At 40.6% G+C, this 144,179-nt stretch overlaps 2 protein-coding genes across 6 annotated transcripts in view; one reads left to right on the top strand and one right to left on the bottom strand.

The window, feature by feature from the left end:
- The first annotated feature begins 18,991 nt into the window (after window positions 1-18,991).
- spop (speckle type BTB/POZ protein) lies at window positions 18,992-92,718 on the top strand. 5 transcript variants are annotated; one of them, XM_026325647.1, is made up of 12 exons: window positions 18,992-19,064; window positions 34,060-34,186; window positions 49,039-49,140; window positions 55,951-56,219; window positions 57,178-57,299; window positions 60,080-60,231; window positions 66,541-66,668; window positions 79,811-79,988; window positions 84,194-84,249; window positions 86,666-86,788; window positions 87,694-87,836; window positions 90,806-90,950. In XM_026325647.1, the coding sequence occupies exons 4-12, from the start codon at window positions 56,142-56,144 to the stop codon at window positions 90,948-90,950; spliced, it is 1,125 nt and encodes a 374-aa protein (XP_026181432.1). In that variant the 5' UTR covers window positions 18,992-19,064; window positions 34,060-34,186; window positions 49,039-49,140; window positions 55,951-56,141. The 5 variants fall into 5 exon arrangements, with proteins under 5 accessions (XP_026181432.1, XP_026181431.1, XP_026181433.1 ...); XM_026325646.1 differs by lacking the exon at window positions 49,039-49,140 and having other exon boundaries at window positions 90,806-92,718; XM_026325648.1 differs by lacking the exon at window positions 49,039-49,140 and having other exon boundaries at window positions 56,011-56,219.
- Window positions 92,719-143,150: 50,432 nt separating this feature from the next.
- Window positions 143,151-144,179, bottom strand: part of LOC113141294 (neurexophilin-1) — a 14,069-nt gene continuing 13,040 nt past the window's right edge. Inside the window, exon 2 of the mRNA XM_026325621.1 lies at window positions 143,151-143,924. Coding sequence (XP_026181406.1) covers window positions 143,151-143,924 — 774 coding nt within the window. The remainder of the gene's footprint in view (window positions 143,925-144,179) is intronic.

Here is a 144,179-nt window from a genome sequence, read left to right on the forward strand (position 1 = left end):
CCTTTAGCTTGGTCACTCAGGATGACAAAGCACCATTTGCAGCGGATGCACAAAAAGGTCAGGGTTGTCGATGTATTTTTCCATGAGGGATTGAGTAAGGACGCTCTAGTTTAACAGCCATTTCAACAAGAATACCACCAAAATTAATCATCGCCGATATCTCAGGGACAGAGTGGCTGTGGAGCATGTTTTATGTGGTGTTTCAGAGCATGCATCATTCACTTTGGGACCCAATTCAGCACAGGCCTGGTTGGATGGTTACGCACTGTCTCATAAATACAAGGTCTCAATTTTGATCCTCGAAACAACCAACGTGTTCTGTTAAAGTGTTCTTGACAGTGAGCCACTCAGAATGTACCGTGGACCAGTTCTCTGTAATGAGAAAGGTTATGTTAAAGTGAGGAGACACATTTAGCGTGATGTGATTACTCAGTGTTTTACTAGGATAGAAATACATGACGAATGATAACAAAAAAAGACAAACCAGATCCAAATTCCCATCATTCTTGGCATCTGTGTTTTGATGAAATCTGATTTTTTTTTTTTTTTTTTTTTTTGGCTTTTTGCATCCATGATACGAAAGCAGGTCAAAATTTAAATAGCTGAAAATAGAACATCTGGCTGGGTCTTGTCAGTCAGCAGCGTGTAATGAAATATGGAAATTGGGGCACTCTTCAAAGAGATGCGAGCCTTTCTGTACCGTCCTGGGTCTCCAGCAGGCCCCTCGACGGCCTCAGTGGGGCCCCGCCCCTCTGAAACGTGTGCTACATTTCCAGGTGCTGCCGCCGAGGCCCAGTCTGCCGCCAGTGCCAGCTCGTTAGTGCTCGCAGCCTGGTGGAGCTGGCAGCTGGCATCATTAAACTTCAAACCGGCTTTCGACCCGGGGTGCCACAGCGGGTAGAGCCCGCCCGCTCATCCGCCTGCCAACAGCTGATTAGAGCCACGCTGACACCAGTAACCACACTCCATCCATAAAGTACCCAAACAGCTAATCCATACACCACACCGCAAACTACCCAAATGACATCCAAACATTAGAATAATCTCTAAGTGCAACTTGTGACTACAATCACTACATCTCAGCCTGACTGTGCACAATTGAATGAAATAGTTTTGATCTATATAGAGGAGAAAATGATCTATATATATATATTTGGAAAAGCTGTTCCTGAAATATCATCCTGTCACACTTCAACTGAAGTCAGTGTGGGTCATGTGTGTTTAGTGACCTGGTACACAGGCCAGATGGGAGCTAAGCCATCTCATAAGTAAAAGCTTTTATGCTCATATTGAACAGCCAAACACTTAATGCATCAGTGTTTGAACGAGGTATCAACTTTCTTCTGCATGAAAAATCCTTCCCTGCATTGGCTGTACCTTCCCCATACTGATGTGCACTCCAACATCACTCAACCATGTGTCCCCACAACTGGGTGTTAATCAAACGCCCCCTGGTGGCTGGTTACAGCATAAGTCTTAAACGTCTGTAATAGCAAATGGGACATGACAAAGTTCAAAGTATAAATCAAATACATTTTCCAAAAGCTGATTCCCATCATGTCATTTGGATATTATCATTCCATTATTATGGACAAGCGGTCATTTTTCTAATAAGTTTGTTTTTGATAAACTATTTAAAGATATATCGACCGCTTTGATTGGCTTTTCTCATAACAACATCATTTATCTTGTTATCACAAGAAAACATTGTTTTAAAAAAATATGTTTTCTCAAGATAATGAGATAAATGACCCAGTTATCATGAGAAAATGACCTTTGTTATCTTGGCTGCTCTCAGCTCCCGTAGCTTGAGGATCATAGATGGACAATAGGTCACAGTCAGAAGTTATTCTCTTAGCTTAAGATAAACGCACACACATTGATTCTATGCATCAACTGAAGTGTTAAAATGAGGCATTATGGTTTTACAGGGGACTGTGTTCATATCATACATTTCTTGGCCCAGAGGCGTTACCTGCTGAAGGGCCCAGGTGATGTATTATCTCTCCACCTCCCTGAATAATCATTTCTCCTTATTTCTGCTGCTTTCCCCTGTTTCTATGTTTGTCCTAAGCTGAGCTAACAGCCCATTGGCTATAGCCAATATAATAATCTAACATAATATAATATATTCAGTGGTGGAATTATACCTAAGCACATTTACTCATGTACTGCGCAAATTCAAGTACAAATTTTAGGTATTTGTACTTGAGTATTTCCATTTTATGACACTTTCTGCTTCTACTTCTACTTTCAATCACACTGCATTTATCTAACAACTACAGTTACTTTACAAATTAAGATGTTTGCAAACAAAACGTATGAGGTGCTTCTAAAATATTTTTGTTATAGATGAACCTATTCTGCAGCATATACAACTACAGCTGAAATGATTCATTGCTCAAAAGAACCATTCTTTGGTCTGTTTTATTAACTGTTTTATTAATTCTTTAAATCATTTTTAAGTAAAATGCCATTTCATGGTTCCTTCTTTTCAAATGTGATAACTTTCTGCTTTTTCATTAAGGAGAAAATTCCAAATGAGCTGCGCCTGAAACAACTATAACAATAAAATGCTGCTTAAATATTAATACATGAGTAATAATAGTGTGATGATGTAGTGTAGGAGTCACAGGAGCCATTTTTCCTTTCATTTTAAATACTTTTATTATATTTTTATGGTTATCCTTCCATAATTTTACTTTAAAAGTAACATTTCCTGTACAGTTTTACTTGTAAAGAAGTCCTTTTACAGGGCTGCATTAGTATTTTAACATAAGTAAAAGATCTGGATACATCATCCTCTGCTGTTTGTACTTAGACAGTTACAGTATGAGAGTGGGATCAGTGTCCTGATCTAACTTTCTGCAAGAAAGGGTACATGGGTACAACATGAAACAATGACAGACATAGTCAGAAAATGTTACTGTTTATTCTTGTGATAAAATCACCAAATGCACTCAGCACAGAGGGACCGCAGTCGTCCCTGAATACTCTCCTGATAGTATTTTCTTTACAGATATTGCCTCCAAATAGTTTGTTGGCCATTTCTGCTCATTCTTTGCCTTCCATTCAAATGATGAAACAAGATTTAATTTGCACTCAATCAGGCTCAGGTATGGCAAAGCGCCCATATCTCGTCAAACCCCAGTCACGCACATGAACACTGGTCCCACCGGAGCCACAAACTCGTTGGAGCTCCATTATCATCCTTTTGTTTCCTCACATGTCTGTTCTTTTTTTCCTTCTCTGCTGCTGGGCACAAGCAGAGACTTGGTAATTTCCACTGTGATTGAGTCATGAATGATAATGGCTTGATTATTTGGCGAAAATTGGTCTCTTTAGATTCATTTCATGTTCTATGATAATTGAGAAGCTTTGTCGGTCTAGATAATACCAAGCCGTCCGACTGACTGCCTGTACACATCCCTGAGTCTTTATATTTTCACCTCCGAATTCTTTTGGGCAGTGGAAAACTCATTTAGTTTTCCATGTGGTGTGAAAATCTCCTGATAATTTCCATTAAATCAATGTACTACCAAACCACAAGGCTTTAAAAGAACCCTGAAAGTGAACGCAAGAAACCTCAAAGTTTGTTCCCTCCTATGAGGGAAAACTGACCTCCCATTATACTATGTTGGAGTTTTGACTCTCCCTTTGGGCTCTGGGTCGTCTTTGAATGGTCCACCTCTGTCTGCAGCCTGGAGGAGGCCACTGTCGCTCCTTTAAAGTAAAACACCAGATCTAAGAAGGGTGTTATTTAAATATGATCAGATTTCTTGACATAGTAGAGAAATTAATAATGTGTTTCTCTGGGAGCAGCGTGGGCTTAGGGAAGGAGTAAGAGCGCAGTTTTTGGTGCTATTTTTTGAGGACCTTGATTCAGTTTGTATGTTAATGAACAAAATAGACACTCACAAATATCAAGGCTGATTCTGGTAAAAACCAACCAGGGAAGAATTTATTAATTTGCAAAGCGATGATAGAGAACAAAGATGAGTTCTGAAGGAGCTTTAATAATGACGAGTATTTTGACTCTTCTCTTTTATTGGCACAAGTTCCTTTTAACGAGAGCTTTGTGTGTTGTAACAAATGAGCAGGAGGTTAATAGGAGGGCCAGTAGAATAACTAGTGTGGGTGGCTAACTTCTTAAAGGATCCCTAAGGACCTCTTCATTGATTTATTACTTATGACTCAAAGTTCACCAAGCTGCCCTCTGAGGGACTTCAGTACTTCGGGCTTTTGCCATGACCCTTTGACATCCATCTTGCATCACAATTCTCTCTTGCTCATGCTATCACACAGCCCACATGCATCACAATAGAGCTGAGTGCTCCTTGGAGAAAATACAGCTTCACACAAATATGTACAGCAATTCAATTTGGCACCGCTCCCTCACCCTGTGTCTCTAGCTCTCTGGTGAAAAATGAGCTTACATGAAGCCTCCAGTCTTGATAATTTTAAAGCTGGCATCGCTGAGAGACCTTGAGAGGACATGTTTCTCCTGAATAAAGAAATGCCTACGCTCAGCCAGGACCTCAAAGCAAAGATGTAGTTGTTGCTCATATCCATGGGGAGGCAGCAGAGTGCTTGTGGGAGAGAGATGTAGTGGGATGACCCCTCTCTGTAAGCAGTTGACCCTTGTGATATTGGAAGGCTGGGGAACTGGTGGGGTCCCCATGTTCCCCTGGCACGGTGCCCTCAGGCCAGTGTAGGTGAGAGCTGGACAGCCTGAAGAACAGCGCTGGGACTGGAGCAAAACCTTCGGCCTCCATCTGTCGCTTTCTCCACAGCAGGGAAGAGGGAAATGGGGAGAGCCAGAGACAGGTGGGCCCACCCCTCACCAGCTGGCACTGCAACCAGCATCTGCCCACAGCCAAGGCAACTTTTCTTTCTCCTCGTCATCACTGCTCAGACAACTCACCGCCTCTTCTTTCTATCCTCTCAGTCCTTTTCGTCACTGTTTAACTCCTTTGACTCCTTACTTTTACATTACATCAGAGGATTTTAACCAAAATCAGGAGTACTTGAGTTTCTGTTTTTGGATCAAAGATAATACTCTATTGCTGCTGTTTTCTTTTGCCTATTAAACAATGTTATTCTAAATCAGTGACTGCAAAAATGAAGCTGGGAGGGGCGGCAGAAGGATGGAAATGAAAGACAAGTTAAGAAAGCATTTTCGACATATATTCCTTCTGTCCAATACAGTAAAATACTGTTTTGGAAAGTTATAAACCCATGCCAAAGTGCAGAATCTGTGTATTGATCTCCTATGAATATATGATAGCACAAGAGACCCATAGAAATAATGTCACCTAAGGACACGAACATTGTAGTCCCAGGCCACAGGGGTATTGTATTTCCCACTGGGACTGGCCCATAGGGGGCGGTATAGCCTCTCTGAACATGTCACTGAAACAATGCAAGACCACAATGCACTTTTGACATATGTAAGAAAGGCTTAACATCATAGGACTCAGTGTTTACTGTTTTGCCACTAAATGACATGGAACACACAGTGCAGCCTTCACTGTGACAGACTGTGAACACTGCGTAATAGTGCGGCGATGTCAGCCCCTCCTCTTCCCCTGTCTAACACTGCTACATCTCTGGTGAACCAGGCTAATTTAGTTGAAAATTGATACAAGGATGGGGATAAAATGTTAAACAAGACAATCCAGCAACTCTGATTAGGCTGTATGTAGCCAATTAGGCCTACTGGCTCCCATCTGAAGTCAAGTGAGCAGCAACCACAGGCACATTAGCCTACTGGAGAGCTTTTTGTCTGTCCCATAACATAATTATACCCACACTGTTACATTTAATCAGACTGATTCCAGATTTCACATTATTTTAAAGTGCAGGAAAACAATAAAACCAAAAAGGGCAAAATGCAGCTTGTAGATCAGCAATTTCCATGACCATCATAACACAGGAGTATTTGTGTGAGTGTGTGCTTCCGTCTCATTTACTAACCACATTAGATATTTGTTTGAAATTTAAATGAGGGCAGTGTTTTTTGAACTAACATGGAAAATGGTTAAGGTGCAGTGGCGAAATATGCATCTCAGCATGTCAAACAAAGGCATTTGCTTCCATTTAAGAGCTTTGCTATGAACAAACAAACAATGCAAACAGCACTGACCTATATGAGGTTTTAGGGTCCAAAGTGGAACATGAGATTGAATTCAATTTTCTTGGTTACACTGCTCACACGCTGCATGCTGACATTTTGGAACACAGCTACATAAACCAGAATATACAGTGTAGTGCTTGTATGGATTTGGTTTAGATTTTGCCCATTTCTACAGAGCTGACAGTGGTCAAACGTATTTTAATCCATGGATCAGCTTCATTTTTAACAGTTTCAAGGGTTTCTTTACCACTACTTTGCCTGCAGGTAACATCCCTTGAGTTTTATTCCCTTCAAAAGTGAAGGAATCCAGTTGAAAACTTCATATTCCCTGTAATCTTTCAATAAATTTTATAGGTAACAACAGTTGGTGGTAGGCTTACCCAAAATATCATGCAAATGAGGACCTACATATTGCTTTCACAACATCTCATGAAACTGTCTTCCACAACAGAAGTGGAAATTTAAAAGGAATTGACAATACCTGCTTAACTTTTTTATTTGAAGTCAAGACATAGTGTTACTGGCGCCATGGTTGTAAACAGCTAATCTGTCCGAATTTAAGTTCATCATTAGAAAATCTCACTAGTCACGTAAAGGGGCAAACAAGTGATTCGTACAAAAATAATCCTGTTTCTCATTCGTTTGTTCTGCACGGTCGCTTCAGGGCCATGCATTGTTTGTCTACTGCCTGCTGGGTTTAATCTTGGCTCTCCATGGACCCCAGTGTCCATCTATCCATGATGATTGGCCTTAATAGATGTACAGTTGGGTTCTGTTTGATGACCCAGGCTGTTTTGTTGACAAAGCCCTGCTACATTCATTTATGAAATGCATTAAGCTCCAATAAAAATGTTTTTTCATCCATGATGACTCAAAGTGGATTAGACAGGACTAGAAACGTGTGCATTAAAATGTAGACCTCATATATAGAATCTTTCAAATAAATATCTCATTGTTTGTTAGAGTGATTTTCATTTTAGGTTGGTGTCATAACACATCAACAAACAGAAATACATGTAAATAAAAAAAATTAATGCAAAACACACAATGAAAAACAACACACCACCATGTGTAATGACTAGTGCAATGCATTAAATTGCATGTATCGAAATTAATGCTGCAAAAACATTGTAATTATTTTGTTCATTCTCACAATTAATCATAAACCTTGGATAATATTCACTGCAGTAATAAATGATATGTGACAAGCTTTCACACCTTCAATCAGTGGAAGTTAAATGAGGTGGAAATATGTATTTCAAAATGTGATAACACACCTCTATGAGCACATGGTTCTACTATAAATGCTCTGGAGAATCTGATTTCTCCTGCAGGTAACAGCAAGCACAGAAACAACAAATTAGATAAAGTGAAAATAGGCTGACTATTAGACAGGACAGTTTGCTTCCAAAACCCGAGAGCATTGCAGATATGACAGATATGTAATGTGACTGGTTTCTACTGAGAGACAATAAACTGATTTTACCAACAACGCACACAACATAAACACTACAGGCTCAAATACACATCATTCCCTCGTGACATTCATTTAGATAAAACATTTAGGTGAAAAGTGAAATAGTATGTCAGACATTTAGGTAGAAGCCAAAAACAGGCATGCACATAGAGTGAGATAGCAGTTTTAAACTACGTATTTGTGATTCATATTTTTCCCGTCTGAACTCTTTATGGACACAAACAGTGATTGCATTATTAATTGTATCTTGATTTCATTCAACAGGCTAATCAAAAAACATCCCAAGTCTTTACCTAAAAAACTGATCAAATTAAATGATCAGCCTGGTTTGCTAAGTACACATTTAGTGGGCATACACACTAAAAATCCATCATGATACTGTCACTTAAATATGGCTCATTAAAATCAGGCTCACACTACTGTCACTGCACTGCCATATTTGCACTGTAGTGGAGGAAACAAATGTCCCAACTCTCCCTCTTTCAAACTTTTATAAGAAATCTAATCCCATTGCTAGTTATTGCCTTCATTTGTCTCCTGTATTATCATTACTGGAGGTGATTGGCAGTCCCTTGAGATGCTTTTTGGCGGATCCTCTCTTTGCTTGAAACGTGTGAGCCGGGCATGATGGAGGCGCCTCTTGGCACCACATAGTACCTATCTACTGATCATCTGTTATCTCTGACTGAACATATTGGATTATTGATTCGAAGAGGGAATGTGTTTTTGTAGGCGTTCAAAGACCCACATTTGTCTGTAGAGACCTTACATGCTCATTGTAGCCTAGCTGTGGCCTGACAAAATGCACAATGGACAAAAAATAATGGCCCTAATTCCCACTGTATGCTAGCATTTCACAAATCTCCAGCTGGAGCTGTCCATGGTGCTGAATTGGATATATTACTCTGTTTCCTATTGCATTGCAAGGAGAGGATGAGCTTCAGTTTTAGCCTTAAGAATCATCCACATATTAAGAAATCTGCCTTAATAACACTGTCTGGTTTGCAATGCAGATAACATAAAGAGATCAAATTTGAAGCAACAGTATCAGAAATGTCATAACACACCTGAATCTATGTGGAACAGAAAAAGGGGCCACTAGTCTCAAGCAGAGGTAAAGAGTGTGCTACAGAGGTCTGGTAACCTCAGGTTTTTCTTTTTTTTTACCTCCACACTCATTTCCATGTGTAGCCTGGAGCTCCAACTGATGCTGTTTGACGTGACATCACTTAAGGCCATTTAGCAGATTTTGTGCAGCTCCCTCTGGAGCCATAAAAGGCTTTATACAATTTCCTTGATGTATTGTAGTCCCCAAAACGTTTAAACTGATTTTAATGTGTAAAAAGTTTCCCTTTTCACAGACATGCAGTGAAACACACTAAATCAGCTGGTACTGAGGAATTCAACCGGTCTGGTCTGGGCTGTGCAGTAAGAACTTGTTCAGAGATGTTGGCTTTAAATCCAGGATGAGTTGCTCAGAATGAGTGGAACTGACATACGACTGCAGCGATGCATGTCAGGCTGTTACGCTGAATCATGCACAAACAGCTCTCAGCAGCCAAATATATCCTGGGGAGAAATCAGCACAATATACTGAACACATATCAAAGATGTAACAAGCTCTAATAAAGTTCCTGGATGCTGATTGGTCACTCCTTAAGTGGCTGCATATGAGATGGAAAACAAATGGTCTAAGGGAGAAAATGGGAGAATAGAGGAGGTGTCTTGTACATGCAGCAAGCTCCTCCGTTAGAGCTTTTAAATGCATCAAGTCCTTGTGTAACCAACTTGTGATTAATTTTCCCACACAGATGTACTTTGCAGAAAGGCAACATGGAGGATAAGAGGCGGTGAGATATTAAAAAAGAATGTGCAAACATACACACATCTCCAAATACACACTATAAGCTTGACCATCTGGGAGCAGGATTAATTTTTGAACTGTTAGTCAACCTCCACTGTAATAGGCTTTTTTTTTTTTTTTGGACCAAATGTGTACAAGTGTGTGAGTGCATCTGTGCATACAAAGGGGTAAAATGAACACATAAAGCAGGAGGAAGAGGTATAATACAGCACATAGCACTTTGATGGGTCCTCAGGAGGCTCTGTGAATTAGGACAGCCTGAAGATTAACAGGAGGAGAGAGGAGGTTTCTGTCAACAGGAGGAGAGCAAAGCGTGAATACATGTACGTGGTGATCTGGCAACGAATGTTACTGATAGTTCTCCTGCCATTTGTCTCTGTGTTTGTTCGAGCACATGTATGTGAAGCAGGCAAAAATGTGAGAGTGAGAGAGATTGATCAGATACATCAGCCTGCTCTGTTGCCTAGTTGCATTAATTGTATATGAGTAAAAGGTTCACATTCCTCCAGTCTGCAGCATATTTGGATGCTGCCTCCATTAACAATATGATTATTTCACAAACTATGCGGGGAGAGACTTCCTTTTGGTTTCTATCTTTTTTCTTAACATGGTTCCAGCTAATTGTGTGTACTAGTCTTAACTGTGCAATTAAAATGGAAACAAGAAAGAGAAATTTTATGCTCTCCTTTCCTTTCTTTGTTGCATATCCCTTATTTGTCTTATTTGTCATTACTTTAGGTACAATAGGTGCTCAATGCTAAATACCCAGTTCTTCTTTTATTACATTTTAGTGAAACAGTAAAATGCATAAATTCCTGAACACCAGAATTATCTCCCTAACCAGACTCTGGTTGATTGGAAGAGTTAATATATATTCATGAATTGGGAAATGCTTGAATCGGTTTTATGTTATATCTTCTCTTTTGCTGATTGATATAATCAGGCACAGAGATTGCAATTCATAATCAGGGACAGAGAATAGAAAGGCAAGTATTTATTTCTCTGGCACTGTTGCCAAATATTCCTTTAAACAGAGCTTGTTTTTCTTCTTTCAGGGTGTGAACTCTTTTCTTCTGTGTTCCCATGTTGGCTTGCTCTCACTGTTTACTGACGTCTCACTGGAACAATGAGAATCAAAGTGTGTCTGGCTGCAAAACTCTCATTTATGGACTGCGAGACTGCAAGTGCCTTCTTCCTCAGTTGTACTATTACCTGCCCCTACTTTCTCCTCTGTACACATAAACACACTTGCCTGGCTACATTAGCTGACGGCATGCTGTCTGGAAGCGGGGAAATCACTGGGGACCTGCTCCTACTGTCCTCAGCTGTCCATATGAATTAGTAACACACAGTGCCACTAATGCTAGCAGATCGCGGTCTAAGGCACGGCAGCATCTGTGCACATCTGCATACATCAGTACGTGTGTGAAAGTCCTTGAAATTAGTGGGGAGTTTGCCCTAAGGACTCCAGCAACTGTCAAACAACCTGTAGGGGTGCTCTCAGGTTACAGGAAAGAGCAGCACATCTTTTTATTTACCTGTCTTGCCTGCTGCCATATGCAGGAGAGACTGGAGACAGTTGCCGTGTGGCTCATGTGATGTCTTGAGCGTCTTGTGTTGACAGAGCCCTTCCCCCGTCATCCATCCGCCACCCCTGCTAGACCGTCACTTCACCCCAGAGCTCTGCCTTGGTTTCTGCTCATCACTTCTTAAACGATCACATCCATCTCTGTTTTCTATTTTGGTTTCCATCTGTTTATCTTGCTCCCTCTTTTTCTGACTGCACAGCCCCTTTTTTTGCTCCTGCAGGCAAACAGAAGCATTGCCAAGAAGAACAGCTCTGTTGGCCTGCTACGAATTTACATATGTAAATTAGAGCCAATGCTGCTCATAGATCTGCCATTAAGCAAACAGCTGAAGCTTACAAACAATGTCGGTCCCCATTAGTTTACCAACAATAGAGTTTCTTGTGCACTGATTTATATTGCTAACCCCATTACCTTCTTTCTCCTGCCTTTAGGTAATTGGGTGAAGATAATATTCTGGACTTGAATCAAAGTCTTTGATTAGTGGAGCAGCACAATATGTTCAGGAAGAAAAGAAGCTTTTCTCCAAATATATGGGAACAAAACAAAATCAACTTACTTTTTAAGCTTTTAAGGTGAAATAACACAGGATGTATTCATCAAAGCTCCATATATGGTGACAGTGAGTATTAAAAACACGTGAAGCGTTGGAATGTGGAGCATTTACATTACAATATGCCAGGTTGACATTATATCAGATAATTGCTTCTTGGAAATCTCACAATGGGTCCAGCCCAGTTTCCGATTTAGATTTGCAGTAGCTCTGTGTCCACAACACTTTTTGCATGTGGAAAGTTTCTAATGTCTTCTGGATGTAACATTAGATATAGTATCTTGTACCAACTGGTGATAAGGAAGTCGGTCTCGTTATTGAATCCTAGTAGCCCATGTGCTGTTCAGAACTTTATGTGTAGAGATTTGAGGTCACTGTGACCTACCCCATGTGTGAGGTGAGTGAGGGTTTTCCAATATTACCTCCCCTTCTGGATGGTTCCTCTACAGAGAGACTCAAAGGAGGGATTCAAAGTCTGTTTGGTGGTCAGGGAGTCTGAATTAGTCAATCCAGGTCATGCATTTTTGTCCTGATCTCTTTTTTTCGCCTCTCCCTCATGTCTCTCTGACATACACTTTAATAAAAGAGAATTATCAGCCGTATAACCTTGCAAAACTAAATGCTAAAAAAAAGTCAGAAAGCCTGGAGTAATGATATCAGACCTAATTTTTAACAACCAAAAGTATATCACCATGAAAATAAAATAAAGATTGAAATGTTCATGTCCAAGTCAGACTTTGAGAAGTGTGTCAACACTTTTTTTCTTTGATTAGAGAACTGTGATGGTGTTTTCACAGGTCTCTCAAGTAAAACAACCTGACAGCTGGTGCTGGGATATTTTTTTTAGACTATAGTGCGATACTAATGTTTTCAGATCATTACACAGGCTACCTGCTTATTGAAGGGCTCATTTTAAAAAAGTGTAACTAATCCTTGTCTACAAAACAAACTGAAATATTTCTGATGAAAATAAATTTCCAGACCACCAAAACGGAAAAACCCATACATGCAACAAAAAGTCTGGAAGATGTATTAGTGTTGACCAATATCTTTACTTGCCACTGTCATTTATTTCCATTTTTATACTGTTTATTTTATGCTCTTTGTCTTTTCTTAGCTTGATCTGCCTTCACACTTTGCTTTAAATTAATTCGTGTTTGAAAGGTGCTATAAAAATGCCCTGATGTTTGTGGACAATGAAGGAAAAAAGGTCATTTAAAATGGCAGATATTGGATTATGGCACGTGATGAGAAATTAGTCCAGAGACTGCTGAGATGTTAAGTGTTACAGTCTGAGATCTCTAATAGTGTGAAATGAGAACAGATCAGTTAAAGCCTCAAAGCACACAGAGATGGGATGGAATTGGCTTTACGCCGTCGTACATTACCGCCATCACATTGAAAGGCCCTTTATGAGACTTAATTAAAAAGTCGATGGCATCTTTAATGGCTACAGCGGTGGTTGTTTTTCCCTGTTTTTTAAAATGCTTGTTCTCTAATGACCAGAGGCAACCTCATTTGGGGGATGGAGTGCAGAAAAATGTTTCGACCTGTGGCACGAGGTCATTATGCCCCAGCTGTGTCAGGAAAACAGATAAGCCTGTTGTGTATAACTCCACTGTGCTTTGGCTGCTGGTCAGTGAGCAGAAAATTGTATCTAACAGGTGGGTGCCTTTACAGATCCACCACCAACACTGACCTAAGGTGGTTAAATGAAAAGATAAGTGCAGTAGCTGTTTATAGAAGGCTGCTTGATTTGTTCCCAACGTCATGACTTTTTTGGCTTCTTATTTCATCCTTGTTTGGCTTCTGAATTAGACACAGAGTAATAGTGCAATGTGTGTGACGGAGCCAAGCGTGTCAAAGCTTTGAAAGACAGCCAGTGTCCTCTCTGTCTCAAAAACAACATTAATGGCTGTGTTTTGAAAGACATAAATGAGGGCCTCTTCTGACTAAATGTTTTACATGTTTTTCTGAATCTTTTTTAGCTTGCTCCTCTGCTAATTGAATGCATTTAGTTTCCCATTGTACAGTACAATGTGCTCAATATGTTAAGGCAGTATTATTTTAAGGTACATGACACCAGCTTTCCACATGAAGTTCACTTTATTTGGAGATAAGGAGTTTTAATGGTACCAGACAGTGCAGGTGTAATAAAAAGGATATGAGTTGCATCATGGGAAATGTGGAAGTTCCATTCACAATAAATGGTGGTGTGTCACAGTGAACATCTTCACCTTTGCTGCTTCCGATTTGATCATTCTCTGTCTATAAAATATACCTTTATAGTTATAGCTTTAACAATAATAAAGACAGTCTACCTTATTGTGCGCATCACATTTAGCATTGCACACGTTTTAGCCTCAAAACCTTTCAGCTTTTATATATGCAAATGTTGCTGGAGGGGAATTGACTTTTTGAGTCAGTCATATTGAGCTGCATAGCTCTGACAGCCTAGGGAAAAACAAGCATCTTTCATTTTCTTATGTGTCTCACCCTTTTCATATTGTAGTTGTTAATTAAGATATTAATAATTTGGCTCACTGAGGCAAACTGTGCCCTCAGAAAGGATGTACTACTTTCAGCATAACGCTTTGCCTAATTCAGAGGAACATATCTGCAAGTGTGCAAATTTTCAGCATTTATGTTGCTATAAAAAAAAAACATAATTAACCCATGCTATAACCTAAATGCAAAGTCTTGGTTTTAACTAGACACATAAATGAAGTAAAAGCAATTTGACTAAATAAAAAAGTAGAAGAAGGTAGTGGAAATATTTTTAAATCTAACAGTGAAGATACTATTCACGAAGCACAGTGCGGAGATATTGAGTCTAATATAACAGATGCATTTAATTTTCTTTTTCATAAGCTGTCAACTCCCACAGTCCTTCAATCGCTGCCTGACATTGTTAAAAATATTTTCCCACCTTGGTAGTTTAATGTGTTTCGTGTTTAATGTGCTCGTTTGAGCCTGACATTAGCAAGAGACCGAGCTTGAACACCTCTTCTTTTCTATCTTTGAAAAAAATGATCTACCTTTGGAGCAGGGAGTCTATCTTCTAAAGCATGCCTCTAATTGGAGGAGAAAGGGCTTCTTTCTGACAGTGCTGGAGATTTCAAATAAAGCCCATTTGCCGGTGTAAGGAGTCATTAAACATGTCATTAAATTCACCTTCTTTGATATAAGTAGCTGGTGCTTTGGATCCCATTTTGGTCCTTTAAAAGGATGATGGAATTTAAACTGGGCTTATGGCTGACAAAAAAAATTACGCTTGACCTGCCACACTCTCAGCTCCACACACAATGCATGCGCTCGCTTTCATACGTGATGTGTGGGTGTTGTGTGCTCAAAGGAAGCCTCTTAAAGTCTATCATTTTCATACAGGAGGGCACCAGATCATCCCATTACTGAAGGAGAAAAATATGACATTCAGCCGCTAAAAGACAAGTCCTTGATGTTCTCAGACTGGTCACGCTCCTCTGTCTGACTTGCACTTCTTTGTTTCACTGTTGCAGTTGATTTTATTTTTTATTTTTTTAAACTCAATGGTCTGATTTGGCCTGCAGCAAACGGCTGGTAAGTCCCAGTGGAGATGTCGGCCTAAACAGCCGGGTCTGAAGTGATTATGTGAGTGCAGTGTGAGAGATTCCTTTAGGGCCTGTGGGAAGTCTGCACATTCTTTGTTGACAGTAGCAATGAGAGCGAGGATGAGGGAGAGAAACGTGGAAGAGAAGGAAATGATCTGAACAGACAGAAAATGTGCAGGAATCTGGGAGATTAAAGGTATGTGCAGAAATAAAATCCCCTTTAGCGCTTAGCTATTAGGTTTTCCTTTATTTGTTCATCCACATATCCAATTATTGTGAGCTTTGCATTCATGTAGCTGCCACTTACATCTTATAACACTGTCAAATTGAATTCAGGTAACCTCCCCCTTTTCTTTGCTGGATTTGAGCAGCTTCCTTATGTAACATATACTGTAAAAGGGATTTAAGAGTTTGACTGAAGATAATAAAATCCTTTACTTCTATGAATCGGCTCAGCACATTTTCACTTTGAAATCTTTGAGCTCTCACTGTGCCTCAAGCAAACATCACAACCAGTAATAAAACACCAAGAATCGTTCATAAAGGCCCATAACAATTAATTATTCACATTCATATCATCTCACATTGTCTTTATAAGTTCAGCCAAGCAATCAAATTGAAATTCTTCCTTTTTCTTTGCAGCCATTGGCTTGTTTACTCTAAAAGAATGTCCTTCAAGCATTTCCTTCACTGAATCGAGGAGTTAAGCCGCAGAAAGGCGAACTGTCGTTTATCGGTGCCTCGCAGACAAATCCACTCTAAATGGCCGGTGATTTTCACTCATTGGCTCAATAATCCGTTTGAGAATTTACTCAGGGACTCAGACATATTGTTGAGGTTGTTTTTGTTTTTTTGTTCCTTTTGAACAGATTCCTCTGTATACCCACTTTAAGTTGAAGGAGCCTTGTTAAAACAACTTAGAAAATGGAAATGAATGCACATGCAGAGGCATTTTAAATCAGTGTAGTGCTACACTTTGCAGTGCCGGGAAGTTTAATAACTCAGATGGCTGCTGTTAATAACTGAGATGGCTCCTTTGCTCAATCTGAGGCCAGCACTTGGAGAGGGAGACCTGAGGAGACATAGATACATGGACCTCCTTTCTTTTGTTTTTCCTAAATTAATTATTTTCTCTGCCCTTATCTTTGCATGAATCCAACCTGATTAAAGACTTTGCTCAGGCAGCACCAACATTCGATGTCTCCCGCTTTTGTCCTCCCATCTTCTTCCGCCACCTTGCCCCTTTAACCTGATAACTTCACTGTCCACCCCTCCTGACTGCTGTTCCTCCTCCCATAGTGCACTGTGGTAATTGAGTGAGAACTGTGGCCCTGGAGTCCTTGTGTAATCCACACTTTATAAGCACTCTAATTGAAGTGCAAATTCAATACTCCCTCATCAGCCTTTTACTGGCTGTGCCGTTGCCTGCACCCCTTAGGTAATTACAGTGAGACTGGCAGTTCAATAATTTTGCAGAAAATAATGTAACAAAAACATATGCATCATACACCAAATCATTTTATTCCAAGTTACCAAAGGTGAAAAACTGGAAAAGCGAAAACACTTTCCACTCTGGTATCATGGAGGTAACACATAAAAAATGTGTAGTGAAGAAATTTATTGAACCTTATCTTAGCACAGCATGGGATTACATCACAATTCCCTCCTCTTGTATTGGTGTGCCTGTAGACTCATGCACAAATTGATGCAAATACATAAGAAAACATGTGTAAGTGAATACTGACACACGGTATGTACACATAATCTTCTCTTATGTACAGCTGTGGAGACAAACAGCCATTATAGCAGGTGAAGCACACACAAGCATATAGAACTGCACTGGTTTGCCTGTATTACTGTGTGCGCCTGTATGTGGGAGTGCAGTTTGCAGCTTTAATTAAACTTCCTCTATTCTTTCTCAGCTTGTCCCCATAGGGCCCTGTCTTCTTCCCAACCACATGCTTATTTATTTATAATTGCATTAAACACCAGAGCCAAGCTAGGTCTGAACATGGTGCCAGACCTGTGGAATAAACTGGGATTGCCACACAGTAATACAATTTCAATAAGAGAAACATCCCACTGGCTGGGACAATTCCACATTAGGAATAATATAGGGAAGCACTGTACATTTAAAATCAGCAAGGAGAAAAGAGAAAGTTTGGATTTATATTCAAAATACCACAGCAGCTATGCACAATGTCAACACAGATGTATATAAACCAAAACTGTGTGAATACAGATTGTTTACACAAACAGAAGAGCAAATTCCACCTGTGAAGAGATCTGATAAATTTAATCCAAGCAGCATGGTGCTCCTCAGGAGATCAAATGTTCTCCAGAAGAAAACAATCCAGGTGATATAACAACTTTTCTCTTTGCTCCTTTATTCAATTGCCAGATACTTTTTGATTTTTTTGTTGCTTTCTAATTCACTTTGCCTTAAACTAAATATCCCACCAGACAACCTTTTGGATGAGCATCACAGCAAATTCGTAGTGTATCCCAAGCGCTGTTGTTGAAGTTGGATGAATGTGATTTAAATCTTCAAAAGAGAAAATCATATTATAGTACTCTAAATTGCCAAGATACCCTATATGGGCAGCTTCCCACATGTGGTGACTTAATATCTGCAACACTGCCTACTCACATCTGCAATATAAACAAGCCTGCACACAATTCTTTTCAGAGACAAATTAAATGTTGGCATCGAGATCATAATCATATTACAGCTCAATTTTTCATGTGATATCAACCCAGTACAACTGCATATCAGTACAAAGATGCTGTGCTCCAATTTATATTTTACATTATTCGCAGTATGTTTTTAATTGCTTGTTACATTAGGTCCTCCATTCCTGCTCGTCTTCTTTGCATCCATTTCCTGCTGTGATGGCCCACAGTCATTTACAAAACCACACAAGAGTCCTGCGTTTAATAAGGTTTCACTTTAAAAAAAAAAGTATGTTTATAATAACCAAAATCTGGTGACAAATACAGTCTGTGTACTGTAAATCAGCAAACACCTCCAGGATTAATGTCTGGCTGCATTCTGTCCACCATATAATAAGAAATATCACATTTTACACATACTAATGTACAAAACACGTAGCCATCTTTGTGTCTCAATATCAGGATAAATAAATAAATAAATGAACTTTCCCTCCTGCCAATTCTTATGAAATCGGCCTAATATAGAGTAAAGCTTGAACTATGGAGTCCTTTTAATCGTCATTAAAGACGTACTGTATATACATGCTGTTGCATTTATGTATATTGATATATATATACATGTACAGTATGCATAGCTTCACATACAGTACATAGTGTAAAATTTCTCTTTATAGCTATCATACAAAACACAACACACTATACAAAATATTACAGGAAACTATTTAAATGTTTCTTCCTGGATTTAGGTGTACAGACTACACGCAGATTACTGTGTTTATGTAAGTTCATACATCATAATTATAGCTTCATATTTAAATATACACAATGACTACTTTCAGAAAAAGAAAGTTTGCAGCCTCCTTGTGATGAAGCATTGCTTTAGTAAAGGATCTATTTTTTCTACTATACTGCTCTCAGATGTTCCTCAATAAAGTTTGGTCAAATCTTAATTAACTCCAGTAAGAGTCATGTTGAAATGACACAGTCGGTGTCCTGCACTGATACGGAGCAGTTAAAGCACCAAAAGTGTTTATTTTCTACTTGTAACATCCAGTTTGAGGAACCAAAACAATCCCAGCATGGCCAGGCGCTTATTACGCGTCTATTTACGTCACTGTAACCCGGAAGTGCTGTGACAGCTCTTGTCAAAAATCCTCATCCCTTTCGCATAACAGCGACCCAGAGGTGAGTTTTAAAGCCACGAATGGACTCTTATCGCTTGTATCTTACTGTCGCTTCCTTAAAATGATACGTATGGTGTAATTTAAAGCTAAAAGCACTTGTTAGATCTTACATATTAGCTGCTTGCTGGATAATGCCAGTAAGTTAGTAGCGGCTTTGGTTGGTGATGTAAATCTGTGTTATCGAGATGTTGGGTTTGAGTTTTCAGCCGCTTTTTTGACGTGTTCTGTGTCGTACCGAAGCTTGCGCCTTGGATATGGATAGTACAGATTTTCAGGGGCATGCAAAATAATGAGTCCAGCATTAGAAAACATGTTCAGCTGGCTCAGTATGCGTATCCTGCCAAATAGTGACCACGGTTTCCCTTCTGTGTTGCATATCTGTGCGCAGTGCAGGACAGCTGCGGGCTGCACACAGTTGCTCAAACCTGCACAAAGCTGCACACAGTTGCATACAGTTGCACAAAGCTGCACAAAGCTGCACAAAGCTGCACACAGTTGCAGGCAGCACTCTGCCAGAAAGCAGCAGAACAAAGAGAAGTCCTGCAGAAAGGCTGGTGCAATGCATACTGAGGTGTTAATGTCGCAAAGTGACTGCAAATACAGTTATCTATTCACAAAGAAGGCAGCTGTAAATTGGTGGAATTACTCACAAAATGTACTAGTGCTTCATGAAACAAGTGATTCTGACACCTTACCGGGAAAACAAAACTGATTCTCAGTGCTTACTGCTTTTCTTTTAGGAGTTGGTGGAAGATTTGAATTATTGCTTATGAAGTTGCATTATAAAGATGTAGTGCTGCATGCATGGGCAGGGAGTCATGTAGTAGTTCAGAAATGCTCTGATTGGGAGTTTGCTTGGGTCAAAACAAGGAATGGATGAAAATGTCAAAGATAACTTGTTGGCCAACTTTGCATTTTTTTTTATTGTTCCTCTCATACTATCAAACACATTCTTGACATGGCTGGTGATAAAAAGGGATTCTTGACATAGGCTGCGAGGTCATGATTTGTATTGATGTAAAACTTTGTGAAAGCATTTGAGGTTTTATTAAAAGCTGCAGCTCCAGATGCAAAATGAAACACTGTCCTTGTTTCACACACCTACTGGTTTCAATCTTTTAGTTTTATCATGCAAACTGTGTTGTACTACAGCGATCCTAAGTGCCTTGCATGCAGTACAGCAAAACACGCGACGTCACCATCTGGCATAAGCAATAAAAAATGATGGCCCACAGCAACTAAAGATGATAGATTATAGGCTATAAATACTGTAATACTGTACCAAATGGTGATGATTGCTGTAATAATGATGTTTGGATTTTTAAATGCAGGATGAATAAAGACTAGAGCTGTAATAGTCAATTATTCAATTAGTCAGTTGCAAGAAAATTAATCAACTACTTTGAATATTGAATAACATTTTTTGTCCAAAAAAACATTTCAGACTGTTGCTTCTCAAATGTGATACTGCTTTTATTTTTCTGTATCCGATTGAAAACCTAAGATTTGTTAGTATAAGCACTGTTGAGTAAAACAAGTGATCTGAATCTGAATATCTTCTCAGGCTTTGGAAAATTATAGTGGCCTCCTTTCCTGGACATTTTATTGACAAAATGATTAATCAAGAACATAATAGGCAGATTAATTGATCATAAAAATAATAGCGACATGCAGCGAATGCCTAACACCCACATTAACATATTGTTAAGTTTCAGATGTGTTGTGAGGACCAGAGCTACTGCAGGCGGTTGAGCAGTACCAGTGATATGTAGATGCTTTCACCTGAGACAGTCCTCTGCTGAAAACCAGCCCAGTCAGCCATCTATGCAAGCAGCTTTTTATTACTTCTAGTTTCTTTTATTGTCAGGTGACATCTAGTGGCTGTAGTAATTGTGATGGGGGTGTATCCTTAAAGAGTGAAACAAAATGTTGAAAGCATGATGGAAATATAGCATTTTAATGTATTTTTAGTCTATTAATTTGATAAATGTTATAAATAGTTTTGATCGTTCCACACAGATCGGTTTTTGTCTGTCGATGTTCGTCATCTATTTAGTGAAAGTCAACATTCATTAGCTTATTCTCTTCTTACTGCATTTTACAGCAACATGCATACAGTTTCAAAAGACATCCAAGTATCTGCACCTAACTAAATTGCAATTGCTCATTTCATTATAGGCCTATGTGTATTTCTTCATATTGATTATATGTCATTGAATGTTCTTTCCAAGTTGAATTACCTCAGTATTCTTCTATAATGGTTTCTTTTCATATACAAATTAACATGTAGCTGTCATTTTATTGTGTGAGCAGCCCTGCCAGCCTTTCTTCTGGCAGTCCAGTGTGTTTATTAAGGTATTATTTTCAGCTGTTTTACAAAGGCCATTTCAGAGCCATAAAAAAAAAAACTAATTTAGTTGCAGTATGTCAAGCATTGCATATTTATAATTGTTAGTTTATGAAGCCATTTCATTTCACTCTTGGGGTTTTAGGTTAATAAAGAAAAAGTGACTTGGTTTTGAAGTAATTCAAATGATTCTTGTTTTTGGTGGAGAACAACCAATAAATCCTCGCAGTAAACGAAAAACTGTGCGCTCCAGCGGACATCTGTCGGTTGAGAGTTGGTGCTATTGCAAGTGCAAGCTCTGATTGGCTGAATTAATAAGCCCAAAATTATGTTTTTTTTTTTTTTTTGCAAGGAAAAACCTATTTATGAGCACCAACTAAATAAATTCAATAAAAGAGGAACACTGACGTTCAGGATTAGTTTGGAGGGGACAGACCAGATGCTCTGTTTCATATTGCTGTATGCATCAAAACTGGTTATTAGACAGGTGGCCTTTCCTTAGACTTCCACCTGGCAGCTGGCAGATAGACACAATTTTTCTTCTGTTTATAAGAGTTTGTATGTGTGTGTGGAGTTGACTGAGACCACTTGTCTTGATTTAAAAGTGCTTTCCTCGCCTGGCCGCTTGTATTCTTCTTAAACACTAGTCAAATTTAAACTCTTACACTGATGTGTGTCGAGTTCTCCCTCTAGTCGACCGTGTCCATTCAGCTTGGTGCTGTATATTAAACTATTCAACCGCTCTGTCAGATGTTCTTTACACACAGATGCCCAGCTGCCCGCAGCCCCCCTCTTCATACACTACAAGATGCAGCCATTTGGTTTATTTACGGGAGGTGCTTCTGTAACTGCTGGGAACAGGCCAAGAGCCAATCGAAACACACAGTAGAGGCCAAGCTAATAGAATCTGACAGGAATGGAGTCATAGAGGCCGCTCAGGCATCATAAAGCTGTCGCCGTTTAAGCCTCTAAATTTGTCGCTATTACCTGCTTGCTCCTTCCTTTAGACTGGCAAGAGTTGTGAGGAAAAGTACAGCAAGGCTCCTGAGTTTGAGTAGGTGCTGTTACTCATTTCTGCTTAATAACAACAACGCAAAATAAGTAGGGTTGGTGTGTATGCACATGGTCGTTTCATTTTCAGCATCAAATCCAGAATGCATTGACAGTGAATGGGAGGCCAGAATATACAGATCAGTAACACACTGTCCACCGTAAACGGTATTAGTGTAGAGAGTGTGGTGAATTTTAACAAACAAAATGTTTTCTGCACTGCATCATTTCTTAGTTTAACTCCCACTGTTTGCCATGTACTGTATTTATTTACGCTCATATCCTTTATTGGCTCTGTGCTTTTTGGGAATCGCTTTGTTGATGGTGCTGTAAGGGAAGCTGTGTGTTTTCCACAGTGTCAGAGTGGAAAATGCTACAGCAGTTAGTACATCAGATTGTAGTTAGTGAGGAGAGGCTTATTGGAAACTGTTCTCTTGTCAGAAAATCCACTGTAGACTCTCTAAAATAAAAGAGAGTATATGTAAATACTCTAGAACACTATGTCCAGTCTGTCTCCTGAACTGTGTTGATCATTTGCATAAAGTGCTGACCCATGGCCTGACAAGCTTACATCTTTGGCATTTCTGATTCTGGCTTTGTGAGTGACTTTTATCTTGTATTAAAAAAAAAAAAAAGGATGTGCTGATTTGTTTTAAGCTGATTTCAACATTAAAGGTCAAATCTTGAATTAGGGCGTGTCAGATTTGAAGAAGTCCATGGACTGACATCTCACTGTTAGCTTGATGCTTATTTAATTGGTTTGAAAACACGAGTAGTTTAGTTCTTCATATAAACACTGACAGGGCGCGATGTAAAATATGAGCTTTAAATGTAGCTAATGTGGGCTGAATGAGTAGAGAAAACATGGAGAAAATGATCTGCGTTTTCTATTAGATAGTGGTGAAACAGCTGTGATATTTCATTCTAAATGTTACTTCCAACAACCTGCCTGTGTGCGAGCCTACTAAGACATAATTGATATAGGCAGCGGCCCACTCAAAAATGTCTCTGATTGGGCCTTTTTATAGATGCAGCATGAGAAGAAGCTCATTTCTCACATTGCTGATCGCTTGTGAGGGAAGGCAACAAGTATTGAATTAGTTTGCATGAGAGGAGGGAAATTGAAATATGGATTGGGGTCGCAAATGCCTGCCAGTGCTATTGGCTGTTTCGGATATGGAGGATGAAATGTATTTTCTGTGTGTATGTGTGTGTCAGCGTGTGACTGATGCAGACAGTGCCGGCTTCGAATGGTTTTGCACCGTTCCAGCGTTGAGCTATTTTCCAATAACAAGTTGGGAGCACGAGTGACACAGATGAAGTGAATGTTTTAAGAGGAAAAGTAATCTTAAAGACAAGCCAAGCCATTCCTCACTCTAATACGCAGCCTCACACTCTGCTTCTCCTACATCACTGCTTCTGTATTGCAGCCAGGCACGAGTCGGCTCTCTCGCCATCTGCCATTTAGATGTATTTAAATCATGCATGCATGCTGAGTTTGGACCTGTGCCTTGAACTGGTCAGGTCCCCGGTTGCTGCTCAGCACTATTCGTGGTCTAGGGAAACCATCTGAATATGAATTAATGACAACACAGTTGGTTAAAAGTGTCACTGCCCAAAAGTCAGATCCAGTTTTGCTGATATTATCTGGCATTTAAGCCTGGAAAACAGTAACACATCATAATGGTTTGATTGCAAGATTCAGCTCGGAAATGTTGTCGGATCTGGCATTTGAATACCGAGTATCATTTTTTTGGTGAAATGTTGAAGGCAGTGGGAATGATGTTTAGTTGTGCCCAACTAAAAGTGTTGAGGGTGCCAGTGTTTTCAGGAAATAAAGCCATGAAGCCAAACACTGAGTTGGGAAAATCTAACAGTAACAACACTTAGATTAGGATCCAACAGGACTGTTGATTCATGCAGGTTGTATATTCACAACCTGACAAATTTCATATTGTGTGAAATGAACATTTTTAGATTTTTTTTTTATTCCTGCATGAAACATGGCCTCCTTTGATAGAATGATTTTAATAATGAAGCAGAAATGATTTACATAGTGTGTATTAATGCTTGAACACGTGAAGGGTTACATTCAAAGACACTGTTGTATCTGTCCACATGATTCATGTTACCACTGGATGAAACTTCTCTTGCGGAAGGACCTTGTCCCAAACCAGGTGCCATAAAACAGTGGGAAGTCCGGGATTTGAATGGTCTAAAATGTTGAAATGTCATGGATAAGGAGCAGTCCGCGTCCCTTACCCCCAACAGAAAACACTGTGAAAGAGGGACAGGAAAAGAGAGAGGACAGGAGGAGGCAGAGGGGCGGAGGGAGAGTAAGAATCGTAGCTGAAATCAATAGTTCATACCGTTCTGAAATTGAAGATTTTTTTTTTTTTTTTTGGTAAGAAACTGTGTGTAGATGTTGGAATATGAAATAGCCTTGGTGGAGTCCTTCATGTAAGCAGCAGTATTGATTCCCACAGATGTGGTTCAATTATGGTACCACGGGTTTTGTCAGCGCCCTTTAAAGAACCAGAGTTATTGTGGTGGGGCGCAAATTTGGCCGTCGCCCAATTCTGACACGTGCCCTCCTCCCTGAGTGCCCGACTGCTTCTGTCACCAAAACCACAGAGAAAAAGTCATGAAACAAGAGTCTGCTGTTTCTACAGTTTGCAGGGTCGCTCAGGGAGCACAGCTGCAGGAGGAGAGATTTCCCCTGTTGGCATTTCCTGTTAAGAGATTCATTGGCATTACAGCATAAAGAGAAAATAATCCTCTCTTTATGTGTGTATTCGTATCTCTTTGTGTGTGTCTCTGTTGGCAAGTGGCTCAGAGAGAAAGTGTCCGACTGAGTGGACGGACAGACTCGGCGTCTGTGTACGAGACACTCTGGCTTTGTACGTCTATATGTGTTTTATTACTGAACAAGGACTGGGTTTGCATGAATGTGTGTACAGCTATAGTGGCATTCACACATATCCCATACAATTTAACAGTTAGTGTAAAAAAAAACAAAAAAAGCATGTGTTAAACAGAGAAATTGCAGCTGTTTTAAAGCTTTTATTGCTGGAGGATTTGCAGGGTAAAATGGTCTGTAATTCCCAGCTTGCACTCCCACTGTGCTGTCCCTGCTGCTGACGCTGCACACTGCCCTTGTCTGGCTTCATAAGGAAAAGCGACAGGAGGGTATCATCTCCCAGAACAATATAGGACATTTTACTCCCTCACTCTTGGGGTTTGAAAAAACTTTGCTGGCACTGAAAAGTAGGCTTTGCCTCTTCCTTGCTTTCTCTTCCTCTTTGCTTCTTCTACAGTCACCATGTGTCCCATCTCTTCTTTCCCTTTCCTCTCCCTCCCTCCACTCACGTTCCCTCTACACATAACGGGAGTCTCATGCAATATGCTGTGTTTCCCTCACTTGAGTGTTAATGAGGCAGATGAATATTCATGAAGAGGAGGCTGACAACGCTGTGTGGCAATTGTGCCGAGGATGTTTGTGTGCACAGGGACTGTGGTGGCCACATTTCTGAGGGATCTGTCGTACAGTGGGTAGACATCAGGAGATTCTGGGCTCTTGTGCTAATGATGCAGATGTGCGTCGATAAGTTATGGTTAGGCTGGTTATTGTGGGTGACCCTTTATGAAGGCCTCTCCATTCTCCCTGGGGGCAGCTGGGGAAGCTTAAGTTTAGCCTCCAGCTGCTGGTGGAGGACAGCCAGGGAGCACGAGACTGAGAAGAGGAGCTGCTGTCTACACTCCTCCTCCTTATACTCCTCCCAGTGGTCCTGTCTCATGACAAACTGATGCCATGGGCTACCTCTCTGGAGGCCATCTCCATCCTTTCATTATACTGCTGCCTGTCTCTTACTACCTCTCTTCATTTTCTTTCTTGGAACATATTGTGCTGTGATGTCTGATGTCTGTTTTGCTGTGATGTTTTGAAGGACATATGAGAAAACACATGGCTCATTTTAACAGCGAAAAGCTCCATGGTGCGTGCTTGTCATGTCTCATGTGTTGCCATTCCCTCCTGTCCTCTCGATCCCCCCTCTCACCACGCTTTCTTTTCCATTGTCAGCTTTAATCTACTCTTCACATTTTACTCTAGTAATCTCTCATGTTCTTTCCTTTCTTTCCTCTTTTCTTTGGCAGCTTCTTATTTGCATTTTCTCACTTACTTGTCATCACAGTCTTCCTCTTCATTCCCTACTGTCTTCAGCCTGCTGCATTGTCTGCTTCCCTTTACCCCTCTTATGCACCATTACTTCATTTTTTTCCCTCTCTGCCTCTGTCTTTACTCCCTGACTCCTCTGTAAGATATCCGACCCCTGCAGGCTGCCTCTGAAGGAGCTCCTATAGTTCTGTTAACACCTGTAAAATCTTTGATCTCCCACCAGCTATTGTCGATTTGAGGTCATGTGTGTTTATGTCTGCTGCACAAGGTGGAAATGTGTGTTTGTCTGTCTGTCTCATGCTGTTTGTACTCTACAACCTTCAATTTGGGAAAGGTGAGACTGGTAATGCTATAGAAGAGGACAGATAGTCCTATTGGCTCCTTTTATATCTACTATTTAGTGGCATAAGAGAGGCCTTTCTACTTACTGCTGCTCTTGGGCTCCTTGTGTCCATGAAAACGGTCACACAGTGACTTAATATTGTCACTTCTAGTCTAACTGGCAGCCATGCTGATTGTCATGCACACACATCCTTCCTGCAGGTGGGGAAAGGGTGGAGGCTGGCCAATTTATCAGCACTCTGACTGTAAAGCCACAGGGAGCCCCTCCGTCTTCATCAGTTCACTCAACAGATAGGCACACCCCAGTCACTGCTACTAGACTTACCTCATGTGTCTCCATTACACATTAATAACAAGGCTGTGAGAGTGACTAGAAGTTGCCGCTCCATGTTGTGCCATGAAAAGAGACAGGATCTGCGTAAATCACAGGTCAAAAGATTTAGTATACAGACATAGATGTTTCCACTGGTTTACAATGATAAACAGTTGGTAGTTAATTATGGTGTAATAGTAGTCACTTTATTATAAGCTAATCGCGCTAACATTATCTGAATTGCAATTGCACTATTAAATGACTGCTCCATTTTTATTGTTGCAAGATTAATGTAAATATACAGATAATGACATTTAACAGATTAACATTTAAACATATTGCAGAGAGAATAGACTGACATGTTCACAAACATACAGTAGCCTATTGTGCACTGTATTTACATTCTTGTTCATCACAGTGACATCGGGGAGATGTCTGATCTGTCCCAGATACATTCTACAGTGACTCCAAACACACATCTCCAAACTACATCTTCAGTGACAAGAATGAGGATACCTGCAACAGATGGTAGGGCCCCCAGAGAACCCTGATCTCAACATCATTGAGTGTACCTTGAAAAATGTGCAAAGGCTAACTGAGGTGTTTTTATGGCGGTCACATCACAAAACTGGTGTTTACCATATTCTGTTGTTAATTAATTCAAAAACACAGAGTGTAGTCTGATTTTTAGATTTTTTTTGAAGCTGCTTCACAAATGTTTGCACAGTTTTAGGGGAACATCCAGCCAGATCTTTGCTACGCTCTGCAGGAGCAATAGGTTTAGTATTGGTAGTGTATTAGTTCACTGTGGTTTGTCATGATAAAATAATCTGCTTATCAAAATATGAATTTCCTAAACCCAAGGTGACATTTTTAAATCGGTTGTAAATGAATTTTTATTAAAATCACATGTAAGTCGACTATTAGCTTCCTATAATTTTTATTGTCCGAATATTGGATGAGGTTATTGCCTGTTTATGTTCAATAAGGTCTTATGCAGATAGTAATTGATACACTTTGCTGTTTTCTGTCCAGTCGTGTGTATGTCACGTCTATCCTTCAGTGAAGGACGCCTGTCTTTTTCCTCTGTCTTTCTATCCTCTGTCCCCATCTCTCTGCCATTCTTAGCTGTTGTGCCCCCTCGCTTTCCTTGTCCTGCTGCTGATCAAAGCTCCTTTGAGGGTGTTGAGCGGCTGCAGGACTGATGGCGATTTGATGTTTGTACGTCTTCAGAATCCTCCCTCATCGTGTGAATAGATGGTGTGTGACGGGCAGCATTGGCCCCATCTACTCACATTCAGCACCAGCGCTGTAGTTTTTATCCTTTAATGTTACACCTTTGTCACCAGCCAAATCAATTATCAGTGATTATGTTAGTGTCAAAGTCTTTAGTGCCAAGCGAAGTCACACTGCCAGCTCCTCCTCCTCCTCCTCCTCCTCCTTGCTGAGCAGCCCAGAGGCCCAACAGAAGCCACCCTGTCCTGATCCCCAGACAGAGCACTGCTGCTGTAGCGGGACAAGTTTGCAGGCATCTCTAAGTTTAACCTTGCTTCTCAACAGTGCTGTGACAATGCAAGGAGAGTTTATTATGCCTGACAAAACTCCCCCATGTAGGTTCTCCTCTGTGAGAAAGCTGCATAACAATTATTCCTATTATGTTCTATTGTAGCTGTCAAAGCTGGCTCGGTGGTCTTGTGTCCTTGAACATGATGCACATTACTCGAGAAAACCATCTTGTATAAGTAAGACAAGATCACAGAGCACCACACTTGTGTGAGCCACTAAAAGGGGAAGAGTTCTATGCAAAATCTCTCCTCCACACTTTCCCATATATCTCATATCTTCCTCCTCTGAGCTTTCCCCAAAAGTACGCACTTGAATTTGCTGGTGATACGCTTTGTGTGTGTTTGTGTGTGTGTGTGTGGATTATTGCCACGGCAACGCACAGGGCAGTGAGGCGGCTCATAAAAAACCCCTCTCGGCTGCAAGGTCATGCCTCTGGCTTTTCCACCTTTTAGAGTGTCAATGCTGTATCACACATGCGTGTAGAGAGTCTTTAAATATCATGGAGCAGCCAGTTTAGGTAATAACACTTTCCTGCATGTTCACACACTAACACCTGTTTGCTTCGGGTGTCTTTTCAGGTAAATATACATCATCTGCTCCATTATGTTCAACAGCTTCACCACATGCATGGCTGGGTTCCTTTCCTCTTTGAAACCTTACTCTTCTTATTGTACTGTGCAAACACAGGGAGAGTATGTGACTCAGTCCACTTGCAATTGTTAAGTGGTTTTACAGACTTGAACTGTGACTGAGCACAGACACCAGCTTGAAGAGAGCCCTTAACAGACAACAGACGTATTTGATTTTGAACTTGAATTGATTAAATGGGTTTCATACAGAATTTAATTTAGGTAAAGATTTTGTCATTATTTCATGGGTTAAATCATCTGTCATGCACAAATGCTAAACATTTGGAGGTCACCTTGGATTTTTCAGGGCAGGTGATGGGGATTATTTTAAATCCTTTTTTTTTTTAACTTTTAACAGACAATCAAGTCAATCAGTGGCTTAGGCCAAATTCAAAAATAATAATTTAAGTGAAACAAAACAAGCAGTAATAACCAGTGATTTCAAATCCTCCCCTGAAAGCCAGCTGTTCACCAGAGAGGAAAGCAGAAATGTGACCCATGTTTTTTCATTAGCGGACCTTTCTGTAGAAAGGTCAGTTTGAGTTACCAGTTAGGATTTTTTTTTTTTTTTTTTTAAATTCAGCTGTGGTTCTTTATTTGACAAGCGTCTGCTGTTGACAGGGGTCGAAGTTTGTTTGAGGCTTTTAAGATCTAATGTGTTCGCCTGCTATGTAACATTGTTTCTTTGATTCGCTCTCTACGCTCCTTCCCTCTCCGTCTGCCCATCCTCTCCGTCTATATGCTATCCGGTGTTGAGTGGAAGTAAGGAGAGATAGTAATCTGCTGTAGCCTTGGCACTCTTTCGCACTCTGGTCTCATTGAAGAAGATTGATGGCCCTCTTTCTGGAATGGTTGTTTTGGATGAAGAGAGAGAAAAAAAAACAGAGGCTGAGAAGTGGATTTAGAATGAAAAACTGAGCAAAGGAGGGAGGGAGGTAATAATGAAAGAGAGAAATGGAGGTAGGGTGAGTGATAGTTATAAAAGACGGAGAAATGGAAGAGGAAATGTCACTCTGTAAGAGCTTATTAAATTTAGTTTGTGTAAGAATATGCATCCACCTGTGATTGGTTTCCGATTCACACATCATTCTGTTTTTTTTCCTGATGTGCATGTAGGTTATGGAATTGGCTGCACTTAGTTTGCATGTCAGCAGGATTATATTTAAATGTCAGCTTTTCTCTCAGGATGCAAATGAGGCAGGAGCGTGTTGTGATGGAACGTGTTGTCGTGGCCCTGGTGCATTAGGATGCTGTAGCCTTTAAGCCTACAGGTATCTGGTATTCAGTATTAGCAGTCAGCGCTGCATCGATATGGGGGATTTAGCGGCCCTCCATCCTTCTCTATGATGGGTCTCTTGCTCAGTGCCATGTGTGTGGGCAGCACTGGGTTGATTGGCTATGATGACAGTTATTCTCTTAATTGTGTCAGTTATTCTTCCTCTGTGGCTCCTTTTGAATGTAGTCAAGCACTTGATGTAAGCCCCTGGCGTTTTGTTCCATTCTACATATTGGTCTTTTTAAGTCTGTGCAGGTTTTAGGAGCGGTGAGTCGGAGCAGTGAGGAACAAGCCTTTCTTCTTCCTCCTTAACTCTTCCCTCTTTTGAAAGAGAAATTGAGTATGTAATTCTTTAATTTTTCAGGCTACCCCCATCTCATTGTGTCCTTCTATAGCCTCTGCTTAATTTGCCTTTTACTTGGTTTGTGTGTCATTTTTTTGTTCCTTTGTTTCTCTGTTCTTGTTCCACTCCTTTCCCTCTTTGTGTTTCTTACCGTTTCATCGGCCTGTTCTACACTGACCTATCTTTCATCCTGTCTCCCCCGTCTGTGTCGGCTCTTCATGTTTCTGCTTTCTATTTTCCTGCTTTTGTGTTTTTGTTTCCCTTTCTGGCAGCTCTATCCTCCTTTTTCAATTTTTTCCAGGCAGACCATGGTGTCTCATGATGCTCTTGATGTTAGCCAGGCAGGTCTTGGTGGCAAGACTGGTTGGATTTGTATAATGTCGTCTGTCCCCGTCTTAACTGACCACTTGAGACTGCTGGAGTCACAGGAGGCCAAACAGCACAGGACAGAGAAGACAAGAAGGGCATGAAGGCCGGGTCCCATCCTACTTATCCAAGCTGTCAATGCAACGTCCAGGTCATACCTCATTTCCTGTGGTCACAACCCACTATCACACCTCTGACCTGTGTGAATATTGGACACGGAAAGTATAGAATACAAATCGGATGCAAAATATCTTGTTTAAACCTGCAATAGCTGCTTTGGGGTTAGAAAACATGCTGTGAATGCAATACTGACTCATTATCATTTTTAAGTTTATATGTTGAACAAAAAGGAAGAAGTTATCTCTTCACACACACAGCAGGCACAAACCAACATTAGCACTAACTGGAATTTTGTTTAAGTCCTCCTGGTTGTTGTATTTGTTGGTTGTTGTATCCTGTATTTACTCAGCTTTTAGCTCTGGTTTGATCTCTACCAACCTCAGAGGGGAAGATCTGGCTCTTTGTCTGTGCTATGAGAGCACTGAAAGTGAACCACAACCGTCAAGACCTTTTTAAACATCATTGCATCATTTGTTTTTTTTTTTCTTTTTTTTTAGCTCTGATTAGGGCTGCAGCAATTCATTATTCAAACTCCTTTTTAATGAGTCAGTTGTTTAGAAATATTAAAAAGTGAACCATGACCTTCATGTGACCAAGGTAACACCTCCACAAACCTTTGTCTGAAGTCTGGCATCTTTGCTTGATAAACAAATGAAACAGTTCATAGATATTCATTTCTGTTGTGCAGCACATCAATTAACAGCCTAACCGTTTCACCACTACTTTCAGCTTTGTTGACGTTTTACTGCAACAAACACACATGGCAATAAGTCGAACCTAGTAGGTTCCCACTTATTAATGTGCCACACTGATGGTATAACAAGAGGCATTTTGTTAAACTGGAGCCGACATTAAGACTGCAAGTAAAGTGGTTACTAAAGTGTCCTACTCTAAACTTTGACTTCTGAAATACACAAATGAAAAGCAATAAAAATCCTCATTTGACTGAAGAGTGAAGAGTTGTTAAACAGGATTGCCAGTCCCTCCCCTTCCTGTTGAAAATGTTCTAATCAAACGCGGTGTTTATTCTGTTGTCAGGTTTGGAGTCTTCTTTGTTGTGTCGATGGGAACAATCACATATTTATTTCAGGGGAGCTATTGATCAAAGAGCGCTGTGCTCATACACACATCACAGAACCAGGCTGCCTTTTTGACATTCCTTTTGGGGGCACAACCACTGTATTTTGCATCTGATTGACATTTCCTTGCTATGTATGTGTAAACATGTGGCTCTTAAGATATTTCACTCATTCATGTAGATCATCTCTTCTCTCTCTGAGGTAAAAGCCCACAGGCAATTTGGATGCTGGTCATGAATACAAAGAGGCTAAGTGTAAAAAGAAGACTTTTCTTTGCACAGTATGTTGGGACAAATGTAAGTCAGTGTTTAGTGTTTCAGTAAGAATTGATTTCACTTCTGAGGCAACTTGTGACTCGCATTTCTGTAGCTATTGCCATAGTTTGAAGTCATTCATGCCTGTTTAAAAATGCACTTTTTTAATTCATGAACTGGGTATAAAAGAAAATTGACTAAAAAGAGACACTTTTTCCAGTTTAAATGTCGTCAGTGTCAGGCATCTTTGTAGATTAGCTTTATTATGAGCCCAAAGAGCATCACTGTGGCTGTTTAGCTTTAGACATTTTGTTACAGTCCACAAACCTTTGTAGAATAATGGTTGGCCAAATACAACCAGCCAGCTCTGTGAAATCCTCTTCTTCTGTGGCTGACGGGCATTTGGAATATCAGCAAACGTTCCTGGTCATGTTTATTTGGGTGGAGGTTGTATGTGAAAGAGAAGTAGACTTAGAGAGTTTTAATGAGACTGCCGGGGCATTCTTTTGCACTGGAGTTGAGTGTCGGCGTGGGTCTGTTCTGTCAGATGGTTGTACTGTTATTGGGGTCTGTATTGGCCCTTTATACAACCCATTAACATGCAGTGTGTATGTTATATCTACAAAGATTTTTATCCATATTCTTTGGTCAGAGGAAATATACCCCAAGAAGTATTTAGGGAGTATTAAGCACAGTGCTGGTCTTTTTGCTGTAAGCATTTGATTTTTGGAAATGATGTTGCATTCTTTCACGGCTGTGTTTACACCTGTGGCTTTCTTTGCTGTTTGGATACAGTCCAGATGCAGTTTGTATTTGGATTAGTGTTTTAATGCTGGGTGTAATTACATAAGGAGGGCCCCCTGTCCCACTTTGTTCTGCCTCGTTGTGTAAACCTCACTACAGTCTTCATAAAACGTGTGTGTTTGTAATATCTGGTCAGACAGACACACACGCAAGCGCACACGCCATAACTCCTAATATTCTGCATTCAAGTCTCCTACATAACAGATGTGCACACAAACAGTCAACTTGACAAGGCGTCTCTTGCAAGAATATGATAAGGCACTGGCTCACACCCACGCTCGCTCTCACAACTACAGTCTTGTTGATTCTTTCTGCTGTTTGCATTTGCAGCTTGCCAAAAAGCTCAGGGTTTGGACAGATATGCAGTACTGACACACCTACAGACAGAGAAACCTGACGGACAGAGTCCAGCTGGCTAGCTGCAAGCGGAACAGATGTGCGAGGGACTTTGATCTAGGTGAGTGCCAAATGGGGTGAGGATCTAGAGGAGGGAAGGAGGGGAAAGTGTGTGTGTGTGGGGGGGTACTGGTCTGTACCGAAGTTGGGAAATGAGAACTAAACTGTAAAAAAGGGGCTGGGGATGTGGTGAAAATCTTGAAATATGTTTTTAACCACATTATGCAGGCTCCAGGCCTTAAAATGATAGTAATACTGTTAAATAAAGTGTTTTAAACTAACTTTTAATTGATCTTCAGAATATCTTCCTGTTTCCTTGTGTTCTGCACTGATTTATTAGTCCACATATAGACCAGTATTTTTGGAATTTACATGTTTACGTAGGAAATACTGTCTTTGTCTTTTCCTTGTCATTAATAGTCTTTGAAGGTCTACATAGATCCATTTTGGGCAGTTTTTGTTGTTGATTTTACACTGGAAGACATGATATAAACAAAGAGTTAGTAGGTTAGAGTTTTTGTGTTGTGAAGCACACCGTATGTAATCTATAACTACATTTGTTTTTGCTTCTTGAGACACCAACATCTACAGTATTCTCAGATGGCTAGCACTGAACCAAATAGTGGGTTAAAGGAAGGTGATGGTCCAGAATGAGAAATAAGGTAGATGGTATGAATAGGAAACATAAACCTTCAAAAAGAATGAAGGTGACAGAAGATCTAAAGGCTACCAGCGGAGGAATACCAAGTAGGAGGAGAACAGAGTATACAGCAGACACTTGATCATATAAATGGCAGCAGGGTAAAAAGTTTCTGGTAGTATTCAGCTATCATTTAAAAGTGGAAATTGCACCCAGTTGTAATAAAAGACTAAAAAGTGAGAAAAAGGAGAAGGAGATCAGGTTTTAGAAGGGGGAAATAGGGCAGGTGGAGGGGAGGATGTGCTAACATGGGAGGCCACAAAAACAAAAGAACAAGAAAATAGACCCTTCAGAGGAAATTATGTTGGCCTGTGTGTTTCATGACTCCCCAAAAAAAACTTTCCATTTTAATTAGGTAATGTAAAACAGCAAGACAGCAAGAAAGCAAGAACAAAAGCTGGATGAAAAGACTGTAAAATAGCACACTCTATTCAGTTCGAGGCGATGAGATACACACTGAGGAAATAGTACATAATAGATGCATTATTAATGTGACATATTAGCCTGCTCATGTGTACAGGCTTAATCTGCTGTTCCATTGTTCCATCAAATGGAAAAGGAACAAAAATCTTTTTCTTTTTTGTTTAAAGTTAAAGCAAATGTTCGTGCAGATGTGCAGAAACAATTGAGATCCATACATACATGTTCCCACATGATTGGAATGTGATTCACCATCACACGTTTAAAGAAAAACTAGCATTTCACTTGGTATTGTCTTCTAGCATCAGCATTGCTGCATCTATCGAGAAACATTAAATTTGTGTGTGTCTTGTGGACTTGTGGAGTGATGAGATATTTTAATCACCCCCTTTCTATATTACCATATACAGGGAGCATCAGGCAGAATCAACATGAACATAGTTTTGCAGATGTATGAGGCCGTGGCTGTGATATTGGATTATATTGCTGCGACAGAATCTCTGTGCTCTCAAGAAACTCAAAATAGTTTCTTTATTAAAAATGTTTAAGGCTGCTCTGTGTTCCATTTTTTTATAAGACACGTATCGGGAGTAGATGTGTCTAGAGTTTATTTTGTCAGGTATTTTTAGACTTATCACAGACTTAATTCTGAGATCACAGGTGCATATTTGTTTTAGTCCTATTTAGTCCATCTCTCACTATTTTTTAAAAATTTTATATAAATACATATTTTAATCTAGTTTTAGTCAAGTCCATGAATGATCAATCTGTCAAGACTGAGGAAACTGCTTTCACCCAACTCATTTTAGGCTAAAAGGAAATGACAGAAGATAAAGCAGTGATGTCTGGAAAGATGCAATTGTTCCTGACTTTCTATTTGGTAACACAAAGCATGAGCATCTGTAAAACTGAAATGCTGCACAGTTAAACAGAACCATGCAACAGCTCTGCAGTAACTACACTTATAATGTTCAGTTTAGTTAGGACTATCCCAGATAGGTGTTGATTTTATCCTTTAATTTTGTAGGCCTCAGTGGTTGTAGTGCACTGCTGGATATTACCCAACAGGCTTCATTTGAGCCCAGATCCAATCTTGAAGATAACATGCTCTGCATTTTAATAACCAGTAGGTGCTGCAAATAGACTGCATTTAGCTTTATGTACCCTCTATATTCAGCAAGAGCTGACTATCAAATGTGCATTGCTATTATGCTGTACAGGCTTTTGCATGAATAGCATAAATAGCACTCCAAAATAAGCTTAAGTGAAGGGTCAGCTGACCCGAGTTGCTGGGCCACTGCCCCTGTCTTCAAGTTACGCCGCAGCATCCCATTGTTGTGAGCTGCTAACACACAATGTTACACTGACTTTTAATATGGATTTAAAAGTAATGCAAAGTTTTTAACATTGTGACATAAAGTTACCTTCACTTTTTTGCAGAGATTTTGTAGCCACTGATCTTCTCCTCTGACAACACGACAGACTAACTTTCTTTATTGGCAGCTTTATATGCAGACTGAGTCCAAATGTCAGCCCGGTTTTTTTTTTTTAAGGCCTGGACTGACTGTTGCTGTCATGTATTTTTTCCTGTCACTATATGTGATCTGAGCTTTTACACCTCTATAGTGTTTAAATGTATCCTGTAGCTAGAAACTGCTGGCGGTGCGTTCATTGGTGCAGTGCTCATGTGCAGAGTCATCGGAAAGATGATTCAGGAGGAGAAATGGGTGGCATGATTTCATCTCCTCTTTGTCATCAGCAAAAATGCAGGTTAGAGAATATTAATTAAAGGTTTTTTTAAACTTTTGCTTCTCATCATACCCATTTGTCAGTAAAATTGTATGGAGACTTAATCATTTTTTTGTCATGACGTCACTTCCATCTTTGTCAAGGGAAAAGGAGGTAATTGATTTTTGTTTACAAAAGTAACACTGATCATGGTTGTAGGCCTGTATATGCAAGGGAAATACATTTCCCACTAACCCTGCAGTTACATCCAATTTTCTGTGATCACAGTGACAAGTGTCTCCATATGGACACTTAGTAATTAGCTAAGAGACGATGGAGAAAGGTTGGAGTTGGTGGGGCATTAGAGGACCTGTCAGAGGGCCCCACTCATCTTAACCCCCTCTCCTGACCATCAAAATCTGTCAGCGGTCTTGTCTGGGGCCCATCCCCCCAGTCCCCACGCTCACACTTGGCTGCTCTAGTTAATTGAAGCCACTTCAGATCAGTCAGAGGAGCTGGATTGGCACGCCTGAGCAGACCGCGGTGCTCACCTGATCTGTCAGTCACCACTGCCAGCTGCCTGCCACACACAACCACATCTCAACATAGACCCCAGAGGGACTCTTAGTATACACCAAACCAAATGTACAACACTAGATCCATTTGAGTTGTGGTCTAAACCAGTATGCATTTGCTCCAGTCAGTTTAGAATTGGATACTGCATTTAGGCTCATTAATCCTTTAAACCCTACACTTTAACTTTTGCCATTTCAAGTGAGAGTAGTGGAATTTAAATTTGGCCATCATCAAATAATGACTGCACCAAGATACTGGTTGATGTACGCATCAAGTAAACCGCAACACACTTTGTAGCAGTTAGAGTTTCATGTATGAGAAGTGCAGTTTTACAGCTGTTGTCATCTGATAGCCAATATCTAAACATGGGTGAAGCTTAACTAAATGAACCAAGAGCAAACATTCTGGACTGAACAGACTTTTTGATACATGACACATGCATTTAAACACACAAAAAGCTACGTGCAAACACAGAAGTGAGACTGCAAGTCCACGAGGCTCAGCTAAAGCGACGTGAATTGCATTTGTTTGGTTTAAATTGCCTCATGCTTGGCTTTTGTTGATAATTTAAGGCTGAACTGAAAATTGAAAATCATAAAAGCTGCCAATGTGAAACTACTTGTCTCATGATTTGGAGTAAAATAAGCTGACTGAGACATGCAGTGCCATGATGTATGTGGCTAAAACTACTTGGTGAAGTTTGGTCACGAGTGTTTTGTTGTACAGAGAGGACATATTCATCCACCTGTTGAGAAGTGCTGTTTCACTATCTTGCTGTCCGTAAAGGTGAGACTTGTCGATCTGACATGCCACAGGAACGCTTTGCTCCTAAATACTTGGCTCTTCAGCTGGCACCACAACACTGCTTCGCTTAACGCCGAACAATGGGGATGTGTGTAGCAGAACCACAGGGAATAGATGTTTTAGAGACAACCCACTTGTCTAAACTGAGAAGTCAACTTTGTGTGTTGTTTTAAATGCCAGGCTTCTGGTCTGCTTTGTTGTGCAAGCTTCCAGTTGTACTTCAGTCAGCTGACATTTAGTGCTCAGCCATTACATACTCTGCTGCTACTTTAGTGTAGGTTTGGTTGCTACCAGCATGAATATATATATATATATATATATATATATATATATATAACAGACAGATGTGACAGCTGGCCAGCCATATGTGACAAGCCTTTTAGATCTTTATGCCTTAATTATTTCCTCCCTTGGGACCAGTATTGACATTTTAGGTCTTAACACTCAGACCTTATAAACTGCCAGCCTCATGTTGGCATTATCAGTCTCTTGGCAACCTCAAAGCAGAGAGAGAAAAGTGCTTGATAACTCCTCCCCACTAAATGCTTCTCTGTCAGCCGTGCTGAGATGGATGCTTTCAAATTTGTTGTAAAAATCATTGTTCATCATGTCTCTTGTTTACTGATAACTCCTTCTGTCAAGGGTTTCTACTGTTTTTTTTTTTTTAAGTTTTTGTAGGATTGTTTTTCATGATATTCTGGGTTTTGAGTATTTCCCTTATTTTTTGGAGTCTGGTCATTGAGAAATGCTTCAAGATGTAGAGTATATAACAATAAAATGGAGAATGACAGGAAGTGGAAGTTATTATTTTTCTACATCTCGGCTGTAATATTCACACAGCTTCGATCATCTTTTTTATTTCATTGTTGTACAAGTGTTGCTCACAGGAGTGAAGGTAGTTCTGTTATTCTGTGTCTGTATCTTTCTCTCTGTCTCTTTTTCCATCTCTCTGTTCCCATCTGTCTGTCTCACCTGGGTCGTCCCACACGTTCTCATTTCTCTTGTTATCCCAGGTTCTTATTTAAGTTGCCGCGGCAACCCTGCAGCTCCCTGCACTTATGCCTCCTCCCTCGTCTCTCCGAGCTCCTTGTTAAGCGTGGCAGAGCTGCTTAATGATTGTGTTTTATTTGTGTTTTTCCTCCGGTAGGGTTTCTTTTGATGAGGCCACACATGTCTTGACTCTTGTTCTAAGTCTGCTTTGGCCTGCCTTTCTTTTGACTGTATCTTCAGGTCTTTTTTTCTTTCTTGGTTACTTGTTTGCTTTGTTTTTGGTTTGCTTCCTAAAGATCTTCTCTGTTCTGGTTTTGGTTTCAGTCTTTATGTTTACTGATTTTTTTTTTTTTTTTTTTTTTTTTTTCCATGATACGACAGACAGCAACTCTTAGCTGTTAGTCCTGCAATAAATTGTGGTCATTCGAGGACAGTAGGTGGACTGTCACTGTTTATCCAGTGCAAAGCAAATAAGTTTGCTCACTGTGCCTTGACTGATTGTGTGCTTTTATGGTTCATTGTCAAGTTTCAGTGAAACATGCAGCTAGATGAGAATACATATTTGTATCTTATCTTAGAGATTCATAAAATGGATTGATTTATTAAAACTAATTGTGTAATTCCCATGGTTATATGAGACAATATTTGTTCACTTATAATCTGCTGCTCCAAAAAATTAGGGGAACAGTTAAATCACAGATCGGATGTTGAAGAACAAATTATTCAAGTTGAAAATCTTTACTAAATTTTGACTGTACATAACAAAAGAACAAAAATGATGTGCAGTAACAATGGTCAGTGGAAACCACAATCATCAACCCACGGAGAGCTGTGCTCAAAATCACACTGATATCCAAGTTGAGTAAACTGTCATCATAGCAACTCAAAATGTGACTTGTCTCTGACCCACCACCAAACTGTTCATGCTCAGTGACGTTACAGGCAGGATAACGTTCACCACGGCGCCTCCAGAATCTTTCACACCTGTCACATGTGCTCAGTGTGAACCTGCTCACATCTGTGAAGAGAACAGGGTGCCAATGGCAGACCTACCAGTTCTAGTGATCTCTGGCGAATGCCAGTCGAGCTGCATGATGCTGGGGTGTGACCACAGGTCGTACTAGAGGACGTTGGGCTCTCATGCTACAATCACGGAGTGGGTTACTGTCAGTTTGGTCAGAATCATGCACAGTAGCCTGCTGTAGGTAATTTTGTCAGGCTGTTGCGATGCTCTCCAGCTCCCCTGTTATAAAGGCCTTTCTCCTGGTATCTCCTCCATGCTCTGATTGGGCTGCAGGCACTGCCTCAGTCTACCAGTGGTGACAAGGGACACTAACAAAACACAAACCTTGAGAAGATTGAGTCAGGAAGGATAATGAGAGAGCATTTGTCTGTGGCCACTCCATTGCACTTGTTGTCAATTTCATTTGCAGTAAAGTAGATGAAACTTACTCATAAGCACTTGTTTTTCTAAGTGCACAGATTAATATTCCTGGAATTATTATATCTGTTCCCTTAATATTTGAGCAGTTTAATAACAATAACAACAAGATACTAAGATACAGACATTTATGAAACATTACTGTTTAATATTTGTCCTTGTTTGTTAATAAGCACTTCATTGTGTCTGTTCTTCACTAAAAGCAGATTCAGCTCAACGTTAGAAGGTTGAATTTTACCTAACAGTTTACATTCACAACAATTATTTCCAGATGCCAAACTGACCAATATATTAAATTCAGTTTGGTGAAACACTGATTCAGTATAGAGACCATGGGACTGGACACTTTAATGCTTGTCTTGTCTCCTATCACTTGCCCTTACTGTCCCCACTATTTCTTTACCCCCTCCCAGTAGTGGTATATTTTAGGTGCTGTAGTACAACATATTGCCCACACCATGTGTGAAACTTCAGTCTTTCACATTCTTTAAATCAGAAGCTTTATCGCTTCACATAAACAAATGGAAAATGGCATCTCAAAGCCAAAACTACAATAACATGTATGTATTTGAAGGTTCTTTGCATGACTCTGAACAAAAAGACTCTTTTGGTTGCTTGTTACTTCTTCAAGACAAGTCCATTTTGCTTTTCTAAAGTTACAGGGACTGAAATCTGATTTGTTTTGACGTCTGTCTTCCTTGTTTGCTGTTCTGTCTGTCAGGACATTCCTGCTTTCTTTTTTTTTATTCTATTTTTCTTTGGTCATATTATTCTGTGGACAAAACCTGCTTGTGTTTGGACATATCAATGTAGGAAAAAGGCAGGTCTCATAATTTTCTCATTTTGTGCTTGCTTGTTTCCCTGCCTTTCCTATTGTACTACTCCCTTATTATGAACTCTTATTTTTCCTATGTATTTCTTATGGTATTTTTGTATTTAACAAGCTCTAAGATTAATCCTGCCTGTTAAGTTTTTTGTTTATCTCACTCCATCCATCCGTCCGTCACTGCCTGTTGTTGCTATAATCTCGACATCTGCTGGAGCACAGAAAGTCTGTGTGCTGTTATATATTGGCTGTTCAGCTGTTGGAATGTGCCTGCTGACTCAAACGACTTCATTAGTGAGTGATAATCTCAGGGGCAGTCTCCACCATAGACAGCCTGATGTGACTGATTTGTCAGGGCCATTTAGACAAAAGAGGAAATGGGTGCAATACTTAACCTGAGGAATTTTAAATGGCAGAATAGGTGCAGATGATGAGTTTTAGGGCTAAAAGTTTGATAGTGGTGGAAGTGCTCTCAGAGATAGTGAAAGAGAGGGAGATAAATTAGGAAGGCTTGGATTCGGCACATAACTGTTGGTTACAGTCCCAGATTACTGCAGTGATCGGAAATGTCACCGTGTGTGTGTGTGTGTGTGTGCGTGTGAGGGTGTGTGTGTGTGTGTGTGTGGTAGTCTAGCAGCTTTATCTGTCTGGCATTTCCTGCTTTCAGACCCAACTACTGCACCAGGTACCATCTGATGACCCTTGAAAAGGCTCAGCATTGCAAAGAATATTGAGGGGAATGGCTGTAACCTTAACATGAATTAGGAAGGCCTGGATTTGCAGGATAACATACAGGGTTTGTCACTTTTACTAACACCAGCAGTCATTTTGTGGGTGTTATCTTAATAGTACCGTGGGAGTTCAGATTTGATTCCTACATGCTGGCTTTTCTGTGAGCCCTTCTGTGCAGGTAATGAACTGATCTCAAATCAGGCTGCTGGCTGATTAATACAAATGATATGACATGTTCGCAGTTGTCGAGCATCAGCTTGTGGCTGCAACTTTGCAGTCTTTTCCAAAGTACTGCAAGGATAGAGGCTGGCATTAAGGTGCAAACAGAAAAACAGAGACATATTACTGCAGGCACTCCATGCCCACCACTATCTGGACTGGGGTTTTTCTGGGAGTAAATATTGAAAATGTCACATGAAAATTATATTTGAATATTGTAATGGCTGAGGTTTTAGCATATTCAGTGTTATATATCTCTTAAAAAAATCATCCAGCTACATGAAAAATGTAAGTCGTATAATTGAAATCACATTAACATACCATATGCTGGCCAATTGGAATTCTTTTTGTCATGCATAATTAGCTAAAAATGTGAAAAAGCAGTATAAGCTACAAGTCCAGGCTTGTAGTCATGCACTTGACATATTTTTGATAGAAATAGTAGTGAAATTAAATCAGCCTTGGTTGAGCCAAGTTTTGCTGACAATTACATTTTAAAAGTTTTTTTTTAATACTTTTAATGCTCCCACTGACCAGCATTATTTTTTGTGCCTGGCGTTACTGGAATTTTTTTTTATTTTTATTATCAATCCTGGTTTCACACTTCAGAGAGATGGTTCATGTTCAGCCCTCATTCTGTAATGTATGTATTCTTTAACGTATAGGTAACAATGTATAAACGGTCCATCTTTTATGAATTTAATGGAAAGTGTTTAAAATTCTCCCTGAATATAAATGAATATGTGTGTGTGTGTGTCTGTCTCTGTGTCTGTATATGTATGTGTGTAAATGTGGTAATTGGGAGGCAGAGTGACGTTGGGGCACAGAAAGGAGTAACCCTTGTTGTACCAAGTGTAACCGATGGATAGAACTGAACTTATTAGCGCAGCTACCTTTCCTCTTCCTTCCTTTCACTGAAAAGAGCAACAGCAAAGCAATAAGACAGAGAGCACTGTGTGCACCTACAGTATCTCCCCATCTCCAAATCTCCTCAACAGTCTGTGAGGCTTGGCGTCCATTCTGTGTAAGTGTATTTATCTGAAGTCTGCATTTGCAGTAAATTGGAAGGAATTTACTCATTATTTGATTAATAATGAGATAAATGCTTCTGCTCGTTAAATTGCATATAGAATGTTTGTGGTAGTGCAGTATATAGTAATCTTAAGTGCATAGCTTCGATTTTATGTTTGGGCATTGAGCCATGAAATGCAACCTAAAACCTGCAACCTCAGTAGAAACCAAAAGAGAAAAACATCTTTCCCTGTGTTTCTAAAGACTTCACACTTTTCTTGTTGACATGTACTCAGAGTTTCTACAGTCAGAAATTTATTCACCTCAGTGGAGCAGATGGAAACATGACTAATTGCGTGTTACATTCTGCAGCGTTTCACACATCAGTTTAGAGTTTGCTTGAACTTTTAGATCTCCTATGTGTGTGTATCATGTGGCATTGTTTGCTTTTAATAGACTTTATGTTTGTTATAATAATTAGTTGTGCAACACCTTTCAAAACCAATTTTACAAATTTATGTCCTTTCGGATATCAGCTGGGGAGAATTTGCAGACATCTAGTGTTTTACATCTGCTAGATAATTAACCAAACAGGACAGATCAGCAGTGCATCTGGGCTTGCCGTGGGACATACTGTTTTTTTGAGTATCTCTTATATGAAAAAGCAGCACTACATGTGCATATGGTGTGACCAAGGTGAAGACTATATAGTGAAAAAAGGACTGGACCTAAAATTGAACCTTGGGGTACTCCGTATGATATTGGGGCCAAAGACAAGTCACATGAAAAATATGATGTCATTTGCGAAGGTTGTATCATACATTGTGTGTATACATACATACACCAACCCAATGCTGAAGTCTGTTTGTCAGGATACAGTGATTCACTGTATCAAAAGCTGTGTGAAAATAGTTCATTTCAAGAGGGCAGTTGTAACTCTGAAAATAGCAGTTTCAGAACTCTAATCTTTCCAAAAAGACAGAATTTTCTAAAACATACAAGGCTTCCTAAAGCTGTAATGAGACAGATTTTTCTAAGATTTTGGTAGTGAATGGAAACTTGAAGACTGGTGAGAGGTTATTGTAGATAGAAGTCAAAAGAGGCTGGACAGGCAGTCTTGTGGTAGTCAGGGACACAACCAGAGAAAAAAGAAGTGCTCAATATATTGAGCAGACTGGGGGTAATCACATCCCAGACTTCTAATAATAATTTAGAGAGAATCACATCAACTGGACTGGAGAAGGGTTTCAGATAAAGCCCAACAGCTACTAGTTAGTTTCTCAGCGATAAGTGACATATAGCTGAAAATGGGATGAATGGGACAGATGATTTCTATCGGAGAAACAGGAGTGGAAATGTTTGACCCAATACCATTTTTGTCAGTGGCAGGCAGAGATCTAATCTCACACTAAGCACTAAATGATTCTAAACCATTAAATGCTGGTGGGTTTAAAAGGTGATCAACAATATTAGAACTAAAATCAGCCACTGTTATAGGCTGGCTGTTAAAAAAAAATTGTAAAAATAATTGCTACATGAAAAATGCTGTTACATGTTAAAATCTAATATTGTGTATACCCACCCATCCATGCCAACCTTCTCCCTAGAGACTGTGTATTTACTGCAGGCAGACAGCAGTCATTACTTCCTACAGCCTGTAGAGGGCTTTGTCTTGAATGTTGGCATGTCATTTTGGGCCACTTGCTGAAACAACTAATTTATTTTTCTTGGGAGGACAGCCTCAGCAAAGAATGACCCTTTGCCACGGCTTATGATGACCCTGTACGGCTGCTCTCTGCCTCAGTGGTTACTGCTGAATGGTCTTAGATGTGAGCTTCTCTGGGGAGAGGGAGATTAAATGTGACATCTGGTAAGAAGCAGGAATATTGCTCCCTGAGGTGAAGATAGGCTGTTGTGTGGAAGAATGCCAGTTTCAGCCCCCCTGCTGCTTTAGATTGCCCTTGATCCCCATATTTCAACACAGTGATATGAATGTATGAGAAGTTAAATGAACAGTTGATCTTAATTGGATCCTTTTTCAGACTTTGTCTCTGGGTGTGTGTGAAATCACTTGTGTTTGAAGTACTATATGATAATAGGGACACATCAAGTTAACTGAAATATGTTGGCTTTTCATTTATGGTTCTTGTATTTCTAGAGACAGATGCAGTTTATGTATCTGTGGATACTAAATATAAATTTTTGGTCCCCCAGTCATATTTTGTGTATTTGAGGATACATTTACAAAAATGTATTTTTGTATTTTTCCCTCCAAATCAATTACCTTTAATTGAAGGAATCTACACATTTGTCCACACCACTGTCTTTTTCTTGTCCATGTGACCCAGTCTAGCTGTATTTGAGATGATATCTCACAAATTCAGTGCCATGTACTGCGTCTGGTTCTGTTCATCCGTATAATTGTTGGAGAGAAGGGAGGATTTGGTGAGGAGAAAATAGAGGGGAGTGAAAACTATCCTCTTAACATTTCTTCCTTATTTATGCATTCATTAGTCTCAAAATATTAAACATACTGTATGTAACACTTTAATAGCTTGCTCCATTATGAGATTTCACACACTAATGATTCATCATTATTGTTTGTCAATTGAATTGTATGTGTTTTGTGCAACACAGGCATTTTTTATGTCTTTGTAGCATATAAATATTAAGGCACTGGATTTAGACTCTTAATAAACTGTTTTCATGTGAGTGTAGTACACTTACTAGCAAATATAGGGAGTTATTCTGGACGAAGCATTGTGGTAGAAAAGGGTGAAGGAAAGACAAAATTGTCCGTTGCTGAAATGAGCCTTTATAGCTATTGGGAGACAGACAGGAAGCGGTTTTACCTAAGGCAAGATTTCTGTGCCAAAGCAAGTTGACATGATGCAATTAAAATGGAAAACAATATGAGGAGGAGGTTTGTTACCAAAGTGTGACATAGTTTTAACCTTTATGTTTGATAATCAATTTTTGCACAGTGTTGTGTTTTTGTGTGAAATGTCATCACACCTTCAAATTCTGTTTTTCAAGTATAAAAATATTAGGATGTATTTTGCTGTGGTCTTTGTATGAATTACAAAGGCTGTCTTTCTCATCAAAGATTCATTACTTCTCATGGTTCACACAATATAACTTTAGGAGGCTGATTTTCATCTTGTCACATCCCCAAATGTTATCACAGTGCCCTTTATTTTTCTCTACAGACAACAATCTGTGAGTATACATAATACATTTCTGTATTTGTGGACTTTTTGGGGACTTGAGAAACAATTTTTACTTGATGTTTTTTCTCTGTATTTCAGAATAGAAAACTAACTAATATCAAAGCAAAGACATTTTATGTAACATGCAGTATGATCATTAAGAGCCCCGTATTTATCTAAGCCTATTCTTACGGATCAGGTATCTCGCTTTGCATCATGCTTTGGTCTATGAAAGCAGAATCCTGTTTAATATATAAAGGTATTGACTGAGTGCATACATGATGTCCAACACCCTCTGTGAAAAGAGAAGGATCAGAAGAGATTAGACAAGCGGAGGGGGATAAAGATAGAGCTAAAGACAGGCTTTGTTTTTGGTCCCCTTATGAGCCAGGGCTGCTGCTAATTACCAAGCTCTCTGGTCCTTGCTAAATGTGTTTGAAATCCACTGGATGCAGATAATTGAGCTGGAAATGTGTTACATGACAAAGTCACACTGAAGGACAACCACTAAAAAAAAAAAAAAAAAAAAAAAAAGGCCTCCTCTCCACAAACCCCGTTTTTTTTTTTTCTGTCACACACACTTTTGAAATAACACTTCCCCAAATGATTCATTCCACAGCATTTGTCTTTGTTGTTTGTTGAGATTGAAGCTTAGAGGATGTTTGAGCCACCTATTGTGATAAGCTGTAGTCAAAACAGAGACAAGCCAGTGGCGGATGTGTCAGACAGGCCTGTGTTTTCTTGTTGCTGATATAATTGCTTTTTGCCTTTAGTTTAGGGATCTAAGCTTCTAAAAATCCTTCACACATCATCACAGCTAAGTAGAAAAATGTTTTATAGCCACAGGTTGGCTGTATCTATCCATGCATCTCAAGTTTTCTCTCAGTTAAGCAGTGGCTCTCACTTCAATTTCTGTATAGCCCAAATCTATAATTGATTTCAATGCTTCATATGAAAATTGATTTACTGGCTTGGATACATAGATCCTGGGCATCGATGGGCCTCCCCAGAGAACGTTGAAGTAAAGTGAAAACAAGGTGAAGAGAGACTCCCTGTTGTTCTATTTGCATTTTAATTATAAATTGCATCATTGCACCCAATGCATTAACAAAACAACTCCCTCTCCCTCCATTCTCTCCTCCCTTTTGCTCCAGGCTCAGCTCACTTCATGAGAATTAAACTTCATGCAGAAAGCCCTTGCAGGGCAGAAAATAAACAGGGAGGGTAATATGCAAGAGCATATCCGGTAGAGTCATGTGGATGAAGGTGAAAGAAGATGTACTCCAGTGTTGTAATGTTGTTGTACAAAAGCATTCTCTATCAGAGAAGTTCAAAAAAAGAAAAAAAAGTGTTTTGTCAAACAGGATTTTTATTTTGACGGTCAGACAGACTGTGCTTCAGCAGTAACTGTGTTGAAGACGACAGAAAAAGAGAGAGAGAGAGAGTGAGGGAGAGAGAGAGAGAGCTGCTATGGCCTGTGCCATTTTGTCTCTGAACCTCTCTGTTCTTATCTTGGCTAAATGTGGGTTGATGTCTGCCTCAGAGTATATACATATTTGTTTTTTTCAAGTTTCAGATTTTAAAAGTAGATTTGTGTCTTCTGTGTGTGTGTGTCATGTATTTGTGCAGAACTATTTGTAGGTAGTGTGATGTGGGCGTGGGGGGCTAAGTGATCACATTGGCGTGGTGTGCAAGGACAAACTGACAGAGCACAGACTGAAATGCTTTAGAAGTGGGACTTAAAGCTGGATTTTTTTTTTTTTTTTTGCAGCATGGCATTATGTTTATGGACACATTAGGCCGTATTTAGAAGGACTGTGCTTATAAGCTGTGAAACAAAACTGTTACCACTACCACAAAAAGTACAGGAACGCTGCAGGGCTTTTGGGGGATGTTGCCAGTAAAATTAGCCATTTATATTTCTTGCAGGTCTGTTATATTAATTATGTTATACTGGATATTTTTAGCTGAGTACGCAAAACACCAGAAGAATTGTGGCAATAGATTGATTTACACGTGTAATGTGATTTACCAAGACTGAAATTCATTGCGGGAAAGTTATTTGTGTGTGTAATAAACTAGACTAGACCATATATTTATCAGACAGACATTCGCACATGGCAGCTTTGTGACAAATTATTGAAAAACTTAACAGAGTGGTTCAGCATTGTGACTGTTGTTTAAGCAAATGACTTGTAAACGCAATTTAAACATGGATGCTTTATTGAGGAGCTTATTTGTTTGTGTTTGCATTTAGGATTGAACCTGCACATTGAGGCACTGAGTGACACAGCAGCTGTTTAACTCTGCAGCTCAGGAGCAAAGCAGAGATTTGTGGCAGATCAGAAAGGATGAAGAGGTTGGGAGAGAAAAAAAAAAAATGATGGCGATGTCCATGCTGGCAAAATACCCTCTTCTTCTGTGTTTTTTATTTTTTTTGTTCAGTTTTGCCATCACATTAGGCTTAAACAGCCTATCTAGGCCATTGATTAAATGATAAATGATAATACAGTGATGACAGCTTTTTTTTTGTGATGTCACTGATCATTGTACTGTGCCCTATGTGTCATGCATATCCGACTAGTTGTAGTAATTATATAGTAATATTATAGATATTTAGAGTGAGACTTCATCCCTTTATGACCATTATTTTTTGCATCTCTTAGTCGAACACATCAGTACAGGGGCTGCTTTTTCTTTCAAGTTGACAGCAAAATTCATATTACCATTTATTGGATATACTTAATTCTGTGATGTGAAGCTAGAATTTTAACTATCATTTGAGAGTTTTGCTGCACAAATGAATACTTTCACAGTTTTATATCTTCTAAAGAAGGAAATATGATCGAAACAAGAGACTAAAGCCATAAAAAAGAAGTGTGTCATTGCCATGGTTGCCTGGCTTTATAGCAATATTGAGTGGATTTAAGACAGAAAATGGGGAGTTTAGGTGACGGTTTAAAAAGGAACAAAAGAAGGAGACAGAAAAAGAGCGAGAGCGGAGACCATCAGTGATATGGAGAAGAATGGTGATGTTGTTACACTGAGGTTTGTGCCACGGTTCAGGGAGGGCCTCTGTCTCTGCCAACGCCTCTTAATCCATCACACCTCCTGTGGCCCTGGATCCGACACACTCCAGTGTCTCCCAACCCACCACTGTGTTTGCAGTCAGTTCTATCATGCATGTGTGCCTGCTATTCTCGCCATTCTTTTTATCCCTGTTTTCACCCTCTTTTTCTCTCTCTGAGTGATTGTCAGGGCTTTCAGCAAAGCCTCGGGCAAAATGGACAGAGGTGTGCTTTACAACAGACGTGTTTTCATACATGCTTCACAACCGACCTTGTTCACGTGTGTCTTTTGCTCAGTCACATGGGGGGCATATCCAGCCAGTCTCACCTGCAGCAGCTTCACATAGTTTAGATTTCTTGCCATTCATGTCAGAGACACTCTGGTGCTACTTTTCTCTCTCTCATAACCGTTTGTTTTTCCTACTTGTCTGCTGCCAAAACTCATGAATCTCTTATAACAGAGAGCTGGTATCTCTTCCTTCATATGATCCCTGTGTGGGTACTTATTTGATAGGAAAAGCACCTCCAACCAGCTCTGTATGATTTTTAGAAATGGGGGTCAGCTACTTCACTTTCAATCAATTTTACTGTTCCCCCAGATGCATCTGCACATGCTCCTTGTAAGCATCCACTGGTGCTCCTGTCTGCTTTTAATGGAATCTGACCTTTTAATGAACAGGCTTCATTAACCCTCTGTCAGATTTCTCACCAGAGCTGGAGGGAAGATGGTCATGGTATTGGCGATGGGGAAAGAAGAGCATAGGGTTGACTATCAGCTGTGAGCTAGCATGTGGGGATGGGATTTAAGTTCAGAAAAGCGTCACGCACACGCTCAAAGCTGCAAAACTCTGACACGCTTTTTGTTTTCAGCCTTTGTAGTCTGTCCCTCTAAACTCTGCATCCTGCATTTCACTAGCTGCCTGTTGTTGCACAAGGTGACCCTCTAAACACTCCACGATCCCTGAGGTAAGCACATCTTTTTCTGCAGCAGCCAGATCACGCAGCTCGACTGCCTGTCCACCTGGTGGCGATGTCCAAGCACTGTGTCAATCATTTTCTTCTCCTAACAGCAGGAAGCAGGGCCCTGCGGGAGAGGCTAGTGGGTGGTTCTGTGTATTTGATGTTTCCCTTTCATTTTTGCAACTAAAAGGGAATTTAGATTGAGATGTGTTATTTGTGTGCGGGTGTGTGTAAGTGTGTGCATGCTTACATGTACACTGTAGCATGCGTTTTTTTTTTTTTTTTCTCGTTATAATGAATTTATTTTCAGTTTTTTTTTTTCTCCCTGAGTCTAAGCAATAGCTGTAATGAATCTCAGAAGGCTTTCTGTCTCTATTCTCTCAGTCTCCACTTATTTTGCGGCAGGCCTGGCTTTCTAAAGTCCCTGCCATATGGCCTTACTAAAGGATTTTTTGGATAATCTTAAGTATTTCCTGCAAATCCATTGATAGAGCTGCATATCATGGACTTAACACCATCTTTGCAGCAGTTACAATGTTTGTGCATCTTTATAATGAAATAGCATTGTAAAGTTATTATATATGCCTTTTGAATTAATATTAGTATTAACAAAATCTAATTTAATAAACAGTAGCAGCAAAAAACATGGCCTGTAAACATATTGAGAATAATGCTAACATGCTAATGGTAACTGAAAGTGTGTTTACAAAAAGTAATTGCATTTGTCTATTTATTAGTGTCTAGAATGATTAGATGTTTGAAAGGTAAGAAAAGGAAAAAGGACACAGACAGCAGCTGCTAGTGGTTGTCTTGGCCAGCTAGCTCAAAAACTGTTTGTAAAAGATCTTTGAATTGTCTGAAATCCAGAGGACAAGCCAGCTCATATTTCTCAAAATTACCCTAAAATTGCCAATTTACTTAGAGCACTTTGCAGCCTGTGCAAAATAGCAGCACCTTTTATCTTAGACTATCAGTGTTGAGGACATAAACTTGATTTTTTTTGGTGGTGTCATTAGACCATGCATTATTGCCTCTCATGGTGTGTAGACCTAAAATAGTTATAGTTGTCTCTTAATGGGGTTTTTTTGTTCTTGATGTGTAATGAGCGTAACAGCTTGACAGGTCACTACTGAGGCTGTAGCTGTTTAGTTTTGCTTCTTTTTCAGTGGTAACACTATAATTTTAGATTACAGTACATAAAACATTTATATACACATGGAGAAAGGTTTTTTTTTTTTTAAAGGGCCAGAAAGTGTTTTGTTTTTTCATGCAAGAAGCACTAATGATAACAGTACCGCATTCAACCAGATTGTGACATATTCCACATAAATCAGTTAAATATGCATTGTCTTCACAAACAGACTTGCAGGTTGGAAAAGCTGTGCAGGCGCCATGTGCATCACCAGCTATTCAGATTGTTACGAGCACAGATGGAAAAACAAATGAACAGAAATGTGTCCTCGAGTGTAAATATGCATTATAAGCTGTTGATGTTATCAGATCTGCAGATGGAAGTAACATATGTGCAGAAATATATGGTATTACCATTTAAAATTTACAGATGGACTTAATATCATAGCACAAGCATCATTACCAGGAGCTTGAGTGAAATGTATTGATTCAGAGTGTATCATGAGGCTGTGTTCTATGTAGTGTGGCTGTCATGGCCTGGTCAACATCTGGGCAGCTGACTGTCTCCAGCTCTCATCCTGATGGGTAAGGCAGATACAGCATCACCTCGCATAGCTCTTGTTTATACAGAGGAAGCTGAATCTATCCGTCTGTTGGTTTGTCAGACTCACCTCCCCAGTGTGCTGAGGAGAGTGACAGAGAGATGGAGGGTGGACTGGCAGAGTGGGAGCAGACTGTCTTTCTGTAATGAATATAAATGGGTTCCAGGTCTCACTCTCCTAATCTGCCTCCCCTCTCTGAGCAGACATGGTACTGATGATGTGGGGATAGATCTGGCCCATCCTCCTTCCGTCCTCTCTGCCTATTTACATACTTAACTGTTTAAATAATGTGTTTTATATTTGTCATGAAGGACAGTGTACATTAGTGTATGAAAATGAACTCAAACTTTAATTTTTTTTCCTTTAAAAAAAAAAAAACTTTAATTAATCTTGTATAATGGAGTTTTCCCAAATTTGATTTTTGACTGAAACCTTTGTTTAATACAATCTGTGTATTCATATTTGTGCTGTAACAATTAATCTATTAGTTAAATATAAAAACAACAATAACAATATTCACTTGCTGTATCAAGAGAGGGTGAGAGGGTGGTAATGATGAACCTGCAGCTATTGGGTGTTCAATTTCACCTCTGCTGCTCTCATATCATCATTTTTAGGCATATCAGGCAGCTGGTCTCAGTGAAAAAGTTCAAAAAATTCCAGTGTACACCACCTGCTGTGCACTGAACAGAAGACAGGCACAGAGCTAAAAGAGCCAATATTGGACTTGCATTCACCACCTGAGTCGTGTTTTTCAGGTGGTGAGAAACATGACCCCAAATGAATAATAATGACTCTCCGTAACTGCAAAATATGCAAATAAGCAACTGTTTGCTAACAGGTTCTCCATATCAATTTAAAAGGTTATGAAAGGTCAATGTTATGTTCACAATTTGTTTCTGCTGCCCCCAAGTGGCAAAAACCTCCAGTTATTGTTGATTTCAAGTGATTAAATGTTTCCACCTTCTGAAGTGAAAAAAATTGCTAGATTTCTCTTGCTGATTTTCTGACAACGTCACATTCTTCTTCATTCACAATGTGATACCTTCTTTGTGGAAAGATGGACTGTTGTGAACATGAACATGAATATACATGTAATATAATGCAACTGAATGAAAAGCCATGCTTTAAATATTGTCTTTGTAAATCTCATAATCTTTGTTTTGACTTGTTTGAAAGTACACATTCTACTAGAGTGGATTTTAAGATGACAACCCCTCAGAAATTGGAGTGTTGAATTCAAATTTAAACCAAGCTTCGTGGTGGAGTACTCACTGCAGAGCCTTTGCATGCATGTATGCAATATGGGCTGTCTAGTTCTTTAGTTTGCTCTGTTTGCGGGAGAACAGATTAAAATGTATACTCTGCAGAATCTGAGCTTGTTTGCTCTCTTATATTGTTCTCGCTGAGCACTCCTTCCCTCATCCTAATATTCTCAGCTTTTTACACAACCTGTGAGTTGCTGATGGAGCCTAAGCAGCAGCAAGAAACACTTCAGCCCTTATCTGAAGCACAGCACTTCTATAACCTTCTTACTTTGCTTTTTTAATTGCCTTTGGGGGAGCAGAGTCTTTGTAAATCGCTGCCCAGCATACACTGTAATGTGACAATATTTACTTTCTCTGTGACGTTTGCATTATCACCTATTAGGTATTTTCTTTTTCCATCCATGCTGTCACCGTCTGATTCCCATGACAAATGAACTGTCTGAAGACATTTCTTCTGAGGGAGTCCTATGATTAGCACACATCTTTTCCATCTCTCAGAACTGTTATTGCTGTTTTCCTCCTGGTGCTGTGCTCTGATGTTTGCCATAAAAGGAGAGAAAAAAAAACAAAAAAACAAAAACACCTTTAGCTTTATTCTGGTTAAGTGTCATCTGAGTCTATTTAGAAAGATGTGAGGCTGTTGGCAGTGCTGTCATTGTTGTCATGTTTTCTTAAATTGATTCCCTCTAATTACTTGGCATTCATGGTGCTCTTTAAGGGACAGGATACAAGAAAGGCACTTGGTAAATTTTGCTTCAGATATGCTGTGAAACAATGCCCAAAAAACACACAGCCGTGTAGAAATTAAAAAAAAAAAAAAAAAAAGTGTATATGCCCTCTTTCGCTCATATGGACTATAATTAATTGCCAGGAAGTCTCAGGTAATTTAAATTGCAAATCAGTGCAGCCTTGCTCTTCTAACTTTTGTGATTAATATTTTATTGTTTTACTGAGTGAAAATGCCACCAGTGTTTTTCACCGGATACAAATAGCAGAAAAGAAGGAAAGGGGGGGGCACTCAATTGAAGAAGATCAGATGCAGGCATGATCTCCAAACATTAATTAAGTCGTGTCTGGGTCTAGAGCTGTCGAGGTCTGGGTGTCGCCTCTCCTGTCTCAAATCCACTTGCAAAGACAGAGGTGTCTCTCACTTTTTACCCCTTCTCTCATTTCTCACTCTGCGTTCTCTGTCTGATACTCAGTTTGTGCCAGGTTTTCTCAGGTCCTGAACTTCTCTTTCAATCAGCTACTAATTAAGCAGCAGAGTGCAAGGATTTCTTTGGCAGGAGATTGGAAGGATGTGCAGGTTGAGTGGGAAAAGCCAGATCCTGAGACCTTGTGATGACTTAGGTATAAAATGTGCAGACAGGAACGTGAGAAGAGCAGGGATGAAACAGCGGAAATGAGAGATTTAAGCAGCAGAGAAATGAAGCTTTGAATCCAAACTGTCACGTGCTCCATTTTACTGTTTTATTTTTTTCCCCCGAACAAGATTTTCAGTCCCCTGAGTGTAGCAAAGGAACTAAAATGACACAGAAATAATGAGGAATTTTCCCTTTGCTGCAAACACAAAGAGAGAGGTGTTGTGGTAATTGCAGTATGAATTTCAATTGTAGTATTTTAGAATGAAAAAACCCTGGATGTCAGTGCTCTGACCTTTCATAGCCAGCACGGATTTTTAAAAATACTGTATGACCTTGTGTGTGTTTGTAAGAATACGGACCGGCAGCTTGAGATGAAAGTCTAAGTCCTGCTCTTCACTTAGAGCCACAGTGGACGAGTGCAGCCTGGCTGGAATCAGATGGCTGGGCACAACACTCTGCTCCTCTCAAAGCAAAACAAAGACAAAACCACGTGCACATAAAGGAAGGCTTCCCTCAGTGAAGTAGAGTGTACGCTGCTGCTGTGCTTTGAATACTGAAGCCTCTTTTAAAACAAATGAATTCAGAGCCCTTACATCCTACTTACTGGGAAATACCGCTCAATTAGACTAACCATTCAGTTGGGAATTGCCTTGACATGCGCAATCACAGGCACGCACACTAAACCACACACAGGAGGTCACAGCTTTTCATAGTAATATGCTTCACTAGTTTGAAGTTAGAGTAATTCTAATGACTGTGTTTCTGTGTCCCTACAGGGTGCCCATAGCTATTTTGGAGTGTTGACGTTCTGCTACATTGAATTCATCTCTCTGCAGCCCGCTGTACGCCAGGTGTTGTTTAAGAGGTGGCCAGCTTGACCGATTGTTGGCCCTCGCGTCGCCTGCACAACCCAGTCACAGCGGGTTCTCTGGCCCCATTCAGGCCCCACTCTGCATCAAGGCTCGCAATGTCCAGAGTCCCAAGCCCCCCTCCCCCAGCAGAGATGTCCAGTGGCCCCGTGGCTGAGAGCTGGTGTTACACTCAGGTGAAGAGGGATTCATGTTTAAGTGTGTCTACTTGTACACCTGGTGTGTGTACAAGTAGTAGGCTGTACACTTTCAGGTGTGTTCAGCCAATCAGAAGCTATAAGATACTCACTCACTTTGTCTCCCCCCTCGTTTCTGTCGCCATCTTAGATGGTGTCTTGGAGCTTATGAACACACCTGATCCAGGTGATCAGCAGTAGGTAGGGCAGGGATAGTTGGAAAACAAGCAGGACAGTGGCCCTCAAGGAACATGGAGTGGACACCCCTTCTTAACAATCCAGTTTGTGTGTTCTGAACAGTTTTTGTATGATGTTATATGGAGCTGGCTGTGAGTAAGACTCACAAGAATAGAGAGGAATGAAAATCAAGTGTATTGGTGCCCACTCGTTCTCTGTATATGTGGGCATCTAGAAGTGAGCCTGTCTATCAACACAGAAAAGATTCACTGTGGTTTTTCCTTTCATGTGACTTTGCTGTGGCCAGTAAGGAGTTAAATGGACATTTACCTGCATTTTTCAAGTTACTGTGTTTTCCTGACTGATTCAGTTTTGCAAGCCTAATTTGTCTCTCAAAGAAACCTGTGTCATTTAAGTGCTTTCTTTGTTTTAAAGGTTACCTATACTCTGAAATTGTGTTTGTTCCAGTCATTGCTTTGCTCAGTTCAGACATCCCTCTCCTCTTACGAGCCAAGGTAGATAAAATATGGCATTGATGACGCCTGTTTTTTCATCTTCTCTCTGTCCTTACAAAATTGTTTTGTTTTTTCTCTGTTGATGCTTTTACAATATGCTTTCTTCTTTCCCTTCGTTTGTTGTTGGTGTTTATTAAGATGAAAGGCAGTTTTGATGTGTGGTTTTGATGTCCAGGCTGACCGAACACCACTTACCCATATAGAGTAGATAAATATATAAATAATGATATCTGGTTTCAGCCCATCCCTGTGTCTTTTCTTCACAGATCAAAGTGGTGAAGTTCTCCTACATGTGGACCATCAACAACTTTAGCTTCTGCCGCGAGGAGATGGGAGAGGTCATCAAAAGCTCTACTTTCTCCTCTGGAGCCAACGACAAACTCAAATGGTTAGTGAAGGCCCGTCATTGCAGCTATCAGATATTGGAATCTGCAGGAGAGGTCTTTGAGAACATGATCTCTGATCTACTGTGGAGGACTTTCCACTTGTTGCTCCCTGGAGAGGAAGAACATTGTTTTCCATTGATGAAAGCCATCAGCATCCAGGTGCTTTTGGTTGAGCTGTGTCTTGTGTGCCTTCTGTATTAGCACTGATGTTTACTTGCACATGTTTGGAATAATCATTTTTTTCAGGGCTTTGTCACCAAAATCTGGCTTTTTTTTTTTTTGTAATAGGCTCAGAGTGAAATATAAACCTGTGGTATGCATAAACTTAAGCTTTCAGTCAGTCAGTTAACTCGTCACACTTTTGGGATATTCTTAATGAAAAACAAAAGAACTGCTGATGACAGGCCTTTTGTAAAAGAGGAAGCATCAGTAAACGTGCAAAAAAGCTTGGACTGTCTCTTCAGCTGAGCTCACTGAGATATCTGGAATACTCCTCAGTGGCAAGATGCTAGAGGTGGATGAGATTTGCCTTTGAATAAAAAAGTATCAATGGGGGGACTCCTGTTAAACCTTTCCACCAATTATCACTCCATCCTAACATACAGGATGTGATCTGATGTTGCCAAAAGCACATTGGGAGGTTAATCCTGATCAAGGTGCTTCCGGGACTCCTATCTGTTGAAGTATTTCCAAATACTGGATTACACACTGTATCCTACTAGGTCTGCAAACAACTCAGGATCATTCTTGAAGAGCTGGCAGTAGTGGCTGGGGAGGACCCCTATGTGCTACCTTGATTAGAAATGACTCCAATGTGCCCTACACTCCCTTTGACTGATGATAGATAGCTGAATTGATTACTTCTGCATATGACTTATTGGATCCACTAAAACAGCTGTCCTGTTTTATTAGATATACAAGAGACTTGATACAAGATACACTTGCAAGACTTTGATATTGCATCCTCAAAATAGAATGACATATTGCTATTTCATCTTCATAGAAGAGCTTACAGAGTGCAGAGAAACCTATTTAGTATCACTCAACAATATGGCAGTGGATGTCCTGAAAGGGCTGACAGTTATGATGATTGCCTGGGCTAAAATAACACATAACAGTGGGTTCTGGTTGTTGAATTATCAGGTAAAATTACCATATGTTCTGGACTATAGGTCGCACTTTTTTTTACTCATCTGGCTTTGTCCTGCGACTTATATAGTGAAGCAACTTATATGTGTATATTTACACATATAAGTAACACAGTAAACTTTATTTAGTAGTCACTATCGTTAGATGGCATTCGACTCAACTGATGATAATACTGTACCGCTGAAACAGTAAAAATAGCTTATGTTCATGGTAATCTCGAACTCCTACTGTAACACAAGTGAAAATGCTGCCCAAAAGAAAGAGCTATACTGCAGACTTCAAAGTGCAGGTAATAAAGTCTGCAGCTGAAACAAAGTTTGGAGTGTCGGCGTTCAGACAACCTGAGAGAGGAGAACACTAAAAGTGACTTCTACTCCAGAAAATATGGTAGAAAAAATGCAGTATAGAAATGCAGAATTTCATTGAATTTCTTGGCTTTTCTTGAAATACTATGTAATACTAAATTGTTGAACATTATATTATTAGTACACTTGCTCCAGTAAATCCCTACCTTTTTCATCATTTCTGGGTGAACGATGCTTTTCTAACCATCTGTATGATACCTCACTGTCAGCAGTATTATGCTTATTTCTCCAGTGTGCTCATAGATTCTTGCTAGAGAAATGAGAACCAAAGTGCACTGCTGGCCAGCCCCACATGTTTAGGTGTAACAGCAAGAGGCCATGCATTAACAATAACAAAAAAACCAAAATAGAATTTTATCCATCATCTATACTCACTTATGCCTATTTAGGCTCACAGGGACCTGCTGGAGCCTATCCCAGCTCTCTTTGGGTGAAAGGCAGAGGAACACCCTGGACAGGTCACCAGTCCATCATATAAAATAATTTTATATGTTAAATAATTTCTATATGACCATGGTGAAGTGTTTAATCTTACTCTTCTAAAGCTGATAGACTGTGCCACAAACCATATGTTACAAATACTCTTTTCAAATCCGTGTTTCTTTTGTGAAACTGCAAACCTAAAAAGACTTTGACTCCATAACATTGATGTAGGTAACACAGTAAACTTTATTTGAAATATAAAGTACTGTTTTAAATATATCGTACATGTGCCTGACGTACTATATGTTTGTGTGGCTGGATTGAAGTGGATGTATTAGTTCTCGTCCGCCCATTACCCTGAATTGGGCTAAGCATTGTAGAGAAGACAATGAATTTAGGTCAAACAATCAATGTGTTACTGGTTCAGTTTCAATACCATTTTGATACTTAAGATACTTCATGTTATGAGGTAGAAGTGTTTCTTTCTTTTCCTGTGCACGATTGTTGAACCGACAAAGGTTTTACTTTAAGCAGTTTTGCCTTTTGACATTGAAATATTGGCACATGCATGTGTTTGTGCTAAAAAGGCTCAGTCTGTGTTGTCTGGTCCACAGTGCAGTATCTCCACTGTTTATAAAACCCTGGGAAACTAAAAGCTTTTCATTCTGGATTGAATAAATGAAATATGGTTGTGATTCCAGCTTTGTAATGAATACCCATTTAAAGATTTTATTTTCCGCTTTACTTAAACAGATATACTATATCTGAGATGCGTTCATGCACTCTAAAATAGTGCTTATTGCAGAATTTCTCACCAGTATGCTTCTTTATTTTCTTCTCCCTAGGTGCTTGCGTGTGAATCCCAAAGGTCTGGATGAAGAGAGCAAAGATTATCTGTCACTTTACCTCCTGCTAGTTAGCTGCCCAAAAAGTGAGGTGCGTGCCAAGTTTAAGTTTTCCATCCTCAATGCCAAGGGAGAAGAGACCAAAGCCATGGGTAAGTATCCCCAGGGCCTAATACATCCCAGCTGCTCCTAACCAGTACACCGAAACACTTATGTGACTCCTCATTTTCTGTATCTGACCACCACTTCAGTAATTTTCTTAATGTGACATTGGAAAGAATTTGGCATTCATAGCTGAAAAACTATTTAAAGCCGAAATCAGTGTTCAGCGTAAAACTGAGGCTGTCTCAAAGTTTGAGAGTTTGAAAATTAAAAACTCCTGTCACACCTGTGTCTTTGGGGCACTGAAATTTGTAAATGTAGGAGGTGTGGAGTGTGTCTAATACTCCAAGTGTGTCTTATAATGTGAAGTATTGATAGCCATATGGGCTTGTGTAATTACTGCAGGATGAAATCATTTCTAGTAAATATATAATTCAAAATAGTGTGGGGCAATTTTGATTTTAATTAAAAAAGACCCAACCTTTTTAGAAGTCTTCGTCCGCCTCTCTTCCCGCTGATGAATTTAAAATGAATATGCCTCCAATTCCTGCCTTTTTTTAATTAGGTTATGTTATGGGGAGGAAAAGCAAACTTGTGTGGAATTGAATTACTGAGGGCCAGATGTGACCGCTTCCTGGTTATCGGGCTTTCTGGCTGCCTCAGTCTCTCCCAGTACCCTGCAGTACCCTGTACAGGAAGCATGGCGGAGGGAAGATGGGGCTGTGAAGTAGGGAGACGAGAGGTGGGAGGCGGAAGTGTGTTTGAATTCGAGGCGTGTGCAGTGAAACTGTGTACAACCCCCTGCGGTGCAGGTTGTGTAGAAAAGGAAATCATTTTTCCTGCTGAGAAACATTCCCCCATGTGAACCTGACACCCCTCCCACCCCCCTGTGTGTACTTTTGGTGTCTCATTTGCTCACTTAGACCTCTCTCTCCTCCCTTTAACATTCTTTTATCCATTTATATTACACCTCTGTCCTGTAATGTTGGGATATCACCTCTTAATTCTCAGTGGCAGGCTCAAGAAAACTGAACCTCACTGCAGTTATTGTACTTAAAGCTTCCTCTCCTGGCTGTTTTTGCTCATTGCTGTAGGCTGTGTGGTAATTCAGAGGGGGTGTTCATGTAGTATGAGTAATAAATAGACCTTTAAGGTGTTTGACTTCACTGCTTCCACCATTTTGTGAGCACTGCTCCCCTAAATGACCTCAGAAAAGCGTGAACGTGGGGAATACCGAGTGAAGTGAACAGGATCTCATTTTCCTCCCCTCCTCTCTTGTTGTGTCTCAAAGGGCTTTCAGCTATAAATGGTGTGCTCTGTGGTGCACACCCCATCCCATTCTTACCATATGCCCTCCTCCAATCTTCCCACAATCCCCCCGGGGAGACCTGGGCCCTCCACTTTGCTCGCCCTGTCACAGGAGAAAATTACCCAACTACCAACATATTTGTGACAGTTTAGTGAGCACTCCGTCTAAGAATATGGCAGTAAAGATTACTCTATTGGTTCTGGATCATTTAGAATCCAATTTAATCCAGGCCTCCAGGAAAAAAGGCCAAATAAAAACAAAGTGCCTTAATTAAGAAAACTGGGCGGCTGTGGACTGTTTATGTGGCAGGTCACTGCTTGGCTTGCTTATATGCATTGTCCCTGTGGGGGCAATATTTAATATTTGCATATTAAGTCTGAGTTTTTTAAGCCAAAAGGTACAGTAGAACAATGACTAGATAATCAGTAAAGGCGTTTTAAACTGTGAGAACACTATATTGAAATATAACAGAGACGCATCATCATCACACGTACATTTAAATTTCTGTCTTTGAATGAGGGAAACTCTCACTTCTAAGTCTTTGTATATCACTAATGCAAAAGCACTGGTCACTTTTTAATGTTACCCAGACTCTGACCAGGTCTAAATTTGGATTTGTGTTGAGGTTGGCCTGACATGTGTATGTTGTGAATTAAAGTGTCCCTGTAGTACTTAAAGGAGGAGGTAGAAATACAGTCCAAGATATGAGGGCTGTACTGTGATGGCAGATTTGGACTGGAGAGCTTGACATTATCTGATGAAACACCCCATCCACATCAGTCAGCCCTTGAGTCCCCCCCACTGAGAGTGTGTGACTGTCTAGATCCTCTGATGGTCTGTACTTGCTAATGGAGATAGATTCGGGCAGCAATGGCAACTCACCACCCCTCTCTCCACATCGTACTTCTGGCTTGGCCACATCATTTCTCTCCCTAGCTTTAATGTGCTGGTTCTTTCCTCAGAGACTGTTCAATGGGTTTTAACTTGTCTCTTGACACCCCCTCCTTCCTCCTCCTTTTGCCAGAGAAAACAGCTGCCCCCTACAGACTCCTGTTCTGACAGCACAGAGAAGAGAGATGGAAAGTTCTCATCCTCTGCCGCAAGCTGTTTTGTATTCAAATAGTCTCCTTGTTAAGTCTCCCCTACAGACAATGGTTTGTTGTGTTGTAGCCAAGGGCTAAGTGAGCTTATGTGTGTATGAGTTGGCCGGAGAGTCTAGTTACCCCAGGTTTTTGGTGTGGGCTGCTTCTATGTTTTGTTAGCTAGTGAGTGGGTTTATTTTTGTGTCTCGGTTAATTGAAGCTCTGGGTGTGAGCTTGTCAGAGTGTGTTGTCCTCAGTAACTGATTGAGGTGTGGGTGACTGAATCGAGGAGAATCTATCGGTCAGTCTTTACATAATCAGATGGTATTGACGTTGGTCAGCAGACATGTTTCTGCTGACACCAGCTTATAAAACTCTTATCTTCAATAGAGATTTGATTTTCTTGTTTAAAAGACAGTATATGTCCATCTGTCTGCTTTATGCCAGCCAGTATAAATTAGTTCAGCTTGTAAAGTTCTAAATTAGATATTTAATTCCTAACATCAGTGAGCTAAACGTACATTTGTATAGCCAAGGTCCTGTCAGTGCACAGCCACACTAACTGCCCTGTCAGATAAATAGGGTTTCAGAGATTGAGAATTGCACGTGAGTATAGTATGTTGGTGGTTATGAGCTGTGGTTGTGAAATGTGTGGTAGATAAGACCAAGAGAGTGACAGACAGGAAGAGAGATGTTGACTCTGGCTGCTGTGTCGCCTGTTATTTTTCTACATGCCAGCACGTCTTCTGGCGACCTTCTCGTTCTGTGTGCCAACCTCGCCCCTGAGCCCTCTGCCTGAATATGGATGCCTTGCTCTCTTAAACACTCTGGCGTTGCTCTGGCTTAGTCTTAATCTCTCTCTCATCAGATGTCATTTTCCCCCCTTCAGTCTTTTTTTGGGAGGGTGAGAGCGGTGCCTAATTGTAAAAGTGATTTTTCACAGATATAATAATTTTTGTTTATGTATATGACCTTTTTGTCTCTTGAAGTGTACTGAGAAGCTTAATGTAGTCCCCTATCTGTACTTGTTAATCAGTCTTTTAGTTCCTGACACTTTTTCGGTTGGAGATCTCAGTTGCACCGACCCCTTCCTACACTGTCCAGCTCTTTTTTAATATTTTGGCAGAATGGTTTCTCTCCTGCCACCTTGGCCAGCTCACTGAAAGAGTGAGTGCCAGTGGTCTGACCTACAGTTGATTCTCTGCCAGTGCAGATTTCTGATGCCCCACCGGAGATGGCAGCATGGCATTAGCTGAGCTCAGCACACACACACTCATTATCAGTACCCGTATGCATGTGCACATTAACATATACAACACACACACAGGCACCTCACTGTCAAGGGTGAGCACTGAAGAAGTCACACCTCTCTTCCCCCCCACCCCGTTTGCTGGAGCTTCTTTCAGCATTCCCTCTCACCTCTTCCTCTTGGCTTACTTCCCCCCATCTCTCTCCTGCCAGCCTCACACCCGAGTCTGGCTTCAGATACTGCCACTGGGGAACTTCTCACTCATCACTGCTAGTCTTGTTTCATACCCAAATAACACAACTTCACAGGAAGATTCTGTGCCTTGGGACTTCATCTGTGTCTCACATGCTAGGTCGTATCAAACATGTTTAAAGGACATGAAAGAGTCGGTGAAAGTCAGCAGAAAAAGAGTTTCTTCAGACCCCTGAGAAAACCAGGTACCAAGTCTACTGCTGCAGTACGGCATACCAAGGCCATAGGTGTTTGATTGTCTTTTCAACCTTGTCTGCTGTTTCGAAAGATATTTAGTCTCAAAACTCAGTATCTTTTCTGGAAACACACACCACCCTTCTGTTATACACAATAGCAGAACAAGGAATAGAGTCCTGTAAAAAAAAAAAAAAAAAAGAATGCATAGATTCATATTTCTTATGCGTTTGCATTCATGCTTTTGTGTGTCTGTTGTATGTTGATTCCTGCCAGCTTCCTTGCATGCACAGCCTGTAGAGGCAGGGGATTACAGTAAAGGAACCCCTGCATGAGCAGTGTTGTGAGTAACTGCATATGCACTGCACTCTTCCACCAATCCCCTCTTTAGCTGTCTGCTCCCTCAGATCCAGACAGGGGATTTGACACAGGATCTTACAGCGGCATTGACACTTCATCTTAGTGCTACCCACTGTGATCTGTCAGCAGATCTCCTGTTGGGATCTCTACACAAGAGCAGCCTGAAGACAAATCAGTTTGAACTGCCAGGGCTAAACACATATATGTACACACACAGCATATAGATGAACGTGAGGGGTGATGACCTCTTCGTTTCTGGTGATTGTGTAGCATGTAACTCTGTCAATCTTCTGTTATATCCCCTCAACCTAGTCTAAAGAAGAGTTTGAGAGTTTGTCTTTAACATTTGTTATCATCAAACATTAATAGATGAACTGAGTCTATATTGGATTAGATGGAGTTTGTCTCCTTGTCATATGTGTGTGAAAACATGAAAATCTTCTGAATCAAGCCAGTTAAATTTGGATTACCACATTTATTTTTGTGAAGATCCATCTCATACAATTATACAGTTGTTTTTATTTTTATGCCTGTTTCAAGTTTCAACATATTGATCTCATTTTCCATTTTAAAAGTCTCAAATATTCATACATTACTCTGCATACTACTTCTTACCTCTATGGGTATGATAACATTTGCATTAATATAATCCTCATGTACAGGTAAATCACTGCCCCTCCTAATGCTTAAGCCCACACTTGGAACCCATGCACAAATTCTCATTTACACATCTAGTGATTATATACTGTGTGTAGACCAGAGACACGTTGCTTTTAAACTGCTGCAGTGCTGCCAAATGAGCAGCGGTTCACCTCTTCTGGTGATATTTGTGAATGTCACTGTGTTTTCAATGAATTTGCTCCTCAGTTGTGTTTGTGTCAACACAGTCCTCCAGCTGTACATTAACATCACGTGTACAAGGCGTTCCTCGCAGGATCTTGATGAAGACCTAAAAAATGAATTGGCGTCTAGCAGTACTTTTGTATGGGTTGCATTTTCTTGTATGGTCGTTAAATCTTTTACAGGACAAGGCACATAAAAACAGACATAAAACTCTAAGTTATTACCGTCATCATGTGGAGAGTCATAACTATCTTTGTATCTTTGTAGGAATGGACAAAAAATATATTCATACACAAAAAAACAAGTGTCTGTCACTGACGCTCAGCTCGACTGAATACATTCAGAAATCCTAGAGCGGTGCCCGAAGAAGCATTTTCTTCTCATTAACAAAATGGTGAATGCTGTAATTTCTCCAAAGCATGGCATTACATCCCTCCAGCTGATCTTCGGTTACTTGCAGAGTTTGTGTGCTACTGCCTTGCTTTCTTTCTATTAGAAATTAGCTTTAATTTGCTGTGATCTCTGTAGCAGTCGGTTGTTATCCATTATCTTTTGGACTTGTATGGCAGCATTTGTGACTCTTAGGTGACTGTAGACTGTAGATAGCTGTGACCGCCCCCACAGTGTGACTGTTATACACCAAAAACTTCAACACCTTTCCTGTGTCTTTGTAGTGCAACTGAGTGTTAAAGAATCCTTCCTGCCACTGTCAGAGATAATTGGCACTCCATAAACACATGATAATTGGACTGCTTTGATCCCTGCAATTTCTCACTTCTTGGCCAAAGAGGCACAGCAGTTCTGTTTCATGTTTACCACTAGTCTTTATGTGGCAGCGAGAGGATAGAGAGAGTGAAAGAGGGAGAGAGAGGGAGAGAGAGAGAGAGAGAGAGAGACTGTTTTCTTCTGAAGTGTTAAAAACTCCCTGCAGGCAATACTTCCTGCACCCGGACTCTTTCGCCATTGTTCCTGTGTCGCTTATGGCCGTGACTCATAACAAACTTTTCCTTTCTCACACACCGAGAGCTTAATCACGTTATGAAAGTCTCCAAATAATCTTGTTTCTCCTTGTTTCTCCATGTGTTTCCAGAGAGCCAGAGGGCGTACCGTTTTGTCCAGGGGAAGGACTGGGGTTTCAAAAAGTTTATAAGGAGGGACTTCCTGCTGGACGAGGCCAACGGCCTGCTACCTGATGACAAACTGACACTTTTCTGTGAGGTAAGGGTTGAGACACTTCACCTGAACCAAGTTTTTCTGAGCCTCCTCCACAGTTCACTCTGTCTTCTTTCTGTAACCCAAAGTCTTTCATAGTACAGGCTTAGTAATCAAATAACAAAAAATATACTCCTGATTATATTCTTATATTCAAAATAAACACTCATCAGTGGACATATTTACACACATTTTCGATCAACACAGAGGTCTACGATTTAAGTCTGAAAGCCAAAAGTCTGATCATACTGATGCTGAATTGTCTTAACATTGATGTAACTGTTGAGATTACCTTAAAATACAGTATATACTTGTTGAAATATCTAAATTTCCTGTTTGTATTGGTGGTTTTGCCTCGGAGTGATCACAGCAATTTTACTCATCTTTTTATTCAGCCCTATTCCTCATTGTACCGTATGTTCTGTTAGTGAATAATGTATGTTTTTTATTGGTACTACATAGCCTCTGGGTTTAGATCACTCTGTCATCACTAACATGCAAGCTGATTGTCATTCAGCCTGCATGGTGGCTTGGCTCCGACTCCTCTGATCCGGAGCTGCCTGTGCTCGTCATTGAAAATTCCTGTGTTGTTTTTCAGCTGTAACACAGGGGGCAGCAGAGGTCAGCTGTCCTCTCTCTCATTTCCCTCTGCTCTTTCTAATGGAGCCAGGGAGCAGGGAAGAGGTTAAACCTTCTGGTTATGTTAATGCCTAAGTCGTAATGCATGCACCCATAAATGTTTAAAAAGCATGGCAGTGGCTGTTTAAAACAATTCTAATTAACCCTGCGGGTATGGAGGAGAGAGTGTGTCTTGAAGTTTTCCCTTTTTGTAACAGAGCAATGTGCAAGTCTGTTTAAAGTGTTTCCAAACTGGGCTTATTGACAGTAGGGTAGGAGGGGCAGTACTGCTCCTCTCGAGCCACGTGGGATGGAGTTGTGCGTGCGTAGATGTTGGAGTATCTTATGCATATATTGGGTGTGTTTGTGCAGGCGTGTCTCATTGGGATGTAATTTTGAGGATGAGACTGTTGCTGGAGAGAATGAGCTGGATGAGCGACGGATTAGTTACCTTGAAGAGTCTTCTCCCACTGAATTTCTCCACTTTCCTGAAGGGGAGGAGGTGGGGTTGCTGGTTCAAGTCCTCAGTGGCCACTTCCTCCCCCATAAATATCTGCTGTTCTGTGCCTAATTAGCCAGCTCTGCTGATGAACAAGCAAAGCAAGACAAACCTGATTTATATAGCACTTTTAATGCACAGGCAAGCATCAGTGTGCTTAACAAGAGCACTGACTGCAATTGAAAACGATTAAATAAGAATAGAACATAGACGATTAAAAATAACAGCGAACACTGTGTGTGTGTTTTAAGATTTTCATGTAGTCTCAGTTCCTATGGAAGTTTTCTTACTCAGGAACCATTTAATGGCCCCAGATGACATTGGAAATCTGCAGATTTCCTATTTTTAAACCACATCAGAGATGTGATATGTAGAATGGCATCAGTTTTGTAAAGTTAGATCTAAAACATACTGGAAAGCAGTGTGTTGCAGAAAAAAAGGCTGGAAGTCTGGCAGTCTGGAGGTGGGGTGTTTTGTGCAGTAAGTTGAGGTTGCCAATAGTGAGGTCTGGTAGCGTTTTCCACAAACACGTGTGCAGGGCGGTTGGCGGAGTTGGTTATTGGGTCGTGTATGGAGGGTGGATGGTGGTTAGAAAGCGTGTTTGAATCTCTTTTCCTGGTCTTTTTCCATGTTGAAAGCGAAGCCCAGTGTTTACCGTCAGAGACCTGGCTCCGCTCTCGTCCAGATGGTCCCGTCCTGCATCTGAGAGAGCCCCATCGCCCCAGAGCCCAACTCTCTCCCTCTTCTCCCTTCTCTCATCTCCTCCACTTCCTCTTTTTCGCCTCCATCTTATCTCTCATTCAAACCGAATCTCATCCTCTTCTTTTCGCTTTTCCTTTCATCTCTTGCTGCCTCCCACTTTGAGCCTCACAGTTTCTTACTTTCCCCCCCTCACTGTACCATCAATTCCCTCCCCTGTCTCCCCCTTCGTCTCAACCTCTTTTACTTTTTCTTGCTCCCGCTTTGCCCTCCTTCGTCTCCTGTCTTTCTTCCTCTGTATAGTCAAGTCAAAGAGGAGGAAAGGCTATGAGGAGAAGCCAGATCACTGTGGGAGTGGGGGATTCTGGCTCAACCTCTCCTCCTGACCCTGAGTCCCTGCGCTCGGTGCAGTTGCCTCCGGAGACATTAGTAATTCAAATGTAGCACAGGGAATCTGGCTATATGTCATGTCAGAGAGGGCCTGAACAACACCAGCCACTGCTCTCTCCCACTTTGACTTTCTCTTTGTCTCTGTCTTTGTCTCTTTCTCTCTCTGTTGCTGCCAAAGTGATGCAGACACCTGCAGGTATTTAATGAGGAGATAGCTCCCATTAAAGGTGCTGCGTTGGCTGTCAAAAGAGAGCATGAGGGACAGAGAGAGATAAAAAAAAAAAAAAAAGGAGGGGAAGGAGGCGCGGTGAGGATAGACTGAAGGAAAGGTCTTCTCAGGAAAAGTGGGCACGGTGGGTGGCACTGAGCCATGGGGTGAAGAACAGACAAGAAGAAAAATAAAGATGCTGTAGAATAATAAAAGTCCAAAGTGGTTTGGGTTATATTTTGTTAGAGAAAGAATGTTTTCAAGCAGACGAGATGTGTTTTCTTGTCTTATTTCTCCTTTAATGAGACGCAGAGGAAAAGAAAGTTTAATCGTCTCTCTCTTTACCTCACCTCTTCCTTTCCCTGTCAACACCACAGATAACCTCTTGCTCTAAGGTCAGACCGTTGCTATTTAGCTGCTCATATTTTAGATAATGCTGACGCCCCGAAAGTTTTCCATACCAGACGCACATCTGAGCTGCTGTGGCTCCAGGAAAATCTTGACAACTTTACCGCCGTCGTGATTTGCCTGCAGGCAGAGCCGTGTTGACTGACACTGTAAGGGTTACTACTCTGGAAGTCTGTTATGATTGACAAACGGGAAGAGAAGGGGTTGTTTTGGAAGGGAGAAGTTTATGGTGAAACTTAGCTGTCAGTCATGTTAGATTGGCTGCTGAAAAGGGGGAGGAACACAACAGTCCACCTTTAGTCAGCCAGAAGAGTCTGAGAGCCACTGCTGCTGGACGTATTTGGTTTATTTCACAGGGGAGGTTTTCTTCTCCTCCCTAGTTTGCAACAACATGCAGGATAAATACTGATATATATTATTATTACATATTTATAATATGTATCAGTTTATATATCAGGATTCCCAAAAGTTTGAGTGCATGTGATTATCTGACCCTGAAGAAAAAAGCATTGGTCTTGTTTTTAATAATGAAGCCACTATAATAAAGGCTGTTTAACTTTAGTACCTTAACAAAGCAGGGTGCTTTGACCTCCTGGCTCTGACAGTGACCTGGCACAGAACAGGAGCTCAGTGTCCTTTTGTGGACACTGAGCTCCTGTTCTGTGCCAGGTCACTGTCAGAGCCACACAGTGCTTTGTCATTTGCTTTGTATATCTATATATTGTGGTGCCAATATGAACTGAAGTTGGCCTTTGTATTAAAAACTACATATCAAGTCATAGTTCCAGGTGCTGGTGTCCACTTGATTCCAAAAAGTGATCAGTCACTAGTGGGAAATCACACATGGTGCTTGGTTAGCAGAGATATCTGCTGCACTTTTATTACACACACTGAAGTTTTGATATTATCTTCAATTATCTAAACAGTGGCGTAATGTATTAAAGCTGTTATATCTTTCAAGGACAAATATGAGCTAGTCTTGAAAGGGAAAGAAGATAAATCATTTGAGAATAGAAGTAAGGTCAGTGAAGTAAGTACCACTTTTATTTGCAGCATTCATGTCTAAAATCAATTGATTCATTTTTCTTTAATCCACAATCAGGCTGAATATTCTGTTCCCACAATAATCATCATGATACATTTCATACAGGGAAACACTTACAGTTGATAATGGCTGGAGTGCCATTGATTTTATTGTCTTTCCACTCAAGTTGTGATGAATTGTGAAACTGAAAACACATCAATTGCTGCATATTTGACTGGTGTCTGATTTTTTTTTTTTTTTTTTCAGGTTCTGTACACATGACTGAGACATTTGTTTTATTTTACAGGTATGGTATCTTCTTAAACCAGCACAGTTTTATTGAAGAAGCTGAGAGAAAGAGTCTGTATCTGGAGTAATGTGACATATTTCAACAGAACAGAATCTGAGGGATGTAAGATCCTTAAAATGTTACCGGATTGACTAAATTGTCGGTATAGTCTAACAAATAACACATGATATGGCACTGTGGAGGACCGTTAGCCTTTATTTATGTATTTAGCATTTACAGTACCCACTGATAACTGGACAGTTATTACTGTACACAAACATAAGGTTAAGGCTTGGAAAATGCATTATTAATGCACTATGCTTTTAAGATAATATTACATTCCAGCTGGAAACATCGCTCGCACTTAAATGAATATGCTTTCAAAGAGTAGTTTATAAACAAATATGTACCTCTTCATTTAAAGTGCTAATTGGAACGTGAAGGGCAGAATAAGAGACAAAAACTATGTCTCTTTAGTTATTATTGATGTACTTATATACTAACAAGCCTCACAGGTTCATTCATCTGTGTATGAGACACAAAAGCATGATGAGTGCATGTGTGAGAAACAGAAGATGAGCCAGTTTTTTTCTTTCAGTTGGTTTATTTTCTGCACATGTACAAAATCTTAGATGCACTTTACTGTAATACACGTTGACTGGCGTCTTGGCGCTGCTGCCCGGCCAGAGGTCTTATCTTTAAGGCTCCTCCACTGCATCCCTCCTGGGGCGAGGTGGCAGTGGGAGAATAAATGAGTGGGGAGCTGATGTTCAGCTGTTTCCTCCTCTTCCTCATGGTGTTAGTGCGACTCGTGTCTCCTGTCGGTGGGTAAGCACTTTGCCGGGTGACAGCACCCATCCTTCACAGGGCCCTGCCATATGCCGTGATGCTGTCAGAGGAGACCACTGCAGATGCTCCAGCTGCTCCCTCCCTGCACACCAAAAAGCAGGCACACACACATATAACCAGCTCTCTGAGCAGGATAAGCAGGCAGAGGTGAGAAAAGACACGGTGAGGAAGAGCTGAGGGAGATAGAATGCACTTAGAGATTTGGGATTGTTTAGGTAGAAGGAGAAGGCACAAACAATCTATCATTTGTGGGAAATAAGGCAAAATATATATTTTTTTCTGCCAGAACAGAACAGGTAGAAATATTCAAACAGGTAAGATGAGTCAGGTCATTTAAAAAGAGGATTGGAAATTTAATGTAAGAGATGGAAATAAAAAAGCGCACGATGCACAAATAGAATCAGCAAACAGATTTCAAGGCAGATAACTCTCTTGCATTGGGATTTTCTCTGAGTTTTTTGGCACTCATTTCTTTAACTACGGCGAATCCTTTAATTGATAATACCCTTGCATCACTTCTGCACCAAAATTACATCAACAGGTATTTAATATCCTATCAAAAACCCACCCCAGAGACACCAAAAATTCAAGAGTCAACTTTCCCTGCATATTTATTTATTCATCTTTGTCCAGACATTTTCTTCAAACATTTAGATTGGGCTTCGGAGCCTCAATGCCATCACTTTGGTGTCTGTGATGTTCCAGCAGAGAAAACAAAACTATTTAAAATGAGATCCAAAGTATCGAGCAGAGGCTCAAAAAGCCTGTGTCTGTGCACGTGCGTAGGAACAAGGTTGGCCAGACACGGCACACTTGGCTGTGAGCTGGGGCGCCGGCCACGATGCTCGTTCAGCAGCTTGACTTCAAATCATGCATGAAATATGCCTCTGTCTGTGCAGATTCAACCAAATACACCTGTGTCAATGGTAGGCTGACCTGCCCCTGTGCTGAGCCATAGAAATCAAACAGCTGCCTTGCTCCACACAGCAAATGTAATGACCACTGTAGCACACAAATGGGTACACCAAGTGGTGTGTTTGATGTGAAGACGATTGAATTAGAGGTAAGAGTCAGTCCAGTTTCAGGTCTCACCCAGCACAGATTCTCAAGAAGTTGTTTAAAGCTGTTGGTTTGGCAACACCTGTGGTTTCACTTTGCAATAGCAAGTGTGATTAAATCCAATACAGGCTTGTTTTGTCAGGAACTCGACAGAAGGGCAAGTGTTGTATCGCCATACAACATAGCCAAAGAAAAATTTAGCGTTAATTAGAAAGTGGCCCGTAATCAGTGCACCTTAAGCAACTGTGAACTGGTTTCATGCTGCACATGACACAAGTTGTTTCTGACAAAACAACAGGCTGCAGAAAAAGTTGGCTTGTCACTCATCTCACATCTCAATGTGGCTGCTCTGTCTTTTCTTCTAAATCTATGTCAAAAAATGCTCAAAAAAACAGTGAGGCTGATCTCACTCTTGATAAAAATACAAACTAAATGCTGGATTCCATGCATACATTCGTTTCCTGTCATCCTAGATAATTCAGTTCAGTGTGGGAATGGCAAACTCGGCCACTAATAATGAAACCTATAATATAGAGCTGAAAGCAAAAATAGTATCTATCTAAAAAATAGCATCTTGTTCTGTCTGTTGCCTGTGTTACTGTATGTAATCATTTGTTTCACACGTTTTTGTGGTGATGATGTGGCAGTTTGATTTGTTGTGTGCTTTTACACTGTGCTTTGGTGTTTGCATCTGCTGTAATGTGACAGCTTCCATTAACATTTCAAGGGTGGAATAATTATTAATCTGAATGAGATAAATGGCCTGTAATTGAAGAAGGTGAACTTCTACCCACTATCTTCTTGTGCATCAGGTTTTGACTTTGATTTTTGTTCAGCAGCGTTGGATATGGGGCTAGGGTTATTTTATAATGCCAGGGCCAAATAAAATCCTGCTATTATTTTTGATTTTAAACAGACCAGTCACCTGTTGCATCTGGCAGCAGACTGCTAATGCCTACTCCTGTATCAATCTTCATCTCTTTAAGTAAAACAAAAAAAAAAATCCTGTCATTGCTCTGTGTTGGATTTTTGTGAGAAATAACAGCTAAAAGTGGGTGGAGTGGATGAATAGGAAAAGGAGACAGACCCACAGTCTGTGACATCAAGTCTGTCTACTCTGGCTGGCTGGAGAGAAGAGGGCAAGTCATGCATTATAAAAAGCTCTTGATGAGTTTTGTGCTCTGGGGTTCAGACGACATGTTTAAAGCTCAACCATCTATTAGACCATTGTAGATGAAAAGCATTTATGTTTATTTGTATATATTTAAAATTTAAATGCTAGAGTTACTGGTCACATTTGTATTATTTTTAGTCACATTGTTATTTCTTAAAGAAGAAAGAAAATATAGCGTAAATTATTTCCACTGACTCTTTATAAACTATCATTTGCTTCATGTTAAATTGCTGCACGCCTTCTGCTTTTCCATTTCTGTAATTAACTTTTAATAAAGTTGGAATTATTGTTTTAATACATTGGAGCAACTAGCAGGGAATCCAGAGGCTAATATGAAGTTTGATTTCAAACACAGTGCAGTTACAATATGGTTAATATTATAAAATATGGAAAACATTACTTCCACTTGTATTGCACAAACAGTTCTGTTTTCTTTTTCTTTCTTTTTTTTTTTTTACTTCCACTGAGCTCAACTGTAGTTTTTCCAACTGCTCCAGGCAACCAGATTTGGATCACTGTCAACCATTAATTTGGTATGGTTGCTGCTGTTTGGAGCTACTTTTCATGTGTATCCAACACTTTTAGTGTAGAATCTTTGTCTAGTCAAATGAGAGTGCTACTGTTGCATTGATTTGCTCTGTCGGATATAAAGACTCAAAGCAAAGTGTGGTGTAAAATACTCTAGTGATAACCTGTCAACAACAAAGTATAACCCGCAAGACAGCAGACCTGATAATATGACAGCCAAAACACAATAAAAGACTAGTAGTAATTTCATCAAAGCATCGAGCTAATAAAAGCTGAGGCTGGATGAAAAATTATATATTTTAAGTAACAGCAGGCTGCAGTTGGTGCACATTGGATTTGCAGTTTAGAATCTAAATGCAGTGAATCACAGAAGTGTGTTTCCAGTGCCATTTAATTTACACTTCAAATAAGAGCTCTTGTGATTTGACCTTGCAAAAATACATAGCTGAAATCTCTCCAGCAAACATTAATCTGTTTCTGCTCTTTTTATATGGTGAAATTATTAAGGCCAAGTCACAATAGTATGTATACCTGTCTGTGGGTCAGATACCAGTCATCAGCATGTCACCTCTTGAATTTTCAGGGTCATGACTTTGTTGGGTTAGGTTGGGGTACACGTAGGTTCTGAGTGAGCCTCCAGGAAATGAATGTAGGTTAGTACAAAGTCCCTGCAAGGAATGAAAACAAAAACAAACATGTAAAATAGTTCCAGCCCAACTTGTTGTTGCTGGTTTTTGTTATAGCAATATGGTGTATAATTGCACTGGGCTGAAGTCACTCCTATCATAAACAGTTGAAATTTGGCAGTGTCATTCTGGCAGTGAATGTTGGCCAACCTGGCAGCTATTTCTTACCTAATTTCCAGCTGAGTTTTGCAGGGATTTTTTTTTTTAAATTTCGGTTCAATTGTGTTTTTGTTTCTTTATTCCTCTGAAGAATGAATTAATTTAGACACACTTTTCAGTGGAAAGACTGCTTATCAGTCAAAAACACATATGACTTCGACATCAATTCTGGTGCGATCATGAGACATTGCACTCGTCTCTCAGCAGGCAGTGATGGAAACGCTCCATTGGTTCCTCAGTCAAACAGTTGCTCGTTTCCACATTAGTCATAACCAATTTGTACAGTGGCTGCAGAAAGTCTTAAGGCTATTTCACTTTTTGCACATTGTGTTGTAGACTTAATTTTAAATGGATCAAATTTTTGCCCATCAAACCATGTTCAGTGACACTGTTTTCCAAAAAGAAACTCTTTTTCATAAACTAATATTGAGTTAGGATGTTTTAACATTGCTCAGACTGAAACATTTTGGGTTGCCAATAATGAAAATGTGTGGTAAGGAGTTCTGGGACTACATGTGGGATTGACGTATCTTGACAGCTGCATAGCACAAGTAGATTTATACTGTATACTCATACTAATTGCCATATGCTGTAGTTACCCATGAAGTCAGCAGCTATATACTTCAGATTGCAAAGGACCCCGCCCCAAATTGAGTCAGTAAAACTTATCTGCAAATTTAAATGATGTTCTGCAAATGATCTATTGCTAATTTAACACCAAGTAGGAAACAAGAAGGAAATGACCCCAGAAAGAAAAGCAGTTAGTTTTCCTTTTAAAAGCATACAGCTGCAGAAAGTGGTGTCATATGAGAATGTGTGTGTGTGTGTGTGTGTGTATGTGAGGGTGTGTGTGTGTGTGTGTGTACGTGTACGTGTACGTGTACAGTAGGTTGATGAGCTGAGCGTGTTTGACTACTTGTTTGTTTGTGTCCCTAATCTCTGCCTGTGTTTACATGTTTGAGAATGCACCGGACTGAACAGGGAAAAATGAGACTTGGAAGGTAAACGAACAAGTGTTCCATAACTTAATGAATTTAATGTGATTTGATTTTTTTTTTTTTTCTTTTTCAAACTATTTCACGCATGGCAGAGCACTGTAAATCCATAGACAAACACATAAACAGGCAGAAAAAGATTGATGCATTATGAATAAATCATCTGGGTACTGAAACTCAATATTAACTCTGCATTGCCTGGAGGGTTGAGAGGGAGCTTAGGACTGATCCATCTTGATGTCTTAGGAACTAACTGGGAGGCGAGCGCTTTAGTAAGTACTTATCTTGGGAACTTAATTACCAAAACAAATAATGATTTGGTTGATACAGCGGCAATGATTCTTCATTACAGTTATTCTTTACCTTGGGTTGTATACAGAATGTGTTTCTGTCGTTGTTATTATCATTATCATCATCTACCCCCCTGACGAAAAAATGAAACCCAGTCAGTCATGCTTTTTCATAGTCATTCAGTTTGTTGGTTGGTAAGTCCAATACAGTTGGATCAGAGCTAGATATAGTCAGCACCGCAGCTGGATGGCCGTGGTTTCAAGGATATTTATACCCCAAAGGCTGATTCTTAATGACTTTAGTGACCTGCTAAACCTGCCGTTAAAACTACCATCAGCATTTGCCTTTGACTTACAATTTGAACCATGTAGTGATGTTTTATTTCTTTATTTCTTGCAGACAGCATCATGACATGTCTAAGGACACAGGGTGTCGTATGCTAAACATGTTGAAGCTTGTGATTTGTGATACTGGGCTAAATAAATAAAGCTTGACTTGGTTGGTTAGGAAGTGACCTTAAACCTCTACAAGGTCACCGACACAAAACAACTAACCATTAGTAATTAAAAACAAAACAACAAAAACAATAGTTGTAAGTTTTACTTTATTCATTAAACCAGTCTCAGTGGCGTATTAATCAATGTGCATGTCCACTCACCCGCTTTGGAAAGAAGGTGCAAGGAGAAAGAGGAGGAGGTTGACAGTGACTGAAAATGACAGCTGATGGCGTGAAGACTGTCGGGGCGGCCAGTGTGTCTAAATAACCAGGTGCTCTGATTTAGTTTCTGCCTGGTTAAATACTGGAATAATTGGTCAAGTTAGCCAGTAATTAGACCAGCTCTGCCACGCTGCATCTGAGAGCCCAGTGACGACTCCGCCATGCTAATTGGGCTATTTATATCGAAACGCATTGACCAGGCTCACTGACTTCCCTTCCAATTCACTTTTCAGCACTTGTTTATTTTTTCAGCGTGGTACCTTTTCCCTCCTCGTCCTCTCCTCCTAAAGCCGTTTTTCACTCCAAGTTGAACTCACTGAACTTCTGTCCTCTACCCTGTCGATTTGTTGGTCTGTTTGTGTCTCATCCCACTTTTTCCTTCTGTCTAGTTATATTCCCCTCACTCTCGCTCCTTATACATAGCAGCACCCTGTCCTCCAGGCTGTCTAATAAGAGCTTTAAGAAGCCTGGTGCGTGGGACTGTCTCTTCCTCATGTGAGTGAGTTTCTTTTTTGAGCATGTGGAGATGGCTGGACATCAGTCACTCAGATGCATCTCTCAGGAGTTTGATTAATAGAGCCATGGAAACGACACATACGCACGCAGACACAGAGGAATATTTGCAATGCTCCTATCTTCAGAAAGTCACATTTCCTCCTCACAGTGTTCCTGTCATTGCTGTGCCAGGAATGAGCTGCCGCTTGCGAGAGGCCATCTCCAACTGTAGATTCCACCATCAGCCCGCTCACAGCCCAGCAGCCCTTACTGTGTAATGGCCTCTCTATTCTCTGTCAGTCTGTCACTTGGTATCTCTGCATCTGTACTCTTTCTGCCTTTTATTGGTCCTACATCTTCCTCTCTCTCCTCCCTTTTCTCATGCTCTTCTCCTGTTGTATTATCTTTCCATCTGTCTCTCTTTCTTCCTGTCTTTCTGTCCCCTTTAAGCTAACCCTCACACCTCCATCAGGAGCAAACAGGGCTCCTTGACATTCAATTTCTTGCTTGCCACGCACTTCTCTATTGTATGTGATTTTCCTTCTTTGCTAGGATTCTTTTTTGTGCGAGTTGAATAAGTGGATGGATGTGGCGTTGGACTGAAGATGGATGGATCGGACGGATGAGGAGGAAACTTGGCAGCCTACCTGGCTGAAGCTTTAACAGCAAGGTCACTTTGAGAGGATTTTCAGTGTGTTTCTTAACAAAAACAGACTGATTGATGAAAAGCTAGCAAAGATTATCTCGAAGTTGTTTTGTTTGTCTGCTGTGGTCTTTTACCTGAAGTCATGACTTCATAGACTTTAACAAACAACCGATTAATAATTGGTTTTTAATTTTCACCTGATTTATAAACGAGGTGGACCACAGATATAAGGAAAGTTGCTACTCATTTTTTTAAATTATAATTCTCTGAACACACACACACTAGATGCAGTTTGTAGTAACGGCTTCATGACATTTCACAGAAACTTGTGTGATCAGATGCGACTTTGTGACCCACACCTTTTCATTGTCCACTCTTGAATGAACGACTTTATTATTTATGCCAAACAGTATTGGCATAATGGCAAAACATTGGCTTCATTACCACCAACACAGTAAGCCTGGATGTTTCTCACTTCAGTGCTTTCTGTAGTTGACACAAAAGACACAAAACCAAAATATTTTCAGGACAGTGTTTCTGATCAGGAATCAAATGAGAGGATTTCATGTCCATCAAACAGGTCGAAATCTTCCAAAAGGACATCGTCCAACATTGTTAATGGGCTTCTATAATACATTCCCTTATGAGGCCTTTATTATGAATTGCAGTTAACTAGCTAACTAAAACGGACTGTGGCTAACTAACTGTTATTGTTTGTTATTGTACAGTGAGCAGGTAAAAAAATGTAAGTCAGTCAATCCAGGCTGTTGGAAATGAGTTAGTAATTAGTGTGTGTGTGATTAGTGTGTGTTTGGGTATGCGGTTGTGTGCTTGTGCTCATAAGCCTGCTCATTTGTGTGTTTGCACTGAGTCCTGTTGAGAGATAAATGAGTCTGGTTGACATTGTCTGGAACAGGTGGTGAAGTCAGCAGGGAAGAAGACATACACACAACTCTCAAACACACACACACACACACCCACACACACACACACACACACACACACACACACACACACACACTCAATTTGACTTCAGTGCTGATTTTCTGGCTTATTTGAGGCTGTAGCCAATCTGATTGGATGAAGAAGGAAGAATAGGTTGTCTTTAAATAGCCCCCATATTGAGTGGCTGATGTATTGATTACACAGACGCAGAACCCACATTAATCATTCACAGCATGTTTGATTGACTGATTTATTGTCTTTTTATGAACATTGCACGCTATTTATTAGCCTCTGTGTGAACCAGTGAATGTGTTAAAGAAGCAGTTCACTCCAAATTTGTAGCTCAGCGTATTGAAGTACATCTCCCATTTGCATTTAAAAAAGAAAATACAAACACAATAGAAAATGCAGACAAGCTAATAATTTAAATTACATGTTGAACTGCTGTTTACATGTGTGTCTTTCCAGGTGAGTGTGGTGCAGGACTCGGTGAACATCTCGGGGCAGAGCACTATGAACATGGTGAAGGTTCCTGACTGCCGACTGGCCGAGGAGCTCGGAGATCTGTGGGAAAACTCAAGATTCACCGACTGCTCCCTGTGCGTTGATGGCCAGAAATTCCAAGCGCACAAAGCCATCTTAGCTGGTGAGAATATCCTTCCACTCATCCCATCTCCAAAAAGAGATGGATATACAAGAGTCTCATAATGTGCATTAGGCAGTGGCCTTACTGTTTTTACTGACTTTTTTAATGTGCAATACTTTTAATCCAGTTTAGTTAATAAACCTAAGGATCTTCATCAGTCATTGTCTGATCATGATTCTTCACAAGGTCATGGCAGGACACAATAACATTATGTATATTTTAAGCTCTTTTAACGTTTTGTTCAACTAAATCACTCCATGAAATGTAAAAAAAAAAAAAAAACAATGCTGGTCAGGAGTGACTGAGGAATACAAAGATCTTATTGTGAAGCTTTGGTAAATTTAAAGGAATTTGCTTGTAACATTCATGTTATGCTCAGTTATTGCACACAGCATCATCAAGGTAACGCCATATTGTTATATTTAGTATTAATATTAATAGTTCATCTGTAGAGCTTAGGACTGACAATTGTTTTGATCATTTGTTTGTAAAATTTTAGAAAATACTGAAACCTACATTTTAGTTTCTTATAGCCAAGGATGATGTCTTTATATAACTTTTGTATGAATACATTTATATTTAATTCATAAACGCCTAAAATTAATATTGATCATTGGTAATTGGTGTTGATCATTTTGTCAGTTGATTAAATAATTTATTGTTTTAAGGTGTTATTTGTCATACACGTAGTGCGTAGTGGAATGGTTGGCATGCTATTAAGAGTGTGATAAATGGCTAAGGTGTGAAGGAGAGTAAAAACAAAACCTAGAAACAATCACCATATTTAATGTGAATATAGAATCCATGTATTCTGGCCTGGGGTTCAGGTAGGTTGTGCAATTTTTCAGTGTAAAAAATACAAATCTACATACGCCACAGAAGTGATACAGTGCTAGTACAGTGGGTTTAGCAGTGTATCAGTTCAATAATCATGCCTGTCGTTATTCATGGTGCACATTGTCATTATCATCCTAGATTTCATTTGAGAATTTTAGTTTCAGTCTAAAATGCTCGTTCAGATGCTTTTCTGCAGTGACAAGGATTAAATTCCAGGGGAAATACTTCATCAAATTTTTAATTTTAATGAATAATTTTTCTTGCCACAGGGATGGTTAAATTTGAATACATTGAATATCCGGGTAAACTATCTGCTATTGACACCCTCAGCATATGTGTGTCATTGTTGGCCACCAGGATCAAATACACACACACACACACACACACACACACACACACACCTACATATACACACACATACAAACATATGTAGTTTGAGCAACTTGTTGCAGCTATTTGATGGCAGGCAGCATCAGATAGTGAAAAGTTTGAGGAAGCTGGTGAACTGTGTGTCCCTGCAGAGGCATGGAGAGGCTGTTCATTATTGGATTTGTTGAAATGTGTGTGTGAGGAGCCATTTTAATTATGTGCTGCTGTGGTTTGGGGTCTTCCCCTTTCCCTCTCTGTCTGTCTCCCTCCCTCTCTCCATCTCTCTGTCTCTCTCTCCCTCTCTCTCCCTCTCTCTCTCTCGCTCTCCCTCCCTCTGTCTCTGCTTTACTTGGTCCAGATGACGTCCCTCCTCTTCGTTATTCCCCCTCTCAGCCGTTCCTGTGACAACTCTCCCGGCCGTTAATCGCCGTGGAGGCGGACAGAGAGGGATCAAACGAAGGAGGGAGAGCAACTCAAATTGGCTCCACATTGGCCATGTGATCTTTCTACCACTCAGTCTCTCATGCTTTCCTTCCCTTTATTTCCTCTTCTGCACCTTGCTTACCTTTTCTCATTATCCCTCCTTTCCCTCTCACTTTCATGTTCTTTTTTTCATTTTTCTCCCACTCGGTTTTCATTCCCCTTTCACCGTACCCCTCTCCCACCTCTCGTCCTCTCTCTTTTCTCTATCCCTCTCATTGCCTCCACTTTTCTCCCTTCATCCCCTCTTTTACTAGTCTTCCTGTCAGCTTTTACTTATCTTTGTCTTAGCAGATTCTGCTCTGTTCCCTTCATCCCCCATTTCTGTCTGCTGCTCTTTTTTTCTGACTTTCTCTCTCCTCTCCCTCCTTTCACTTCTTATGACCCTCTCCCTCTCTTTTTCTCTCTCTTGCCCACCCCTTCCTTTTGTTGCTGCAGTATGAGCTCACCAGTATCGAGCTGCACCAGACAGCCGTACTGTAAGTTTGTCCCCATAGACCTACCTGGGCATTTAGGATTCATTGTAAATATCTAGAATTCGCTGCATCTATATTTGAGAGCTGAAGACTTGACAGGTCATTCAGCTTTTTAGCTTCTACATCTTCTAACAACTTTAATTCTGTCACTTAAAAATTCTAGCCTATCCCTCTGGCTCTGTTAAATATGTTACACTCAAACTTCATAACATAAACAAGAATTACTTTACCTGAAAACATTAATAGAAAGTTTATGTTTAGAGTTTATGCTTTTTTATTGGCTCCTTAAGAGTAAAGCTTTGGGGAAACCTAGAGGTTCAACTTTAGCCAATTTACTTTTTGATTTTATTAACCTTCAGTCAGAGCGTACAGTGTCTGAGGCACATTAACAAAATCTGATGATGATGATGATGTGGGAATTGATCATAGTTACTGTTTTATGTATTTAGTCAAAGACTTTTATTTCTGCAGCAGCAGCTGCTGACATTATAAACACAGTGTCCCACTGTTGATTGAATCATTTACTTAGTCTCTTATTTCCTTTTTTTCGGTTGTTAATATACTTCTTTGTGGCTTGTGCACTGTTGATATATGAGAGTGCACAAAATACTAAATAAATATTTAAATGGTAGCTACCTCTATAGTTAATAACTCATTTTTAAGTACTTAATTAGCATATGACTGACCTTGGCACATACTTAATATTGTGTTAAAACCTTTATTAAATTTTAATCACTAGTTAATGAAGCATTCATTAGTGAACCATAATGTAAAGTGTTACCCATTGAGCTCTAGGTAACAGAATAAACTGTGTGGGAAATGTGATTCTTGGGGAAAAACAAAAAAAAAAAAACAAGATGTGACCTTTGTAGACACACATTCCTCCTCCCTCCTCCACTGTTGAATAACCGATTGATAGTCGAGTTGAGAGACAAACTGAGCTCCATCTGTGAAGTTTAGCCTCAGCCTGCACTGAAACGAACCACTGTCAGGGATGATAAGAGGGAAAATTCACTGTGTCATTGCCTTAAGCAGTATGACAGAGACAAGATGTGGTGATTATCTTAATCTTAAGCATGCAGAAATATGAAACAGCAATAATTTAAAGGAACAGACATGGGGCTGATTTTTGTGATTTGAAGCACTGTGTTTGGATCAGACAGCAAACATGGCCGGTCTGTGCTGGAGATTAAATGTGACCTCTCCAGCTATGGTCATGTCTGGGATAATAAGAGAGAACACACACTGTGTTTTGCCTTTAAAGCTGTTATTTGTCACCTCAAAACATCAAAACACAGAAACTAAAATCATCAGTGTGTCCCTGTATAATATCAACTGCTCCAGAACGTTTTCACAGTTTTTATGTTTAAATGTTGAATTTTTGTGACTGCTTTGAATTTTAAAATAAATGAGTAAAGTCTGCTTTACAAAATCAGTAATATGAAATCTGGGTGAAAAGTGGATTATTAAAATACCATTTGCATGGGAAATACTGTTTGCCATTTTCTTTTACTTTGGCACATATTTAGCAGCTCTTTTGCATTTTGTCTCCACTTTACTCCTAATTGTGTGTAAATGGAAGCCTAATCTGAACTGTCCTTGCTGCTAGAGTTGAAGGGTGTCCTCTTGCAGCAAGAGACACAGCTATTTTGGGGATTGTAGTGACATAAAAGCTGACTAAAACATGTTTTCTCCATATTAATAAACTATCTGTATCTTTAGATACATATAGAACATAGATAGATATAGTATATGTTGAGAGGCACAAAGTGACCCTGATTTCCAAACAGGACGAATGACTAATTAAGGCATTATGTATCAAAGTCGGTCTGTCAGCATTAGAGGTGGGCTAAGCACACCTGAGAGGTCATCATGAGTCTGTCAGCAGGAAGGAGCTGTGGATGCTTCTACTGCTGTCACCTACTGTCAATCATCCTGGCCCGTGTGACAGGCTGTTAATGGATATCAACATGTATCAACATTACACATAATAACAAACCCTCGTCTCTCTCTCTTTCTCTCTGTTTTGTTTCTGTGCCTCAGCTCGCTCGCCTGTGTTCAGTGCCATGTTTGAGCACGAGATGGAGGAAAGCAAGAAGGTGAGTTGAGCACTTGACTCAGTTGTTCCTGGTCCCACAGTGGCGAATCGAATGTCAAATTTCTGATCTTTCTCTCTGTTGCATCAGGAAGTGCTCACCTCTCACAACATCCAGGTGTGTCTGCAAATGTCCCTCCATGTCTTTTCGACTATAACTTTATTATCCGGTGTCCTTAAAACCACTATGTGTAGAATGTGTCTGTGATTACTGGGACATCTGCAGACATACAGTGTTGTGTGTAGTGAGACAGCAGCACTGGAATTTAGTCCAGTCTGTGTTGATTTAGGTTTATTCATTTTACTGCTTCACACGATGGAGAGGGAATTGCAGTGCATTGCTTTCTGCCATGGTGTCTTTTTTGGGGCTATCTTAAGGGGGTGCTAAAATTGTCAGATTCAACACTAGAACAGACTAACTACTAACTAGATATTTCTTGACTGAAAAAAAATCAGATTATATCTCTAATAATATTGTTTTTGATCATAAGCACATGACAGGCAACTCTTCAAAGATTTACTTACGGAAATCTAGTTAGTCAGTAGTTGGCAGATAGACCACAGTATGTACCGAGCAGGAGATTTTACAGATGAAAATGAAGTTTTCAGTGTTCTCTGTGGACAAACCAATGGCAAAACTATTTCTAAGCCATGTCTAACAGATGTTTAGCATCTCTCTACTGCATTTCTTACTCAAGTCTGCTCCAAACAGCATTTAAAAGTAACATTTGGGAACAGAATTAGCTCATTCGCTTGCTTTTGGCCCCTTCAATAACCCTTTATTGAATAAAATGATATATAATCCTGAGACTAAATGCCACGGAGAAATAAACAGCCTACCTTATAAATTTCTTAACCTTAATGCCATGTACTGTAGTATTAAAATGGTTTTATAGTATGTTAAATTAAGCTCTTTGAAACCTGCATTTACAGCCTCTATAAGTTAATTTTGAGTCGCCTGGAGTGTAGTTGATTTTATGGATGCATTAAACAAAATGTACAGTATCTTTGTGCTGGACTGTATATGTGTGTATTACACCGCTGTGTGCAGTACGTGCATCATTACTTTTCCTTATGTGTCCTCTGTGATGTTTGTGTGTGAGTGTGTTTGTTTTCATGCGTGTGTGAGATACAGAGAGACCTCATGCCACAGTTATGTTCTTCTAATAGGAGGTGGTGAGATTGAACCTTGGTGATTTAGCCGTCACGTCAGCGGAATATTGATGCCTGTACGGCTCGAATGGGGAAATTATCAAGCACGGAGCCAGGAAATGCTTCTTAATTGCTATTAAAGTGGGCGTCTTCATCAGAAAGAAGGAGAGATGGTGGGCCACATCCCCATACGATTCAGAGAAAACAGATAGATGGGTTAACACTCCATTGCAGCACTCTATCGAGGAGAGACAAATGAGCTCATAAAGGAGCACTCTAATAGAAGACTGTTCTGCGAATAGAGAACAGCATCAGACGCTATAACTACAGGAGCCGTGTCTGTTTAGGAGACATCGTTGAAAGCTCACCTTCACGGAACCGAAGGAAGTCCAGTTTTTATTTTTATTTCATTATCACTCCAAAACACTTTGATGGCTAAAATCAACAGCATAAAAGTAGTTTGCATCATCTGTTCGAGAACCCCCCCCCCCCCCAAGGTTGGGTTGTGCACAAAATGTACATGTGAGAAAGAGCAGGTGAATGTTATTATGGACATTATGTAATGTTCAAGCAGGAGTGTGAGGTTAATTTCAACAATGCGTTCAGTGGCATGCAGGTTCTGTGTCCTGTTAACCTGCGCTATAGCACAACCCGGCTGCTTTCAGACTCTCCTTCCTTTATTTCCTGCTGCATTTATGTTGCTGTTGAGTGGTCAGAGTTGAGACAAACACACTAAGCTGTTGGTACACCCAGTCTGACCCTGCTAAAATGCCGCTGGTCACCGTGGTGACGATAAAGCACTGTTATAATTGGTTTACTGCTCTGTTCTGCCTCCCAGTGCGGAGGGAGAGGTTCAGGTTACCGCTACTGTGCCAGCGAGCGATAAAGCCTACTTTGCTGGCTGCAGGCACTGTCAAGGAATGAACGCTCAGGATTAATTTTTTAGGAATCAGCTGAAAAGAATTAAATAAATGTCCCACAGTAGTTTTACTGTGTTCAGACTGTTCTTCAAGGTTTCCTTCATGTCTTGCATCTGGAACTTGTTTTATATCACTCTAAGGTTGGCTCTCCCTGTGTGTCTGCTAAACAAGGTGTGTGAGTCTCATTCAGGTAGGTTTGGGAATATTCGTATGAGATTAAATAAAAACACTGCTGCGTGTGGTTTTGAAGCATTGTCAAAGCATCTGTCTTTTTTTTTTTTTCTGTGCTCTTTCATTTCGTTACACCCTGTGTGTATTCTCCCCTCCATGTCCTCTCCTCCCATTCAGAATCGTGTGGAGATAAATGACGTTGAGCCAGATGTCTTCAAAGAGATGATGTGCTTCATCTACACAGGCAAGGCCCCCAACCTGGACAAGATGGCTGATGACCTGCTGGCTGCAGCTGACAAGGTACATGGGTGTGTGTGTGTGTGTGTGTGTGTGTATGTCCATGTGCATGTTACTCTAAATTTACACACAAGCCAACATGCATAATAATGTCCCTACAGGCAGCCCTACAATTATTTACTCAGCATCAAGGCGCTACCTTAGCTTTGGTGAGTGCACACAGCTCTCCAGAAGTCCACACGCTCCATCCCTGAAGGAGGGGCAACTCCTGAGCGTACAATGAGCCGAGCTGTGGCCAAAAATTGAGAGACCAAACTGACATCAATCTTCTATCAAACTTCAAGTGAATGGTCCAACCCACTGTTATCAAAGCAATGGAGCGTTACTAGGATTAGTGAATTTCAAGTTATCCCTAACACTGTTTGTTACTGAAAAGATTAATGACATGACTGTAACACATAATACTGAACTCTGCATATCAGAGAGGTATGTTAAACAAGTCCTACTTAGTGAAAGTTTATTTATATCGTCTTCTTTAAATCATTAGTCTAAAATATCCGGATAAATTGAAAAAAAATGCAGGGATGCAAATTCCCTCATAGTCTCTACTAATCTCTTACAACTCACCCTACGGTATGTTTGAATATAAGAGATTTTTGTTCTAAAAAACATTGTAATCAAAGTCTGTGTAAATTATTTTTTACCTCTCAAGTGATCCCTTTTCCCATCATCATCGCTCCCTTTCAGTCTCCATAACTGTCACCTTTTCCTCACTTGGTCGTATTTATTATTCAATCTTAGCCTTATTTCGCTGCGGTGGAGCAGTTCTGTGTTTCCACATCATTACACAGTGAGACAACAGTTGTTGGTGGCAGCGCTGTTTAAGTAATTTAGTTTACCTGCTGCTTGTCCTCTCTCTCTCTCTCTCTCTCTCTCTCTCTCCCTCTCTCTCCCTCTGTCATTGGCAGTATGCTCTGGAGAGGCTGAAGGTGATGTGCGAGGATGCTCTATGCACAAGTCTGTCCGTAGAAAATGCCGCAGAGATCCTTATCCTTGCCGACCTGCACAGTGCCGACCAGCTCAAGACGCAGGCTGTGGACTTCATCAACTAGTGTGTTATTTGCCTGTGCTGAGATCATTTATCTCCAGAATTACTTGCACACTTATGCAAAGATTTTTTTTCCTGTTTTACACACACATGCACACACACACACACACACACACACACACACACACACACACACACACACATTCAAACGCTTAGCTTTTCGTCAAAGGAAGTCATTCATTTTCTGTGGGAGCAATTCTTGTCCCCTGAGGAAATTTAATTTAATCCCCAGATCAGACCATTTTGCTGCTGTATCACAGTATGCCATTCAGCAATAAACATCAGCTGCTGATGTTAATCATGTTGCAGGGAGCCTGTTTAGGTAAGATGGGGCCTATTAGCAGCAATGACTGCTATTTATGTCCATGGAAATGTGATCAATCCAGTATTTGGATGCCCAGTTGAAACAAACAGCTTTCTCACAGCCACTACCTAAAATGCTCATCACCTTCGTTCTGTTTTCCTAATTCTCTGTCATTTAGCCAGACACATTTTCCATCCCTTTGTTCATTCTTCTGTCTTCTCTTTACAGCTTTACTCCATCTCCTGGCCTTGTTCCTGCATAGGCTCCATCTCTCTCCCTCCTTCATTCAATCCCGTCTCCTCTCCCTGCCCCCTCTTTTCTCCTCGCTCTCTCCCATCCTGTGCTTAAAAGCTCATGTGTGCCTAAAGGTGTTCAGTAATGCAGATTTCTGCCCCTAATCCCAGTCATTAATTGTGGTTATGGGCGTTATGACAGTTTAATTTGCGACACCGTTGTTGTGGTGGTGGGAAAATTGGCCACGGGGGACTCCTGGCCAGCAAAGCGTTATCAACCCTCCTCCTGCAGATACAATCGACAGCAACAAGAGCAACAAAACAAAAATCAATTTAGAGGCCGAATATAGAAAATAAACGACATGGAGAAACCAATAATCCTCCCCCCAGTAGCACCTCAACCTCTTTCCAGACCAGTCTTTACAAGAAGCTTACATCCGTTTATTCCAGACAATAGGAGTCCTCTTTATCCTACCTCTTTCTTATTTATTCATCTTTTCCAGGGATGCAACAGAGAGTAAAGTCACCTAAACTCTCTTTATCCACTTTGTCTATAGAAAAGACTTTAGCTTAACAGGAATCTTCTGGTCTGAGTAAATCTGTAGAATAAGTCACAGTAAAGTAGTGCAAATGAAACATGAGTTTTATGAAACCACTGCCTGTTTTCTGTTGCCTTATAATTATCGCTGACTGTACTGTAGGTCATAGTTTGACCTCTTTTTAATTTACCTTGATGTCACTGCTCTTCACCCTACCTCGGTCCCCTCCTGCCTCTCTCTGTGAATCTTCATTACTCTCCCTCACCTTGCTGTTTTTTATTTAAGATATTTATTTATTTTTGTTCTCTGCTGCTGTCTTCTTCTCTCCTCACTCACTCCATCCCTCCTCCTTCCTCACCTGCTGTGGCTGCTCTTCCCGTGCCCTTTCGAAGGCGTGTTGCCTCAGCCTCAGCGCACTGGCCATTACTGTAAGCAGGGGTTCACTTCCTCCACAGAGCACAGGGTCAGAGGTCAGCTGGAGGTCTGCGAGCTGCTTGTGGACAGCATATGACTACACACCAGAGTGCCACGAGTAGAGATGCCAAGTCATAAGCACATGTGAACACACACACACACTCTCTCGCTCTCTCTCTCTCTCTCTCTCACATGCACACACACACACACACACACACCGTTGTTCATGTGCACACAATAAAACATGAAAAATGTCATTAAAGGCCACACAGCGGTGTGCGTGATAGTGCAGCCCAGCACCCTGAGGGTGTCAGGAGGGTGAAGACTTGCCACAGGGTCTGTTGGTGTAGGCTGACATGTGTGGAAAATGACAGCCACAGTAAAAGTCCCCAGTAATTAATTACAAGATTTATCCAACTTTGTTTTGGCTTTCTAGCTTCTATTAGGTCATTTCTGCAGAATTTCTTGATCTGTGCTGTCAGACAGAAGCCAAAGATATATATAGCTTGGAAATTAACATTTGTTTGAAGCCTATGAGGATTTCCCTTATATAAAAAAGATAAAGATAAATAAGAAATCACTAATTACTGTGTGTAGTTTTACCACAGTGCATGCCTGTGCTGTCTGTTCCTACTGTATGTCATATTGGACACTGTAAACCACCTGCTACTAATACTTGCTGTTCAGATTCAATTAAATTGGTCCATTGGGTTTGGACTGTGTACTTGTAAAATCCTGCATTAAAAGCTTAATTAATCAAAATACCACTCTGGTAATGTAGTAGAGGGCAAATATAAAGTTGAGCAGTTGTGCATAGTTACTTTCCAGCATTGACCATATCATGGCCACTTTAGTTCATATGTGTTGAACTGGTAAAACACAGTTAATGTTAGGTTTAATTGAAATACCTGGGCTGGGGTCGCACAAGAAATTTGATTTTCTGACTTTTCCCAAGTGTTTTTTCTCTAATCATGTGAAATGCTGTGGAGCTGACTTCCTCTGAAAACTACTGAAATGAGGCAGAGTGTGGAAGGAACAACATACTGTATATTTTGTGTTCTAAATGCTCCCAGCTTTTCCACTTCTAATGTGTGATGAAGTTCATGTAGATGAAGTTACACAAGTCAGAAAGGTTAGGGACTAGTGCTCTAAGAGACAGGATATGGTATGGTATGATATGACACAACTATGATAAATGTTGCCTTTATATTACTGTGATATTTTTTCTCTCAGAAATGACCTTTTGGGGTTAAATATTTAAAAATATAAAGTAAATACCAGCTCTGCCAGCTGGTATGACAAATCCTTAATGTCTCAGAGCTGCACTTCACACAGATGGAGTCATATAATTCCAGACTCTTGAGAAACTGATCTATTTCTACACTTATTTTATTTCCTTGTTTGCTTGTTTTATTTAGTTTGTTTTCTTTGTTTTCTCACTTTCTTTTACTTTCTATCTGCTCTTTGTTTTCTTTCTCACAGTCACGCAGCTGATGTGATGGAGACATCAGGTTGGAAGTCCATGGTGGTCTCTCATCCTCATCTGGTAGCGGAGGCCTATCACTCCCTGGCGTCAGCCCAGTGCCCCTTCCTGGGTCCCCCAAGAAAACGCCTCAAACAGTCCTAGTAGAGCAGAGAGACTCTCCTTTTCCAACCCTGCTGTGTACCAGCGACCTCAGCACTCCTCTCTCCCAGTCCTCTCGCTCCCGTTGCATCCGGAGGTAGTCAGGACTGACACCGCGGACTTGGCTAGGGAAGCTGCTCAGCTGGACAGACCAGAAAATTACAGGACTCATGGCATGAGGGAGGTACTACACATCTCTGTAGGTGGGGATGGGGGAAGCTCTAGAAGATCTCAACTTGGAATTTATGAATTGCAGGCCAAGAGTCTTGCGCTCTGTATGTCCTTTGTTTACAAAAAAAATTAGGAGCTTATTCTAGTGAATCTGTCATGAAAAGAGCAGATCTACTGGATGAAAAGTAAAAACTTAGTCCCTTTAAATACAATTCTGTAGCATACTGTCCCTTACATGTTAAAGCTCAGTGTTTGTAAATAAGTGAAGAGGATCAACCAACCGAAGTGGGATTTAAAAAGTGATTTGTACGAAGTGTTGTTTTTCTACAGCAAAAACAATTCTTGAAAGAAAGAAGACAAATCTGAACATGTTTTAATGTTCACTGTTTATCCTGTGTGTTAACCTGCCCAGGCATAATCTGGATTATATCAGATTTTAGCCCCAAATCAGTCATTGGAGACTCTTTTCAGAATGGTGACAAATTTCTGTCAGGTCAGCTGCTGGTGGACATGCAGTTCGAGGGGGTCATGATGCCTGATTAATGGCGTGAACTCTTGGGCGATCGGATTGATTTCTGGCAGGACAGAAGTTTTGCTCGGCTGACTTGCACTTCGAACAGTTCAATTTTCCACATGGCTCATGTCAAAAGAGCTTTTATAAATTGTCATGAGGTTGTTTTATTGTTATTGGACCAACATTTCACAGGTTGTGGCTAAAACTGCAGTGTCGACTGAGACAGTTGTGATATAAAACTGAACTTTGCAGAAAACACAGACAAACCATCTTCCAGCCATCTTACTTTCTGTTCATGATAGAGCTGAATAAAGCAGTGCTCACTTTTTTCTCTTTTTTTATCAACATTGTTCCTGCTTCCTGCAGGTTCTGAAAAGTATTGAATTCAGTTCCCTCAAAAAGGCCTTAGAAGGTATTAAAAAGCTGAAATAATCATTTACTCATCTTGGATACTTTTCTTTCCTTTCATAACTCCAACATCAGGTACTTTGTATTTTGCTATGGGCTGTCGAATAGCAGTTATAGACCAGTGGTATGAAAGTGGATTATGCATGCAGGACACTGTTCAGTCCTTATTACAGTGTATCACAGGCTATTGCAGCTGATAAGTACTGAGAGAAATGATATTCTGAAAATTATTGCGTCAAAAACTGACTGGAATAAATTATTGGCTTTGTTTTCCCCACTCTTTTTTTTTCATCATCCTCTGACCAGTATTACTGTGAAAAATGGTATTAAAATTAGTCTTCTGTGGTATTAAAAAGGTCTTAGAAAGTCTTACATTTATGTGATTAACACTGCAGATACCCTGATTGTGGAAAGACACAGCCATTTTGTTTGAAGAACTTAATTGTAATTTTCACCAGACAAAGTTGGGTTTTCTGCTTCACACTGAGTGTTATCACCCTCCTATATGTCTTGTCATTCAGCTGTACAGTATGTGCATAGAAGTCACAGGTTCTGTCCATGCAGAATGACAGAATAATACAGAGAGTGTGATTTAACACAGTCTATAAAATGAATATAAATGCACAGTGTCTATCCTGTTTTAATTATTATATTAAACTCAACATGGAAAAAGCCTAATTTGCCTATTAACTACAGTACTTTCCCTGTGGCTGAAACAATCTTTTAGCATCTCAACTTATAAAATACTGATATTTTGAACTTTCTCAGGCATGTTATGTTTTTTTCATCCTTGATATCTTTATTATTTCTCATTATGCAGTTTGGCCGGTAACTGACTCATTAATGCACAGCCATTTCTGACTTGCTGCCAGATCAGTATGCGTGAGTAACACATTTCAGTTTCAAGTTTAATCCTGTCGTGATCAAAGTTCAATCCCCAGTGCACTTTGCTGCTCACCAGGGCTCATGCACAGCCCTGCAGTACGTAGAAGCAGCTCTCACTCATGGCCACAGGCCTGTTTGACTTGGTCTCCGTGGCCTTGCTTAGAGAACAGATAGGTTGTAATCACTTCAAAGAGAGCTGGACCTTTCTCTTGGACAGTATTTTAACAGGGATTTCTCTGTGTTGACCAAAGTCAAGGCCCAGCAGGCTTTAATGAAGCTCATCCCTGAGCCCCACAAATCGCGCCTCATCAAACAGTCGGCCCTGGCCACTGATCTTTGGGGATATTCTGGCATTGTCCTGGCAATCATAAAACAGAAGGAAGGCCAGTGTTTGTGATAGAGACAGTTTACCACATCTTCATAACACAGTACATATTAATGGGACTGGCAATTCTCTTACTGTATATCATTTATATTCACTGATATGCTAATCACAATTTGATGATATAGTGGTAGTCGTGTCCTTGGCAGTCCAATGCAAAGAACATTATTTTTTGAATATATATTTGTGGGGTGGATTTTATGCCTTTATGTCTAAGAAATATAGTTCTTGTAATACTGATTTCAAAGCAGCCCAGCACTTTGTATTAGTGGACTTTTTTATGTAGCACTTTACCAGACAGACTGAACCAATAAAACGGACTAAGAAGTTGAGCTGTGTAAATATCAAATAAAGTATGATTATTGTCCTAACCTAACACAGACATAAAGTAATTTAAAGTCAAGCTGATTTGTTGTATTCTCACAGATTCGATTGTGTTCCATTTATTGTTTGTCTGCTCAAATTTGTGTATTGGTTTTTATTCACTCTGTCAGTGTGTTGTTATCTGTTGGGTGCAGTTTTAATGAACTCCAGATGGGCCAAAGTCAATTATCCATCTTGATGGACAATAAAGTTGTATACTTTAGTGCTCCCCTAAAATACTGTCACATTATAATGCTGGGCAATCTGACTGAAATCAGTATCACATGCATATATTAGGTATCTTTTTAGATGCTGTTATATATGATAGTAAAACTAATTTAACTAAATCACATATAAAATCATATAATTGATTTTGGACACAAGGATGTGAGGTTATATCCCAACCAAACTACTTGTGCTGTTTATAGGACTACAGAAGCTGAAGCTAGAAAAAGGAAAACACCTTATAATGCATGATAGCCCTCAAATAAGCCTGCAAGCCAATATTTCTGAGTTTGAGAATTTCACTGTAAAGGTCAAGGTGTGTGTGAGTGTGCATCTGACTGAAGAGTGTGTGAACGTGGCAGGCATATGGTGCTCTCTGAGTGGGCATGCATGTCAGCAAAATGTGCTCTTTTTTTGGGGGGGGGGATGTCCCTGAGATAGATTGTTAACTGGAGTCAGTCGTGCCAGTGTGACCTTCTTCATATGAGCTGGAATTTGAAGCATCAGGGTGTGATTTTTTTTTTTTTTTTTCTAGCTTTGATAGTCAGCTTGTGCAGCAGCTTGCAGCCAACCTTCTGTGTCTTTGTAAAGATGTGTGCGTTTGTTTGTGTGTGTGTCTCCGTTGGCCTTAGATGAGAGCGTGAGGGGGAGATAGATAGAGCGATGCATGTGGAGAGGCGGACTCAGTTGTTATGCATGCTGTACGAGTCTGTCACTCCCTCCCTCCTCCTTGCTCTTCCTCGTATGCCTCCGCCTAACCTCCCCATCATTCACCCTTCCTTTAATGTGAGAAGGGAGAGAGAGAGGCGTGGCAGGTCAAAAAGCCTGTGAAAGCCTGTGACAAGCTCCGCGTCTTTGTCAGCCAGCCATCACTAAAGAGGAGGAAGAGTTGGCCAGAGATTGATGCCTGCTGGTCTGCTCTGCCCGGCAGCAGGAGGGAGGACAGCAGTGAGGAGAGAGGGAAGTCGAGTGCAATGGGTGGGGGGGGGTTAGATTTTCCCTGGGTTTCAGGTTCAGGGGCTTCAAACTTGAATCTTACTGGTTTTGATGTCAGCATCACTAAGTCAACCGTATTTTCAAGATAATCATAGTAGTAGTAAGTATGGTAGTAATTTCACTTGCATATTTTGCTTTCTTTTATGTGCTGTGGAAACTCACAACATGACAGCAGGACAACCTCACAAACACTATGAGTATTATCTTATTTTCCAAAATGCTGCTGTTGTGAAATCTCCTGCCAGATTTTTTGTTTTCTCTTGATTCAGTTTCTTTTTGTTTGATCTTCCTGATATCTTTTTGTCAAAATCATTAGAGACTAGCTATTATTTATTTATTTTATTTTTTATGTTTACATAAGCCAAGCCGGAGGAATTTAGCTTCTCCTAAACCAGCGTTGGAAATAGGCCATTTAGATTAGTTGAGAAAGCCGACTATAACTGTTTAACTGTATAAGTCTGTATAACTGTGTGACTTACATGTAAACACCGATGTTGATGCCTGGTTTCTGGTATCTGTTTACATTTAAAACATTTAAATTGCGAATTATCTTTCTAATTAGGCAAAAATTTAAAAAATAAATACAAGTTGCATCTAATGCCTTATTCATGATTAATAATTATTTTATTAATGCTTTATAGATCTTAGGCAAGAGATTAGCAGTGACACCTGGTTACTGGAATGTGAAAGAAATCACTGAGCTAGTTAATTAATTACTTAATTTGAATAATCAAAAGTGAGAAATCCGTACCCTTGATTAATGATGTATTCATTTTCTAATAAGCCATCAAACTATAAAGTGTCGGGAGCATAAACCCATATATTGCAACATAGAAGCCAAAACAGCGCTCCCTAATGCAGCATTATTCTAAGGATATTATGACCTCTGTGAGGAGATATCTGACCATATATCCCTCATCATATCCTGAGTAATCCACTCAGATGGTATCATCTGTGACAAGCGAGGGAAGCTCAGGCCTTGGGGCAGAGAAATGGAAGGATGAAGTGACAGGGGTAATGGATGGATAGAGGGATGAAGAGTGATCAGGTGTCATACAGGTGGGATAGGAGCAGACAGATAGTGAATGAAGGAGCGATGGAGGATGGATGACCGAAGCCCCGCAGACATTGACTGTGTTGAGAGATTTGTCTTCTTTGTATTCCATTTGTCTTGTTTCTCCTTCCCCACTCTGTCCCAGTGAGTAAAATCTCATAAAACTACAAAATTGTATTTACTTTGATTGGTTGTGGTTTTGCTTTCATACTGTAGCCTTCCTGCTTTACGATGTCATGGGTTGCCATTTAAGGAGAATCCTCCGTTCTGAGAGGATTGTCTGAAGGATTAGGGAACATGCACAAACAAACAAACTGCAGTCCACGATGAACTGTTTGCTAATAACACTGCATGCAGAAATTAGAGGAGAAAAACCAGACATGGGGGCTGAATTATGTGCGCACACACACAGACACAATTACGCACATACATATGAGCTGCTAATTGCTTTGTGTGCACCAATCCGTCCTGTGAATGTGCAGGTGCAATATTGTGGTGCTGTGGGTGTTTGCCCGCCTCATAACCACAGACCAATGTGGCGGAGACAAGCTCATATATTAAGATAACCCCGAAACGGAATGGAATTGTATTTCCCTGGCGGTTCAAACGACTTCTGTGGTTGTAAACTGATAGTGGATGAGATTTGGCTTTAATGAAGCAAGACTTATTGTGCACAGTGCAACAGAGGAAGGTGCATGAATGTGTGTTTCATTATTCAAGTGTGTGTTTGAATGTGCATGTGTGTGCATGTGTCCATTTTTTTTCCTTAACAAGGTACGCTGTTATCTACAGCCGCATGTTTGCTTGCGATCTTGCGGTGAATGTTATTGTATCACTATTTTTCTTGCTCTGAGGTTGGAGTATGTGTCTGAGGCCAATGATTTATTTTGCCTGAAATAATCAAGTGAAAGGTTTTTATTTTGTGCTTGTCCCTGGTGTAATCTTTCTCAAGGTTGTGTGTGTGTGTGTGTGTGTGTGTGTGTATGCACAGGCTGTAAGAGTGTCATCTTCATCTGTTTATTAGAATGTTCCCTACTGCCCTGGCTGTAATGAGACCTGTGGAGCCAAGGAGTGATGGAGTTGAACTCATCAGGACAACACTCATCACAACAGAGGAAGAGAGAGAGGTAGAAGGAAAAGGGTAGAGAATAAAGAGGGATGTTGAATGATGTAAAAAGCACCAAGGCCACAAAAAACAGATCGCCTAGGCCAAAATGTGACGTGTATTGTTTTTCTAATTTTTATCAAATTCAATAATTGAGTTATTTCAGTCTATTACTTATCAGTGATTTTAATCAGCTCAAACAACCGCAATATATTTCAAATCGAGGGCTGAGACAGCTGAAATCATGCTGGTAAAATCAGGCTCACATCCTGTAAAATTATATCCAGTCCTTTTCTAAACACTTCCTCATGTTCTTTAGCAATGGCTGAAATTTCATCAGGAATTATTAGCTCAGTTACTAAGTAGCAGGGGAAATATTTTACTATCCACCTCCCTCTGGGGTATTAATCCTGTTCAAATAGAGCTGAAGATATACAACATAATGGAAGGAGAGATGAATGAAAAATAAATGGGGGCCTGTGCCTATTTCAGCATACATTAGGTGAGAGGAAAGAATGTAAATCAGAGCAGAGCTTTAATGTCCCCAAGGTGCAATGTGGTTTACAGACAGTGGTCAAATGAGCTGTAAATTAAAAATAAGAATAAAAAAATAGTAATAGACAAAAAGAGCACGATACAGTCAAGAGCTAAATGCTAACACTTGCATGCTTAAATTATCACAATGACAATATTTATATGCTGATGCTCAGTAGCTACTGTATAATCACTTACCTCTTTAACTCTCTTAGTATGTTAGCATGCTATTATGTGCTAATTACAAATAATCTATAGAGTCAAGGCTGATGGGAATATGACTGAAGTTGCAGGTATTGAACAAATGTATGACTTGCTGCTCACATTAGGTGAAAGGTCATGAGATCCTCAAAGTTTATTATCATTTATCCTAAGGAGGACATGCATATCCATACTAAATTGCCTAACAGTCTAGCCAGTAGTTATTGAGATATGTTACTAAAGCAAATATGTCAGCCTTAAGGTTGGCTTTTTCCTTTAGACTATGAATATCCAAACACACACTCTAGCCCAAAGTTCTGGGCCGACTGACAGACGGCTAATCATTGCCATCCCTAGAGCCAAAATTCACAAATACAAAGTTTGATGCCATTGTCAGTGATTGCTGATTGATTCCTGGGACAGTCCTGTCACCATTACATGTTATAAAAAGCCGTGCTACATTTTAAAAGCCAAAAACACATTAGAGTCAAATATTTGAATTACCACTCTGTAGATGCTGTTGCAGTGTAGTTGTACTGGATTGTGCTAGATGGCAAAGGTGTACCTTAGAAACAGAAAAACATGTGTAAAACAAATATACAGCAAATAGCTGGAGCCCTCCTCTAGATGAATGTTTGCATTGGCAGAAGTTGAAATTGCTGTTCACAGCTTTAAAGACAAATAGTGCCTGAAGAGTTAAAAGAACATTTTTCAAGTAAAACTGTGAGAAAACATGAACAGAGTATACACCCTTTAAATGAGATTCTGTGTGAGGAGAGACAGAGGAGATCTGCAGTGAAGGACACCACAGGAAAAGAGGAAACAGGGTTGTCTTATGAGCACTTTGGTCCATTTGTTACCTGCGCATGGGTAAATGAAAGCCCTCTCTTAGCCTCGTTAAGCATGATGCACTGCCTTGGCCATCCAGCACAGTGCTGATTAAAATTCACCCTCCGGAGTTTGGGGGAGCGGCTAGCTGAGGCTGCACTGCTGCGCTCCCAAAGCAAATGGGCCGAAAGGTCACGGCTTGGCGACCCTAACAGCCATGTCTTATTTATTTAGCCTTTTACCTCGCCTGCCACTGGGACTGAGGGAGGGGAAGAGATCTTCATTCCAGCTCATACTGATAGACTCACAGTATACTTAACTACAGTACATGATCAAAACTGCACTGGCTGACTGCAGACTGATTCACACAGATGTTCGTAATAGAAGTGAGCGTATCACCCTGATTTTATTTTCTTTACACTGGCTTCCTGTTTGGTTTTGAATACAAATCCAGTGTATAAGAACCTGTATGGCCTGGCTCCCTCCTACAGCATATTACTGATCTTTCATGTTTGTGAGCATCAAACAAAACTTTGAGGTCCGCCAATCAGTCTCTGTTGAATGTTCTATGTTCTAGGCTTAAACGATGGGGCGAATGAGCATTTTCTCTGGCTGTTCCACAAAGTTGCTGTATTGATGGGCTCTGATTTAAAAATGTATCTTTTCAAGATGGCGTTCTATGCTCAGTAGCATGCTGTCACCTTGTGTGTAATGGTTTTTTATGTTTTGTATTTTTAATATTGTGTTATTGTAGTACTGGCTCTTTGGTTGACCTCAGTCATGTGTTAGTGCAAAACAAATTATGATTGATTGATTGATTGATTGATTGATTGATTGATTGATTGATTGATTGATTGATTGTAGTTGAACAGCCTAATTGGATAGAAGAGCAAATATTGGGTGAACTATTTTAAAGTTTGATTTTATTTTGGTGATCTCCTAACATGAAGAAATTAACCGGTAGTATCTGGATCGTGTATAAAAAACTGTCCCTAGTGTCCTTGGGTCTGTTCCTCCAGATGATGCTCTAATCTGCCAAGAATAAAATTTGTAAGGACGCAAGCTTGCAACTTTCAGGCTGAGTCGGTGTGGCTTTCCAAAAAACCCACATCATCAGTCACAGCAGACCTGATAAACTCAGGTAAAGAGTGTAGAGTGGTTGCTACCAGATGGGAGCAAAGCTGTGAAAGACAGAAGACATAGCCTTTGAACATCTCTGCAGTTCACTCTCTTCTCCTCATCTCCTCCTCTGCATGTTTGTCACACCAAACTCTTTGATCAGTACAAACACCAAATGTATAATTGCTCTGAAGATTTTTGAGATGCTTTCAGAGAAAAGAGAAGAGGAAGTTTCTGTCATGTGTTGCTTGGGAGATACTGAGAGATGCGCATTTTTAATTACCGTATTTCCTGGACTATCAGTCGCATTTTCACTTGCGTTACACTAAGAGTTATAGTTTAGCGTGAACATAAGCATTTTTACTTTTTCGGCGGTAAGATATCATCTTCATTTGCGTCAAGGGTGCCAAGAGTGCCATCTATTGCTAATGACCACTCGACAAAATGATACTAGGTTAACACATATAAGTCGCAGGACAAGCCAAAGTACTAAAAGTCCAGAAAATACGGTAATTTATTGATTTATTTTTTTTTTATTTTTCTGTAGAATTAAGCTTTATAGTGAAGCACACTAGCCCACATAAGATTCTGGTCGTTGGCATAGCCATTGACATGAAAACCTCTGACTGGTACTGTAGCAACAATAAATATATGAGTAAATATATGAGTACACTTATATGAGTAGACCTTCATTTTCCAAAATGAGGAGGAGAAAAAAAAAATACAATTGTAATAGCAAGTAGTACTTCCATTTAAGAAAACCCTTTTTCTCACACAAATTAAATCTTCTTGCTGAACTGAAATAAACTTGTGGTTTACCTTGAAGAATACACCGTTAAGGAAGAAAAAATGACCTCAAAAATGCAAAGCAATATGTTTTTGCTTTGGATTGAAATGCAGAATGTCTAACAAGACTAAGAAATATTTACAAATTCACACATTACTATCAGGGATGCAAGTTGATTTATCACAACCTTTAATTTAACAGGATATTTATTGAGACTACAGCTGTAATGAGCCCTACCACAGAACCATCTGATCCGTGATTAGTGCAAAAAAGAAAATAAGTTAATAATAATAATAATAATAATAATATAATGTTTTTTGCAGAACATGGAAAACTAAAAGAGTGCATTCATCCAATAAGAGAAGGGTTATACAGTATGCGAGAGGAAATATTACACTGTCTGATGTCAGCTCAGTATAATCATCAGTGACAACTGTGCATCCCAGTGTTGTGAATCATGACTCATGCTTTGTGAGGTCCTTAAGTTTCAGTTAACTCTTTCTGCAATTCACAGTCGTACTTTTTAACTGAACACAGTGTTTGATCCCCTGAGGAGATGTCCGGCTGTGCTTTTCCTCTCACCAATCCAATTTCTCCACTTGCTTTCTGTTCTTAACTCCACTGCATTGCAATCATCCCCCTACTTCCACTCTTTCCTCACACTCCTGCTCTCTCCCCTCTTTTAAACCAATATCTTCTCCTTCAGCGACCTTTGCCTCTCCGTAGTCAGCTATCTTTTTCCTGCAACCCAGTCGTTCCTCCCTCATCGTCATCCTGCCTCAACTCTTTCTTTCCTCTGTCCCCCTTGGTTTGTGGTGCAGGTCTGGCGAGGTGTAACTGGGTCGTGCTCTGTTATAGAGCTGCTTGAAGAAGAACTTTAATCTTAGCCTTGCTCAAAATCTAAAATGAATGCTGGAGGCTTCTGGGCAGAGCAGAATTCCACCCACCCACCCACCCAACCCCATATATGTTTACATAATGTCCTTCCTTTATAAAGACCCAGTATATTGCCACTGTACATAGAGGGGATTTTTCACTTTGCTGCCAATCTGCCAAAGCACACAGACTTTCATGCACAGACTGCACACTGGTCACATCTCTTTCTTGGACAAACACAGCTCTCACACTTTCCATTCAGAGTGTACTGTATATGCTGATTCTGCCCACAGCAAGTAAAGCACATTAGTGCTCTCCAGGTGGTGTGTTGACTAGATAATGAGCGTTGAGGTAATTGATTGGGGGCTGTAATTAGTGGTTAGCTGTCACTGATTAATAACAGTCCGCTACTTCCAGTGTTATCATCTCTGAGTCTCACGTTGTTTTGAGCATGTGTGTCTGCTTCACCAGGCAACAATTGCGCCTTTATTCTCACTGTCTCGGTGCTTAGCTCTGACCTGACGTGACCACAAATAAACACACTTTTTTTTTCTCCTTTCCTTATAAACATTTTATTGCATGTCGTGCCTCTCTAATCTCTACCTCATTTGCGATTTCAGCTGTTTGGTTTATCTCATTTCCTCACTGACACCTTTCTGTCCCTTTAGTAGCTCTTATTAAAAATATATAAATAAACTTCTCTACAATCCACGCTCAGGCCTCCAGGCTGTCCTGTTGTCATTTGTGATTAGTGCTGGTTTGTCAAATTAGCTCACTTTAATCTCACAATTAAATGATTTAATAAGTTTTGCAGTAGTATCAGATGAAACTTTTGTAAGTAACTCATTTGTATGCCGGAGCTCGTGAAATCATTTCTGTTAATAGGATAATTCTGGCACTAATCAGCAAGTTTTTGCCCAGATGAGGTACTGCTGAGCTCCCTGCTATGTCTCCAGATTACTGACAGATAGCCATACTGCACGCTGGTATTACACAGCGATAAAACGAGAAAGCAAACAGATTCATCTCAGTGCGTGTGTGTCCACTTACCTATGCAACAGAGCAGCCTGGCTCTCTGTATGGTTTGTCTGCTGATTGATAGGCAGGTTGAGTGCAGTTGGTAGTGTCATGGAAACAGGCAGAAACCCACAGTAGCTTGACCTTCTGAGGTTTAGGTATGTCTGTGTACTTGTCTGAACGTGTGTGTGTGTGTGTGTGTGTCTGTCTGTGTGTCTGTGTGTGCATGTCTTTGTACTTCTCTTTGTGAGCTCCAATTAGGACATTTTTGCCTCTTCCTCACTTCTTCAGAGGTTTGTTTAAGGTTAAAATAAAATGAACTGTTTATTTTTTGTTATGTAATTAGATGGAGGAACAATTATGACAGAGGTGTGGTCAAATTACATCTAAACAAACACCTCTATCCTGTTATAGAAGTAGGAGCTGCCTACAACTTACAATCTAATAATACGAAATGCAGTTTTATATGATGAACAGGTTATAATTACTTTACCGACTGCAGGATGACTCACCAGAATCATTTTAACATTTTACAGTGGGAGAGACAGATTTTATTTATAATTGATAAAATCAAAATAAATAAATAAAATTTGAATATGTTTTATGTTACATTTACTAAGAAATAAAGGACAAAACAAAAAGCTGAAAGATGTTAAAATGCTTCATAAAGGTGAACTAGAGTTTTTGGGTTATTTGATATTGGATTGGTTCATTTTTAGGTTTGTTTCACATTAAACATAGTCATATAATAAAAATAAATAAAACACGCGGCCAACGTGAGGTATGAGGTTGCTCGTCATTCATGAAGTTTTCAGGGGTGCCGCTATATCAACACACACAGCCTCACAAACAAGCCCATGCATACTTGAAAGGTCACTCTGAGGAATGATGGTCCATCACTTTGGCTATTACCCTTCATTAGCTGTAAAATATCTCTGTCCAGCCGACTCTGTGGAATAGTTGCTGCTTACAGGACCTTTCTGTCTGGACCTCATGAATTCTTCAAACGGCCGATTGCCCTACTCCTGAAGTGCCTGATTGCTCAGGTGAGCTGATGGGTCCAAGACAAAGTCATCTCACATTCTCCTCACACCTCAGTGAGGTGGCTTTGTGTCTCAGTCCTACTCATCACAAGTGTGTAATGGTCACATAAACACACACACACACACACACACATACACACACACCTGGTTTAAAAATTCCATCAAAGTCCCCAAAGCTGTTGTTATTTTGCTTGTTTTTTTGTTTATGTACCACTGTATTCCTTTCCTTTATTTACATTCAATTCAAAGCCTTCATTAAAATGCAAAGGATTTTTTCCCCCTCTCTTACTTATTCTTCCTCACTCTGCCAATTTCCCCCCACTGCACTTGAGAATTATCTTGACTTGTAAGGCTTTGCAAGTTTGTCTTTCTCAGTTTCTCACTCATTCTCCCTCCTTTTTCTCCGTCAGTGCTCTATATGGTTGCAGTTATTACTCAGTAGGGAAAGTACAAATATCTCTGCTGCAGTGGGCCAATTAGCAACCCTGACTGTTTCTGTGAACTTTCCATTTTACAGTTTAACGTTAGAACCCTCAGTCATTTACTTGTCATTACAGATCTGTATAGAACAATCTGCACCAAGAACAATTGACTTCACAGCTGAAATTAAATTTTTCTTCCCAGTATTATGATTAAGACAAAATAATAATAACTAACCGTAACAGTTTGGAGTGGTATGACGTGGGTGGTTTCTGTTTTCTCATGGTTTTAAATTAAAATAAATTGGATGTAAGTTTGAGTTTTTCTGGACAAGTAACATTGAAGGTGTTTTATGTAAAGAGGCATTTAAAAATATATGAAAAACAATATTAAAAGTGCTTCTCAATAAACACAGCATCATGGAAAATCATTTTGATGCAGAATATGACACCAAAACAATGACTGTTCTCACTCGACTTATGATGCATTCATGGCCCGTAAATTTGCAGCACGTGTTTTATTATTTAAAGTTAGACTTGAAAAAGCAACGCTGGGCTATGTGTGATGTGGTAATGAACCATATCATCATGACATTCAATGTAATAAATACATGAGTGAATTAGAGTAGCGGGCACAAAGGTGTGTGTGCAGTGATGGGAATAATAATGGTCATTGTGTTGTCGCTGCAGTTAATGACTATGAGCATGATGCCTTGTACAAAATGTAGCTGCTAATTTAGAGTTATGTAATTTCGGTCTGTCCGGAAATTTCCCCCAAAACTTCTCATGACATTTAATTTTGGTATTGTTGCTAAAGCTTTTTCAGAACAGCTCTTTTGTTTTTTTGTTTTTTTTTTTTGTTTTTTTTTTGGCCCATGTTCATCATTTGCTATTCTGTTTGTCCAAATACCCTAATAATATGCATAATTGCACACACAAATTGTCCTCAGAAAAGTGAGAACAGCAGTGTGACAGCTTTCATAAACTGGTCGTAGACTAAATAGGTTGAATCGCTTCTTTGCTGCAGCAATCAGTGAGTTGCATGTGCTGCTCCAGTGGGAATCCATTAATAAGCAGCTGACAACATGATGCACGCTATGAACCAGAAACAGTGGGGAGAGAATGTGTTGGCTGATTATAATAAAGGACTTCACCAAGGGAGCTTCAGAGACTCTTTACTGCACGTATGCGAACGCATGACGTATGTCGGTGTCGTGCATTTCTGAAGTGAAGGCTTTATATATGAGAGGCTGGGGATGATGGACTATTTAGAACAGCTGACATGGAGTCTGATGGGGATTTTCTACTTTTTCCAAATACTCTCTTCTTTTTTTCTGAGCTGTGGAAAAGCTGCAGCACAGATCTCTGTTGGACAAAACATCTGTTCAGCCTTTAAGCAAGTTCAGGATAAGTGTGAAGTAAAACTTGTGAATGCATTTTTGTTGTATGTCAGTACTGTAGTCAGTTTTTGTTTGATTGCTTATGAATATATTGTGTGTCTGAATATTTCTATCTGTTAATAAGAAGAGATGTACAAAATCCCCGTGGTTTGATGGCACCAAATAGTATGTTCCTGGTTGATAACTTGATGTTGGATTACAAATATAGTTTAAGTGTTAACACTGTGAAGTCTGTCAGTAACATGATGGGTGATGATCAAAATGACAGAACATCAGGGTTAATGAGACCAACAGTGCATAGAGGCATACGAGACAGACGCTTCCTTTAGGCTTCTTCTTTCTGTCTTTCATACTTCTATTTATTCAATTTTCTCTTTCTGCTTCTAACTTAGTCAGCTGACTGATGGTGTTCACACTTTTTTTCATCAACCATCTGCTGGATTCTGTATCAGGATCACATCCGTGCATAACTTCAGCTTGTTTTTTTTTTTGTTTTTTTTTTGTTAACTCTTCACCATCAGTATTTCAGAGTAAAAATATTTAGAATAGCATGAATAAAGTTATGACCACACTACAGTCTGAGCCGGACCACAGGCAGTTGGAAAATCAATCCAATTGATCATAGTATATCTGCAATAAGCAAAAATGTGGCAGATTTAATGGGCTACTTGTAATTGCAAGTAAACCTTTGTACATGTGGAAGAAAAGGTGCATGAGCGACTGTATTTATGTGGCGCTTTACTGTTACGCAGTGTTGCTTTACATTCATTCACATAATAAGTGTCATGCCAGGCACTGAACAAACAAACTAGCAGGACTGGGATTTAGTGTTTTGCTTGAAAACACATGCAGAGCTGGGAATCGAACCTCACTGAATAGACTCACTACGTCTGGTGAAGCACAGCTACCTTGTCCGTGCAGTTCTTTTATCCAAAAAAAAAAAAAAGTGTCCTACCACAGAAAGATAACAATGCCTGCCCGCGGTGTTTGGGCTTCTGCAGTTCTTTATAAATTGAGCAGCGTTTGTGCTTCTGCAGTTCTTTGTAAATTGAGCAGTGTTTGTATTTCTGCAGTTCTTTGAAAGCCTGAGCAGAATATACCTCTTCCGTAATTGTTTTAAAGGGATTATTCTGTACTATGTGTACATAGTACATAAAAAGAAAAGATAGTTGTTTTTTAACCATTTACCTATTCTCAAATAATTTGAAATTTCTCAACAAAAAAGTGTAGTTGCAGTTTTGCACACTGGTCCAACTCTGGTGTTTTATGCTTATCCACTTGTTATTACCAGTACTGCTTTATCTTTTATGTTAAAAATGACATTTTTGAATAATTACATAAGGTATATTTATTCTGATTGATGTATTTCTGTAATCAGTGATGTAATAGACTAAATGTAATTATTGTTTTGGGTTTAATACTCAAAAAGTGCTCAGTGTGTCACATGCACTGTTTTGTGGAGGACAGGGGTGGATGATATGAGTCCGGTGCTGGCTGGCCTCAAGCCTAAATGATATTGGTCCACACTGGGGGTCTTTAGTGATAGAGGTGGTAATAAAATAAAGATGAGACTGGGCCCCTGATATTTACAGAAGGACAATGCGATTACGAGTGGACTGTTAGTTCTGCTATGAAGCTCTTGGGTTGTGATGAAAAGCATGGGGAAGATATTAAACCTGAACCGTTTTGTAAAAGCCTGCCTTTTGCCATCCACACCTGCCTCTGAGAAAACCTCGGTGTCATGTAAATAAAGACAGAAAGGAAGAAGGATGATTGCTTTAGAGGGAGAGGGACAGCAACAGGGTGGAGGGGGCCACTGAAAGAAAGTGCAAAAAGGGCTGGAAAATGTGTCAGTGAAATATATAGAGAAGGTAAATGGAATCTTCTGAGAAATAAAGGATGAAGGACGGCATATTGAAACCTGGGAGGGAGGATATCGGGCCTGAGGTAAAGATGAATGTAAGGGTGTGAGAATGACTCCATATGTCGACAAATAGCGGCGCCTTGAAAACTGTCCTGATTTAATACTTTCCATACAAAAACAAACATGCAACATTCAGCATCAGCCTCATTAAATTTCCAGACAACTTCATTGAATGCGATTGTGTGGTAAAACATAAAACACGTCATTCATTTGTTTCGCTGCCTCTTATGCCCTATTACAAAAATTTATGTTACCCACTACTGTTACGTAAGGTTTACTTTCAGGCTCCACTCATCAAACTTGGTTCTGGTTTGCTATCGAAGGACTTGGACACTCCATCATTAATACAGAAATTTCAGACCAGTAAGATTGTCGCAATCAGTGAGGCAGAACAGACTCTACAAGAAAATGTGTGCTGTTGACTGTCTTGACAATGCTGACCTTTCAGAGAATGGAGAGATCTGAAGAGTGAAGTTGAAAAAACTCTTCACAGTTTTACTTTTTAAATTTACAATGGACAAAACCAGCTGCAAGCAGTCTGTTTTTAATTTTATGATTTTTTCCCCCCTTTTCATTATATTCATTACATTAGTATGATTCTTTTTTTTTTTCCTGGACTTCTTAAAAATCTCAGTGTGTTTTCTACAGTATCTTGTTTTTGATTCTGTTCGCCTTTAAGCCTTTGCGTGTGGTAACGCTCTGTGGAGTCCTGTGGCTTGAATGGGCAGTCTCTATCACAAACACTTGTTTGTGATAGCCACGTGCAATTAGTTACTGCATCGCCAAACATCTTGCACCACCTGAAATGGGAATGATTAATTAATTAGGTTAGAAATGGCTGGATTGCATTTAATAGTGTAACAAAGCCATCAGTAATGTTATTAGTTCCAGTGGTGCACTGTCCAAATGTCAACTGTGAGGCAGGTTGACTGAAAAGCTGCAGCTGATATTATTGCCACTCAGGGTCCATCATTGTAACTGTTCTCTATAATAAGCATTTTGACCTCAAATGGATTCAATAAATAGCTTTTCACCACTGCCTAGCTTTTTGTTTTATAAACGTAGCAATGTTACACTTTTATGAGTCTCCATTCAAACTGATTTACAGAAGATCTTTATCGCACTGTACACTAAAGGTGTTTCCCATACAGGACCTGCCAATTTATAAAAAGTCTATTAGAAAGTGTCTGGGGTCAGTGAAAGTATCTTGTAACAGTTTGAGGGTCTGCACCAGACCACATCTAAGGGCTTGAAGGTCACAGCACTCTACCAGTGCTAAAAGCTATGCGGTCATTTCTGCCCTGCTAATAGAATTAGCAGGCCATCTGTTTTCATGTGGTGTGCCAGCCCGGAACCCCTGCTAATTATGTTATAATATCCCGTTCAACGGCAGTCGTTTTTTTAATATTCCCCCAGCAAACACTCCGGGGGCAGGCTCCAATAAAAGCAGGTGGCTGGAGACAGAGATGCAGAAACACAAACCCACACGCTCTGTTCTAATGAAATAACACTGTAGCTGAAAGTGTATATCTTACCCGAACTGGGAAATATGTTCAGAGCCTAAGCCATGTTGCCAGGCGACTGCTGCCTGGAAAGGCGTGTGTGGTGACAGACAGATGGAGGGAGGAAGGATGTGGTGAAGCCAAGAGGCTGGAGTTGCAGTCTCTCTAAGTCTGTGTGTGTTTGTTTGGAAGGGATCGTTGTTGTTGCTTGGCTGTTGTCACTGCGACTATAATAGCAGTGTTTGCAGTGTCGCACTTTAGCACATCAGGGGAGGTGAGCAACACCATTTAATAATCTGGCCAAGTTCTCCCTTCGTGCTATTACCACTGTCTGCACAGCAAACATTGTTTACAATGTGTCTGCTATTACAGTTTAATTACTGGAGTATTCTGGACCGCCAGCGTGGCCTTTCTTGTTTGCACTGTTGGTGGTTTGTAATCCGACTTTTTCAGTTTTTTTATTTACAAGGCCTGCATTTGTTTTGTTGTTGTTTCCTGTGAGTACCCTTGTGTTTGCAGATTGACCTTGCTCCAGACAAAGTGAGATATAGACACACCCGAGCGCTCTTGGCGTGCCTCATTAAATTAGAGTACTGTCAGAAGGGAGTTGAAATAATGCCACGACGCCCATTGTGTGTCCCCCTTTGTCATCGGAATTAGGCCTGTTATAGTCTCCCTCATGTTGATTCTCCTCTTTCACAGATGTAACTACTGATGCTGCTCACAGGGGACGTCACACATTCAGCGTGACTCTGCTTATGAATATCTCAGCAGTCTGCACAGCCTACCTGAAACTCAACATACAGGTGGATGTTCATGTTATTTCATTATTTTATCATCCAACCATCTGGGTGTGGAAGAGGTTGCTGATGAGACACAATACACATGTTCAATTACATTAGGATTTACAGACAATTCAATACTGCAGACATAAAGTGGTTTGTGACTGGAAATGTGCATGCATATGCGCAGAAAGAGACACACACTGCATTAACGGTATAATATTACAGCTGTCTGAAATATTAATATAATAGTATTATCTTCAAGCCTTCACTAATTCATAATATTAGTGAACTGAAAAAAATACAAAGGTGGTTAATGCTCTAGTTTTGTGTATGGTCATATGAGCTAATAAACCACAGCCTGTTGTGTATTATGTACGTTTTTGGCAGCGTCTGCTTGTCATAATCATATAGGTTGGAAGAAATGCCTACTGTGTGTAAATATTTAGCTTCTGTTCTGTGTCATTCATGTGTGGTCCCATCATCATGATATAGAATCAGTTCAATGGAGGAAGAATAGCAGTGGCATTGCTCTGATCTCAAAATTTTCTCATGCATCCTCCTCATTAACTCTAAATCTCTAGGAACCGAGCAGAGAGGCCGGAGGCATTTTATCTCCTCAAACATCCCCCTTGTTATATGTGAACAAATTGCCTGCTGATTAACATGTCAGGAAACTGGCCACGGCACAGGCCTACTGTAGCTGCTCCACAATGACGCTACAAGAACAGAGAGATAAGAAAAAGAGAAAAGAGAAAATTAATATCCCTTTGAAACTGAGAGTCAATGTTGCAAATTACTATGCTGCTGCTGTATCTGCGTGTCTGACCAGTTGTGTTGATTGGGAGTTTTCCCCTGAGGTAAAAGACCCTCTGACAGGATTCAAGGTTTTAGCCGACCGTCAGACGCCTGTCTGTAATTTGTGATTACAGCACAAGCAGAAGGGGTGGCAGGGATTAATCCAATCCAACACGCAAATCTGATTCCAGACATTTGCATATTAATGAAAAAAAATGTTGAGTGTTTTTGGCAGGTGGCAAAGCCGGAGATGGTTGAAACTTGGAAATTTGGATATTTACTGCTCTTGTGTCTGGCAAGTTGAGGTCAGTGTCTGGTTTTGCATGTATTTGCATATATTTACATCTGAATGACGTGATATACTTGCAGATATTCCACTGGCTTAGTGCCTCTTTCCCTGCCACGGTTTTGTGTTCAGTTATTACAGTTTATACACTGATCAGTCATTTGTAAGATTTCCGAGCAGTTTGTTTTCAGCAGCGCCAGAAGCCCAGTGTATGTTTCATAAAGGCTTATGACCCTGACCAAGGTAACTGAGGAAGTCAACAATCTCACTGCTCATTTGGTTACAGTAATTAACCTTGAATGAATGATTGTAAATGATTAATGAAGCCGGTATTACAATCGTTAATCACAGCCACTTACATATGATGCTGTAGCTCATGTCTTCTGAGACACTGGACTAATTAGAGGTAACTTCACTAAAACTGGTATCTAACCAAAGATTGTGTACTGTTGCAGAAAAGTCTGTGGATCCTTGCGATATGAAATGAGAAGGCAGATCATTCATCATGCATAGATCTATGCCCACAAATCTTGATACATTTTTCTAAAATGTTTAATATGACAAATGGCTTCAACTCAAGACTGCAAAAAGTGGGTCCAGATAACAGTAGAATTATTAATAGCAACACTGTATGTTGTTGCCTGGTCTGTTATTTTCATTTCCTAACAAGGGAAAAACATGTAATCTGACAATTGAGAAGCAGTTTCACTTTTACAGGCCATCAGCATTGATGTACTATCCGGTCATATGCTGTTGTTTTTTTTTTTGATATATGACATGTTGCTTGTCTGTTGTAAAATGTTTTAACTTCCTAAGCCCCGCTGATCTGCTATTGGCATAGCAGAATTAAAGTAAAAAGTGGCACAAAAACTCACTTGTAAGAATAAAAGTACCTCTAAATTGTACTGAAGTGCAGTGATTTATTTTATTGTCTGAGTGCTCAACAATTACCATGCGTGGGGTTGCAGAAGCAGGAAAGAAGTAATAATACCACAAAAAATACATGTACTACAGATGGGTTTGTTGACGCTAACACATTGGCCCTGTGAAATGTGTGCTCCTCTACTGCTGTGGTATTGTGGTTATCAGCTGTGGCTGTGGTTACACGCCACAGTACACACCTCCTACCTGGCTGATTGCTCTGCACGTCTTAAGTGCAGCTTCTGTGATTTCTAGCAGTTATGACTGACTCATGCTAAAAAACATCCACTATTGCCTCCATAGTGGTAACATTTCTTTGCAGCCTTGAGTAAAGCTGGCTCTTGGTCTCCGATGCAGTTGGATGCGGTTGTGGTTTATGAGCCACGCGGCCAGCCCATTAAACCCGGCGCTCTTTTGTAAAGGTTGTCTGCCTCTTAAATGGTGTCATCTTTATTGATGTGTTTCTCTCTCAGCCCCCTTCCTCTCATGTACAGAAATATGCGATATGGCCCTGGTTTAAATTCAGTTCTCCAACATGAGGTGTTTATTATGGCAGACAGGCCGGCTATAGAGCTATAGATTTAGAGCAGAAAAAGTGTGTGCATGAAGGAGGGGGGGGGGGGCGGATGACTGTCCCCGCCTGAAATGATACAGCAAATTAATGTCTTCCTTTCTTAGATAGCTGCACAACCACACACACACTATACAGAATTACACACAGCAATGGCTCCACATGCCACATCCCGCTTAGTCCTGACAATATAGCAGCTGTAAAAGTGGCCGCCTCTGTGATCGGACACACAAATCACAGCAGGAGAGATGAGATGGAGCCGTCCCGCCGCTCAGAGATCCAGGGAGGGCCATGGCAGAGGACAAATTGTTAGTCTCTTGCCAACAGAAAAAAGAGAAGTCACTCCTCTTCTGCAGTTTCCCTCTATGCATCAATGTCATTTTCACAGCCCCCCTTTCCTTTACTATATATGGCCATTCATCTAGTCTAATCTGTAAGAACAGCCATCCGGATTTGCTCCAGCATACTTATAGTACTAACCTGCCATCTAGATTCTACTCATATTTGGTTTTGCTTCCACATTATCTTTTACGCTCCTTTTGTGCGGAGTCACCTTTGACATCAATTTCACATGTTTCATCTTGGGGGGGGGGGCAGTTCAGAACTGCAGTGTCAATATAAATGTAATACACTGAGTAATAACTCTGGCTAAGTATTGATCCTCTGGGATTTCTTGACTGTGTTAAGTACTCCATCTCATCGGCTTCAGTCTTTACATGACAGACAGTGTGTGTGTGTCTTTTTATTTTGTGTTGTTACTGCATGCTGATCGTGAACACACACATACACACACACACACACACACACACACACACACACAGACACACATCAAAAGGACTGTGTTTGTTGCTGAGGCATGGATGAGCATCATCAAGTGATAGAGAAGCAGACCTGATTAGCACTGTAAGCTCCCGTCATGCTGCTAGAGTCTGTCCCCTACCATGGCACTCCCCATCCCCTCACACCCTCCTCCGCCATTCCCCAGAGTTGCTAATGACTGCTAATTGTGGCACAGCAGGAGAGAAATGCTGAAAACCGGATATCACCAGCCATGCCTGGCAACACCACCGCTCTCACTGGCTTGGATGCTGATGGCCTGTCATCTGTCAGCTCCATCATCAGGAAGTTGACTCAACTTCTGTGTGTTTGGGAAAGCAGCCTGAAAAACTATGTTTGCATCACTAACATCACTAAAGGAGCAATTCACACATACAAAAAAATTATATTTGTATTGCACTTTCACGATGATTTAGACCAATAAAAAAAAACATCCTCACTAAGGTGGAAATCCAGTCCATCAAGATTTTATTGATGTTGAATTAAACTGGTAAATAATTAGCTCTCGAATTTGAGATTTCCAGCTAATATTTCTTTGTCAGAAAATGTCACCCGGGTTTTGATTTACCCATAACAATACCCTAACATCACCCCAAATTAAAGCAACACTCCACTTGTTGTATGCATGAAGAACAGCTTAAATCTTTATTTTAATCTGAATATTGTTTTACTCGAGGGTTTCCTGGCAGGTCTTTATCACTGAAAAGCCAAAAAAATGCCAAGTATTTTGAGCTGATTCATAACCTTCTATGGATCTTCGAAAAGATGCAACTTCTGAAGCAATTTCCGGTGTCAAGCAAGTTGCATTAGACTCAGTTTACAGCCACTTACAGCAGTATTTCAAGAGTTTCTTGTGTATTTCAAATAAAACACTGATGCTGCTTGCCAGGAAGGAAGAAGCATCAGTGTTTCAAACCACCAAGCCCTGAGTGTGCAGAACAGAAAATGTAGAAATTACCCCCCAAAAAATGCCTATAGAAATCTAGGTTATCTTATTTCTGTCATCACTAAAAAGGAGTAAATGTCATTTACTTGTATCACTACGTGAAAGAATAGGAAGGGCTACACTCTGGGCTTATTTTATCATCATCAACATCATCAAATCAGTTCTTTTTTTTTTTTTTACAGAAATTGGGCTGAAACCGTGCCTGTGGTGATATGTTTGGTGTGCGAAAGTCCTATCATTCTCCTCTGTCAGGCCTGAGGTGCAGCACACACCCCTGACAGCTTCCAGCTCCCCGGCAAATTTTGATGAGGTCTGCAGCCTTGATGTGATAAATCGTATACAATAATTCTGTGCTTGCATTTTGAGTTGCTGAAAGTAATTTAGATCTCCTCAGTAGTTTTGCAGTTATTAAGCATTTCCACAGTCAGTCATGCTGTGTGTGTTGTTAAGGTTTCTGATCTTGCCAGAGATATTTTAGTTACATGTTATCACTTTGATTTTTAATAGCTGACAATCAATTGTTGATTTTAAACACTTTGTTGAAGAATAATGCTGAAGAAAATCAGGAGAAAGGAGAAATGAGCTCAAAAAATTTTTGTATTTCTCTATTCTCTATTCTATTCCAGCACTGCTCACCTGCTCAGTCTATAACTTTCACCTTCACCAGAGTCCTTTTAGGCTGTTTTCTTGTGCTTGGCCTGGAGGGAGCTGCAGCTAAGTAGGATTAAAGTAGAATCTATCTGTGAGAGACAAGTGAGGGATATACATTCTATATATCTTTGGACATCCGGACGGTATTTTCTTGAAGTGTCAATTACAATGCCAGTCTATGAGAGATCAGATGCTGTGTGCGCGTCGTCATAAATTTCTATCGTCGACTGTGTGGTGATTTTATACGGAATGGGATTTGGCAGAGGTAAGAAAGAACATGTTCAGATGAAGTACCTGGTTTCTTTTCTGGTGTTAGAGCTCCCTTATCGCTCCATCTCTCACTTTAGTGTGGAAATTTCCCTCTTGCTTCAAACCTAATTTTTCCAAAAGCCCTTGCATCAGCAGCAGCCTCTGCACCCGCCACTTCCACAGCAGTGTCCAATTAAATGCTGATATCCATGCAGAAAAGACTCATTTCTTTCACTTTCTCACTCAATCTATCATTAATATTATTTCCTCCCTTTCTCAATTATACTGCCTTGTTAGAAAAACAGACATGCCTGAGTACAATATGAAATGCTAATTAAAATCAAAATGTGGAACACAAATTTAGATCTCACATCAGTACAATTTTTTTTTTTTAAGCTTCTGCTTCTCACACCACCACCACCACCACCCCCACCCCTCCGCTGCCTTTCCCTCTCCCTGCAGCAGATGGCTTTGGTCAGAGGTGGACAGGTAACACACGACCCCGATCCTCCCCCCAGGGTGTCTGAGACCTACCCTGCCCCACCTGTCGCTCTTTCTGTCCTGCCACCAACCTCCTCCACCCCTCTCCACTAGCCCTTTGAACATCTCCAGCCCTATTTGCTTCTCTGTCAGCCCCCGCATGCCACCCTCCCTGCTCCTCGGTGTAGTCCTCCCCTCCCTCTCTTCTCCTCTGGGCCAGCTCCCTCCTCTTCCCCCCAGTGATGCAGGCCTTCTGGACGGAGCAGATGGTAAGAGAGGGCCAGGAGGAGACGTCCTCTAACCTGGGAGCCTAGCCAGCCCTGGCCCACAGAGAATGCCTGATGCCTGCCTAATAGACCTGGATTGGGCCTGCAGAAAATCCTCTCACTTCATGTGTGTGTCTGTGTATGTGTGTGCATATGGTAATGTGCGTTCTTCATGAAGCCAACACAACTGTGTTTCTGCTGTTGCAATTAACCGTGTGTTATTGAAATGTGTGTTATTTAAAACTCAGAGTTTGTACATATTTGGCTGAGGTTTCAATAAACCTTAGAAAGGCCAAAGGATTTTGTTGAGCTAAGACTGAATAACAAATGGCCATGCAACAGTAGTGGAAGTACTTAAGTGCACCCATTGTTCATAAGTACTTGAACATGTTTATTTTTTTCTGCTGTGTGTGTGTTGTAATATTTATATCACTACTGTGCCAGTGATTGATAACTTTAAAAAAAGGAAAAAACACCCAGTCTAAAAAGAGGCCCATTACATTCTCATTCTAATATCTAGCTTCAGATGATTCCATCCATCTGTCATCTACAGCTTATCCTGGTACTTCCAGGGTCACAGGGGGGCTGGAGTCCCAGCTGACATTGGGTGAGAGGCAAGGTACACCCTGGACAGTTCGCCAGTCTATTACTGGGCTGACACATAGAGACAAACGTACACTGACACATTCACACCTACAGGCAATTTGGAGTCACCAGACAGCCTAACTCCAAACTGCATGTCTTTGGACTTTGGGAGAACACTGGAGTACCTGTCAGGATTCTGTGCCCTACTTCCTGTCTGGGACTCTTATTTTGTATTATTTCCTGTGTTATGTTCTCATTATCCTTGATTTCTTTCACCTGTGTTGTTCTTTGTTCATTCTTCCCTCTGTGGTATCAGCAGTTTCTCCTCCTGGCTCCTGCCCCTGTGTTTCTTGGATTCCTGTTCCCTGCAACTCACCTGCTTCCCTGTGTGTCCTGTATTCAAGATCTCCAGTGTCGGCCACTTTCCTGTCGCTCTGAGTATCCTGGTCCCATCGTATGTACTCACCTGCAAGCTTGGGTGGACAGTACCTGGAGAAAACCCACACAGACATGGGGAAACAATCTGCTAAAACAGAGAAAGGCCCGAGGGTGGAACAGGATTCAAACACAGAGCCTTCTTGCTGTGAGGCCACAGTGCTAACCACCATGCTGTCCCAGGTTCATATAATTATTGATGTTAAACATCCATTTTAAATGAATTTTATTGAACACACTGATGAAGGGAAACTTGAACTCCTCCTCCTCCTCCTCGCTGGGCTGTGAGGTTGGAAAGCTATATTTTCTAGCTGACAGATCATTTAATATAGCATGTATGTTTTTGAAATGATTTTCAGCTGTAGTCTAAACACACATGTGCTCTTTATCATAAAGTCAAGCACTTTTAATTTGAGAATTTAAAATAATGGTGTTGAATCATGTGTGTTGCATTTAATTAAAATATTTCTAATCCGTTTCTATAGTAACATGCAGATCACTGGACTGAGATTGAAGATACATCAATCTCCACTTGAGGAAGTCTCATGAATAATCTGGTGAGTCTGTCACTGATCAGAAATAAGTTCAAAAAGAACTCTGAACTCCGCAACTGCATTTTGTTTTGGGGGAATTTTATTTATTTATTTTTTTTAGACAAACCCAATTTACATGTATAGTTGAGTCTGAGCCCTGTGAGTGCAAAATATGATGGATGTGTTGGATTGAGAAATATATTGTGTTCAAAATATATATGTCCCAGAGGAGAGGAAATTCCTACTGCAGCTGGTGGAGAATTAAAGTCTCTATCAAATCTATCTCGGGGAGTTCTGATAAGTCTTACATCTGTCTGTCTGCTCCCTAACACACAGCGCTGTGGTTTCAGGGCACGTTCATTGTAAAGAGACAGCTATTCGATCTCCATATGAAGCAGAGAAACATTCCCCGCTCGTTGTTTTCGAAGTGTATTTATGGCTATTCCCAAAAAATTCATTTAAAATTCATTAATACCACAGGGACAAACTCAATGAGCTCAGCCTAGTTTCCCTCATTTGCCCAGCGAGTCCAAACGGATTGTTGTTCTCCCCAGACGTTGCTCCTCTCCAATCTCTTCCTGTTATTAAATATTCAAATCTCCACTGCAATCACTCTGTTTAGCAAACACTCAGGGGACCTCACCAAGACTATTAAAGCAGAGATGATTGCAATGGTTTGTTTTTGTTTAGTTTTGTTCCTTGATATAGTCAAGGTGTTAATTGCTAAAGTATTGCCAGCTAATTGTTTGACCAGCATGGAAGTATTCCTAACACCTGACTGGATATTATGACTTCTTCTGCAAGCTTTTCATTCCATTCCAGTTTTTTACCCTCCCATGTTGGCACATAATGTAATATTATAGACACCCACCAAATATGCACATACACACTCTCAAAATCATTTTACCCTCCCACAGTCCTCTTTCTTTGATCTTTTATTCTTAGGTCTTCACCCATCATCAAATGATATGGAGGAACATTGAATTTATCTTCTATTTCCTTGTTTTGCATCATTTATCATTTCCGTTCGTTCTGAGGGCTCTGATTCTCTGTTTTAACAGATTGTTTCTCATCTGATCTCCAGTGTCGTGCTGTTTTCTAATAAGCACCACAATAATTTCTGTGTGTTATTAATGAAGGCACACACCACTATCCAAGGAACTCCAGCTGTGCAGGGGCGAGCACGGGCATCTTGCGGCCCCCCCTGTGCCACCGCATGCTCGACGCGCAGACCGCCGCCCCCGTCACTGCCTGGGGAGTGTGTATGCTTGCCCTGGAGGTGATGCTAATGGGAGATTTTTAACTATATTTCCCTCCTTCCTCCCTTCCTCGCCTCCTCTCCCACTGGTGCTGCGGATATGAGCCTAGAGCAAACACAGGGCATTCTCATTAAGGGACTGGTGCTGGTATTAAATTCGCTGTTATTAGAGAGGCCTGCTTTCATTTCACTGGCACAGCAAACCACAGACACCCACAGGAGACTCAGGGTGAAGACTAGATTACACTCATACACTCAGATGGTGCATAGTGTGTGCGCGTGCATGTGTGTTTTGGTCCTGAGCCATACAGGGTGTTGAAAAAATAGGAGTTGCAGTTGTTGCATCTTGTGTAAGTGCTAATTGCATCAAGAAACTCCAGCTTAAAAATAACGGACTTTAATGTGGCTTGGCCAGAGGGTGTCGCTTTAATGGCAGAGTTCCCTGCTGTGTTTTGGCCCCGCCTCATTTGCCAATTGACAATGAAGGAGAGGGGTGTCATTTTTCACGTAACTGCTCTCCCCATGCCTGACACGTCAAAGATGGACAAAATCAATATACATACTGCAACAAAGACTCGGGCTCCACAAAATCAATGCCACTTATTTGATCAAAGACTGTTTCCACAAGCCAGAGCAGATTGTGCATGAATGCCATTCCAATGTGAACTGGCAGGTTTGCATCCAGGCTCCTGTTTCTGGAATAAATGCCCTCTAGGATATACTCGCCTGTTCGTCTGCCTGCCGATACCGCTCTTGTCAGCGGCCCCTTAGGGCACGGCAGGCTGAGTGACGGGAGTGAGCTAAAGTGGCTGTGACAGGGGAACTCGCATCAAATTCCCTGACAGTTACCTCAGCAAACCTCCTCTGATGTTGCCACCATGTCACACACATAAGGAGATTACTGAATGGATTTAGTGAATGTGAAATGTGAGTGATACAAGATTTTTTTTTCTTCCCTGGAGCCAAAGGAGCATGCCTATGTGGTGTGCAGCTGTCTGGGGTAGGCACTTGGCTGGATCCGCTCGGAAAGACGACAGAAGAGGTGGCAAAGAGGCAAAGTGCGATGCAGAGCTGGTGCATGCTGTTAACATGCCGCAGGTGTCCTGATCTGACTGAAAAAACAGTCCTTATACATCTTCAAACACAAAAACAAACATAATTATCTTGGAGATATACTGCAGGAGGATCTCATTTGACTTTGTGTGTTTGTTGTGGTGTTTGTGATAGTAGCAGCCGTTCAGTTTTTCATGGTGGCAGGCCCTTCTGTTGGTGCTGTAAAGCACAGCAGTGTGTTCAGCTGTGACTGGGACTCATTAGAGGCGGAGAGTGTTCGTCATGGTGTCTGTCTGTGTGCTGGTCATCCGGTGGGGGACTAGGGGAAAATGGGTGGTGGAGGAGGCAGGCCGGCCCCACTTGAGCGTCCCTCTTCATCCAACCCACTCCGTTCTTTCCCTTCTTTCCTCTCTCCCTCATTTGCCCTGCTGTTCTCTCCTCCATCCTCTCCTCCTTCCTATCCTCCATCTCTCAGCGGGGGTTCATCACTTGTGATTCACTGAAGCCCATTATCACTTCTCTGCCAACCTCCATCCCCAGCCTGGCTCTCAACAACTACACACAACCACTCGATCAAAGCCCCGTGAGGGCCAGAAGCTTGATTGATGCTTATCAAAGAATCCATTGTTATTGACCTGTGTTCCCAATCTCAGTCATCATCTGTGCCGCTGTTATTGCATTGTATCAGTGTGTTGTTAGCCAGGTATTGTTTCTGCTCCATCCCAAACAATCTTCAATAATAAAAGATAGTGCCAGGTGTGCTGGACAACTATGACAGGCTTAGCTGACATTCCCTCATTTATACCTGAGTAATGTAGTTTCCAATCCTCCATGATGGACCCTGGAGCCAACAAACCAACAGAAGTCACAAAGAGTGCTTCCTGGCACAGAAACTACATCGGAATCAAAACAAATTTAACACTTTATGTAATTATTTTTTGGAAATTGTACACAGAGGTGCCTGTAAATAAGATTTCTAAGGCCATAATTTCAGATAAAACTTGAAGCTGTTCATTGTAGAGAAATTAAAAATGTAATGGTATCAATGAGAGTGCACACTGACTTGGACTGGTTTACAGCTTGATGTGCTTCCTTGGGTATTGTACATTAAGTTGAATGCTAATATGTCAGAAGACATACAATAAAGGAAAATTAAAATGACCATCATGTCATGACAGATCATTTGGTATCCATTTGGTCCTCTCACTCCCTTTTTTCTTCTTTGTTAAAAATGTTTTTACTTGCATGGTCACCTCTTTACCTTAAATGGCAACTCTCAATCAACTAGAAAACCTTTGTGAGCCCTTTTGTGCATAAACTTTGTCATATCTTTTCCCAAAGTGTACTTTATCCATGTGCCTGTTTGGTAACTCGTCAATGTTTCCCTTTCTTTCCACTGTCATTTTATGATTCCAGAAATCTTTTCTCCCTCTGTCCATCCATCTATTCGTCCTCCATCCATGGGGATATGAGAGTGCTGTGTCAGTGTCAGATCTCCTCTCATGTGTGGAGGAGCTCAGACACAAGCTCAATCTATCCCAACACCCCAGTGCTATCTCTCTCTGTTTCTCCTCCTCCCTCCTCTGTCTAGTTGTCGTTTTCATCTTCTGTCTTTTCCTCTGAAGGGAGGTTACCATCTCTTCACCAGCCGGGGTTGATATTTCATTTCCAAATCACTGTGACTTACATTGTTTTACCACTCTCCACGTTCTCGCTCTCTTTCTTCAGTGTACTCAGAGACAAACACAGCAGAGGGAAGCTGAAACACAATGGGCATGTTGACATATAAGAGGAGGTGGCGTCTGAGAGGCTGAGGCCTCTGTGGGGCTCAAATGAGAAAGGACATCGCTCATTTCCAACCTCAAATTGCCTTGCTCTCATCTCTGACCCTCGCTCAACAGCTTCGCTCAGGCAATTCATCGGCCATTCTCTCACACACTAAAACGAGTGTGTTGACACAGCAACATGCGTGAACGTGTGCACACCTTGGCAAAAATTGTGATTTAATCAATAGTTAACAGAACAGACAGAAATGTTCCATAGCCACAACCAGCTTGTGATTGTGTTAGTGACTCAAATCTGTTAACACACATTACAAAGACTAGGCAGCCATTTGTTTACCGTGCCCTGTGGGCAAGACCTTGTCTCCATGGCTACAAGATCATGTTGACCAGTTAAAAAGCTAAAATATAATGGCTGCCCTGGAGGCAAAGTGATTGATAATGGTTTGCCACAAGGGAGAATCAGTTGAATTGTGGATATTTGTGGGTGCCACAGACTCATCTCGTTGACATTTCACCTCATGGGCAGGGATGAGTGGGTTCTCCACCAGCGTCAGTGATTTCCTTCTCTCTACCTTCTGTCAGATTGCCCTACGGAAACAGCTCTGCTCATATAACTTCATTACTTTTTAATGCAGCCGTAATTACTCCAGCATGTTGTAATTGGAAAGAGATATGAGAACAATAAAGGATGTCAGGACAGAGAACAGGATTTTAATTGTGGGTTAATGATATTTATTTTGCAGCATGCTCTTTTTCTTCTGAGTCATGGCTCAGTCGTGTGGGCTAAGTGTTGAATCTTTTGGGGGAGAGTGAGAAGGTGCTTATTTCTCTCCTGGTGAGGCGAAGAAATGCCTTCTGCCCTCTTACGCTGCTTTTGTCATAAAGAGGCAGCACATTAACCTCAGATTCGATTAAGGGCTGTAACAGAGCCAGGTTGTGCAGTGGCCAAGTGGCCGAGCTCCTCTGGGCTCAGATTAAGCCTGACCCCTGACCGATGTGTCAGTAACAGATAATAAACTTAGCTTTATCAGCCCCATTTGTCTCCCTGAGGGTCCAGCAGCCTCACCCACTACATTTGGGAGTGTGAACAGTGGGAGCAGTGTGGGGGTTACTGCTCAGATAAGAATCACGTTGCTTTATCAGTTCTTACTGGGGGCTCCTCAGCTGAGAGCTGCTCTGGAAAGCATATATAAATACACCCTGGGGGTAGATACTGTGTGAAGATGCACTTAGGGATGATTGGAACACTATTCATAATGTGATCACTTTGTCTCTTTGCAATTACACCCATTCATTACATGAGTTTCATCGCTGAGTGGCTTTCATTGAAACTTTTAAAAAATATCTCACCACTGCATAATCAACATTTTCACAAGCTCCAAATTTAATCATCATTTGCTTGTTTGTGTATTTTTTCAGGTTCTTTGATATCTGACTCACTGCTTTTTTTCTCACTGCTGTGTAGTGGCATTTTGAAAATGATATTGATTGGCCCAGGAGTGGAGCTGTAATTACAGATTAAACCTAGGTGACGTATTTGTTTCTCACTGGTCCACAGGGAGCAGGGCTCAACATGTTTATTTGTGTCTTGTAGCAGGTTTAGCTGTCCGTGGTGATCGCTAAGCAAGTAAAGCGAGGTAATGAAACAGGTTTGCACATAGAAATTAAATATGAATGTCATTAAGTTTAATTACAGCAATAATTACAGTTTTTTTTTAACAAAGTCCAATTGATGCTAAACTAAAAGGTTGCGGCTCAGCTGCAGTTGATTCTAAAGTGATTTCCCCTTCACATTAGAAACTTGTTGATGAAGGATTGATGGGCAAATCATTAACAGGCAACAATGGCAGAGGGACTGACAAAAGGAACAAACATGAGTTAAAAAAAAAGTGTTACAAAGGGAGTTTCACAAACTAATCAATTACTCTCTTCATCCACCTGTGGTTTGCATATGTTTTTTGATAAGAGGAGGATTATCAGGCAAAGAGAGAAGAGATGAGCGAACCTGCTGGATTAATATCCTGCCACGGCAGCTCAGGGAGAGATTAATTTCCTCTTTACCACCATTTAAAAAGAGGCGCATGCGGCTTGGTCAGCAGTCACTTTAATGGAGGGGAAAAAAGAGTGATCTGTTCTGTTGCATGTCACACCCCCACCCATGGGGTTGATGGATCAGATAGTGGATATCACAGGCCAGGTAGTGAACTTAGAGCACAAGCGCTTTCCTGCCCTGCATGTGTGTTTGTATGTGTGTCTGAGCGAAGGTGTGATTGATTGGATGTATGAGTGCTTGTGCCAGTGGGAAGCAAAAGAAGGAACCTAAGAGTGTGTCAGCATGTGAGAAGACTGAAGTATGTGTGTGTGTGCGTGCGTGCGTGCGCGCATATGTGTGAGAGAGAATAAATATGAAGGATGTGTGTTGTGAAACGCTTCTTGAGATTTAATTTTATTAAATAAAAAAGCTGTCACCGTAACCAATAATGATCCTACTCTAATTGTTATATTAGGCTGATGGAAATTATGGCATTTTTAGACCTTATGCTTCATGTCTTGTAATATAAAATATGAATTTAAATGGTGAGTAATGTTAAAGTTTTTCAGAATCCGTTGTTAAAGAGAAGAATGGAACACCTTGGATTTGATCATAATTTCAAATTGAATTTATTAAACATGTTAAAAAATAATTTTACTTTATCATTCATCATTCCTCTTATTTAATATTCATAATCAGTAAACGTAAAAAATAGTTATAAGTGACAAGGGCGATGTATAAACAATACAATAACAATACAGTAAACATCGTAAAAAATAGAATATATAAAACATATACTGTAAAATATGTATTAGTTGGAAAAGTTATAACTTCTAATAAATAATGTACTGATTAGTCCATCCATTTTCTCTCCAGTCTCTCCAGTGTGTTAGGGGTCTAACCCTGGGTCTGCTCCCAGTTCATGGTGCCCTAGAAAACCTTTAATGGAAGGTGCACAGGATTTGAGATAAGCCAACAGCCGAAACCACCTTAACTGGCTCCTTCCTGCACGAAGAAGCGTCCTCTGTATGCAACTCAGGGATCTTGTTCAGCATGAGATCAGCAGTAATGTGGACATTGTACCACTCACTTTGGGCATCAACTTACTTCAGACCTGAAGGGATCAACTTTCTGACAAAGGGCCATGGCCTCAGACTTCAAGGTCTTGACTTTCATCTCAGCCACTTCACACTTGGCTTCAGACTGCCCAGGTCAATGATGAAGTTCATGGTCTGATGAAGCAAACAGCATCATCTGAAAACAGCAAAGAAACAGTTCTGACATCCCCAATCCAGGAAATTGAAATTGTGACAAAAGGCTTTGACCACAGTTGGACTGTGTCTTCAGTGTCACATGTTGGACAGAGACTGTGGGCTAATCTGACTATAGACAGAATTACCTGACATTTTAGGTGCATTTAAGATCTATATTGTTCCAGTGTCAAGCTCATTCCACTGGTTATCACATTACAGTTATCAGCTCACCATTCACGTGTTTAGTCATTAGTTAGCTGCCATTATAAATCTTCCCCCTTATTAGAACCACAGAAAAGCTCAATAGCTGGAAATGCAGCCACTCACAAACACTCTATCAAACCATTGCCTTATTGATCGGCCTCTCTCCTCTCATTCACCTGGGCACAGATGGATGGACTTCAGAGTGCCAGTCAGTCCTGTGAGTCAGATGCCTCTGTATCTGCCTCCTTACAGTCACTTCCCGCAGTGATGGCTCCACTCAAATGTCAAAGTAAATGAGCTGGCCAGGCTGTGGTACCGTATGTGCTCATCAGGGCACTTTCTTCTCCTTGTTTGTTCCTATAATATTATATCTGAACACCCCCCCCCCCCTTCCCCACCCAGCACACACACACATGCACACACAAATGCATAAATACCTCTTTCCTTCCACCCCCCATAGATCTCTTGGGGCCTGGGGTCATTTGCTAGCCTATAGGTGTAATTAAAGGCCTGTTAATTATTTAGTCTGCTCCAGGGGGTGAGGCCATCCTTGGCCTTCAGTCTGATCAGTGTGTGACTTGTTGAGTGTAGAAGGCGGCCCATTGCCAAACATCAGTTTCTCACTGAGCTTGTACTTTCCACAAACAGAACATACAGGGCAATGTCATTTATAGTCGACTCTGTTTTCTTCCTCTAATGGTTGGTCAGTCATTTCAGTGAATTGCATCGTCTGCTGATTATCAGCCAGTTAATACAGATAATTCTATTTTTTCAAAGTTTTGGCTATGATTCCTCTATTATGAAAAAACAATGTGCTCACCAAAGTAACTGATTAGATGTGAGAAATTGAACCTTAAAGTTGATTGACACATGGACAGTTTAGGTACCGTTGTGTACTGGCAGTAATTTAGGCAATACTGTTAGAATATTGTTTTCTCTTCCAAGTAGCCATAGCTAACCTTGTTTAAAAACCGTATGATTGTGTGGCTTATGAATCTTGGCAGGTCTGACTTTTTTTTTTTTTTTTGATGTGGGTTGATGATGTGAGTTCCCAGATCACACAAATTAATTTGGTGCATATAATGGTATTATTATAGATAGGAATCACAGCCAAGTACAAAATTATGATCCTTGGTTGTATGAAAACCAACTCTTTCTCCTTGAAATTAAGTTTGAAAAGGCACAAGTTTTAGATTCTTTTTTGTAAGTCAACATAATTAGGATGTATCTGGCAAATTCTAAAATGTTCACAGATGACATATTTAATTTTTCTTCCTGTCTGTGCTTGTAATATAATATCTGCTTAGAGCAACTACAGCAAACTTTTTTACGGTTTTGTTTAGGTACACACAGTACTTGGTGAAGGTTGGTGAAAAATTACTGTCTTGGAAAAAGTGAACCATGAATTGAAGTACAAGAAAGGATCAGATTTCTTTATGAAAATTTGACCTTTCTTGAACCTGTGCTTTAAATTGCTTACCCTGAATACGCAGGACTCCTGATACAAACCGCAGTCTCTGTTATCAAAGTCCTGATGTTTGTACGACCATCATCCACAGATACTATCTCCCTCCTATGATGTGTATACAGTACAAAAATAAAGCACTATGTCTACCTTCAAAACATAATTAAGAATGCAATTTTTGGCTTGTACCAATGAACAAATTAATCTGCAGTGAATCTGCAATAGCTCTCGTCACCTTTACACAGCTCTGTGGTGAGTTTGAACTCCTTGTTAGGAATGTAACTTTACTGTTTCGGGTCTGCTGTTCTCATATTCTCAGTTTGATCATAATAGGCAGTGGTTTTCAACAAAAAAAAAAAAAAAAAATCTAAAAAGCCCCTATACACTACTGGAACAATTAGCAGCTAAAGAGCCAGTGAAATAAAACATAAATACAAATCCTTGCTTTTGTACAGCTACAGTTTGCTATTTTTGCTTTGTGAATAATTTAAGGAAGTGGTTGTCAGACCTATGGTCACTTAATTTTCTGTCTGTTGTCTGACTGATTTATTATATATTTATATTATATATTTATAATAAATTTATTGTTTCAGCCTAAATATTCAGCGTAACATTTAAAGGGCTTTCATTGCTGCTAACACTGTTTATAATTCTACTTTTTGTGTCTGTGGTTTTGTGTTTAGATTTGGTTTATTAGTTTACTCTGTGCCTTGTACTCAACAATGCTTAGCAGCTATAAACACCTGCTCATGCACGAATAAGGCCGTGAACGTGGACAAAATGTGTGACCTGTACCTCACCAGGCTGTGAAATGTTTTGATTGCTGCTGTCCCAACCCGCTCACCTCCATCCCCAGGGGGGATAATGACACTAATACCTGTAAACGACACACTGCCGTGATGCCGGCTCACAAAGAGGAGGAAGGTTTGGGGCACCAGGCCTTTTAAACCAATTTAAAGCCCGTCAATTAAGCTTGTGATTTGTGTTGGCTAGAAATCCCTCTAGCACTGCCACTTCAACGTCCCCCCACCCACCACATACAGCACACACACACACACACACACACACACACACGCACACACATACACATACACAGAGTTACTCCTCTATCCCACAATCCTTGGGGGACTCAAAGAACCATTGATTGGTTGAGCTGTTCGCCCCTCAGACAGATCGATAATCACTGTGTTCTCCCGGAGCTGTGCTGTGAGGATGAGGTTGGGTAGATGCTCATTTACTAGTTCCCATGGGAACTGCTCTCCCACCGGACATGGTGTTTTGAGGGCCTCCTCGACTTTAACTCAAAGTTTCTTTTTGGGAGTTTTTCTGAATCAACCTCGAGGACAGATAATTTCATGTCAAACTATGAATGTTTTAATTTGCAATGAAAATGAAACCAAAATTTCTTATGTTATGTTCTTTGCTGGAATATTGGGTCTTTTTTTAAAGAAAGATGATAGTGTGTGTGTGTGCGTGTGTGTGTGTGTGTGTGGGGTGGGGGTGGGGTGGGGGGTACGGTAAAATAATGAATTTCTCTTGATTAAAAATTCTCTCTGAGAGGGAGTGTTGAAACCCTATTGATTTCCATTAAAAGTAATCAAACTTTTCATGGTACTGGATGGGTGTGGGGATTTTTTTTTTTTTTTTTTTTTTTTATTGTGAAAAACTATTTGACTTCTGCTTTTAAAATGACCACCAGTCTACACAGAAGAGTTTGAATCATCACCTTCATCAATCAACCCTCCCATACCTAGCTCCCATATCAGCTGTTAATAGTCTGAACCCTGAACCCTGAACATATTGGCAGAGCTATTGCTGAAGCCATGAAAAGCCTGGAAAGTTTAGAGCTGTATCTTCTGATTCATCAGTCTCTAAACCAATAGCTCGGAGATGTCTCAGGCATGAATCTCCCCTCAGTACCAGCCCTGAATCGTTTGAACCATCAATCTCCCCTCTATTAGACTTGCACTGTCTACTCCACGGCCATGTCTTCTCATTGGAGTTATGGGTGGAGGGGGGGGGGGTGGCAGGGGGGCTGTGAAAGGATGATAGAGACGTGCGGAGGAGGAATGTTGTGGGCAGAGGCTAGAGCAGGCAGAGATATGCTTGGTATTTAGGCAGAGATACACGAGGAATGGCTGTCTGTCTGCCATTTCCTTCCCTCCCATCTCCACCCGGTGGTCCTTGCCACTCCATCTATTCATGCTGGTCGCTCATAAAGAGTCATGCACAGCCCTATGTTCAGGTCATAAAACCAAATTAAAATATTAAATCTGTCAGTGCCTGTCCTCGTAAATAAAGCTATATATTACTCATGTATCTATAAAAGTGAAAAAGGGTCAAGGCATTTTACTAGTGAGAAGGGAGCAGGCCCATTTCAGGCCTGATCGGAAAAAGCCACAGCATCACTGTGAACATGAGCTAATTATTCACCGAGCAGGGAGACAGAGAATAAAGAGGGATCGATGGCGAGTACAAGGCTGAGATGCAGAGACAGGCTCAGGGACAATGTGACTGTTTTTGATCTGTGTCAGTGACTTGAAAACATGAAGAAAAGCTGTTGGTAAAATCTCTATAGCATCTCTAAGATGTACATTTAGTTTGAACAAAATTTGTACTATGTGAAAATGTTCTTATATATTTTTCTAATATAGTTGAATTTATCATCCCTTGTACACATTTTTAAGATACACTTCTAAACCAAATTGTGCAAAAAGTATAAGCCAAATACCTTCCCAAAGTGTCTGTGATTTAAAAGAGTATGCTATCTACTCTCTTATTTTATAAGATAAGGGTGTCAATAATGTTAGTTACTTATTGGCAGCAACAAATCCTGTTGAAAAACCAAAAGCAATCCTCCTACTAACAAGGTTTGTTTATTTTTGCAAACCAATAATTAGAAATTATTTATTTATTTTTTTTGCAATCGAGCTATTAAAAACACATCAATAGGCCAGCTTGTTGCACTGCATTACATGGGCACTGCAGTTGATTTTTGTTCCTACATACACCATCCATGGTAAAATAACACAGCAAATGTGTAATAATCCACAGCTGAAAATAGTCCATAATAAATGCACAATGTACTACTGTTTCAGTAACATTTTCCTGAGTCTATGCAGCTGAGGTTTGAAAGTTACTTTTTTAAATACATTTGTGACAGTTTGTTTCTGTCTTTTAGTAGGAATATATTGGCTTGTTGATTTTGTCTTTTCATGGGGTTTGTAGAATCTTTATCACCCATACTCTTTGAATTTTAAAGCAATATGGTAAAATACATTTAAATAAGCATGTTTTATATTAAAAAGAAAATCCTAAATAAGATACTGTGTACACACAAAGTCTGCAAAGGCATAAATCTAAAGGCAGAAACTGTCACTTCACCTCAACACAGCTTGTGCACCTGGTGCATCTTATTACAAAAACGCTTACAGCTCATACTTAGGAAAATATCCTGCAAAGGGACCCTATTTTATAAATGAGGTTTCTATGGTGGCTCTATAAGAGTTCAACTCAGCCTGACTGCTTTCTATCCACAGATGACCTGCCTCCCCTGGCGACCCAGTCCAGTGTTCCCTGAGATCAGAGCCATTAGCATTAGCAGGTGGTAAGGATGTTGGGATGGACATCCACCTGCTACCAGGCAGCTGCTTCTGCCCGCTCAGCTAATTGGCTGGCAGGTGGCCGGGACAAAGCAAGTGTCTCTCAGCCAGGAAGAAGAAGAGTGAGGACGTCAAGTCTCCTGGTATCCTGGACCGAAGATAAAAAGACTTCTGCAGAATGAAAACAAGTCATGTACACACACAGACACACACACAGACACACACGCTTCCTACTTCCAATTACACAAACAGAATAAAACACACATACATGCAAAAATGCATATACTCAAACTTCAATTGCTGACACACACACACACAGTACACACAAACTCAAAATAAGCTTACACATGCACACACAGGCTTTCCTTCTAGTTTATATTATCAAGCACACGCATGCACTCGCTGTTATTCACTCACACACAATCGCACACATGCAGTCTTTGAGCTTTGTAGAATAACCTTGGCACCAGCATGGTGCCTGCTTTGCCAGTCTAGTAGATAGATGGTCCTCAGCTCAGGCTGGCACAGGCTTTTCATTATGTTCACTACCAGTGCATTGGAGCTGGCCTTGAGCTTTCTTCCCCTTTTCTTCTTTCTCGTGTGCTTCTTGGCTTTCTGCTGTACATGTCGTTTTCTGCATTGTCGGTGACTGCCCTTTTTCTTTATCTATTGTCTTTAATTTGTTGGTTTGTTTTTGCCTCTCCTCTCCTCTCCTTGCTTAATTAGGATGTGGGGGAGCTAGTTGTCGGTTGAGTAAGCTCAGTATCAGATGATTAATTGCTGGAGGGGGGTACAGCAGCCCAGGGGCAGTATGGCCAGTGAACACAAGGTTATAGTATAGTATAACCCCCTCCCCACCCTCCATCTCATCCTCCTTCTTTTCTTCTCTTTGCTCTCTCCATTCCTCTTTCTGTCTCCTTCAGCAACTTGCTCTCTTCCTCTTTCCCCCTCTCTTCATCTCTGTCTCATTTACCCTCTCATTCTCCCCTTTCTCCTTGTTGATGTGTCGTAAAAACAAATTCCCCACGTTTCCTTGTCTGACCTATGCATGTTGCTGCTGAGTGCCAGCCGGGGCATCAGAGTGGAAACATTGCTGCACATATGTGTGCAGTTAATTAAGATAAAAGACCGAAGGCAGATGAACGGCAACGCAAACCAGCTGTTCATCACTGCAATGATCATTAGCTCCATGTAATCATTAATAGACCGGTTTTATGTGTTTCAGGTGATCAAAATGTTCAGCCTCACGCTGTCTCCCACTGTGATTTGCAGCAATTTTCACCTCAAATCTGTGTGGTGGTGGTTAGTGGTAGGCTGACCTTGGCTGCCAGCAGGTTGAGGGTCAGACTGTGGCTATGATTAGTTTGCAGATAGTGGACCTTGTCTTCAGTTGGCCATAGGGCAGAAAATCTATTATGTGATTGGTTGGTTGGCACAGTGCTCTGGAGCAGTAGCATCAAGCTGGAGCTTTAGTCTAGACTCTAAATTTAGATTAATGGAACGGTGGCTGGCAAAACTTGTAATTAATAGCAGTGACCTGCAGGGGCTGCATGTATTACTAAAGCCTGAACAGCGCAGGACACCTCCCTGACCCACACATACCCTCACACACTCATAGGGAATGGAGACCTCATCTATTTTCTCAGGGTCTCTTTTTATTTATGCCTTGTTTGACTTCACTGCTCCTCGTAAAATGTTGTTCGGCAGGCAGCGTGCGTTTGGTTTATTGTGCAGAGTCACAAAACTATGTAGCACTTCACACTGTGCGTGCAAAAGGACAGCATCCTACCTTGAGCGAAACATATTCTGAGACAAAATGCTGCTTCAGCTCATTGCACAGAACTTATTTTCAACCATTTCTTACCTGAAAGCATTTTTCGACTCGCCATTCTCTGGCTGCAACTGTATTCAGCTGCGTTCTACTCAGGACCCTTTTTTTCACATTCCCTTCCTTCTTCATTTCTCTGTATTTACACTTTCCCTCTCCTCCCATGCCCGATTGCCGACTTTCTCTCCTTCCATCATATGAGCTGTCCATCAGTGTGGGGCCTCATGTTTCTTCGTCTTTGATGGATGGGGAACACGTAGGAGGAGCAGCCGTCCTTAATAGACACGGCGGATTGAAACGCTGGGGAAGTAAATGTTAAGGGCCTCATAAAACATCCACTTCCCCGCCCTCGCCCTATGCAGCCCTCCCCCACATCACCCACACACCTCCCTCCCACAATTATCCTCTCTTCTCTCCCTCGATCTCCACCCACACACCACCACTGCCTTATTAGTTATCAGCAAGTATTTCTGTTTGTGGCTGCATTTCTTAGCATTTAGATGTCTATAGATGTACAGGCATTTGCTTGTGAATGAATGAATGCACGTGAATTGTATTTATGTGCACGAGGCATGACCTGCTGCATCTCTGCAGCGATGTAATAATAATAACACACAATCAGATGTCTGTATTAGCTGTATATCAGGTGGTATGGCAGTTTCCCGCAGCAACATGTCACTGTGTGTATGTATACAGTGACCATGGCAGCCCTTTGCCCCCATCCCTGGGTATCTGTCAGCTCCTACTGGGTTGTAGAGATGTAGGAAGGGGATTAAGAAGACATTGGTAAGTTGATTTATTTCCTCATGCCCCAGGCAGAGACAAAGGAACCATGTTAAAAAGCCTCCATCAATAAACCCACACTCTGGCTACCATGTTTGTGAGAAGCAGTAAGGTCAACTTTTAAAGTTATGGCTTCGGGGTGATAGCTGTACCACTGAATAACTCAATTCCACCCAAGGTGGAAGGGTCAAGAGGAGTCAAGGACAGTGGTGAGGCAGGGGTGGGTGGAAAGTGAATTTAGTTGGAGAGAAGAGGCTTGCTTTTTCATCTGGAGCATTGACCCTGGTCATAATTCCAATTGCCTGACTTGTTTGATGCAGAAAGAAATCCCTCAGTGTGAAAGGAATTGCCTTACCCCGGCAGCTCCATTGTGTGCTTGTGTGTGTGCTTGTGTGTGTGTGCGTTGTGTTTATGGAGGAATGGTTCTGACCATGATTTAGATCTTCAAAAACAGACCCTGAATTGAAAATCTCACAGTAAAAAATATTTGAGGCAATATTATATGTATGCATCTGAAAAGACAAGCTGAAGCCAATAAGAGAGCTCTGCAGATTCAGCCATTAATCATCATAATGCAGGAGGCATCCAGCGATGAATTAAAATCCCCTGGCCCATGCAACCTCAATAATCCAATCATTTAAACGCCAAAATAGAATAGTAGTATGCTAAAATCTTTAAGGTGAAGGTCAACACTTTACAGTGTTATAAGGGAAAAGGCATTAGTACTTCATAGTTAGCATCACGACTTGGATAGCATGCTCTTGTTGCTTTTGGGAGTTTAGGGCAAACAGAGAAGGATGCCATGTTTGGACAGAGCAGTGGCAAAATCATGAGCTGTCCAGAAGATTGTATAGCTCACAGTATCAGCTGATTTGGGTTCAAGCTGTAATTTTGTTTTTAAGCAGGGCTCTAAGAAGGTACAGACTGAGTTTATTTCACAGGCAATCAGCAGGAAAATATTTGCTGAACAGAGATATCTACAATATCAGTGAAAAAAACTGTCAGCACTTTACAGCACTTTTTGAGATTAAGGACAATGGCAAAAATACTGCTGCTGTAAATGTTTGAATAAATAAGTGGTCAACTTGAAAATTCAACATGGATATTGTGGTACTGAGTATAGGACAGAATAAATGTCTTCTCTCATTCACTGTGGTTGTATAGAAGATTTTCAGCTAATGAAAATTCTGCTTTGCATGTTGTCACAGTCATGGGTTGTCTTTTGTGTTTTTATTAGTTTCCAGTCTGAGGAAGGCAGGTCAGACTGAGGGCAGATACCAGGGAATGAGAGCAGCATTAAAGTGGCATGCCACAGACAGGGGTGTACTAAGTGATTTGGGCCCCCAGGCAAACCCAGGATCAGAGTTTCTGACCCGGTTCAGAAATCATCATGTTCTCGCTCTGCCAGACACACACCAAATTAAAGCCTTGAAACCCTAAAACCAGACATAAGATACTAAGTTTCTGAGCAAATTAGACCAAATTCTAAATCATAATATCTAACAGAAACCAAAACCATGAACCTTACAGACACACACACAATCAATTTGTGTGACTTTAGTTGATGGACCCAAACACCTCCAAAAAAAAAAGCTGTGGTGAATTTTACCTGTTCAGTTTTCTCTGCAGTTTACAGACTAAAATCTGTAAAATATGACCTTTAATGTGACAAAGACTGCTGCAAAGGAGATTATTATGTTACTATAGTTAGATAAGCCATCCTTAAAAATTTGGCAGGATTTTCAGTGTTTAGAAAACCATAATTTTAACTTATTTCCTTCAAATACACATTAGCCTCAGTCTGCCAGTTTGTAGGTGAATAGCGTTTTTTTGAAGTGGTCATAGTATTTAAAATGACATTTAAAAGTGTGGTTGCATTCAATGCGCAGTATAATGCTGCATCTAGGGATGAAACAGTCCATAAATTAGTTAGAAATGTAATATGCTATTGTATTTAAGCATCATGGTACATTCTGGCTATTGGGGCCCCTGTTAGTTTGGGCGATCAGGAATTGCTCCCCACCCGAGACTGTAATAGACAATGAATGATAACCCTCATCCCAGAGGAAATCTGGTTTAGTTCTGTGTACATTTATATGTTTTCCTAAATTAAGTGGAACCAACAATGCACAGCTGGCAAGTGAGGTAGAAGTGACACTACAGAAATCTCTCAGAAGCTCACGGCCCACACCCTTTCTTTCTTCTTGGCAGGCATTCATGGTTTGTTGTGGTGGGTTAGTAGCTGGTACACTCATGACGTTCAGTGGGCTGATAACTGATGAAAATGATCAATTTCAAACTAAAACCTAAATACAAACCATTTTACCAGTAGCAAGTGCTGTAACAAAGGGTTGTGCTTTTCTCTTACACTCCTACATTTCATAAGCATATGTTTTACCTTTCAAGGATGTACCTGAGTATATGTCAAACACCAAAAGATTTGATCGCACATTTCCCATAATTCCACCAATATCATCTTTTCATTAGACTCTAGACTGAAAAAAATTTTCAGACCTAATGAAATATGTTCAGAGCCACAGAATCATGATGTTTTTACCGGCTGAGTTGACCTTTAAGTGTACAACTGATGATTGATTCATTCGTGTCCTGTGGCTGTCAAGTTGTCATTTTGTATTCATATCATATATTATTTCATATTTGTAGGTTTTAAAGTTGTCATTTTTAAATTACATCCTCAGATGACATAATTACACATTATATATAATTTTACTTGGACAAGAGTTTACAAAAACAAAATTTTGTGTACATCATACACACATTTCTCTTAAAACACACATCTTTAATCTTTAAGCTTCCTAACTACACAGTAAAAGCATCAGAATCAAAACATTAAAAGCTTAAATCACATGTAGGAGTCTTGTGTTCAAAATGATACTTACATAACTTTTTGATTTCAGGTGCTGTTCCTTAAGTAAAAGATATGAATATTTCCTCCAGTGCTATTTTCAGATCATTCACTTTGGAGGAGCTAGAAAGGTGCAGCTAAGTTTAGATCCAGCCTTTTAGACAATTAATTTGCCAGAATGTCAGACTGCGACTTACTGCATGACCGTCCACTGTCATTGAGAGGTCACATTAAAGTCTATTTTTCCAATTACCTTCTGGCAATATTCCTGCTCTCCATCGTAGCTTTCTCTTTTTACTGAGTTGTAAAAGGGAAAGACTAGCCACTGATTTCACTTCATTCGGAACAATAAAAGGAGGTCTCTGCAGCAAGAAATTTATTCAGACATTTTACAGAGGGACCAAACTTTATATTTTAAATGAAGAAACCCTAATACATCTTAGCATTATGCTTTACTTGTACAGCATCCATACATTTACCATCTGCAGTGATGGCCTGTTACAGCATATGCTGCTGTTAGGTGAATGTTTTTCCACTGCCTACGGCTGAGTGCTGGTTTCGGCAAACCTCTAAGCCCAGTTTCACATAGGCCTCACACGTTTCACAATCATCTCAATTTCAGATGAAAGTGGTAAAATATGACAAGGAAGAGGAGGTAAATGAGAATTGAGGTGTTGTTGCCTGCAGCTGAGTCTGCACATCGCTGGGTTTGTGATGAACTCAAGCAGGAGGGCTGCTAACAATGAGCCAACACATCCCCGACGACAAGCCTGGGGGAGGGAAGTCTGGTGTATGTGTGCATGCGCGTGTGTGTGTGTGTGTGTGTGTGTGTGTGTGTGTGTGTGTGTGTGTGTGTGTGCGTGCGTGCGTGCGTGCGTGCGTGCGTGCGCGTGCATGCGTGTGTGTGAACAGCAAAGATAACATGAAGCATCAGGGACCACAACTATGTCTTAAACTTATCAAGAAACTGTCTCAGGCATAGACTGTCAGCAGAAGCAAACCTGCAGAAATGTGTGATTGTGTGTGTGTGTGTGATGGGAATACTTGTTTAGGGGCAGTAGAGAGAGCTTGAGGGAGATGGAGTGGTGCCAGGAGAGAAGCCGAGGGTGTGTTTGGAGAGATAGACGCAAGACCAGGGTCAAAAAATCCATCAGACTGCACTTTTTGAAGGACAGTCTCCCGATGAGCGTCTCATCCCATCAACCCTTGTGCTGGGCCTCTGTCTGACTTCTGTGGGAGAGAGCTCCTCCTCCTGTAATCACCCCCACTTCCGGTTGAAGGTTATAAAGGAGGAAAAAAATGGACGGAACAAGCTGGCGAGAGACAGTGATGGAGTGGTGGAAAGCTAACCTTTACCACCTCTTGTTTTGTGTCCTCCTTCTCGAGTTTATCACCTGATATTAGCCCTTTCTCTCCTCTGAAGATTTTGGCATAAACACTTCTCAGTTACATGAAAAGAGGAGAAACTGTAACATTTCACACCTCCCTCGCTCCCTCCCGGTTCACTCAAATGCATACACACACACACACACACACACACACACAGATGGCGACACACTCCCCGCCAAATGCATGTGCACGTACACGACTGCACATCCACACCTGATCGTCTTCTAAGGGAGTGAATAATTACTTTGCCAAAGGGCACAACTGTGATCCCTGGTTGGTATTTAAAACCTTGTCAGTGAATTTAAATCACCCTTCCTCTCCATTGCTTCCTTTAGTTAAGTGGAAATGTCCTCTTTTTTGGGCTAATACAGAGATCACGGCCCTAATGTCTTCACCATGCCCTCCAGCTAATACTGCCACATTGCACGACACAGATACCCTGCTTGCATTTCCACATTAGCATCGACATGTGAAGTTATTTGCTGTCTACTGCAATCCAAACTTTGCACTTTGCGTGTCATTGTGTTACAAGACGCAATGAAGCATGAAACCCTGAGCTTTGATATCAGTGCTTCCATCTCGGTCTTCTTTTCTCTGCATAAGAATGGTTTATAGATAAAACATATTTTTCAAGCAGATGTAGAGAGTGCTGACTTGACGGAGGTGTGTGAGTTTCTGATCTTCTAATTAGTTTATTATAGTTATTATTTCCTCTTCCCACCATGTTGTAACCCTAGGCCATCTGTGCTTTCTTTTGCACCAAGCTCTCAGAGCCACTGCTGCCCCCCTGCTGATTCCTCAACCCCTTTACTATAGTTTTCCAGCCACTGTAAATGAAGTGTGTGAAGTCTGTGTAGAAATACTGCGGATTGGGAGCTGGGGATGGGGTGGGTTTGGGCTGATCCTGTATTTGTCCTCTGATGCATGGTGTCTCCCATGGTGCTTTGAGGCCCATCTGCTTGTCCACTCTTCTCTGGTCTCCATGATTGGCATGGTGGGCCAGAGAGACTATTAAGATGCTGGAGCATGAAACCACTTAAGGGTTGTGTGTTTCTGTGAGTGTGTCTGTGTGTGTTTGTAGGCAGCGAGTGCATGTGTACATTTGCATTTACACATTTATGCCCTTAGAGACGTGACCATGACCACCCTGACACACAATCAAGAATATCAAAGAAAATCAAGTGTATTTGAATTCAGCAAGTGCGGTGAGGAAAGTCAGGGTAATAAATTGTACCTGGATGGAGTTGCAATCCAGGAAACAAAAGCACTAATCAGTTTCTGTAAGATCCGCAGTCCAGATGATAGAGACACTAATTATGCTCTAGGTTTGTCATGCAAAATGTGTCTTTATTAAACTAAATTTAACAACTTATGCCAATTTGCTGTCAGTTTCTCTAGTTTCATATTTCCCCAGAAATTTCATTTTGCTCTTCCTCAGGGTGAAAACTCTCTGAAACCACATTTAGACAATAATGAGATGCCAAACTCTCTTAAAACCCCAGACTAATGAAATTTTCAGATGGGTTAGCAGGCTGACCCAACACACATATTCAATACTAAGACAGGTCCTTTAAATGAAGAAATAACTTACAAAAATGAATAAAAAACAGCATTATGCCTGGAAGGTTATCCTCATTGCGGGATTTACAGTCTGCTTTAATGTCGTCAGGGAGGACCTTGTATCATATTAGTAACAGATGACTGATGAAATCTCATTTTTAATAAAACATCAGTATGAGTGTGGTTCTGTATGTCATTAAATTGGCACACCAGGCTAATCCTCATCAATGATTTCAAAGTGTGAAGAAATGAAAGCGTCATGCTTGAGCTTCAACTTTGTCAACACTGTTAGTGAGGGGGATGATGTTGCACAGTGCAATATCTACCGACAGAGTAATTCTACACTTTGTGGTGTAACATGTCATGGACGAAAATTACTCATCGTTATTACTGGGCAGGATAAAACCTAAAGGAGTCTGTGCCATCCTTTCTGTCTTCACTCACTGTCCTATTCTCTTATGTAGTTTGTCTAGTTTTTGCAGACACTTGTTTTCATACCTCAAGGTTATTTTACTGAATGTCTATTTATCATTTTAAGCTTTGAACGCCTTCTCCCGCCTCCTTATGCCATGGCTAGTTATTTTCTCAGTTGACTATCATCCAGCTTCCCATTACTCATGCTGAAATGCCCTTTCCTTTCTGAGAAGCTCACATACTCTTGAATTGTTTTTTTTTTTTCCTCTCCAGACAACCAAAAAAGGGCTTTCACTTGGAGTAAACCATTCCATCCAGTATCAGTGATTGTTGCCTGCAGTTTCTACCCTGTGTGCCTCTGGCAGTATGTGTGTCCACGTGCAGGTTTGGCCCAGTATACTGCTCTGACATGTTTTACATTAACCTCAATCCCACTTTCTTTCACATTTAAATAGATTTCTATTCTTTTGTCTCCGTGTTGACTTATTTGCTTCGCTTTCATCATCTCAGACAAGGTTATCCTGAGGCAGGCAGCGCTTTTATGGGAACAAGGGGGCCGTGGAGGGGGAGTGTGTGGGGGGTTGGTGGAGGCCCTGGCTTTGCCGCCAGCCATGCCTTAATCGATCTTGTTTAAAGGGATGTTGTGAGCCGAATGTTTGAACCCATCCCCTCATTAAGTGTTGTCTGGGATTTAATTAAGAAGTAGAATGAATTTTATGTCAATTACATTTTAAAATGAACAGGGAGCGCGAAAATGCACAACAAAGAGACACAGAGTGAGAGAGTAGGGGTGAAGCAAAAGGAAAGAGGAGGCTAATTAGGGAAAAGAATTGTGTTCATGCATCATTCCAGTTGAAACATTTCCTTCCCTTCTCTCTCAGTCTGAGCTGTTTTCCGATTTTCCTCCTTTTGTTTCTCTCTCTCTGCATGTATCTGCAAGAGCCCTCAGCTAATTTTTTGTCGCATCTTTTCTTTGCCACTGGCACACAGCACGGGTATGCAAATATGAGAAAATATAGACTTCAGCATTGTTGACACACTCTTCCTACATATGAACCACAACCAGATATAAGACCAGAGTCTATTTTCCCACAATTAAAGTGGTGTAAGTACTTCTGTGTACTTTATTGATTTTTAGAATGTTGAAAACCACAGTAAATGCCATCATATCATCCATACAGAATATCGTCCACGTGACACAGAAACAAAACCATGAGGAACAAAAAGATAAAACATCTCCACTGCATGACCCACATTTAAATACAACTTTATTCATATCTGAGGATTCCTATCTTATATATATATATATATGTATATATATATGTATATTTATGTTTTTGACAGTCGGGTTTTGTTACTATTCTTTGCTGAGTGGACCAGTGCTGCACTGCAGTTTCTAAGGCCAAATATCCACAGATCTGTTGCCACCAGATGGGTCACCAGAAAAGTTGCTGCTGTAACAACACTGTCCATCCGTTAGCAATGTCTGTCACTCAAACTTAGTCCAGCGGCCTTTCGTTAACTTGGCCCAGAGAGACGGAGAGGGTGAAGTCAGTCAGAGTATTGCTGTGAATCTGAGAGGACTGGTAAAGAGCAGAGAAAGGGGCTTCTCCACTAGTAGCCCAACATGTGTCCTGGTTTTTTTCTACATCAGTACTCACAAGTGTGAGTATCCAACTTCTCTCCAGATGCCCTGCAGGAGTAGGGAGAGGAGTATTGAGGTTACTGGGGCGTATCTGTATTTGGGCACTCCGTTGGCATGTTCTCAAGGAGATTTCATGTCCTCACAATCCAGGGACTTATGTAAGATGCTTTGAACAGGAGAGAGGAAAATACCCAAACCAGCACATCTCAAGACTGTGTCTGTGCACACACTTGTTTGATGGAATATTGATAGAGAAATAGATAGATAGAGAAGGAGACAGGGGAGTGATCACTGCTGATGTTCAGTTGGCTTGGCGTTAAGATCACACAGTTTAGCCAGCTCAGATCAGCGCCGTGCACAGGAGAGCGGGTGTGGAGGAACTGCTCAGCAGGGTTCAAGCCCAGGCTAAGGGCCATAAAGAAGGTATGTAGGCTAAGGCCAGTCAGTCAGGCAGATCGCACGCAGGGAAAGGACAACAGTGTGAAGATGGTGAAACACAGTGCCTGAGTAACACGCATAGGGATAAAGGGCAGAGAGAACTGGAGGATGAGGGGATGGATGGACGGAGATAAAGGCAGTGGTTGGACCATGCTGGTTGGTGCATTTTACACACATGAAGCTTAGTATCTGATCCAGCAGGACAGGAAAAACACTTTCAGATGGGTGTGAGGCGTTTAATTTGAGTCACTGCCATAGCATCGTCTATATTGGATGTTCCACTGGGACTCTGTGTGTGTGCCTCTAAATAAATACTGTTACTGTGTCTCTACATGCTTTCTCATAGTCTGATTAATAGTAGCCTCTTTAGGAAAATCCCCTGTGTGAGTATTGTTGATTGCGAGACACTTACAAAGACAAGGCAGACAGATACTGTGTATGTGTTGTCAACAAGACTGGTAGCCAAGCCAGTGTATATAAGAGATATCAGCTTTCATTAAACAGTCACATGCAAGAGGAGACAGGGGTTTGACTGAGTCAGATGAACAGCCCTTATCATGGCTGCAGGTGGCGCAGCTGTCTGTTACCAGCAGACTTGCTCGTGCACCTCTGCCATGTGCTCTGGGCCACAGGTTGTTTTGGTCGAATGTGGAGAGTAGCTACCCCTCTCTCTAAGAGTAAATAAAAAAATTCGGAGCTTTGATGTGCAGATTTACAGGTCTTTGTTTCTATCTTTAGCCTGTGACTGTGTTTTCCCTCCTACTCCTGCTCTCCAAGCCCACACAGAGCAGCCAAGGCGATACATTTATATCTGGCTTTTTGCTACCCCCCACAGGAAGAGGGTGACTGTTCACCGCTTCACGGATCCACCTGGGAAATCGTTGCACTGTTTCAGCTAAACGTGCACACGCACCGATCTTTGTCTGATCCGATGTCACCGGTTAATGTCTCTTCACACCTTCACTTGTGACAGTTCATTGTTAATGAACCAAGAAGTCACTGTGTCCTTAAAAGCAGCACGGCTGTAACCACTCGCACACGGAATGCGAGGCTATCTAATTCACAGCTCTACTGTACACTGCTCCTCACTGATATTGTTTCTGAGAGCAACATGAGATGGGCCAGCCCATGGCCATTTATCTTAATGAGCAGTTAACTCTGGGCCGAGCTTTGGCTGCCAGCTCCATGCAAAAACAATCCCCATGAACGTCCTCTTATCCCTCCTACCCACTGTCTTGATTTTTAGGAATACATTTCGCCCTCTCGCTGAAACCTTAATTAGTTCTAAAGGAGATTAAATTATATGTAATTATTATGATAATATTTTCATTTATTCAAGATAACAGGCTGACTTTAGTGAACACAGTATTTGTCGGGAGAGAGCAATCTCCCTCACACAGTCAAAGTTATCAAGGCGTGAAATCAGGAATCCTGACGGCAACAAAATGTAATCTTTTTCATACAGAGGGGACAATAGAAGGAGCTGCATACTCTACATCTCCTTCTCCACTTTAATTAAAAGAGCTCACTGAATATCTCCCTCTCTCACTCTCCCACCTCTCTCTCTCTCTCTCTCTCTTAAGTGTGGAGGGCCAATCTATCACTATACAGAATCTAGTTATTTCCTCTGCACTGAACTTGTCTTAAGCCCTCACCCTGAATCTTTTTTTGAAATTGCTTTTTCTTGCAAATTTTATTATTTTCTCTTTCTGTTTTTCTTCTTCTCTTTTCACTGAAATGGATGTGACAGTGCCATGGTGGGATGGTGACATGTGAAAATGTGGGCATGGTATGAGAAACTGAGAAACTAATGCTGTTCAGGAATGAACTTGAGTTCACGTTAAAAAAAAAAAAAAAAAGGCGCCTTTAAGTGGTAACCTGAATGATCCTGTGGTTGGTTACTCGTTACATTCATCTGCTCTCTGTGAGTAAAACAATGCTATGTGTTCCCTCCGGCAAGTTTTAAATCATGATTGTTTTTGCCTTTACAGTGTAGAAACACTTCATTCCAAACATCGCACTGTGTGATGTTTGTAATAAAGTCTGAATTTGTACACAGCTCTCCAGTGAATCGTATCACAGCATTTAAATGCGTGATTTCGCCGAAAATACTGCCTTGTGACTTTGCAAAAGAGCAATACTGTAAAGGGTGATTAAAAGGACATTCAGATAACATTCACAAATGACTTAATGGAAGAGAGAAATAGCTGGCGAGAAGTTGGCATTTAGAAACTGAATTGAGGTAAGAATGTGCGTGTTGGCGGTATTTGATTTTTACTACCAGTTCAGTTAATGAATGCTGCAATTAAGCATTCCCAGTGCCTCATTATCTGCATACTGTAGTTTTTGTTTTGCATATATGTTTTTACATCTTACAATAGTCAGGCTACAGAGAGGGTTTTTTTTAAAGGTGTCTCACTGCCATAATGGCATTAAGGACGATTCACAGCCCTGGTTCCCTCCTCATGTCTTGCAGTCACTCCTACTCACCACCCTTCTCCTCTCTCCTCCCACCTCTCCTCCCCCTACAAGGCTTCTAGCCTGAGGGCAGATAGGGCATCTCGTTATGGTAGTTGTAGTCCGGGCACACCTTCTGCACCAGGCGGTAGTCCGTACTGTAGAAGGAAATGTAGATACAGATGACCTTGAAAGGCTTGGAACAAATCCAGGACACATGGCTTTGAATCTGTTCCTGGAAGCAGGTCTTGGACGGGTCGTAGTTGCACAGCGAGGTGCGCTTGCTCCGATCCACCTTCTCATAGTCCACGCGGCAGTTGAAGATCTTGGAGTCCTTGGGGTAGACCACGCTCTGGCGCTCCAGGTCAAACTCCACCGCCTTCACGGGTGGCACCAGGCTGACTGAGATGTTGCCCTGGCCTGTGGAGTTGTGGCGGAAGTAGACGCTGAACGTGCCATTACCGTGATCCACAATCTTGCCAGTGATCAGCAGATTAAGCCTCACCGTCTTAATATTGGAATAGAAGTCTCCCCAGCCAAACATCTTCTTGAACTTGCCAGTCTTAACAATGGGCCGGCGTTTGACCCTGGAGCTGGAGGCGTCGGGCTTGAGCAGGTCGCTGCCCAACATCTCCCAGAACTCCTGTTTTGAAAACTCCTGCTTAGAGAAAGGGACAGGGGAGCGATAGGGCAGCTCCAGAGATGTGGCATTAGCAGCTCTGCTCTTACTGTGAAGCATCCAGCGGCTCAGGGGTGAAAGGGAAGCCTGCCCACTCAGTAGGCCCACCGTCTTCGAGGACTCGTCTGAAGAGCTCTTGGGGCTTGAGGAGTCATCTTCTTGACCCAGAGCCACCTGGAAAGAGGAGGTGGAGGAAGGGATCGAAGCAGAAAATAGAGAAAGAAAGCAAGCAGTTATTAGCCAGGTAGAAAGAAACGTGGACAGAAAACAAATTAAAGGTTTAATCGATACTTAATTTACCGTTCATACCTCTAGTGGTAGTAACCGTGACATTCTATCAATGTTATATATATAAATAAATGGTTGAGATTTTGCAGGTATCGCTATTATTACATTCTTTTGTTTTCCTCAGCTACGACAGAAAATACT

The sequence above is a fragment of the Mastacembelus armatus genome, chromosome 8 (assembly GCF_900324485.2).
Source record: "Mastacembelus armatus chromosome 8, fMasArm1.2, whole genome shotgun sequence".
NCBI lineage: Eukaryota > Metazoa > Chordata > Actinopteri > Synbranchiformes > Mastacembelidae > Mastacembelus > Mastacembelus armatus.

What these genes read in the sequence shown, in the direction of transcription:
- spop (XM_026325646.1), top strand. Translation starts at nt 56,142, where the DNA reads ATGTCCAGAGTCCCAAGCCCCCCTCCCCCAGCAGAGATGTCCAGTGGC. An exon ending in AGAAGAGACCAAAGCCATGG is followed by an intron (nt 60,232 to 66,540) that starts GTAAGTATCCCC and finishes ATGTGTTTCCAG; the next exon opens with AGAGCCAGAGGGCGTACCGT. An exon ending in GCTGTGGACTTCATCAACTA is followed by an intron (nt 87,837 to 90,805) that starts GTGTGTTATTTG and finishes TCTTTCTCACAG; the next exon opens with TCACGCAGCTGATGTGATGG.